Genomic DNA, 144,179 nt, shown 5'->3' with positions numbered 1-144,179 from the left:
TGCTAAAGGCAGCTTATTTACTCTTGGCTTTAAATGTCGCTAATGCAAATGCTGTACATTCAAGAACATAGTTTTTTTTTTCACCAATGTCAATACAAGCACTTCGGTTAAAACGGCGCAAAACCGTCCAAATGATTTCATTTGTCGCCATCCACAAAGTCACATAAGTTACATTTCCAATGTCGGTGTGCCGAGAAACAGCTAGCTTGCATGTAAGAATAGTTGCAGTAGGGAGAGGGTTACAGGTGTAAGGCCTGCCCTGCATACCTATGTAGACCTGGCTTAGGTTTTTTTCGAGTTAACAGCTATGTGTGAACACATGGGAATTAATACTCAATCTTTATTCAGCCCTCTGAGCTTACAGGTTGCTTGTATCATAGCTGTCTCACTCACCAAATAAAATTTCATGCATTCATGTTAATATGTGGAGATTTTGAGATGTTGTATTGTATCTTTATTGATCCACTCAGTCGCTCATTGTACACAAAGTATACAGTGTGATACGGGAGAAGTTGAATAGATGATACATATATATCATTTTCACTTTAGTGGATATCACACTGAACGTGATGTGACAAGTCAAACAGGTGGTATGAGGATATATATACATACATACATGCATACACACATATATACTGTATAGTCGCATATCATATATATATATATATATATATATATATATATATATATATGATTCTTATAGTGAACATCAAACTGGAGATGTGTTATGTATGCATTCACAATAACATAAGAGTAAGAATAAGTTCAAATAATAATGTTAGTGATAAGCACACAGCAAAACTCCATTAACGGACAATAGGTTATTTCCAATAAAACAGTTTAGTTTTGGAAGATAGTCAGAATACATAACTTAGTTTATAATACATCACATTCAAGAAAGTCTTGTGTGCTGTAGGAGCAATGCTTTGTTAGGAGTGCTTTTAGAGCTTTTTGAAGTTCTTTTGTGAGATGGTTGCAGTTTTATTCCCATACATTTAACACTATTACTGTGCAGTTTAGTAGACTGAGGAACTAGTCTTAACAATTATTGTCCTGACCTTGTGTCCTGGTGGTGGCTGTCTGTATTCCTGCACACTCTATTGATGTTTTGTTTAACAAAACAGAAAAGTTCAAGTTGTATTAACTAGGGAGAGGCAGTATGTGCAGTGAGGGCCAATACTGAATGGATTTATTAGTATAAAGTTTGAGTTTATTTTTTCACTTTATGTTCATCAATGCCTTCTGCCTGGCGGTAAGCTGCAGCATCTCAGTCACGTTGCCCAGAACTGGATAGACCAACCCTGAAACTCAATTGTTGAACCATCAGCAGCTAAACTCACGTGTTGCTGATGAGGTAACGATACCGAACTACGCGTCTTACGATCTGACCGACCAATAAGGAGGCTTGGAGGTGGTCAAGTGGGGGTGGAACCATGGCCAGCTGCTGGCAGCGGACACGCCGTTCGACTCTTCTGCTGGCAGCTTCCAAACCGATCAGATGCCCTCCTCACCTGCTCTCTTGGGCAGCTGCCCATTCAGTCTCGGCGGCTTCTCCAGGCCTGCCTTTCTTGACGGCATTAAAACTTCACACAAGTTAAACTATGTTTTATTCTTCACCTCAACGGGTGCCTACCGCTTTCTCCTCCTGGCCAATCCTAATGCATTAACAAGTATGTTTAATTTTTTAAAGAGTGGTTTACATGTTTCTCTTTGTTGTTTGTACAGGATTATTCTAATTGATTTTTTTGCTGTTTAAATAATTTTAGTGATTCACCACTATAACCCCAAAAAAGTAATTCTGTAGGATAGTACTGAAAGGAAAAGAACATAATACATGCATGTCAGTGAGTTGGCAGTTAGCTCATCCCTCACTGTGTGGAGCATAAAACAAACTTTGCTTAGACAGAAACTAATAATTTCTTTGTGATTTTTCCATGTGGATGTGTCAGTGATGTGAATCCCTAGGAATTTTGTCTCATTGACAAATTCTGCATTGCTTCCACTTAGGGTTACATATTCAGAGTGAATATAGCTTGGGATTTTTACAAACTTATTTTTCTCTCCCTTTGATCTTTGTTCATTTAATTTTTTCCATATCTTCACAAGAACAACGTTCAAGAATGCTTCTGTTGACATTGATGAAGAAAAAATGGAAATGACAAGTGTTGTGTATGGAAATGGGCATCCTTTAGGATTTGTTTGGGAACATCCAATACACTTATAAGGGAGTTATATGCCAAGGACGACATTTCGTTCAAACATCTTTTGTGAATGAGTAAAATCAATTTGGAAACCTTTATGAGCCATATTTCTGGCTCTGTAACACATTTGTGAAGTGCCGCACCAGGTTGCATTAAATTACAAGTAATATTGAAATACCAGGCAACTAGTGTGACTGAAATAAACACACTGCATTCCGAAGGGTACTATTTCTAAATTTTTATGTTATCTACAATACACTGAAGGTACATCAAAAAGCAAGGTTCTTGTCTCAACTGTTCAGCTTTGTTTTCATTTTCATAGTCACAGTCTGATAGGTCACACATACTGTAAATATGCGTTTAGCTTGCACAGTACTTAATTTTGTAACCAAACTTTGCACCTACTACTGTGCGAAACTGTTATCACTGAAACTGTCATTACTGAAACTGTCATTACTGAATGAGGGCCAGTACAGACCCTGTTATATTTACGCAGAGTTTTAATGAGATTCAGGAATGGCTTTAAATCTCTAAAGCCTCAAATAAGTTTCCATCTCATAGCAATACACTGAAGAGCCAAAGAAACTAGTACACCTGCATAATATCATATAGGGCTCTCGTGAGCACACACAATTGCAGCAACATGACGTGGCATGGACTTGACTAATGTCTGAAGTAGTGTTGGAGACAACTGACACCGTGAATCCTGCTGGGCTGTCCATAAACCCGTAAAAGTACAAGGAGGTGGAGATCTCTTCTTAACCGCATGTTGTAAGACATCCCAAATATGCTCAATAATGTTCATGGCTCGGGAGTTTGGTGGACAGCGGAAGATTTAAACTCAGAAGAGTGTTTCTGGAGCCGGTCTGTAGCAATTCTCGATGCTTGGGGGGTCGCATTGTCGTGCTGTAATTGCCCAAGTCCGTCAGAATGCACATTGGACATGAGGGGATGCATGTGATCAGACAGCATGCTTATGTATGTGTCATTTGTCAGAGTCGTATCTAGCGCGTATCAGGGCCCCCATATCACCCCAACTGCACATGGACTTAGCCTTGAACTAAGTAAACAATTTTTTTCCAAAGAGGCAAAATGTTCCTAAGCAGTGTGATTACAGGGCCTCCATCAGCTTCAACACTTCCCTGCTGACATGCAGGTTCCGTGGATTCATGAGGTTGCCTCCATACCCGTACACATCCATTCACTCGATACAATTTGAAACAAGACTCATCCGACCAGGCAACATGCTTCCAGTCATAGGTCACACATACTGTAAATATGCGTTTTGCTTGCACAGTACTTAATTTTGTAACCAAACTTTGCACCTACTATTGTGTTGACGGCCCCAGGTGAGGCATAAAGTGTTGTCATGTAGCCATCAAGAGTACATGAGTGGGCCTTTGGCTCTGAAAGCCCATATCGATTATGTTCCATTGAATGGTTCACATGCTGACACTTGTTGATGACCCAGCATTGAAATATGCAGCAATTTGTGGAAGGGTTCCTCTGTCACGTTGAACAATTCTCTTCAGTTGTTGTTGGTCCCATTGTTGCAGGATCTCTTTCTGGTGGCAGCAATGTGGGAGATGTGATGTTTTACCAGATTCCTGAAATTCATGGTACACTTGTGAAATAGTTGTACGGGAATATCCCCACTTCATCAATACCTCGGAGATGCTGTGTCCCATCGTTTTTGCATCGACAATAACACCACGTTCAAACTCACTTAAATCTTGATAACCTGCCATTGTAGCAGCAGTAACCGATCTAACAACTGCACCAGGCACTTTTTGTCTTATATAGATGTTGCCGACTGTAGCGCCATATTCTGCCTGTTCACATCTCTCTGTATTTGAATACGCTTGCCTATACCAATTTCTTTGGCGCTTCAGTGTATTTATACTCAGTGACTAACGTAACATTGTTATCATTATACTGAAATAAAACACACCTTTAACAAGGTTCTATGCTAAACAGATCGACACGTCCTTACAGCGGCAATCGGATGAAGAGTGTGCCCAGTCCATTGACGAATTCCACTCAAGGTTGACCTGTTGTCTGCCGGCCACGCAACGTTCCTGACTGATTCTGTCTCCAAGCTTTCCTAGGAAGAATATCTCCATTTACCAGACACCTCACTGTTACTGTGGGGAGATATCTCGCGTACGTGATTTTGACTTTTGTGTAGAGGAAGATATACAGTTGAAAAGAAAGTAAAATTTGGCTTACTTACTCGAAAGTGATTTTCAAACCCTACTTCGTTTCCTGTCAAAAACTCTTTTATTAGCTATTTGACGTCTACAAATATTTTCTGTGAGGTATTTGCTTTCGTTTCTAATATTTTCGGACGGGGCCTCAGTGATACCTTCATTAACGTTTCTGTTGGCTGCTAAACTTAATCAGTACAACTACATTAACCATCCTCACACAAATTAGTTCTGTTGACACCATCTGGAAAACCGTATCAGTACTAATTCCAACCGCGCGTGTGAATAATTGGCTTCTAACGCCATAATGTGGGGTAGATGTGCAAGTTTTGTTCCCTGTGGAAATTAAACGTGAGCCGTGGCGATCACTTGCTGTAGCAACGAAATGGTGTAGGTGTATAGGTTGGCTGTACTGCGTATTCATTGCTGTGGTGGGGGAGATGTGGCTGTCTGCTGGGTTGTGTTGTCAATGCGTGCAATTTATCATAACATGTGGTTATAGTACGTGACAGATGGAATTTTAGTGTTTGTATAACTAAAAGTAAAGCACCAGTTTTGTTTTGTGTTTAAATTTGGTATGTTTTACTATATGCTCCTAAATCAGAAAAGAAACTTGTTTCAGTTTGTTGACGTTTGGAGCTCATCCGTGTGTCTAGGAGAAGATGATTGAAGCTTCCGGAGAAAGGACTCTTACTGGTCATCCATATGACACCACTCAATACTACATAGGGCTAGGGCTTGCTGTTAGCTCCAGTGCTTTTATCGGTTAGTTTTAAAACTCAAAAAATTAACACTTCTTTATTGGTGGACTGCGCCCCGCCGTTATTGTTTTGATAAAATGCAATTTTTCAGGTTCGAGTTTTATTATAAAAAAGAAAGCACTGTTGAGATTGTCACGTTCTGGCTCAGTGCGGGCTGGCGCTGGAGGATTTGGGTATCTGAAAGAATGGCTCTGGTGGGCCGGCTTTTTGTCTAGTAAGTAACCAATAGTGTGTCATATAACATCAAGTATAGTGTAACTTACTAGTTAGTTATATATAGTGTCATTAGTCTTTCCGTTTGACAGAGTTTACCTTGTAATATATTTCTTGAATGACAGTTGTACAAAAAAAAGTCCTAGCTGAACCAACATTTTACATATCAACAGCTGGACATGTTTCAGGGTTAAACCCATTATGAACAGCCAGACAGGAAAATATACTGAATTAAGAATGATTACATGCAAATGTCAAGTATTTCTAAACTATCATGCACTGCGAGATTCAGCAGTTTGTACTATAGGAGAAGTTAAAACTTTCACCTTCAATAAGAACTAGAAAACTTTTTAGTGTGCAAAATTTAGGAAGTACACTGTATGATAAAATTGTATGTTAGTTGCCTCATTTTCATATTTGGCAGTTAATATTGGCTTTATTTTGAAAAATGCAGACATACAGTTGCTGATAAATAAAATATTTTTACGCCTTTATGGGTTATTATGAAGATGTCATTCAAGAAAGGTGTGATGATTCTTATTGTGGTATGCTGTACTGATATATTAACTAGAATTACTACTGTGTGCACAGTTGTACTTGTCAATTGAGCAGATCTGCCTATGGACTGCCATGCTCTTACTGACTGTGGTACAGCATATAATGTTTAATGTACTGCTAATACCACACAATTCTGATGTGTCATGCTTTTGAAAATGACTTAGCAGCCTGAAATTAGGAGGAAGTTTTAGAGTTTTCAGTCTGTTTGGTATGGTCTTTAAGTAACTGCAATATACCCAACAATTAGTTACTTGCTATCAACCATGGTTAAGATTTCAGTACATTCTAGGAAACAAGTTAAAGTTATCACTCTCAAGTGACTTTTTTATGTTTCAACTATTTAGACTTGAATGCATCACCTTGATAATTTAATATAAGAAGCTGTATTTGATCACAGCTGCTTCCTTATTACTATGAATGTGAATAGAGTATTGGGATTATGCTTTCTGGTAGCATTGATACCATCTGATATTGACTGCCCACTGCTTCAAATGGAGGAGATTTAGAAGGAAACTGTATAATGGTGGAAGTCTATTACACGTCAGTGAATACACACAATGGAATGTTTAAGATGTGTGCAATTGCAAAATTTGTGATGTATGAATACTTAACTTCCATAGTGCTGTAATGTTGCACTAACACAATATCAGAATTCCCACCAACCAAAATTTATTCCACTTCGACTTGAAGGGATACACAGACACTGGATAAAGTAAGAATTGGTGCAATACGTTTAATCATTAAAGTACACTCTAAAAGGTGAGCTTCCAATCATCACCACACCAGCTTGTATAAGGCAGTTTTTCACATAACTCAGTGCTTGCTATGCCGTCTGTGCTAATGCAAGGTGACCTCTTTAGGCTGGCTGTGGAGGAGTGCGCTATTTGATTATGCATGTTCAGTATATAGGATTACAACACATAGAAACTGAATTGTGGTGATGACATGAAGATTGACACAAAATGGGAACAACTCAGGAAATCCAGACACACTGGCTAGTGAGATTAAATAGGTATTGCATTTTTATAATTATAAATTAGTATGTTACTTTAGATATGGAATGATTGTAGGGGCCTATTCATTTTCTTATCAGTTTTGTATAGTAATGACAGGTAATATAATATGCTTACAGAATTTTCTACAGCATTTAATATACTTTTGTTTACATGCTTTTATCTGTAACTGAAATAAGATTACCTTTATATTTTCATTTTTGTTGTGTAACAGTGGGGGTGGGTGAGGCAGCTAATTTTGCTGCATATGCATTTGCACCTGCCTCACTGGTAACACCACTTGGTGCACTTAGTGTACTGGTTGCAGCAGTCCTGGCATCATATTTTCTTGGTGAAAAACTGAATCTTCTTGGCAAGGTAAGTAAGAGAAACCAATAGTTTTCTTGCATGCACTTCTACCATTGAGAAGATACAGATTACTTGTTCAGGTTTGTTTTAAGGCTACCAGAATATTACATATTACATTTGTTGTTCTCCTTATTTTATTTTTTTGAGGAAAAAGTTTTCATTCCATCAGTATCTGTAATATATTGAGGAGCTGCTTGCATATACAGTGTGTTTCAGCAGGAGCAGTGAATAATTTAGGAGATGGTAGTGTAGACCAATTTGAGTAAAACCTTACATATAACATGTGTCCAAATTTAATTGGTTGCAGAGATACAGCTATTAAAATGTAACAAAGTTACAGACGGTGTTTAGCAAAGACAAATTATTAAGTTCAAACTTATTTTTTGTAAATTACACCACTGACTTCAATCCATTTGGTGTTGTTTCTGATGTACCTCACTTTGAGTGTGGTTATTTTGCGGCATATTGATTTGCCACTACGCTATAGTTATTAAATAGTATTTATATTGAGGAAGTTCTTAACCGTGACTGAGCAAATCTCTTTTACTTCTCCTCTTCTGCGGACTGTAATAATACTGGAAGCAAGACACTTTAGCGTAACAATAAATTTTTGAAAATAAATGCAAAGAGTTTCTTCAGAGACATTCTCTGTTTATTATCAGGGAACAATATAATAACTTCTTATACACAAGATTTTCTTAATTTTGACATAACAATACAAATGTCAGCTTGACAATTCTTACTAACCCCAAAGAATGAATACATTTAAAGGGTCAACAGAAGCGTCCGATCCCACGCGTCGGCTTTGACCCGTGACGTAAGGGTGTTGTCGTGTGTGACGTCATGACGGCGTGGAGTTTGGTTTGAGTGTGGCTGTCTCCAGTTCTGTTTTATCTTATTTTATTTACTTTTCTGATCTGTTCGTTCTACCCCGTGAGTTTTTTTTAAATTTAAAAACACTTATTACTTATTTTAATTATCTGTTTCCTCCAATTTCTGTTTTAGTTTATTATATTTATCTTTCTGATCTGTTCGTTCTATCCCGTGAGATTTTTTTTTTTTTTTTTTTTTTTTTTTAAGACAAAAAACACTAATCAGCTACTGAAGCATCTTTATCTTCTATAGGTTGCAGGGGTTACGACCCCTGGGGAGGTGGGTGGGTATTCATGCATGGCTGTCTTCACTTACACGTTGTAGCTACGCAAGGCGTCTAAATTTGTTTATATTTAGTTTGCCCCCACCCAAAACACCCCATTTCCCGCACTTGTCCCGTTAGTGTCATTAGGCTTCTTGTGGAAAGTGTGTGTGTTTGTTTTTGTTTCCGCCATATTTGTGACGTCATGGGTCAAAGCAGACGGGCGGGATCGGACGCTTCCATATTTCCCATTTAAATTGTTAGTTTTTTTTCTTCTCTTGCTATCGGCATTGTTGACTATGGCTCTTACTGCAGGTCAAATGTGCTACTCTGACCTCGGTTGAGGATCCATAGAGCATGCATGAACACCCCTGCAGGTACTTTGACTTGTGGAGTTAATAAGATTGTCATCCCCAAAAATGCATATATAGTGAATATAGTGAATCTGCACAACAGTTGCACTCTCGTAAATATTAAAACATTGTCATTTTGTAATTTGCTAGAATCACTGATTGGCAAGGTAGACACAGGGTTATACATGCAGCGGTATGTGATGCCACGTATTCCCTCACTTGCATTAATGATCTCATGACAAGTTAAACAGTGGTAAATCCAGGATGGAATCATGACAATATTGTGAAGAGGATTGATTACTACTCACACTACAGCAGAGATGCTGAGTCACAGATAGGCACAACAAAAAGGCGGTCAAACAAGTGCGCTTTTGGCTGGAAAGGCTTTCATCTGAATTAGACCTACCTTTCCTCAACACATGTGTAGGTACCCCTTCGGTGGTACACCAACCCTGCTTTTTCCATACCACATATTATAGGGTATATATCCTGTTTGCACCTTCCTTCCCCTCCACCCTCTATATTCATTATTTTGAAACACTGACTCCTGCTTTGCTGTAAACACATACCTGGTTGTAAGGATTTACTTTGTTTATATCTAGTTCTCTTTTACCCCACATCCATAGAGGATGGCAGAAGAAAGTGTAATTCTGTTGTACAGAAAATGAAACATGAAGAAATACAACACTGAAACATCATTCTACAAAATTTGCAAAGAATTTGAATCCATTGAGGACACATGGCATGCAATTGTAACTTTTCTGTGGCAGTGGCATCAAAAAATGTATCCCTACAACCATTGCTGGATATGTCTGTTCACCCACCTTCCTCATTTTGCTTAACATGTGTAAGTCCACCTAACACCTGACTCAAATCTTCCTTTTCATTTCTTGTTGATTTTACATAAATATTTAAATTCATCATTGTTTACAACCTAAAGTTTAAACTTAAATGTACAACTGAATATTTCATTTATTTTTTGTCAGTAATCTCTTAACCTACTGTTACTACTAAGTAATAATGACAAAATTCTGCATGAAAATCGCACATTTAAGATAAAATTGTAGCAAATACTAATGGGCCACATAATAATTGTTGATGAAGTTCCTTTATATATGTGTCCCATCATTTAAGCTGTAACTGTTTATTAAATTTTAAAAAATCAGTGGCGGATACATTGTTGAGCTATAATACTTGATGAAGAGATGTGTCAACAGATAAAGCAAGATTTTATTGAACCTTTTGTTCAACTAAAATATCCACACATTCCTGCGATGTTGTCGAAGTAGGAAATTAAGTTTATAATTCGTATGAATCCGTGCCTTGTACCAAAATCTTAAGTCTGAAATTTGTTTGGAATCTTTATCTATTTTGATGGAGTACTATAACTAGATCAGACCATTCAAGAACATAAGAACGTAACTTCCATTTTATATTCAGGATAGTGGCTTCTGATTCTAGTAAATTTGTATTTATTCCTAATTTTTCTTGATGAGAATTGCTAATGTGTTGATCTATCTTGCTATTTGAAGTGTCTAATTTGACCTTTGTTTCAGCAATAGCTTATTCAACCTCAGTACCCTGAGCCTTTATCCTCACTTTAAAGTCAGAATTTGCCTGACCTGTCATATCATTTGTTATATGTAGTTTAATATTTGTCAGCAAGAACCTTCAACGTCACCTCTTTTCTTCTGGTCAGCACTGGCATATAGTTAAACAATAATCAGTTTACTAACACTCTTCTCCAATCAACAGCTTTCAAAGTATGGGTTACACTCTTCAAAAAATGTTTAGAAACACAAGTCAACAATTATGTAGTACACACGCCTTCACCAAACAAAAATGAAAAATAAAAATAATTTGGCTTCTGTATGCCTCAATGTGCTTAGTTGAGTTCACAGCATGGAGATGACGAGCCAGGTCACTGCACTCATCTACATCTACATTTATACTCCGCAAGCCACCCAACGGTGTGTGGCGGAGGGCACTTTACGTGCCACTGTCATTACCTCCCTTTCCTGTTCCAGTCGCGTATGGTTCGCGGGAAGAACGACTGTCTGAAAGCCTCCGTGCACGCTCTAATCTCTCTAATTTTACATTCGTGATCTCCTCGGGAGGTATAAGTAGGGGGAAGCAATATATTCGATACCTCATCCAGAAACGCACCCTCTCGAAACCTGGCGAGCAAGCTACACCGCGATGCAGAGCACCTCTCTTGCAGAGTCTGCCACTTGAGTTTATTAAACATCTCCGTAACGCTATCACGGTTACCAAATAACCCTGTGACAAAACGCGCCGCTCTTCTTTGGATCTTCTCTATCTCCTCCGTCAACCCGATCTGGTACGGATCCCACCCTGATGAGCAATACTCAAGTATAGGTCGAACGAGTGTTTTGTAAGCCACCTCCTTTGTCGATGGACTACATTTTCTAAGCACTCTCCCAATGAATCTCAACCTGGTACCCGCCTTACCAACAATTAATTTTATATGATCATTCCACTTCAAATCATTCCGCACGCATATTCCCAGATATTTTACAGAAGTAACTGCTACCAGTGTTTGTTCCGCTATCATATAGTCATACAATAAAGGATCCTTCTTTCTATGTATTCGCAATACATTACATTTGTCTATGTTAAGGGACAGTTGCCACTCCCTGCACCAAGTGCCTATCCGCTGCAGATCTTCCTGCATTTCGCTACAATTTTCTAATGCTGCAACTTCTCTGTATACTACAGCATCATCCGCGAAAAGCCGCATGGAACTTCCGACACTATCTACTAGGTCATTTATATATATTGTGAAAAGCAATGGTCCCATAACACTCCCCTGTGGCATGCCAGAGGTTACTTTAATGTCTGTAGACGTCTCTCCATTGATAACAACATGCTGTGTAAGACCAGAACTTCCTAGGATTTTCTGTCAAGTCGGTACATAGAATTTTACTGTCGAATTCACTGAACACTTCTCGCATAGCCCTCCTTACGCTAACTTTGACATCGCTTAGCTTCTGTTTGTCTGAGAGGTTTTGGCTGCGTTTAAACTTGGAGTGAAGCTCTCTTTGCTTTCGCAGTAGTTTCCTAACTTCGTTGTTGTACCACGGTGGGTTTTTCCTGTCCCTCACAGTTTTACTCGGCATGTACCTGTCTAAAACACATTTTACGATTGCCTTGAACTTTTTCCATAAACACTCAACATTGTCAGTGTCGGAACAGAAATTTTCGTTTTGATCTGTTAGGTAGTCTGAAATCTGCCTTCTATTACTCTTGCTAAACAGATAAACCTTCCTCCCTTTTTTTATATTCCTATTAACTTCCATATTCAGGGATGCTGCAACGGCCTTATGATCACTGATTCCCTGTTCTGCACTTACAGAGTGGAAAAGTTCGGGTCTGTTTGTTATCAGTAGGTCCAAGATGTTATCTCCACGAGTCGGTTCTCTGTTTAATTGCTCAAGGTAATTTTCGGATAGTGCACTCAGTATAATGTCACTCGATGCTCTGTCCCTACCACCCGTCCTAAACAACTGAGTGTCCCAGTCTATATCTGGTAAATTGAAATCTCCACCTAAGACTATAACATGCTGAGAAAATTTATGTGAAATGTATTCCAAATTTTCTCTCAGTTGTTCTGCCACTAACGCTGCTGAGTCGGGAGGTCGGTAAAAGGAGCCAATTATTAACCTAGCTGGGTTGTTGAGTGTAACCTCCACCCATAATAATTCACAGGAACTATCCACTTCTACTTCACTACAGGATAAACTACTACTAACAGCGACGAACACTCCACCACCGGTTGCATGCAATCTATCCTTCCTAAACACCGTCTGTACCTTTGTAAAAATTTCGGTAGAATTTATCTCTGGCTTAAGCCAGCTTTCTGTACCTATAACGATTTCAGCTTCGGTGCTTTCTATCAGCGCTTGAAGTTCCGGTACTTTACCAACGCAGCTTCGACAGTTAACAATTACAATACCGATTGCTGTTTGGTCCCCGCATGTCCTGACTTTGCCCCGCACCCGTTGAGGCTGTTGCCCTTTCTGTACTTGCCCAAGGCCATCTAACCTAAAAAACCGCACAGCCCACGCCACACAACCCCTGCTACTCGTGTAGCCGCTTGTTGCGTGTAGTGGACTCCTGACCTATCCAGCGGAACCCGGAACCCCACCACCCTATGGCGCAAGTCGAGGAATCTGCAGCCCACATGGTCGCAGAACCGTCTCAGCCTCTGATTCAGACCCCCCACTCGGCTCTGTACCAAAGGTCCGCAGTCAGTCCTGTCGACGATGCTGCAGATGGTGAGCTCTGCTTTCATCCCGCTAGCGAGACTGGCAGTCTTCACCAAATCAGATAGCCGCCGGAAGCCAGAGAGGATTTCCTCCGATCCATAGCGACACACATCATTAGTGCCGACATGAGCGACCACCTGCAGATGGGTGCACCCTGTGCACTCAGTGGGACCATATTGTTGTAGACTGGTAAGCAACTGCCATTGATACTGCTGATTGCTACTTGTTGCTGGTGTCCCTTTGATCAAAGTCGTCATCCTTTTTAGTGTCGGCCACCAGTCTTCCACTAATGGACTTAATGATCTTTTGCTCCTATCTTTTGACAATAACTTTTTTATGTATTGACGGAGCTATTCCTTCTTAAATTATTGACTTTCTCTTGCATGTATTTAGCTACACGGTTCCTCTTCACATTCTGTTGTTGTCTCAGTTGTCACTGACAGCTACTACTTTGCAGTAAATCTTCAATCAAAATTCCTAGTTCTTCTTGAATAATTACCATCTGCTAGTTATTAGCATTTTTGTAAACTTTATTCAATTCCAGCGATAAATTTTGAGAGTCCTGTCACCAGGGTGCCAGAATATAATGTCCCAATATCCCTTGGCGTGTGAGCTTATTTTTGGGCTTATTGATTTTCCACTCAGCTATAGTTATTGAATGGCATTTAATTGAAGTTCTAGACCATAGCTGTGCAAATTCTCAGACTACTTCTCTTCTGCAGTCTGGATTAATGCTGGAAGTGAGGTGCTTTAACAGAACATCAAATTCTTTGAAATAAGTACAAAGAGTTCTATCAAAGACATTCTCCATATAACGTCTGAAAACAATACAGCAAATTCTTGTACACAAGACTTCCTTAACGCAAGAAGGTCACATATCTTACCCTCTCCAGACATGACAAGAGAATACAAATGTCAACTTGACAGTTCTTAGTATGCCCAGAGAATAAATACATTTAAACTGTTCATTTGTATTCTTCCACTGCTATCAAAATCATTGACTGGCTTTTGCCTCCGGGTGGATGTGCTTCTTTAACAATCTATGGAGCATCCAGAAATGCTCCTCACAGGTAGTTTAATTTGCGAAGTTCACGCAGTTGTCATCTGACCTCAGAGACACTCTTGGTATACCTGGAGATGACTCGCCAAGTATGAAGTACCTAACCAATATGCTCAACAGTTACGCTTACCTAAATGTTAAATCATTCTCTTGTTTTAAAGTTCGTATCATCCGTCGGCAAGGCAGACATAGTGCTACACATAACTTTACAACATCACCTGTAGCTCTTCTGAAGTTGTCTTTGCATTCTTTCATGATGGCACCACTATTCACAATCTGAACACTCTCTCTCTCTTGTGTTTACTTTTTCTTTGAAGTCTTTGCTTTTAAACCACCCTAGAGGCAAAACTCTAGAGGCATAAGATCCAGGGACCTTGATGGCTAAGAAACATGGCCATTTCTGCCAGTCCATCTCCAAGGAAACATTAGGTTTAGGTGATGTCAACTGTATGACTAGAATGCGCAGGGATCTCGTCATGCTGGAAGAACATAGCCATCCTTGTAGTTGAAGCAATCTCTTTTCTTAATGCTGGAAGCTTGTTTTCAGGAAAGTTTAGATAATGGGTCCCTGTAAGATGATGTTCTAATACAACAGGCCCAATCAACTGATTGTCTGTCATACCACACCACACATTTACAGAGAAATGTTCTAGAAAATGTGTCTCAACATACTTGTGGGTTTTTGTTGGGCCACTGATGGAAGTTAAGAGTGTTGATACTGTTTTGAGTAAAAAGGCTTCATCAGTAAACTGTATTAATGAGATTACTCCACATTTTTTCCGTTAGCTAACAACAATATTTCAATTTTCTACCTTCACATCCTTCTCGAACATGTTGGATCTGCTGTGAGTGTAAAGATAGAGGCTGTGCATGCATAATGTGTGCTAAATTCTGGTATGTGGAATACGTATACATATAGAAATATTTCGTGTGTTTCTTGAAGGATTATGTTATACCAACTGAATAATGACTTTTACTTCATCCACACACTGTTCATTTGCAATTCCACTCATTCCCCATCTCTTGGGCGAGGACACCATACTGGGTGCATTTTCCTCCATCCACTATGCAGTGTCACTTTCTGCACTGACAATGACCATGGACTCCTTGCACCTCATATCCAGCACAGTAGCCAGTCCATTGTGGTGGGGCTGCCATGTACCCTGTTCGTTGTAGCCCCCTAACTACACAGGGATTGCTTTGCTGATGCCTGCACTGTTAACTCCCCACGTATGCCAAGGAGTAGATGCCCATCACTCTGGGGCATCGGGACTCCCGGCAATGGCCATCCTGCCAGGTGGCGTTTGCTGCAGTTGGGTGGTGCCCATGAGGAGAGCCCCTGGTTGGCTCGGCGGATGACACTCCATGGAGTGTACTACGTCATCTCTTGCTGTTGGCCCAACACCAGCAGTCTGCAAGCGGTCGAGGTCTAACTACAATGTGAAGAAGTATGACACCAAATCGTTTCCTTCCCTGGCTACACCATGAGAGGAACACCAGGCTAAGGATGGCAGCAGATCTTGTTCGACCCGGTACCTCGTATGAGAGCTGATTGGGCAGCCTTCAGTTCGATGAAGCCTCAGTCTTTTGTGAAGCATTTAGATGACAAGTTTGGCGAAATGGAGGGATTTTCCAAAGTGTGATCAGGGTCAGTCTTGATAAAAACAGCATCCTCTGCCCAATCACAGGCACTACTTGCCTGTGACAAGCTGGGGAATGTTTGTGTTTCCATCATGCCCCATAAGAACTTAAATATGGTCCAGGGTATTATATTTCACAGAGATCTTCTTTTGCAGTCTGATGACGAGCTGCATGCCAACTTAGAGCAGCGAGGTGTTCATTTCGTCCTGCACGTACGTAGGGATCCAAAGGATAATCAGGTAGCCACCAGTGCCTTAATCTTGGCCTTTGAGGATGATACATTACCCAAGAAGGTCAAGGTTATGGTATACTGGTGTGATGTCAAGCTATATATCCTTCCCCCAATGCGGTGCTTTAAGTGCTGGAAGTTCGGGCATATATCTTCCTGCTGTTCTTCCAGCATCATATGTCGTGACTGTGTACCTCCAACACATCCCAATACTTCATGTGCCCTGCCTCTCACCTGTGTCAGCTACGGAGAGCACCATTCCCCTTGCTCACCATACTGCAGGATTCTCCAGTAGGAACAGAAAATCATGGAATACAAGACTCTGGACCAACTGACCTATACTAAGGATAAGAGGAAATTTGAACGCCTACATCCTGTACCTATGACATTCTTAAGCTACCGCTACGAGAACCGTTCTAGCCCTATCTGTTCCGCCAATTCCATTCACCGGTCAGAGCCGTAAGGCTTCACCTGCCACCTTGATGGTGGGGAGCACTTCCTTCCGTGTTGCTCCTGCACCACCAACCTCAGGAGCACTGTCCCCCCCCAACCATCAGGCACATCAGTCCCCACTTCTCAGCTGATGAAGTGTGAGTCTTCTTCGACTCCTCTCTCTAGGAAGGGGTCCCTTGGGTCCCTTCCTTATGAGGTTTATACTAGTGGGAAAGATGACACATGTCAGTGGCTGAAGTGCCCAAAAGCAGCTAGTTGTAGGGCTTCACAATCCTCCTCAGTCCCAGAGACGGAATCAGTGAAGCCCTCGCAGCAGTGAGAGAAATCTAATAAGACCGCCAAGAACAATGAAGTTGCGGTGGCTCCCACACCACTGCTACCTACAAACTCTGCATCTGAGGATGAGGTGGAGATTCTGGCGTCCAGTGAGGACCTAGATCTCACCAGGCCCTCAGACACAATGGATATAGACTGTTCAGGAACTAAGTCAGTGGCAGCAGGTGACCCTGAGGTGTAAACTGCCTCCTTGTATGTTCATGCCTTCCCAGCCTCACAATCACATCATCCTGCAGTGGAATTGCACCAGTTTTTCCCACTACCTGGCTGAGCTATGGCAACTGTTAAGCTTTACACCTGCTTTCTGCAATGCCCTCCAGAAAATCTGGTTCCCAGCAATGCGAACCCCTGGCCCCTGCAGCTGTGGGGGTATTAAAAGAACTGTAGCGACTATAATCAAGTGCCAGGTGGAGTTTGCATCTATGTCCTGAACTCAGTATGTAGTGAAGCTGTGCCCCTTCAAACCCCTCTTGAAGCTGTGGCTGTCAGGATAAGGGTGATGCAGGAAATACCTGTCTGCAACATATATCTTCCTCCAGATGGTGCAGTACCTCTGCACATATTGACTGCATTGATTCATCAACTCTCTAAACCTTTTCTACTTCTGGGAGATTTTAACACCCATAACCCCTTGTGGGGTGGCACTGTGCTTACTGGCCAAGGTAGAAATGTCGAAAATTTACTATCTCAACTCAACCTCTGCCTCTTAAATACTGGGGCCCCCCACACTTGGCCATTGATTTATCCCTCTGCAGCCCAGGACTTCTCCCATCTGTCCACTGGAGAGCCCATGATGACTTGTGTGGTAGTGACCACTTTCCCATCTTCCTGTCACTCCCCCGGTGCCAATCCCCTGGACGTCAACCCAGATGGGCTTTAAACAGGGCGGACTGGGAAGCTTTCACCTCTGTCACCATTGAATCTCCCCCATATGGTATCATTGGTGTGGTGGTTGAGCAAGTCATTGGAACGATCATTTCTGCAGCGGAAAATATGATCCCTTACTCCTTAGGATGCCCCCGGCGAACGTCAGTACCTCGGTATTCGCTGGAAATTGCTGAGGCAATTAAAGAGCATCGGTGAGCTCTACAGTGACATAAGCAGCGCCCTTCCCTAGAGCACTTAATAGCTTTTAAGCAGCTCCAAGCCTGTATTTGCCAGCTTATAAAAAGACAGAAACAGGAGTGTTGGGAGAGGTATGTGTCGACCTTTGGGTGCTGTATGTCACCTTCCCACGTCTGGACAAAGACCAGATGTATTTGTGAGTACCAGACCCCAACAGGTGTCCCAAGAATTAACATCAATGGCGTATTATCTACCGACACACATGCGACTGCTGAGCACTTTGCTGAGCACTATGCTCGAGCTTCTGCATCAGAGAATTACCGCCCAGCCTTTTGCACACTCAAATGGCGAGCTAAAGGGAAAGTCCCCTCATTTGCTACACGCCACAGTGAATCCTATAACGCTCCATTTACAGAGTTGGAACTCCTCAGTGCCCTTGCTCATTGCCCCGACACAGCTCCTGGGTCAGATCCGATCCACAGTCAGATGATGAAACATCTCTCATCCGACTACAAGTGACGTCTCCTCGTTATCTTCAACCGGATCTGGTGCGATGGCGTCTTTCCATCGCAATGGCAGGAGAGCACCATCATTCCTCTGCTCAAACCCGGTAAAAACCCACTTGATGTGGATATCTATTGGCCCACCAGCCTCACCAACATTCTTTGTAAGTTGCTAGGATGTATGGTGAGTTGGTGGTTGTGTTGGGTCCTGGAGTCACGTGGCCTACTGACTGCATGCCAGGGCACTTTCTCCCAGGGTCCCTCTACCACTGATAATCTCGTGTCCCTCGAGTCTGCCATCCGAGCAGCCTTTTCCAGATGCCAACATCTGGTTGCCACCTTTTTTGATTTACGAAAAGCGTACGACACGACCTGGTGACATCATATCCTTGCCACATTATATGAGTGGGATCTCTGGGGTTGGCTCCCGATTTTTATCAAAAATTTCCTATTGCTCCATACTTTCTGTGTCAAAGTTGGTGCCCCCATAGTTCCCCGCATATCCAGGAGAATAGGGGCCCACAGGGCTCTGTATTGAGTGTATCTCTATTGTTATTGGCCATTAACGGTCTAGCAGCAGCTGTAGTGCCGCCTGTCTCACCTTCTCTGTATGCAGATGACGTCTGCATTTCGTACTGCTCCTCCAGTACTGGTGTTGGTGAGTGGCACCTACAAGGAGCCATCCACAAGGCACAGTCATGGGCTCTAGCCTACAACTTCCAGATTTCAGCCACGAAATCGTGTGTCATGCACTTCTGTCGGCATTGTACCATTCATCTGGCACCAGAGCTCTACCTTAATGACTGTCCACTCACTGTAGTGGAGACATATCGATTATTAGGACTGGTTTTTGACACCCGATTTACTTGGCTGCTTCATCTTCATCAGCTTAAGCAGAAGAGCTGGCAGCACCTCAAAGTCCTGCACTGCCTGAGCAACACCAATGGGGTGCAGATCGTTCTATGCTGCTGCAGCTCTACAGAGCACTTTTCAATCCTGCCTTGCCTACGGGAGTCTGGTTTATGGTTCGGTGGCACCCTTAGTGTTGCGTTTACTTGACCTAGTGCACCACTGTGGCATTCGACTAGTGATGGGAGCTTTTAGGATGAGTCTGATGACCAGCATCCTGATGGAGGCTGGTGTCCCTCCATTGAAGGTTAGTTGTGCACAACTGCTTGCCAGTTACGTTGCACACATTCATAGTTCTCCTGAGCATCCAAATTACCGTCTCACTTTCCCAACCACTACAGTTCATCTCCCGCATTGGCAGCCCAGGTCAGAGCTTACGATTGTGGTTTGCATCCGATCCCTTCTGTCTGAACTGGAGTCCTTCCCTTTACCACCTCTCCTTGAGGTTCATTCACGTACATCTCCATGTTGTAAACCTAGGCCGAAGCTTTGCCTGGACCTTTCGCATGGCCTTAAGGACTCAGTTAACCCCGTGGCTCTCTGCTGTCACTTCCTCTCGATTCTCGACATGTTCTGGGGCTCTGAAGAGGTTTACACTGATGGCTCGATGGCTGATAGTCATTTTAGCTTCGCCTATGTCCACAGAGGCCACATTGAACAGCATTCCTTGCCCGATGGCTGCAGTGTATTCAGTTCAGAGCTGGTGGCCATATCTCGTGCCATTCATGATCTGGCAAGTCATTCCTTCTCTGTACTGACTCCTTGAGCAGCTTACAAGCTATCGACCAGTGCTACCCTCGCCATTCTATGGAGTGACCATTCAGGAGTCAATCTATGCCCTGGAATGGTCCAGTGGTTCTGTGGTATTTGTATGGACCCCAGGACATGTCAGCATCCCAGGCAATAAAATTGCTGACAGGCTGGCCAAACAGGCTACACGGAAACCACTTATGGAGATCAGCATTCCTATAACTGACCTGCTTTCTTTATTACACTGCAAGGTTTTTTTGCTTTGGGAGATGGAATGGCATAACAGTACACACAACAAACACTCTATCATTAAGGAGACTAAGAATGTGTGGAAGTCTTCCATGTGGGCCTCGTGCAAGGGACTCTGTGGTTTTCTGCCGGCTCCACATCAGCCACTCTTGGGTCACCCACGACTATCCCCTGCGCTGTGAAGACCCACCTCAGTGTCAGTGCGGCACTCGGTTGACAGTGGCCCATATTCTGTTGTGCTATCCTACTTTGGCTGCCCTGTGACAAAATCTTAGGTTACTGGACACCTTGCCATTAATTTTAGCTGACAATGCCTCCTCAGCAGATTTAGTTTTATGTTTTGTGTATGAGGGTGGGTTTTATGTTTCTATTTAAGTTTTAGTACATGTCCTTTGTCCCTCTGTCTCTTCCACCCTAGTGTTTTTAGGCTGGAGGTTTTAATGTGTTGCAGAGTGGCTGGTTTCTCCTTTTTCTTGTCATGGTCAGCCAGCCATGGTAATCTGCTTTCTTGTTTTAATCTCTTCTACCTGTTTCTAGCTTCTCTCAGTGCTTTTCTTGTCCTCTTTTGTTCCTTGTAGTGTTTGTTGCCATTCTGTTGTTCTTGCGGTCTTTTCTTCCTTTGGTACTGTGCTGTACGTCTCGTTTGTTTTCTTCTTTCCCTTGTGGCATTACTTTCATAGGAACAAGGGACTGATGACCTAGCAGTTTGGTCCTTTCCTCCTGCCCCCCTCCCCTCCAACTCCTTTAAACCAACCAACCACTACCTAACATACAGAATATCCATATCCATCCGTATTCAAATCTTGCTTCCAATCTTGCATCCCATGGGTCATTTGCTTGTGAACGACCAAGTTGTAAGACCTGTCCCGTACACCTCATACCACAGTCCAATCACAGGCATTGCCTAAGAGGCAGGACCATATGTTAAAGCAGACATGTTATGTATCAGCTACACTGCAATTACTTTGCAGCAGTCTAAGTGGGCGTGACATGTAACCAACTGTCTGCTCACATTAATTGCCACTGCCAAACTGGTCAGCAGCAAACTTGACCATCCAGTTGCTGAACATGCTGCACACCAGAACATAAAGCACACCAGAACATAAATGACTTGTAACAGCTGCTTCACTATGCTTGCCATTTGGATGCTTCCTTCCAGCACAGATTTCTCTTAAATATGCAAGTGTGAATTTTCTTTCCAGCACATCGAGCATTCTTGTGTAATCTCGCTAGCCCAAACCTCTGCTAACACATTTCCCATTGCCTCACCTTATCTTTATCCTTTCCTCTTCTGTTATTGGACACACCACTACTTCAACATCCAGATCATGTGCCTTCTCCCACTACTCTACCTCAGCCCTCACCACTCTCTCTCTCTCTCTCTCTCTCTCTCTCTCTCTCTCTCTCTCTGCCCCCCCCTCTCCCTCCTCCCTCACTCCCCCAATTCCTACATCTCTTCCCTTCTCTCTCCGTCTCCCTCTTCCTCCCCTCACCCCTCTTTCTTCTTCCCCTCTCCTGCTCTTATATGCTCTGTCCTCTAAAGATTTTCCTGCTCCTGCCTTGCAGTACCCTTCTGTACCCTCCTTGCCTTGAACATCCTTACCACATCAGCCCAACTAACTGCTCTCAATAGTCAATAATCATTGTTGCTGCTGCTTGTGTGTGTGTGTGTGGGGGGGGGGGGGGGGGGGGGGGGGGGGACGCACGCCTGTCCTTCCTGCTAGAAAAAGAGCCAATGTTTGAAACCTAGTGTTTACTCTATACTGTAATGTATGTCTGTGTGCCACATGTCTGCTCCATTGGTGAATGGTTGCATCTTCTTTATTTTATGTATTCTTACTAGTCCCTTTGTAACATCATATTTTTATAGATCCCCATTCTTCGCTTTTGTCAGATCATGTTATGTCATGATAGTGGAGGTACAGTGTTAGTTCATTGTCTTGTTAGTTAATTTCTACATCTACATCCATACTAAGCAAGCCACCTGATGGTGTGTGGCGGAGGGTACTTTGAGTACCTCTATCGGTTCTCCCTTCTATTCCAGTCTCGTATTGTTTGTGGAAAGAAAGATTGTCGGTATGCCTCTTGTTGGCTCTAATCTCTCTGATTTTATCCTCATGTTCTCTTTGCGAGATGTACGTAGGTGGGAGCAATTTATACTGCTTGACTCCTCGGTGAAGGTATGTTCTCGAAACTTCAACAAAAGCCCGTACCGAGCTACTGAGCGTCTCTCCTGCAAAGTCTTCCACTGGAGTTTATCTATCATCTCCATAACGCTTTCGCGAATACTAAATGATCCTGTAATGAAGTGTGCTGCTCTCCGTTGGATCTTCTCTGTCTCTTCTATCAACCCTATCTGGTATGGATCCCACACTGGTGAGAAATATTCAAGCAGTGGGTGAACAAGTGTACTGGAACCTATTTCCTTTGTTTTCAGACTGCATTTCCTTAGGATTCTTCCAATGAATCTCAGTCTGGCATCTGCTTTACCGATGATCAACTTTATATGATCATTACATTTTAAATCACTCCTAATGCTTACTCCCAGATAATTTATGGAATTAACTGTTTCCAGTTGCTGATCTGCTATATTGTAACTAAATGATAAATGATCTTTCTTTCTCTGTATTCACAGCACATTACATTTTTCTACATTCGCAGCACATTACATTTTTCTACATTGAGATTCAATTGCCATTCCCTGCACCATGCGTCAATTTGTTGCAGATCCTCCTGCATTTCAGTACAATTTTCCATTATTACAACCTCTCGATATACCACAGCATCATCTGCAAAAAGCCTCAGTGAACTTCCGATGTTATCCACTAGGTCATTTTTGTATATTGTGAGTAGCAACGGCCCTACGACACTCCGCTGTGGCACACCTGAAATCACTCTTACTTCGGAAGACTTCTCTCCATTGAGAATGACATGCTGCATTCTGTTATCTAGGAACTCTTCAATCCAATCACACAATTGGTCTGATAGTCCATATGCTCTTACTGTGTTCATTGGACGACTGTGGGGAACTATATCAAACACCTTGCGGAAGTCGAGAAACACGGTATCTACCTGGGAACCCATGTCTATGGCCCTCTGAGTCTCGTGAACGAATAGCGCGAGCTGGGTTTCACATGATTGTCTTTTTCGAAACCCATGCTGGTTCCTACAGAGTAGATTTCTAGTCTCCAGAAAAGTTATTATACTCGAACATTATAAATGTTCCAAAATTCTACAACTGATCGACATTAGAGATATAGGTCTATAGCTCTGCTAGTCTGTTCAATGTTCCTTCTTGAAAACGGGGATGACCAGTGCCCATTTCCAATCCTTTGGAACGTTACGCTCTTCTAGAGACCTACGGTACACCGGTGCAAGAAGGGGGGCAAGTTCCTTCGCGTACTCTGTGTAAAATCGAACTGGTATCCAATCAGGTCCAGCGGCCTTTCCTCTTTTGAGCAATTTTAATTGTTTTTCTGTTCCTCTGTTGTCTATTTCGATATCTACCATTTTGTTATCTGTGCAACAATCTAGAGAGGGAACTACTGTGCAGTCTTCCTCTGTGAAACAGTTTTGGAAAAAGACATTTAGTATTTTGGCCTTTAGTCTATCATCCTCTGTTTCAGTATCATTTTGGTCACAGAGTGTCTGGACATTTTGTTTTGAGCCTCCTACCGCTTTGACATTAGACCAAAATTTCTTAGGATTTTTTGCCAAGTCAGTACATGGAACTTTACTTTCGAATTCATTGAACGCCTCTCGCATAGCCCTCCTCACACTACATTTCGCTTCACGAAATTTTTGTTTGTCTGCAAGGCTTTGGCTACGTTTATGTTTTCTGTGAAGTTCACTTTGTTCCGCGGCAGTTTTCTAACTCAGTTGTTGTACCACGGTGGCTCTTTTCCATCTCTTACAATCTTGCTTGGCACATACTCATCTAATGCGTATTGTACGATGATTGTGAACTTTGTCCACTGTTCCTCAACACTGTCTGTACTTGAGACAAAACTTTTTTGTTGAGCCGTCAAGTACTCTGAAATCTGCTTTTTGTCACTTTTGCTAAACAGGAAAATCTTCCTACCTTTTTTAATATTTCTATTTATGGCTGAAATCATCAATGCAGTAACCGATTTATGATCACTGATTCCCTGTTCTGCGTTAACTGTTACAAATAGTTCGGGTCTGTTTGTCACCAGAAGGTCTAATATGTTATCACCATGAGTCGGTTCTCTGTTTAACTGCTCAAGGTAGTTTTCAGATAATGCACTTTAAAAAATTTCACTGGATTCTTTGTCCCTGCCACCCGTTATAAACGTTTGAGTCTCCCAGTCTATATCCCGCAAATTAAAATCTCCACCCAGAACTATAACATGGTTGCGAAATCTACTCAAAATATTTTCCAAATTTTCCTTCAGGTACTCTGCCTCAACAGCTGCTGAGCCAGAGGGCCTATAGAGACATCCAATTACCATGTTTGAGCCTGCTTTAACCATGACCTTCACCCAAATTATTTCACATTTCGGATCTCAGTTAATTTCCTTCGATACTATTGTACTTTTTATCGCTATAAACACGCTTCCCGCTTCACTGTCCAGCCTGTCTCTGCAGTATACATTCCAGTCTGAGTTTAGAATTTCATTACTGTTTATATCTGGTTTCTGCCAACTTTCTGTCCCTAGTACTATGTGGGCATTGTGACCATTTATTAATGAGAGCAGTTCTGGGACCTTTCTATAGACACTCCTGCGGTTTACTATTAGCACATTAATATTTTTATTCCCTGTTGCATTTTGCCTACTACTACCTTGTTGCGTCTCAGGAGGCGTCTTGTCGGGCATAGGGAGGGAATTCTCTAACCCAAAAAACCCACATGTGCACTCCATACGTACTCCGCTACCCTTTTAGCCACTTCCTGCGTATAGTGCACGCCTGACCTATTCAGGAGAACCCTACATTTCTCCACCCGATAGCGGAGGTCGAGAAATTTGCACCCCAGATCTCCGCAGAATCGTCTGAGCCTCTGGTTTAAGCCTTCCACTCGGCTCCAAACCAGAGGACCGCGATCGGTTCTGGGAACGATACTACAAATAGTTAGCTCAGATTCCACCTCGCGAGTGAGGCTTTCCGCCTTCGCCAACTCCGCCAACCGTCTGTATGAACTGAGGATGACCTCTGAACCCAGATGGCAGGAGTCATTGGTGCTGACATGAACAACAATTTGCAGTCGGGTGCACCCAGTGCACTCTATCGCCGCCAGCAGGGCCTCCTCCACATCTCTGATGAGACCCCCTGGCAAGCAGACAGAGTGAACACTGGCCTTCTTCCCCGACCTTTCCACTATCTCCCTAAGGGGCTCCATCACCCGCCTAATGTTGGAGCTCCCAATCACCAATAAACCCCTCCCCCCTTGTGCCTACTCGGACCTTGCTGAAGGAGTGGCCAAATGTCCACTCACAGGCAGAGCAGGTGATGCCACACGGCCAGCCTCCACGTTGACCCCCCTCCTCGTGCGCCATGAATGCCGCTTTACCCGCCACTCCTCTTGGGGAGAGGGTGGCCCAACCACGCCCGGTACCCGCAAAGATGTCTCGACAGCAGAGACCGTGGGCGAAGCATGTAACACCTGGGGTGTACCATGCGACGCACCAGACTCCCCACTGCCGCTACACTCCGAGGCAACAGCCTGAAGACGGCTGACCGCGGCCCTCAGCACGTTCAGCTGTTCGCGAACAGTAGCCAGCTCCTCCTGCGTCCGTACACAGCAGTCGCACATCCTATCCATCCTAAGAAATCAATTTACTGTAGAGAGTTAATCAACTTTTAACTAGACTGCTAATTCATTAAAGGCAGCTGATAGCTGACTAAACTGTGGTTACTAGACACTTCTTGTTGAAAACAATGAAAATAAGCACTACCTGTCTCTGGACTGTATTCAGAACAAACACTAGCACTACTGGCACTACAGCTGACTAAAGGGGCTCTCTCTGACTGTACTCAAAACAAACACGAAATCTATGGAACACTAGTATTGGTACTCGAAAATTAAAGCTTCCTAACAGCAAAAACACACGGAAGTAGTGACAAGTAAGAAAAATGCATTTAATACTTAAATTAACGTAGCTCGCTGCACAGCAGATGTGAAGAAGATTCATGATGAATATTATGATAAAAATAAAAATGAATAAAACATTGTAGAGACAATTAAAAATATTTTATATGGCTACATGATGGCCATTTAATGATTAATAAATGGCTGCTTAGATCTAGTCAAGAATTCTTCTGCAGTATGGAAGTTGCTGTTAAGGAGGAAACTTTAATTTACATTCAAAAACTCTCCTCCTGTCAGGCATCTTATTTCTGTGGGCAGATTGTCAAATATTTTAATAGCTGTGTATTTTATGACTTTCTGTGGCAAAGTTAGGTTCACTATAGGGAAGTGCAGATCATTTTTCCTTCTAAGTATGTTTCTAAATGTATCTGTTATCTTTAAACTGCAATGAATTGTTCGCAGCAAATTTTGTCTAGTCTAGGTCAGGGTCTTCGCCCATCATAGAGGCGTTTCTCTACTCCTCAGTTTCATTTAGCCAGTGAGATAATACTTCCACATAGCCAACAAGAGCTGAGAAAAAAAAGCAATGAATTTCTAGTGCTGAAATCAAAATCATTCTCTTCTTTGTTGTTGACATAAATATTTGACATTTTTTTTCTGAATATGTCACAAATTACAAGGTTGTGGTTAGGTTGGGACCTAACAGGACAGCTTAAATTAATCTGAGTGAAATGAGCAGTTATTACAATTACAACCTTGGTTGTCATAAATGTTTGACTGTTTGTTTCTTCCACATAAATTAATATATCAGAGGATGGGATTTATTGACACCCAAATGTGACCGTATTCGTCCGACTCTTGCTTTGGAACACATCATCTGTCCACTGCTCTCTCATTGGCTGTACAGTACAAGCAGCTGTCACACCCCTTTCTGTTCCCACCATGCCTCATGGCAAGTGCTGACAACATTGCTGTGCAAAACGTATATATGCCACTGGCCCTGATCCAGATTTTTATCCAAATTTTATCAGTGGATAAATGTATCATGAAATTGCCATTACATTTTCCAGTTGCTTAACAGTCACCTGCAGGATGTATGTTTGTGAGTCATATATTTAGCCATTATTACATTGTTGTATGCAATGAATACTTTTTGCCAAAGTGAGGCATTGTCCCAGAATAGTGCCCCACATAAGATTGAAGATAGACACCACACATTGTACTTAATGCACATTTCTGTGCAATTAATACTCTGTCTATATAGATTTGACCCAAATGATTGTCCATTGAGACATTAATCACTCAAGTAAGATACTTAGTTACTGAAATTTTCATAAGTAACTGATTTGTAATTTATAGAAGATGGTAGTGTTGAAGATGTCTTTCAGAATCCATAAATTTACGAGGAGACAGAATGGCTGGCCAGTATTTACTTCCAAGAATCTGTTCCACCTACTGCCAATAAACATGTTTAAAAGCTTACAAAACTGTGCCTAGCTCTCAGAATGGTTAGTTGTTTCCACAGGGAGGAAACGAGGATAATGTGGGGAAGGCTGGAAAAGAGAGGCAGGCCCCTCAGACGCCTGGATTGATAGTTATTCACCTGTCATGAGGATGAAGGGGACACAAAGAAGTTCTGTATTGTTGAATGAGAGGAACAAAGTCTTTCAGAAGATTTGTAAAATTTAATGGCTACAGGGAATTGGAGACTGTCTCATATCCACTCCCTGTATTAATGCACTGCATGGAGATTAGCAATTTTTATACCAGTATATGTATATAAATATAATAGAGTGAAACATTCCACGTGGGAAAAATATATCTAAAAACAAAGATGATGTGACTTACCAAATGAAAGCGCTGGCAGGTCGATCGACCTGCCAGTGCTTTCGTTTGGTAAGTCACATCATCTTTGTTTTTAAGTATATGTATATATGCAGACATATTTCTGTGCCTTCCATGCTTAGAGAGGTGAACATATAAGGAAAATGCCATTAAAGAGTTTTAAAGGCCCATTTGTCTGTCTAAGATGGGTGCCACTTTAATGTTTCTGCTCACAATCAAGATGTGAAAATTTAGTCCAAACAGGAAATATTACTTTAGTATCCATTACATATCCTGAGGAAATCAAGGGTGATATTCATAGTAGTTCATGTTCGTACATTGCAGGGGTTCTGGTTTCATTGCTTTTTTGGATTATGCAAAATTCTTTAGCAATTCTTGCATGTTGCCATTTTGAAATAAAAAATCCAACACAAATGTACTGATAATTTTCACTATTTATGCATTCCAATTAATTGCAAGTGACTCTCACTGCATACTGACTCATATTAACAACTCTCTGTAACAACGAACAGCTTTGACCTGGCACTAGCCTTTATACAACAAAGAGTTACTTATGGTACTTAAAGTATTGTTATATAAAACATTAATTACACAGTCCAGTCACATTAACGTAACAACCACTAATGTTTAATGTCAACATGCAATAAGGGTGTATAAAGTGTGCCAGGAGGGAATGTGGGAAACAGTGCAGCTGTTGTTGAAATGCGAAAAAGGAGCGATTTATCTGATGTCCAAAAGGACATGGTCGTTGGCTTTTGGTGCAAGCACGGAAGCATTACTGGATTGGCTAAGTATATAAACTATTCACATGCTGTCTTGATTAAAGTATACTATGCGTAGGAAAATGGCACTATCCAAAACAGGCACCGAGGCAAGTGTGGTGTCCCATGAGGTATAGCTGACGGGGTGAACAATGGCTGTGGTGAATAGACGTGCAACTGTTAAGCAGCTGACTGCACAGATGAACTGAGGGGGCTACCAACAGTGTCTCCTCAATGACTGTTGAGTGAACATAGTTGCATACGGGCCTCCACAGTAAGTGTCCGGTTCGTGCACCCGTGCCAACTGCTGTTCATCAGCGAAGAAGGTTGGAACTGGCACACCAGTACTGCAACTGGACATCCATTGAGTGGTTACAAGCAGTGTTTTCAAATGAATCACGTTTTGTGCTCTATTAGACAGATGGCAAACATCCTGCAACACCGAGTGAGGTGGCGCAGTGGTTAGCACACTGGACTCGCATTCGGGAGGACGACGGTTCAATCCCGTCTCCAGCCATCCTGATTTAGGTTTTCCGTGATTTCCCTAAAATCGTTTCAGGCAAATGCCGGGATGGTTCCTTTGAAAGGGCACGGCTGATTCCCTTCCCAATCCTTCCCTAACCCGAGCTTGCGCTCCGTCTCTAATGACCTCGTTGTCGACGGGATGTTAAACACTAACCACCACCACTACCATCCTGCAACAATTGTGGAAGTGTCTAGGCCAGAGGAGGGAGCATTATGTAATGAGGAATGTTTTTGTGGCATCTGCTGGGTGGTCTAGTCATTCTGGAGAAGGCACAATGGATCAGTGAAAGTATGCATCTCTACTTGGGGACCACATCCAACGCAGCTTGCAGTTGTTTTTTTTCCCCAACATGATGGCATCTAGCAGCAGGGCAGTGCAACGTATTACACAGCTCACACTGTACACGCATGATTCGGAGAGTACCAGGATGAGTTTACCATATTCCTGTGGCCACAAAATTCCCTGGATTTAAACCCAATGGAGAATCTGCATGACCCACCTCTATTGGTCTGTTCATGCCATGAATCCTCAGTTGAGAAACCGAGTACATGTGGCCATGCTACTAGAACTGGCATGGTTCCAAATCCCTGTCGGTGCCTTCCAGGACCTCATTGGCTCTGTTCCTGTGTGTATCGCAGTGGTGTGCGCCGCAGAATGTGTTTATTCAGACTTTTGACAGGTGGTCACATGTGTTTGGACAGCGTATGGTTTACAGTGGATAGAACTTGTGCATAATTAGCCAGTACATTCAGCAGAAAGCAGACATATTTTACAGAAATAGTTTTGTAAAATACAGTGTCTTCATTGTTAAATTTTGTAGGATGAATATTTTTAACAATTAATATTACAGTAGACATGTTTTTCTTTACAATGTGAATGAGCAATTTTGCCATTTAATAAGTTTATACTGAGTTGTTACCCTTTGAGGTCTGATTATTACTCTTTGTGAAACTGCACAGTGATTCGTGTAAGTTGAAAATTAAACATGATCATTCATACATTTTTACATAGTGAAATTCTCATTGTATCAAGGAGAATACTAAAAAGGTGTATTGTGTACAATTATAGGTGAATCTTTGTCTGTTACATCACACAATTCAGCAGTCGGAAAAGCATATTTTTTGTCATCTCATCTGTTGGGAAGACATTACTGCCTTATGTACTTCTTATTATTTTCAAATAATGTCAGTGTTACCCAGATGGCAGTGCCAGTCTTGTAATTTACATACATGGACTGAAAACAGGTTGTGGGTAAACTTGTACATCACCTATGTAAAGAGATTGTGGACGACCATGTGTAGGGTGACCAGATGCAATTGCTTAAAAAGGAGGACAAACAGCTTCAAAAAGGAGGACAAGGGAAGAAAAAAAGAGGACACATCAAATGGGTCAACTGCAGATGAGGATACCACCTGTCAGCTTTGGACAAGTCACGTGATTGCCGGGAATTACCGGTAAAACCGGTAGTTAATTGTTACTGGTGGTCAGGTGGTGATTCCCAGAGCAATATTCTTTTTATTTTAAATTAAAAACATTGAATGTGCTGACAGTGTGGCATCAATTGTTTTTATATTTACGCATAGTTTTAAGATTTAACAAAGACGGCTGCCTAAACGCCACTCCTGATTGGCTACTTTCATGTGACTTGTCCAAAAGCTGACAGGTGGTATCCTCATCTGCAGTATTCCCCCTCAAACGTATGTTCAATTTTAATAAATTAGTTTATTATTTATAGACATTACATACATTCCTTAACAATTATTCATACTTCTCGGAGGAAACAATTTTTTGCATAAGTTTAGGCTTACTTAACAGATAATTGTAAAATGACACACATGAAAATTCTTTTAAATTATATTGGATCATCAACAGACCTTTCACTGATTCAAGGTTTAATCTATTCCCCTCATCAGTCCACGGTGTGGTAATTAGAGAAAATATTCTCGATCCTGGTGCCACTTACTAATGCCACCTTCGTGCGTGTTTATCACGAAGGCTGCGCCAATAGTTAAAGTATTTAAGAAAAGAGCAATAGAAAGGTACGAATTGTAAATTTAACTGTATTACGCTCAACTTTGCGAAAAAGCCAGACACTGTAAAAATCCTCCTGGACCCCGGACAAAGAGCTAAAAAGCAGGACATGTCCGGATTAATCCGGACGTCTGGTCACCCTAACCATGATCATCGTTGGTGATAGGCAAATGATGTATGCACTACAAGACTGTAGTTGGACCAAAAAGTCATTCTCCATACTGACAGTTTTAAATTGGTACAGCATGGAAGCACACACAAAAACTGGAGAGAAGATACTGTTTTCACTCTATTATTTAAGCTGTAAATGATGGCACACTTAGACCACTTTTCAATGGGGAAGCAACTGATTACTCTCTCTCTTTGGAGCAAATGGGATAGATTCAGTATGTGGACAGAATATTCTGAGTACCTCAGAAAGTACTGGATTTCTCCAGTTGAGTTAAAATTTGTGTGGGAAAACATGAGCAGAAATGAGAAAATGACCTTGCTGATGAATTTCATAAGATTTATGTGGAAGAAATCCAAAAAGGATGAAAATTATCTTAGGGGCAGATTGTAAAGAGGCTGGCATTTAACTTTTTGTTGATGTTATATGTGGTCATAAACTTCATTGGTACGGGCTCGTAGGTAATGGGGATGGGCTTTTTGACATCAGGGGCTTACATCTATGGCAAAACAAAGGGATAGCAATAGCCTTCCCCTAAAGCACCTGTAATAAAAACTTTGCAGGGACAACTCAGAACAAGAGAAAAAGGGATATATGGAAAGACGCCCTGGACCAGCAAAATCATGATGAGAAAAAGTTGTGCTCAATGCCTAAGAAAGTAGAATTGGGGAATGATGATGGTAAGGCAGTTTTATTTTTTTATTGACTGGGAGAAGAATGAACTAATGTTGAATTTGAGATGTTTCATATACAGTAAAACTTAGTCAAAATGGAGCTGCATGGGACTAAAATAATTTACCAAATTGGACAAGTTTCCAGATTACACAAAACTCACTAGGGGACATAAAATTTGTCAGGTATCAGGCACAATAGTGTAAATTGGTAATTACGCACGATGCATGTATTTACGTACCTTCACTCCCTGTGCACTAGACATTCATTTCCTATGTATTGTACATTAGAACACTAGACTATTACATTAATTGATAAATAATATGCAATTTCTGTATTTTCATTCTAACTTTAAAGTTGTTTATTGTTGTATGTACATACATATTATTCCCGTGTTTATTTGCTTTACACTCTGCTTTTTTCACCACATATTGGGGAGGGAAACCTATTTGAATTCCCTATTTGAAATTGTTTTTTTATACACAATTTTTTGCACTGTACAATAGTTCCAAGAGTTTGGAAGAATTTGTGTGATCTGCAAATTGCATAACATCATTTATACATGCAGTAAATTGTTGAGGCCTATTAATTTTTATAGGGACACCATTTTGCTCCTCTTCTTCTTCCTTTGTATCTTCCTGATCATCTTCTGTGTTGCAAATTTCTATTAAATTTGTGGCTGAAGTACAAGTGGTGTGAGTTGACAGATAGTGATCACTTCAAATGTAATCATGTACACTACATGAAATTTTTCAGATTTCGATTAACTTGGGAATTGCTGCTGCATTTTCTTGAGCTTCGATGGCCACAGAAGCACCTTGTTCTTGACCTCCAAACCCCGCTTTGTTGAAGGATTTGGTAACAGTTTCAGACATTATTTCCCTTACTGCCAAGCCAATCCAATTTACTACATCCAGGACAGAAACTGACCATGCAAGAGCAAATGCACTTTCGGCTTCTTCAGCACTAAGAATAAGAGGCTACATATATAATCACATATAATGTGAAATGAATGTGTAAATAATCCCCTGGTCCATGGGTTGTTTGAGATTGCTTGAACCTGACAGGAACCGAGCCAGTTTCACATTTGATAACTTGACTTTCAGGTGGCAGGTTGCATTGTCTGTGAAAAGGAGAACTTGGAAATTTTCTTTTTTAAATGTGGCTTTGAAAGAATTCTGCCATTTTCTTCTTCTGCGCCTTGTTATTACTTCGCCATATGACTGGAAGCTTGCTGACATCTTTGTTTGTGAAACAATGCAGTTTTTCCATGAAACAATGCAGTTTTTCCACCTTTCCAATCACCAGTGACTTCTACATTTCACCCAACTTGTTTCCACGCAGAAGTACAGTGAGTATTTCCTTGGACATTTTACTGGCAGTGCACTATTCACCTTGAATTGGTGGAGATTTTGAAGGCAATGTGCAGGAAGGCACTCCTATTTCATTGGCATTGAACACATCTTTCAGTTCACAATTCACAGTTGGGACGTAAAGTACTGTCTTCCATTCTGTAGCTACAATTTCCTGCACAACCTTAACTTCTAAGTTTTTTGTCTGTGCACTTACAAACCATTCCCACACTATGTCGTTAATTTCTTTATTTCCTGTCTTTTTCACCTTTCTTTTCATTCCCCATTCCCTTTCGTTCATTCAGTTCGTATCTTATCCTTATTTCTTAAAGTATCATAAATTTGTGTATTACCAAAGTTAAAATGCAACATTTTTTTCACACAGAATGAGTTTGTCTATCTCGGTCACCTAGATTACCTTAATCTTTTTGTTAAGTGTTAGTGACACATGCACTATTAGTAAACTAAAACTGGCAGAAAATAATGCAGGCAGCACATTTCTAGGGAATGCATGACTTCACCAGGTAAAACCATTGTTTAATGGAACTACAGGTTTAAGCATACTGTTCATAGTTGCTCAACAATGTCCTAGTATGCACCCATGCACATCAGTAATAATGGAAAATGAGAAACGCTGACAGAGTGCACACGAACAAATCATTTCCTTTGATGTACCAACACTGTGTGTCACTTGTTTGTTGTTATACTGAGCGGTGCAGTTTGGTGTCCACACCTTTTTTCTTGGTTTTGTGCCACTTAACAGCATTGTCAGGGCTGTATAGTCTTTGTGTCAAAAGTAGAGTTCTTGTAGAGTTGTGAATAACTAATGTATATGTGCATCTTCATGTTTTTGCGGCATAAAGACTGCTCCAAAAAGTTTTAGGCGTGCAGCTGCATTAAATTCAGCTTCTTCTTCTAATATTTTGGCTGAATACCATCCAGCCATCTTCCGAGTGATCCAAAGTATCTAACACTCCAGCACTTGCTCCATCCTTTTAAACTCAAGGACCAAACCACTGCGTATGTGGCCAAAGATACATAAGGCCCCAGAGACGTTGATAGGTGGCGAAGAGGTGTAACATATGCATGGAAATTAAATCTATGGCTGTGCAGTTGATCCACATGGTGGTATCGATGTGTCATGGAGAGCTGCACCGTTATGACGTCTTTGTGATTGATTACAGAAATTGCCGGATTTCATGATTTGTCAAAGCTGAAGTTGCTACCTCTATTAATTAAATTCCTCGCCAACCGAATTTCAATTGCTACTTCCACTACAGAGTCCCAGAAAGATGAAGTCGAGGCTAAAATTTCGACATTATCGTACACCATATAGCCCCCAGTGTCAATACAGTGCTTTGCCGCCACAGATTTATTAGGTTGTAAGAGACGAGTGTACCTGCGGTGCTCTGTGCATCTCTCGTGGGCTGTATGTGTTGTCTGTCTGATGTATGAACAGATGCAATCATAGGGGATCTTATAAACCCCAGGCTTCCAAAGCACCACATCATCTTTAACAGAACCCAGGAGTGCTACAGTCTTTGGTGGAGGGCGAAAAATCTTTGTGCTTCCTGAGGATTCATCCTATTTTTGATGAAAGGCTTCCCACATATGGCAGGAAAGCCATGGATTTAAAACTTTTTGTGTCTTCTTCTGCTTTTCTTGTGCCCACTGTTGATTTCATTTGTAGTGCCTTTCTGCTGTGGAGAGTACCTGTTGGCTTCAAAAACTCTTCTCAGGTGTAGAAGCTTGTCCTCCAGACTGGTCTCGTCAGCAGTGACGTATGCTCTGTGTACTAGAGTTCTGAGTACACTCATTGTCTGCGAAGGATGGTGGCAGCTATTTCCACGTAAATATAAATCTGTGTGGGTCGGTTTTCAATACACTACATGTCCCAAAGTGCCATCACCTTTGCGCCTTACCAACACATCCAAAAATGGAAGGCATCCACCTTTTTCGATTTCCTTCATGAACTGAATTTGTCTGTGGATAGAATTCAGATGATTTAAAAATTCTTTTAGCTTGTCTTCACCATGGGGCCACACTACAAACTTGTCAGCAACATACCTCCACCACACTAGGGTTTCAAGCTAGCAGATTACAGCACTTTCTCTTCGAAGTCGTCCATAAAAAGGTTGGCCACCAAGGGCGAGTTTAAAAGGATGGAGAAAGTGCTGGAGCGTTGGTCACCTCGGCTCACTCTGAAGATGACTGGACAGTATTCACCTGAAATATTAGAAGGAGAAGAAGAAGCTGAATTTATCTGGCTGCATGCCCAAAATTTTCTGGAACAACTAACGTATACTTTAATACACTAGTACTGTATAAGTTCTTTTTCACATTATAAGATGAATTATTAATTAAGTCTTAAAATTTGCATTTCGTTTTTCATATTAGGCATGTTCTGCTCAAAAAAAAAAAAGAGATTGAGGCCAGGCGGCATGCAGTATTGAAGGATTTGTTGTATGGACCAGTGCATCTTCATAATTCAAAGTATCTGGTATTTGGGTGGGGTGGGATGGGGGGGATCTAAAAGATGTTGGTTGTGCAATTGTTATAATTAAACCATTAATCTAATGTTTAGGCAGTAGAACAATGTAAAATTCCTTTAAACATTTTATTTCCAGATGGGATGCTTTCTCTGCATCTTGGGCTCAACTGTTGTTGTCATCCATTCTCCAAAAGAAGAAGAAATAGAAAATTTGGACGTCTTGAAGCAGAAACTATTAGATCCAGGTAGACAGGTCCATATAATAATTTATGTAGTTGTCCAGCCTGTGTTGTTTTTTTCCATGTATCTCCAATTTGTTGTAATGTTAATGAATAATCTTTGATATACTTAAAGCTTTATTTCAGTTTGAGAACGAGGTAATAAATTTGCTTAAAATGATTTGCAGAAATGTTTTGGTTTTAGTGTAGCTGACTGAAGATCTGAGATCAAAACTGAACACTTTCTGTGGAGGGACACACACATAAAAAATCGTGTTTCCAAATTGTTCATCAGTTTGTCATGCTGGTGTATTATTTCAAATCAGTCTATGAATAGTCTGCTGTATACCTCTTTCGAAAGATTTCATTAACACTTTTAGGCATAATCTGTCTGGGGAGTTAACAATACAATGGCACAGCATACTTCACTTTTAAGATTTGAAATAAATCACTTCGGGATCAGTTATTGGATGTTAGATGTAAGTTACCAGAAATTTTTGTGATAAATAAATTGGTTCTTGAATAAGGCTGTTGGTTTTCTACTTAATGAAACTTTCAATGTAGAATGAAGTCAAATGTAAAAGCTTTCAATAAGTATGACCATACTAAATCTGTCCAAAGCAAAAAAGTAAGAAATTTAACCTTGTTGCTGTGGAGTACGTCTTTGCCATCAGTTGTTGGTGCAGCTAGGTACTTGAATGCTGCTGATGTGAATATCTTGTGCTTGTTGACATAAACTGTGGAATTTCTGTTGGAGCTGAAATGCTAAAAAAATTCTGACGTATATGCTATTCTCTTCAGATAGTTACAACTTTCTTCTGTAATTATTTTTAGTCTACAACTTTGCTGCCACCAGTTTGCTATAGATGGCAGCAGAGGCAAGTTGGGGTGCTGGTGGACGGTTGCATTATACATTAATCTTAGACATTTGTAAACATAACGCCATCAAAATCTTAGTCGATTTGTGATTGCATCATAGTTATTCTCAATTTAATATGTCAACTTAGAAGCCCTATTCTTACCATTTGTGGATAGCATTAATTTTCTGCTTTAATGTGAATAAACCTGTGGCTGAAGATCATAAAATGTTGCGTAAGACCTAATGTGAGGCACTTATTAATGAAAGATTCAGCAGAGAATGGTCTAAATGCATCAAGAATGGTGATTTTGATTTTAAGACCCACGTGGCAGTAGAGAAGCTTTTCAAAGCTAATGAAACTGACTGAAACAATCACAGGATATCATTATCGAAAGCAATTGATGCATTTGAGCCTAACACTGAAAGACAAAGAGCCCAATACAGCAATAGATATGAAAAGGTGATTTTACAGCATGGCTATGATTGACCCCATGTTGCAAAACCCATAAAAACATGCTTAACACTGAAATGGGAAGTCCTACCTCACCCGCTGTATTTTCCAGACATTGCTTGCCCTGGGTTCCATCTTTTTCAATAAGTGGTGTACAACCTGGCTGACCAGTACTTCTGGTCTTATGAACTAGTGCAAAATTGGTTTGCCTTATGGATCTCCCAGTTATTCCACCACAGGATTTGTATGCTGCTTGAAAGATGGAAGAACATATTGGCAACTAATGGCCAATACTTTGAATTGTAAATTTTTTGTAAATTTTCACAATAGCCCTTGCACTTTGAGAAAAAAAAATTGGAAGCAAAGTCATAGACCTAATATTTTTATGCAAGTAACCCACAACATACTAAAGATGGACATACGTCTCAAAAAAATGCAGATTTCCATTACATAAAACTATTCCCATCGGAGGGTTGACCAGAACTCGTGCCTTCAAATAATTCTCCTGTGTTCTTTCTTTTGAAGGACGTAGGAAGATGTACTTCAGTGCACCTGTCCACAGTTATAGTCAGACTCTTTTTCAAGGGAGATTATAGCAATGTATATAGTGTTATTTTATCCGCGCTAATTATCTTCACATTTTTGGAGTATCAACAGGGAATATCCAAGTACTTAACTACTGCATCAACTTAGTGAAATTGATGACATCAAATTTGTCACCATTAAGGGAACTTGAGCTTTCCATCCACGGAAACTTAACAATAGAACCTGTAGGTGTAATTTTCAGTCACTGTTCAAACAAGACTCATTTTCTTACCTGAATTTGCTGACTCAGTACAACATTGACTGTCTATGAAGAAAACCCTCTGAATCTCTAGAGGTTAGTCAAAGCTGTGATTTACACTCAAAACTCTATGATGACATAGCTGTGAATGACTGGATACATTGCATAGAAAGTCAATGGAAAACCGCCTACTGTTCTTATATTTGCATTCTGTTGAAACAAGATTCTTGAGTTTCTCAGAGTCAACCTTCTCAATACACACTTTTTCCCACCTCTGCACAAAAGCTGAATTTACGTTTTGAGAACTGACATAATTGTTACTGCAATTACTATATATTTGTTAATTAAATTTGAGAAGAGGAGCTGGCCAGTACTTCCATTCAGGAAGTGTAATTATCACTATGGCCAGTAGATGGACATCACTGCTAGCTTTTGAAACCACAGGTAGAAAAGAGGAAATATTTTGGTTACAGGACTGATGAGGAGGGAGGGGGTCTCATTTAGAATCTAGGCATTTTCATAGAAGAAAAAGCCTCGAAGATCAAGAAAGTGTCAGAGTATTGGAGGTCAAAGGTGGTAAGCACTGCGGTTTTAGTTCAAAGGTCATAGAATACAGTGATAGACTGAGTAGTAAAGATGGATATAGAAAAAAAGAAAATGGCAAGTGTGACGTCCCTTCCCTCCTTCTTCACTTGCTGGGAGGAGATGCGACTCGTAACGATGTTTGTCCCCATTGGTATGACGTGGAACAGCACCTGTAACTCTTGTAAGAACACAACTCCTCGCCTGGTTTAGAAATATTCTGTTATCTGTCCGCAACAGTCTTCTCAGCTTGTGCAAACTGGTAAACGGCAATTGTTTATTTTTATGCCCGGTTAGTTCCGCGATGAAATAAAATCTTGATTCTTGATTTCGTCACTACGGTCGTTTTTCACATCATACATAGCGAGGATGAAATTTTGCTGTCTACTATTCCGTTGCTATGCCATTGCTACGTCAAGTTATTGACAACGGTCCGACATAACTCCAGAGATATCTTATGTTCAAGTAAATGTTTTTTTAATACTCCGTAATACTGGTTTAAACTAATCACTTTTCGCTGTCCATTATTCATGTACTCACGTAGTTACTTAAAATATTTAAAGAGTCAATCAACTTGCATTAATACACATTGTATTGTCCATGTAATGAGTTAGGTGACACTTGAGCTTTATCTTTTGACTCAGTTTTTATTGTTGTTTCTGTAATTAATTGTTTGTCCGTACAACACAGGCACACCGATATGTCATTCAAGATTAACTTCTGTTCAGTTCAGTAATCGTGACACTGATGACAACTTTTGACTAGTTGGCATACTTGTCTTTCTTCGTGTCTTCGTTTTATTGTGCCCTACTCAAGACTACGAATTGTTTTTCTGTCGTTGATTCATTGGTGTCAAGGTTTGTAACTGTTCATCAGTACAAAGGCTAAATCCGATAAACCAATATCACTTGATTGAAGTCTAACACTCATCTTAATATACCATCGCATTGAGAACGGTAAAGATTAACTTTCTTCAATCGAATGAATGGGCAATACTTCATTCTCTATCTCATGAATTATAAAACTTCCAAACAGAAACAATGTAATAGCGTTTGCAGCCAGACAACTATCGCAAAAGTACTTTAGAGCGAATCAAGAGCAACTAACTAAGTGAACATTTCCATATCCAAGTTGCATTGTAGTCGCATTGAATTTCCTTTTCAATGCTGCTACAACTCTCTTCCATGGTAAATGTTATCTTTCACTGAATTACTTTATTTCATTCATATGATTTTGAATTTATTATAGGTGTTTGATAAAGAATCTATGCTAATCCTTTCCTGTTATCTCCCCTTTTTGTATGCTATTCTCAGTATTTGAATGATACAAGTGTTAATCAAAATATTACCAGTGTAGATTTTATCGTCAATAGTTGCTGTACTGTCAAGATGACTCACTTCCCTACTTTAAGTTTCCATAAAGTTTGTTAATTGGGGTTTTTCTGTCCTTGGGGCCTTATACACACACACACACACACACACACACACACACACACACACACACAAACAAACAAACAAATATACAAGATTGAATTGTTGCATCATTCAGTACAATCATATGAACTCAAGATCCATAACTTATAAAAATTCATCATTATTGTTCATTTTCCTTTCGTTGCATCGCCACACTGACGCTGCGTGTGCACCAGACCGTGCGAGCTGCAAACTTGGCTTGGTTCGAAGCCAGTTTCTTCTTCTCCTGCACCATGGCGAGGCTGCCACAGCATTGGATCGTATAAGGCAGCGAGTACGATCTGATTACTTGTGCTCATCTGGTGACCTTCGTTGTCCAGTGGCTGCTCTCCTGGTAGACTGCACTAATAACTCAGTACAATCTGCCTTAAGATGGTCCACATCACTGTCATTTAGTCTGTAACAATTAGCTCACTTCTCTCTTGTGCACATACATGATACTACATGTTCATTGTTTTCATCATGGCACATTGTTTCTGCACTTAATTGATCATGTTTGCATCTAGTCTGACTAATCTCTTGTCACTTCACACGTGTCCTATCAGTCTACTAACCAGTACAGCTTTTTAAACACTGTCACTATTTTATTAGTAATGTTCTATCATTGAAATGTTTTTCACCCTTTTCAAGTTTATTGTTTTATCTGTTTATATTTATTTTCCTTTACTCATCTCTTATCTTGTTTTTCTCAGAATAAGTGATCTTTTACTTTTAAATCAATTTCCTTATTCCGGAATGACCATGACAAGATGTTTCAGTGTGTTTGCGTACTTTATATTAAGTTGATGCCTTGCTTATTGCATAATATGATGAGGCACGTTAGTAAAAGAATAACAAACAAACATTAATAATTAACTTAAAAGAGACACATACTTAATTACTTAATAAACTTTTAACAAAAGCCGTCATCTTTCTCGATGGTTTATTAAACAAAACTTAATGAAACATGCTGTTGTTACTTTCAATGAAACTCATCATCTTCTTTGATGACTTAAATTTTAACTTGATTATTACAAGAACTACTACTACTGATTAATTGTTCACTAATTCTACATAGAAAAGTTCATAAACATTGTTCACGTCTTCTTGCTTCCCATCTTATCCTACATTATATATGCAAAAAAAATTAAATTCTTAATCAATTAAAATATTTCTTTAATATAATGGAAGGAAACATTCCACGTGGGAAAAATTATATATAAATACAAAGATGAGGTGACTTACCGAACAAAAACGCTGGCAGGTCCATAGACACACAAACAAACACAAACATACACACAAAATTCAAGCTTTCGCAACAAATTGTTGCCTCATCAGGAAAGAGGGAAGGAGAGGGGAAGACGAAAGGAAGTGGGTTTTAAAGGAGAGGGTAAGGAGTCATTCCAATCCCGGGAGCGGAAAGACTTACCTTAGGGGGAAAAAAGGACAGGTATACACTCGCACACACGCACATATCCATCCACACATACAGACACAAGCAGACTCTTTCCGCTCCCGGGATTGGAATGACTCCTTACCCTCTCCTTTAAAACCCACTTCCTTTCGTCTTCCCCTCTCCTTCCCTCTTTCCTGATGAGGCAACAATTTGTTGCGAAAGCTTGAATTTTGTGTGTATGTTTGTGTTTGTTTGTGTGTCTATGGACCTGCCAGCGTTTTTGTTCGGTAAGTCACCTCATCTTTGTATTTATATATAAAATATTTCTTTAATTCTATATGAGGATATACTCCTTTTATCTTCTTGTTATCTTCATCTTCCAGAAGGTAACTTCCTGTGTGTGGTATTTTAATAATCCTGTATGTTCCTTTATACAAGCTACACCATTTTCTATTTAATTTCTTTCTCTTTGAAGATTTGGGATGGTTCTTTAATAACACACAATCACCAACTTTATAGCTAACTTCTAAACCTAGCTCCTTATTGAACTGACGTTTTGGAAGATTAGCTTTATGTTGTAATCTTAAATATACTTTATGTATAAACTCATCACGATCCTTTGTCTTATTATGTAAGCATGGTAACTTACCAAGTCACTCATTACTATGTTGCTTATTACATAAAATCTCATTAGATGAATAACCATTTGACATATGTGGTAATTCATTATACATTTCTTCAAATTTTCCAATTAATTCTATCCATCTATGATGTTGGTTATGCACATACGCTCTTATGAATCTGTTCAATTCTAAGAAGACTCTTTCTATGGACTTCCCTGATGGATTATAGCGGACAATGAATACACGTGGAATTCCCCATGTCTTCATTGTTTTGCACCACACTTTACTTCGAAAATACAATGCATTATCAGAAATTAGCATTGCAAGCTTCCCCACTTTAACTAAATAATCATCTATGACTCTTCTTAACATAGGTTTCACATTAGTTGATTGTAACGCATACAATTTTACATATTTTGTGAAAAGATCATAAATCGCAAATATATATTTAAAATTTCCTTTTGCTACTGGAAATGGCCCACACGTATCACATGATACAATGCTTAGAGGTTTCCTAGGTTTTATTGGATGCAACACATCTTTAACACAATAATTGACCGGCTTTGCCTTTTGACATATCCTACAGCTCTGGAGTATTTCTTGAGCTCTTTTTGGTAAATTTGGATAGGAACATAGTTGCTGTAATTTCTTTACACACTTACGAGCTTCAAAATGTCCCATCTGATATGTGTGAACCACAATACGGAATCAATACACCTTGAGGGTATGCATATCTTCCGCTCATCCTTCTCAGTTTTACAATAAAACAATATGTCTTCTTGCAATTGGTAATGACTATTAACTTTATCAATCGTTCCTGTTCTTAAATCACTTATTATTTTTCTCCATTTACCAGTTACTTTCTGCATTCCGCAAACTCATTTCATTAACCTCTTTCCTATATGGAAGTGTTCCTAACAGCATCACCTTAAAATCCATTAATCACTCTTCTTCAACCTTGTCGATCTTGGTAGTTGGTAACCTCGACAATGCATCAGCGACAACATTCTCTCTCCCTTTGACATGCTTAACCATTACGTCATATTCCTGTAATAATAAGGCCCAACACGTAAGTCAGCCGTTTAAATTCTATTCATCATGAAGAACATCACTGCTTTATGGTCACAGTATATCATTATCCGTTTACCATATACAAAATATCGGAACATTTTTTTAGTGCCCATATAATTGCTAATACTTCCAGCTCAGTAGTACTGTATGAGCGTTCACAAACTGCTACAGTTCGACTAGCAAAGGCAATAATTTTTATAGTTTCTACTTTATCCTCATCGTCCATTTGGAATAATGTAGCACCTAGTACTGTTTCCGCTGAATCTGTTGCTATGAAAAAATCTTTATCCATCTGTGGATGATGCAACAATGGATGATTTCTTAAAGCATTGTGAATCTCATCAAAGGCTTTACTAAACGATTCTGCCCATTTCCATTATACATTTTTCCTCAACAGTTGCAACAGACAGTCTTTATTTAATAACTGCTGAGATACAAACTTTCTGAAGAAAGAGGCCAGACCTAAAAATGACTTTAGCTGATTTTTATTTTGCAGATATGGACAATTTCTTATTGTATCCAACTTTTTAGGATTTGGAATAATTCCTTCAGAAGTTACAATATGACCCAAGAATTTAATCTGATTTCTTCCAAATTTGGATTTTGCTAAATTAATCGTGACTCCATATTCTAGGAATTTCTCAGATGCACGATTCATTAGCTCAATATATTCTTCCCAGGTCTCTGTGGTGATCAGTAAGTTGTCAACATACACAGTGACCCACTCTAGTAACTCCGGACCAAGTACTGTATCTAAAGCAGTTATAAAAACACCACCACTAACGTTCAGTCCAAACGGCATTACTTTAAATTGGTAACTACGTCCTAGGTAAATGATCGCCTTATACTTTCTTGATTCCTTAGATATTTTAGTTTGCCAATATGAGCTTTAGAGGGTAAGGGAGGTTAAAAACTTCACCCTGTGAAATTTTTGTAATAGTTCTTCTAAATTCTCTGGGCGAGTCCTCACAGGCTTAATAATCTTATTAATATCATGAGCGTCTAAGACTTACCGAATGTCACCATTTGGCTTAGTCACTGCCAATAATGGGCTTGAGTATTCAGATATGAAAGTCTCAATAATTCCCCAGTCTATAATCTTTTTGATCTCTTTAGTTACTCTTTTTGACCAAGGGACTGAATACATAGTTTTACAAAAAGTCGAATGAGGGCATGTTTCGATACAATATTCAAAGTCCTTAATTACACCTGTTTTTTTAAATTATTAAATACAGGCAAAAATAATTTGCAAGACTTCTCTCAATTCAGTTTGTTGTTGGGGCGATAAATATTCCGATTCTCGTACTTTTTCAGCAATGCTCGATACATCGGTCTCGGCATCAGTTTGCCTGACACAATCATTATTCTTGAAATGCAAATCATTTACAGGAAGACAATTAACAGCTAGGTTCTGGCAATACTTTCCTAAAATAATCTTCTTCTTCAGCAAAGTTGCCTTTAATCATTTGCCTTTAACTATAATAGTACACGCACCTTCCTTAATATCAATCACTGCACCATAATCATATAAAAAATCCATACCCCCAATACATGGTGTTGACATTTCAGACACTACCAAGAAAGTGCATTCGATGGCTACTCCTTGTAGTTCCACTGTCACCCGTATCTGCTTAATTATGCGTTGTGCTTTCGCGCTAAACACCCCTGACATTGTGTAGCCTGTTACTGGTAAGGTAAGTATTTTTTGTTGCTGACTAACGATATTCAAGCAACCCATTGTCATCACACTAACGGTTGCCCCTGTATCTATCAGTATATTAACCGGTAAACCATTAATCTTTACTACTACAATCGCTTGCAAAGTATACCTTTTTTCATTTTTTGGTTCTTTCATGAGATCTTCCTGAATATCTGGTTCCGTATTATATTCAAGAATATTTATTGACTCATGATGTTTGCTTCCCTCCTCAATACCAGCCACCCGAGGAAGGCCTAAAATGACTGGTACTAGTTTTACCGTCCGTCATTCAGGTTCCTCGGTGGTTCATGTACCTCTACTAAATGAATTTCATTTCTTGTTGGTGGATATATATTATCCGCAACTACATTTCTCCCATCTGTTAATGGTATGGGTCTGGTAGATCTGGAAGATGCACCTGTAGTATTAGTGTTTGTCCAACCTACATTATTCATCTGATACATTCCCCAATTTGATTTATTCGGTGGCTCCATAGGAGCACAATTATTCTCATGGCCATTGTCGCAACATGGATTGTGTGACGACTGCTGCCCCCCAAACTTTCTTTTCCTAATTGTGTTTACAACGTTCACCCGTTGAAAACCTCCTGCTCCTGGTATTTGGGTATTATTCCCTACGAAATTCCCTTTAAAGTATTTGTAATTCACATTCAAATTTTGATTATTCTTTTGTGTGCGATCCACATGTCCCCTGCTGTTCTTAGAATTAGTGTTACTTCTGTTAAAGTCTGGAGAATGACTATTACTTTCATTACCATTATTCCATTGATCGGTACACACATTATTCCTAAATTACTATTATTATTCGGTAATTGTCTCGCATCTTCCATCAGCATGTCGATTGAATCAATTACTGACAGAAATCGTTCTACATCACTATCGGGTACATGAATAAGTCTCTCTCTGATATTAAAAGGTAATATGCTCTTTAATGTTCTAATAACCTCCATACTCGAAAACGGTTCAGTCCAATAACATGTGTTGTTGAAATCAAGTTCAAAATATTGTCTCAGTGTTTCTTTCTTTGAATTGTAAAATTCAGGCAGATAAACCTCTTTACATAATCTCTCTTAGCTACTAATTGACCAATATTTTGCTAGAAATAGTTTTTCAATTTCGGAACATGTATTGCAGGTTCCGCCTAGCTCAGTGGCCCACAATGCTGCTTTTCCTACAATTTTTGATACTATGAATTGTAGTTTGTCATACTTTGTCCAACTACATGGAAATATCCTTTTAAAAGCATTAATGTTATTCTTTTCACTTGAAAAAATAGGAAATTGCCTACTTTTGAAAATACTATGTTCTACCTTTAATGATGAAATAAAACTTCTTTGAACATAGGGATCATCTTCTTCATCCAATTGGCTTTTTACTTCCTACGGTTCACCTGTAGACGCGCTGTGTTGTATTCGCGAATGTTTTCTCTCGCAGTTAGATTTCTTATGGCTACCTATTTGTTCATTTTCCGGCTTAGCATTAATAGTTGATCGTTGCTCTGATGAGTGAGCGAAACTAATTGCCGAGTGACACCTTTTGGTAAATTCATTGAAAATTTTGTTTCTTTTAAAGAATTATCACTTGGTGTCTGTGCGCTCTTGATGGCAGATTGCACCTTGCCATCAACTTCTATAGTCTTATGTTCTGTCCATTCAGATAGATCCTCTTCTAGCTTCTTACTTTGGTCTAACAGGTAAGTATCTATTTTACTTAATGAGCCAATCTCTAAATCATTTAGATGACCAGTGAATCCCTCTATTTTTTTGGTAATACTGCAGTTATTCTCAGTAAAGTTGTTAACCCTTTCTGATATGACCCCAAACTGTTCTGAAAAATTACTAACACTTTCATGGATTTTGTCAATACGGTCAATAATTTTAACTTCTCCTTTTTCTCGATTCACTAATCTGGATTCTATATTATCAATTTTAATATCAACATTAACCTGCTGTTGAATAAACTTGTCCTCCCAGGCAATGATCATTTTAGCCTGTTGTTCTGCAAATTTATTTTCTAAGACCTGTTGTTGATCCCTGAATTTGGCATTGATAGATGCTTGCTGCTCCATTATCCTAGCATCGATGTCAGGTAATCTATTTTCTAACATCTCGCGCTGTTCAGAGAATTTAGCATTTAAAGTTGCTTGTTGTTCAGCTTCATCAGAAAATTTAGTATTTAATATCACTTGTCGTTCAGCTAGCTTAGTATTTAAATCACCCAACATATTTAGCTTTGATAGTATAGCACTAAGTACATCTGTATTTCCTGAACCGGTTTGTGCAACATTCATCATGCATTCATTGCCTGCTTTCTCCTCGGGATCAAAATTATCATCATCTACTTCCATAATCTTACTTTGTATTCCAGAACCAGATACACTAGGAGTAATAATTTTGTCCTACTCTGTAAATGATTCTCCTCCTACATTAACAATTGCTCTGTTTATCTCCTCATGTTCAGATAATTCACTTAGTTCATCAACAGATTCTGGAATGGTTTTGTCAAAATCGCCATGTAATCTCCTACTTTGCTTTGACGTGATGGAAAATTTTGTTAACTATGGTTTACTACAATTACAATATTCAAACGACACTATATTTACTCCTACTTGAGACAAGCACAATGAAAATCTCACTATTACCAATATGGTAAAATAATGAAATCTACGGTACCTAAATAATCAATTATTTTGATTAGTGCCTACTGTTTATCGTCTATTTGGGATTGTTGCAGCTTTGCCCATGTCCCTGCTGGCAGCTTATGTCGCTGTCTCGACCGACGTTCTGCTCTCGAACAGTTCTCTGATGTGTTGTGTCGCTCCGTCAGTAGATATCTCGTAGTCAGGAAGCGTTGACCCTCACGTGGCAGTCTCAGAGGTGTTGAGCTCCGCATGTTGTCTCTGCTGGGTTCGTCGATGTGAAGTGCCAAACGATGTGTAGTCCGGCATCATCAGGCCTTTTGCTGTAGGCGAACGATGTGTCGCTTGGTGTCGTCAAGCTCCCGCGTTGTAGGCGCCAACTGATGTGACATTCCTTCCCTCCTACTTCACTCGCTAGGAGGAGACATGACTCGTAACGATGTTCGTCCCCATCGGTATGACGTGGAACGTCACCTGTAACTCTTGTAAGAACACAACTCCTTGCCTGGTTTAGAAATATTCTGTTATCTGCCCGCAACAGTCTTCTCAGCTTGTGCAAACTGGTAAACTGCAATTGTTTATTTTTATTTTTATGCCCGATTAGTTCTGTGATGAAATAAAATCTTGAGTCTTGATTTCATCATTATGGTCGTCCTTCACATCATACATAGCGAGGATGAAATTTTGCTGTCTACTGTTCCGTTGCTGCGTCAAGTTATTAACAACAGTTCGACATAACTCCAGAGATAACTTATATTGGAGTAAATGTTTTTTTAACACGCCGTAATACTGGTTTTAAACTAATCGCTTTTCACTGTCCATTATTCATGTACTCACGTAGTTACTTAAAATTTTTAAAGAGTCAATCAACTTGCATTAATACACATTGTATTGTCCATGTAATGAGTTAGGTGACACTTAAGCTTTATCTTTTGACTCAGATTTTATTGTTGTTTCTGTAATTAATTGTTTGTCCATACAACACAGGCACACCGATATGTCATTCAAGACTAACTTCTGTTCAGTTCAGTAATCGTGACACTGATGACAACTTTTGACTAATTGGCATACTTGTCTTTCTTCGTGTCTTCGTTTTATTGTGTCCTACTCAAGACTACGAATTGTTTTTCTGTTGTTGATCCATTGGTGTCGAGGTTTGTAACTGTTCATCAGTACGAAGGCCAAGTCCAATAAACCAATATCACTCAATTGAAGTCTAACGCTCATCTTAGTATACCGCCGCGTTGAGAACGGTAAGATTAACTTTCTTCAGTCGAATGACTTAGCAATACTTCAGTCTCTATCTCACGAATTATCAAACTTCCAAAACTGAAACAACCTAATAGCGTTTGCAGCCAGACAACTATCGCAAAAGTACTTTAGAGCGACTCGAGCAACTAACTGACTGAACATTTCCCTTTCCGAGTTACATTGCAGACACACTGAATTTCCTATTCGATGCGGCTAGAACTCTTTTCCATGGTAAATGTTATCTTTGACTGAATTACTTTCTTGGATTTAACCTTCGTTCATATGATTTTGAATTTATTCTATAAGTGTTTGATAAAGAATCTATGATAATCCTTTCGTTGTATGCTATTCTCAGTATTTGAATGATATAGGTGTTAATCAAAATATTACCAGTGTAGATTTTATTGTCAATAGTTGCTGTCACTGTCAAGTTGACTCACTTCCCTACTTTAAGTTTCCACAAAGTTTGTTAATTGGAGTTTTCTGTCCTTGGGATATTACACAAGCTAAGACAATAAAACAAAATATAATAAATGTAAGCAGAAGGAAAAACATTACAGGAAAAAATTTAAAAAAATGCAACACAAATTGGGGAATGAGGGGTGAAGTTAGGTTAACCCCTTAACTGGTCTGGACGTGTTAACGCGCGTGCCTTTGTACCTGTCCCGGAATGTGTCTTTGCGTAGACACGTTCAGAGCACCAGGTAAAGGACTGGTGGCATGCATAAACACGTTCAGAGCACACACAGACGGGTACAAAGGCGTGCACGTTAACACGTCCAGAGCAGTTAAAGGGTTAATGTAGTTTGAACCTGTAATGGTTGAAGCATGAGAGGATATGTTGAAGACAAAAGTGCCCACCTCACAAGTCCAGGAAAATGAGTGCTCAGGATTCAAAACACCAGTGTGTGAAGTTGCAGGCTCTCATGTCTTAAGAGTCGTGCTATATAACATATTGAAATCTCCAAAACGATTTGTCAGTGTCAGTTAAACATTATACCGGTTTGGTGGTTTGCATTCGTGTGTAGAAAGCTATATAATTAACACATGAGTTGCAATTTTGGTTGGTCCTTGTAAAACCTTGCATTTGTATTGTGTGCTTTATTTTATTGACACAGGAGAATTGCCCCAATTTAATCCTTGTACCACTGAAAAGATGAAAGAAATAAGTATAGTGTTAGTGGTGGTGAGAAACAACTGAAATTGTTAAAACTGAACAAAGCTCCACAGCCAGGTGGAATCCTTGTCAGATTCTATACAGATGATTTTGCAGCTGAGCTAGCCCCTCTTCTAACTATAATCTATCATAGATCCCTCGAACAAAAAACTGTGCCCTGTTCTTGGAAAAAGGCACAGATCACACCAGTGTACAAGAAGGGTAGTAGAAGTGATCACCAAAACTGCTGTCTAGTATCCTTGACATCAGTTTGTTGTAGAACCTTAGAACATATTCTGATCTCAAATACAGTGAAGTATTTTGAACAGAATTACCTCATCAGTGCCAACCAGCATTTATTTTGAAAACATTGATCATGTGAAACCCAACTTGTGCTTTTCTCTCATGACATACTGAAAGCTTTGGATCAAGGCAGTCAGGTAGATGCTGTATTTCTTGATTTCTGAGAAGCATTTGAATGAATACCACACCTACACTTATTGTCAAAAGTACAATCATATGGTGTATCACGTGAACTGTGATTGGATTGACAGTAATTGGGAAGATGGTCAGAAGTTTTGACAAATGCTACAAAGCTACTATATGTATTTTGCATACAAATTTATTTGTTAATTTTAGATCTGTTTGACAGACTGTGCATTATTCTTTTCACAGGTTTTGTGTTCTATGTTTTCCTAGTGTTGGCACTGACACTGGCAATTATATCATACTTCGGCCCACGATATGGACAACGAAATGTTGTGGTTTACATTACGTTATGTTCTGCAATTGGTTCCCTCAGTGTTATGAGCTGTAAGGGCCTAGGACTTGCTATCAGGTATTATAAAAATGCAAAATTTGTATCTCAACTATTTTCTGGTGTATTGATTGACTCATGTGTTATTGAACTATTTTTCAGAGTGCTATTTCCTTAAGAATCATTTTATTTTTAAATGACTTGTTGAGCTTGCCATAGTTACAGTGCACACTAGATATTGTTGTAGATCTCGAAATGTGGCTGGAAAAACCACGGAGTAGTTGAGTCCTGTGTGACAAGTATGCAGACTTGGTCTATAGAAAACAGTGACAAATTTTTAAAAATATTCAGCAAGCCACCAAAGTATTCTTTTTTACATCACTGTCATAAAACATGAGTGGGAAATGCTAGACTTACTTTATGGTTTGATGGATGTCTTGCTACACTCCCTTTGACGTGGTGATCAGAGCATTTTTTTCTAATGGAATGACTGCAAAAGTGTCAGAAAGGGGAAAATATGAGCCTTCGTAGTGGTTTTGTAGGATGTGTAGTAGGTATGGTAATAGCAGAACCAGCTAAGAAATTGTTGCCCTTCAGATTGTACTAGGAAAGAGAAGAAATGCTCTGGACCTATGAAAAGGAAGAGGGGAAGAGACAGATGGGAAGTGATGACAGACAGTAGAGGGAAACAGGCATAGATTTATTTCAGACATTCACATCATTAATGTGGAAATTAGGTTGACCTTTTGCATCGTAAGCAAATGCATGTCTAGACAGGGCTCAACAAACTTTCGAAAAAAACTTGAGATGTAAGAATGTAGAGAAATCTGCAATGGGAAATTAATTTTAGTTGTTAGGTAATTCTCACATTAGAGATGTTAATTAACTATTTCATTGTGAACTAAAGCGGAATTGCCATTTTTTTAAAAGGTAGATGGCAATGGTGTCAGGAGGAGTGATTTTGTAGAAGAAGATACTAGGTTAAGTTTTGTGGTCTGACCAGTTGTATTGAGTGAAACCCCTATGTTCAGTGGCTTGTGACGTAAGATGCACTAGCATTAAGAATGCCAGTGTGCATTCTTATTGACTGACCTAATTTGAAACCCCATTTTCTAGAAGAGAGTGTATAGAGTGGAACAGCCATATAGATTTATCTAACTTGGTTAATCCCATCTGAACATCACATGATCTCTGGTAATATGATATGATATATACTTCAGGATTTTGATTAGCATCTTACTCCTGGAGTGGAGGTATTGGTAAAGGAAGAGCTGGCATGTTTATATGAAACTTATGCATCAGGAACATTTAACAAAAGTTTTTTTCGATGTAGCTGGTAGAAGTGCAGTTAACTGATTTCTTCTTTTTCTTGTGCCCTTTGTTCTGCATCAGCACAGGGTCAGCAAGTTATTTACAGAATTGGGTTGGCTAATTTAAGGACTGGCCAGATGCCTTACCCCCCCCCCCCCCCCTCGGTACCCCCTGGGATGGAAGACGTGTATGCCAACTATCTGTGTGTACTGTTAATCATGTGGAATTGAGCAAAAGTGGTATAAATGTTTGTGAATCATGTAACTGAGGAATGACTGAGTAGCAGCCTTGTATCCATGTAGTGGGTTGAGGGGAAACTGTCTAAAAACCACATACGGGCTGACCAGAGTTCCGACCCTCATCATTAAGTCTGCCAGGTGGTTTCAGTCAGGGATTGATGAACCTCTCCATTCTGGAAAGCGGAGCTTTAACATGTACGCCTATCTGGGCGAGTAGAAATGTAATTACCTATGTCACACAGTATTCTTACCACTTTGTTCTGCTGAGTATATTCTTAATACAAGTTAGGTGCACCGTTCCAGAGTGAAAATATACAAAGGAAACAATAAAATTACAAAGAAACAGAAAGGTTGGCCAGTTCTTTATCTTCAGAAAGCAAACTCCAAGTGTTGGTGATACACATTTAAAAGTGAATAAAATTATTTCTGGCTTTTGGAACTATTAATTCCTTGCTGAGGGAGGAAAAAGGAGAGAGATTGGGCAAGGTTAAAAATAGTGGCAGTCATTCAGTCATATGTATTAGAGAACTCACCTGTTTTCACGAAAAGGGGCAACAAAAGATCTTTCTTACGAATACTAGACATAGGTTTTTTTTTTCTTTTCTTTTTTTGCGTAAAAGTGTGTCTCAATGGGACATGTATTTTACATCATGAAGCTAATTGTTAGTCTGACCCTTGGTTTCCTTGTAATTGTGTGAAAATTGAAAAAAGCCAGCACCCAAAGTTTTAGGTTAACACAGTTACATACTTGATTAGTTATTCTGTGTATTAGCTTTATTTATACTTTTTATCCAGCTGGTCTTCAGCAGTTTTACATGATGTTTTATTTAATATATATTTGTTAATATTTACTTCTGGTAGTATCAGGTCATCTTTTTGTTGGTTGGAAACTGAATGATTTTTATCTTTGAGGTTCTTTCTCCCCCTCACTGTGTCACTCTTCCATCTCTATGAGGAAGGAATCTGTGGTTCTAACAGGTAATAATAGTGTTCGTTTATTTACATGAGTTTCTTTAGGCTTTACTGGGAGATGTACCTCCTTAATGTAGGTACTAGGCTTGGTATAAAAAAAAACTGTTGTTTTAAGGTTGGTATGTTGGATGGCGATCATAAAAATTTTTTTGAAGTTGTACATGTATCATTTGCATATAATTTTTTAAAGCACTGATCAGTTTTGAAGTAGGGCAGCCATTGAATGGATCAAAACACTGCAGTACTGCTTAGGGAGTGAATAGTGAGATCTTGCCATGATGGGTGTAGTATCTCCATTAAAAATGAAACTAAAGTTTTTGGATCCTGCAGCTTATAATGAACAATGCATTGACAGTTGGACTTTACATTCAATTTTACGTCCCGTGATGCAAAATTTTCACATGGCATTCAATAAAAGTTCTTTAACAGCAACAGTTAATTTATAATCTTTTGTATATATAACCTTTTGTGAGGACCTGTGATTTGTCTTCATTCTAAATGGATTACAGAAAAATTTTAAAAAATTACTTAAACATGTATTTGCAACAGTATGAATTAGCATATTTTGCTATTCATCACTCAGAGCAAGAATGGGTGACAAACAGGTGCACATGAAAGCACTTTTAAAAGTAGACTACGCTATTGGACAAACTAAGTGTTTTGGACTTCATTAGTTGGCTTGTTCTACCTTTAAATGTATTTTATGTTCCTGTGTTTCTTTATGTGGTGAGTAACTATGTATCCTGATCCATATTGTTGTCGTCCCATCGTTGATTTTACATTGTTTAAATACCTATCTAGTAGATGTAAGCAGATTTTTGTAATTCGTTATGAATCAGTCTAAAAATTATATGTTGACTGAAGAAGATCGGTATTTAAAACTGGTAAGGGTTTTTGGAACTACATAAAAAGCAGTGTATTGCTGTGTTTGTCTGCATTTCTTAGAAGTAGTATGTTAAATTCACAGCAGTATTACTTCTTAATTTTCTTTTCATTTTTCATTTCCCATTCACCTAACATTATTAGCAGTATTCTGAAACATTTGCTATATGTTAATTTATCATTCTTTGCTGTCAATAGTTTCTGTGTGTCTAATTTTAGATTATACACAACACTTTAATTATATTTCTGATGTATGTAATATGAAGACTACTTCTTTTTATTTTATTACACAGGGACACCGTTACAGGGAAATCAAATGAGGCATCCAACTGGCTTACATGGCTTCTGCTGATGGCTGTTATTCTCTGTATTTCAATACAGATGAATTACCTAAACAGAGCACTTGATCTCTTTAACACTGGTATTGTGACTCCTATTTATTATGTTCTTTTCACGACACTAGTAATTGTGTCATCAGCAGTGTTGTTTCGTGAGTGGCAGGATGTGGGACCTGAAGACATTGTTGGAGGCATGTGTGGCTTTCTTACTGTTGTAACAGCCATATTTCTACTCAATGCATTCCGTGATATTGACATTTCGTATTCAGATGTGAGAAGTATGTTGCGTCCAAGAAAGACAGGTATTGTATCTGTGGGAACTGAAGGAAACAGAGCAAATGGAGTTTCTGCTTCAGCTGTTTACAGAGACACAAAGCGACTGTTAGGCAGTGATGATGAATCTTCATCATATGGCAGTCCTGGTCCAACTCCTCCTGTATGACCCATGGCTACTCCTGCTACATTTCGCAGGCTTCAGTCTTCAGGACTGTATCCATAGTGTTTTTATTCCCAACAACTTTGAAAGATATGTACAAAGATATTTGTATTATTTTTTCTGTTGGAGAGACTGAATCAGGAAATTATCTGTGATTGTTGATAGCTGTGATATGTGCAACAGTGACAGCCGGTTGTAAACAGTTTTATGGCTCTGTGTTTGTCACTTAAACATGGATGTGTGTCTTTTGCATGTATAAATGTAATGTATTGTTGTGTGGTATTTATAAGACTTGAACTTATTTATTCATACAATTGAGTCATATTCAGTGTACAAATAATGAAGATAGTTATACTATAATTTGTTAGTGATACCATTTCAATGTTTAATGGTGATAGTCTGAATATTTAAGTAATTTTCAAATTAACATTCACCTTTTAGTTTCTGCTGTGCCACCCCACTGGTTACTGCATTCATTTAAATAAGTTTTTATACTCAGATGATTTTATTTGTTGAACTGAGAGGAATTTTCATGTGTTTTATGCTTTTTTTTGTTAAAAAAATCAGAAAGTGTCCAAAACTGCCGGCCAGAGTGGCCCAGCGGTTCTAGGCGCTTCAGTCAGGAACCGCGCGACCGCTACGGTTGCATGTTCGAACCCTGCCTCGGGCATGGATGTGTGTGATGTCCTTAGGTTAGTTAGGTTTAAGTAGGGGACTGATGACCTCAGAAGTTAAGTCCCATAGTGTTCAGAGCCATTTTTTTGTCTAAAACTTGAGTTGTTAGTGTGTGCTCATACCTCAGCCAGTGATAGAGGAATTAAGTAAAGTAAACCTCTAAAGCCATACAACAATGGAAAATCCATGATTGAATGTAAATATTACCCTTATACTGAATCAGTAAACCAGATGTTTTTTTTTTTTTTTAAATGGATATTATGATAGTACCAAAACATATTGAATTCTCAATGCTAAAAGCTGAAATTTCCATCTATAGATGAAATGCGGATAGTGCTTAGTTGCACACATAAATACCAGGTAATTTTCTTCCTGCAGGTTTGGATCTTTTTATTTGCATCTTTGCACCATCCGAATTTCAGTTGTAGTGGCCTGTATTTGTTATATGTTGTACCTCCATTGTGACACTTAATCTGAGTGTAGAATTAAGATCAGTATAGAATAACTGAATATATGCTGTGTCTGCCCATAAATATACATTTTCAGCAGTATGAAGAACAAATTTTTTTATCATGTACAATAAAAGCAGTGAGTGTGTGTGTGTGTGATGTGGTGATAACTTCAACTGGTTGCATGACTTTTCAGGTGCTTGTATTGTTAATGTGAAGTTCGGAACAATTAGCACACAGCAGATGATGACATTTTTAGTATAAACAATATTAACTGTAAACTTTTAATATGTTAAGCATAATTGCGGAGTGTTGATGCTACAAGTTAGAAAATCTTTACTTTGTGGATGGCTTAATTATGCTGGGAAGAATACAGTCAACTTCCAGAAATTGATTATATAATGAAAACATATTGTCCTGGCACAGTGATAATCAGAAATAGCGATGTAGACTATCGCTACACTTTCAGGTGACCATTCAGTCAGATAAAGTAGTCTGGAGATACATGCTTCATCCTTGTACACATCAGTATCCTTTTTGTCACTCTAATCAGTTCCTTTGTCAGTTCCCTCTTTAAAAACATGTAACTGTGTAGTTAATGTGTGTGTCTTGAGAAAAATGCTGAAGTAGTTCATTTGTACGTAGCTGTAGAAATATTTACAGAAATAACTAACATAACTCTTTTTCACTAAACATGCAAAATGAAACAAAAATTCCTGGTTCTGATAGACATGTTTGAATGATAAAGGAGAAATTCTTGTATGTACAAGATGTCTTTAACATTTCTGGGATTGAAATTCCTGTCATCTGTGGGAAAGCAAACAATTTTTTAAATTATTTTATCTATCTTTGCTCTCGGGTAGAACCACGTGTAAACTATTCTCAGTGGCCTGATTTTATGTGAACTGTTGGCACACAAAGAAATTCAGCATTATATCAAGTCATTTCAGAGTTGCTGCAGCCTGAAGTTCCCTGTAAATGATCACACAATTTGCCAACTTTACTAGTTTCGTCAAATATTTGTCTATGCCAACTTTGTTTGACATGTTTATAGAACATGTTTGCCAACACACAACAAGAATTTCAATCCCAGAAAGGTTTAGGATACCTTGTACAGGTAAGAATTTCTCCTTTACTATTCAAACATATTTATCAGAACCAGAAACATGAAACATTCAAGTTTCATTTAATCCTCTAGGTTACACTTCTATCACACAATGTAAAATGATAGCAAGTATTATCAGTTGTGATGGTGGTGCAAAGTCAGTGATGGAGCCAATACAGTCTTTCCCTGTAGGTGTGTTCATAACTGGTACCCAAGGAAGAAAGGGAAATAGAAGATTCCTCTACAGTCACAGCACTTTACTGATTTGGTATCAAATTTGGTTATTTTATTGCAAGGTTCAAATATCTCTGGGAGGACCTAATTAACACCTTGTTGCTATAGTAACTTTCAAAAAGGTGCATGTTTGTCCCATGTTTGCAACTTCCAGAATTGGGAGAAATTTTATTTGACAAGATGGTGGAGATTACGTTTGTTGTTTTGGGACGCATGTTTAGTGAGGAGTGTCATTACCTTTTATCTTATTGTATCATGAATTTCACAATTATGGAAACAAGGATAAGTGATAGAAAAGGTTACCAAAAGGGTAGAAGTACTAAGTCTTTTGCAGCCATATATTGCGTATTGTGCAGGAATAGGTTAAGAAAAAACTCAATGTTTGATGCACAAAAAAGAAGTGGGAGTACAGTAAAATAATAAAAAATAAAATAAAATAAAATAAAGGAAGCTCTCTGGATTGTCTGTGGACAATGTATATTTTCCCATGTTGTGGTATGTTAATGAACTTTCATTAGAGGACCAAGTAGAAGATAAATTTTCACATAACTGTGTCTTCCTTTTCCAAGTGAGTGTGAAGTAATTTTAACAGGTTATTAAATTTTTCACTACCAATTTGGAGAAAGTTGGTGTAATCATCAGGTTCTAAGTGTAATATTTCCTTTAGAAGATTTTCATGAGTATATTTATCTTATAGTTTCAACCATTTTCTGGACCAGCATCTTGGTTTTTTTTCTCTTCTTTATACAGTGCGAAAGCCAATGTAAGAGATGCTTCACCTGTATAAGTAGCTATTCCGACGAATGTCAAAACGTCCCACTACACGATACACATAGTGTGAGAGCTGCTCCAAAAGTAGCTTAAGTTTTTGTCGGCATGTGAGCGTGCTTGTTTGACAAACCTGTGTATAGGAAACAACAAACTTGACAAACAAGTTTTATCATTAGCAGGGGCCTTAACAGAGATACTCACATATAATTCTTCACCTTCCGCAAGTATCACAGTGTTCAAAATGTGTGCCTCAGACCTTCCCAAGGTATTTGACCCTATATTAATTGGTTTCTCTCCTCAATAACCAGAACATATGGCAGTTAAGACAGAACCCAAGCAGCTACTTCCAGTTGGTGAGACCTTGATGAATTTACCTTTGGGCATATTTTGTGTATAATAATTAGACACTGCCTAGTTCTCAGTCTGACACACATTTTGCCACACTACAGCTGCATATTTAAACTGGCGACATTCAGGTTCTGCTATAAGAATTCTGGCCTGAATTGCTGGAGCTGGCAGTCATGTGTGCGTGAGGTGTGCTTGCTTGTGTGTATGAATGGTGTTTTGCTCTTTTGCCGATGAAGGCTGTGGCTGAAAGCTTTGTGTATCTTTTAATTGCACCTGTTTGCAACTTAATGTGTCTTCTTTATGGTAAGTAGCAATCTATCTTTTTCCTGCATTGTTGATGTTACTACCTGTAGTTTTCATTGTCTGAAATATTTTGCAACTTTGTGCAATGTCTGTAACATACTGTCTGTTTACAACCCAGTCTTCAATAATAATTCACCGAACTGATTTATCATAAGTTTATCATGGTAATTCCCTCCGAAATCATTATAAATTTCCAGAATTTACTAACAGTAATGTCTCTGATTTCCTTTTTGACTTCTCCCAATACTCTCTTTTCTCAGTTTTTTAAATTGTAAATCTGTTCCTGTATACACCAATAAAATGCAAGTTTGTCTACTGATGCAAATGTTTATTACATTTTGCTGGTATAATCACACCTTTGTGAGCATACAGAATGTTGTCCATTATGCCCCCCCCCCTCCCCATAGCCCACTGAGCTTCAGCAAGTTGTCTGCTTATATCTGTATATTTATTGCTTAGCTCTCTCATGCAGCACCTCTCGCACAGTGCAGGTTGATTTCAGTAATCACTGCTTTTATCATGATTTGTCTCTATGTCACTGTTTTATTTGTAGTCCCTCTGCCAACTTCATAATGTTTCACATGTGTTTATTAGCTGTATTACAACACAAGCATCCTTCATTTCTTTTAGTGTTCAATTTGAGGATTGTTTTGCACCAGTTTGGTTGTGATAGCAATGTGATTAGCAATAGAACTCCATTCTTTCAAACTTCCTCATTATATGTGTCTTTCATAACTTAATGTATGTAGCTCGGTAATCACCTTCCTTTACTATTTTTTCATTTTCCTATCACACTATCATTCTTCAGATTCCCTCGTATTTCCATAGGCCACTGCTTGCTTCTTTCTGCAGTATATTTCCACAAATCTCTCCATCAGTTTTAAGGATGTCATTTGTCACTTTAATAGTCCTGAATTGTTTCAACGTCTTCCTTTAATTCAACCTGGTGGGGATCCCAAATACTTATGCAGTAACCAAGAATGATGTTAAACGCAGGTGAGCTACACGTTCCTAGAATTCTCCCAATAAGATGAAATTAACCATTCAACTTCCCTACTACCAACCTTACATGCTTATTCCATTTTGTGTTATTTTGCAATTTTATGCCCTGATTTTTTTAATATTTAGAGCAGCCTGTTATTCCTTACAGCAAGTAGAAATTTTTTCTAATTCATCCTGTAACATCCTAGTCACTCGATGATTTTTCCCGTACTACAGTCTCAGTAGCAAACAGTTGCAAATTGCTGCTCACCTTATCTGTCAGATCATTTATGTAAATAGAGAACAAGAAGGGTCCTACCAATTCCCTACGCTTGGATCTAAGTCTGCATAGGGACACTATGTCTAATACTATCTGGAAATCTGGGGCTATGGAATATCCAAGTTGCCCTTCATCCATCATGGTTTGCACGATACTGGACAAGAAGAGGGAAAGCTGAGTTTGGTGTGAGTGGTGCTTTCTAAATTTGTGCTGATTTGTGGACAGAAGATTTTCTGCCTCGTGGAAATTTATTGTATTTCAGCTTAGAATATGCTCACATTAATTTTCCTGAGTTAATCATCTGCAGGTGAGCACTATGGTTGGGAGACAGTCCATAGAGGTGCAGCAGGGTGGGGCTGTAGTTGTGAAATCTAATGGAATACACTGCAGTTGTGATGACAGATTCTGGTGGTGCAATCTGGTGCATTGTGGGAGGCTAGTGACAGAGACAAAGGGCTTGTGTTATCAGTTTATTTACAAAATGTATGATTAATTCAGGTTTATGAAAAATCCCCATTACACCCTATACTTGAGTGCCTTCCTGCTTCACTAACTATTGCTTCACAAAACAGTACAGATCACTGTGTGAACAACATTAACAAAACAATTGCTGTTTGGGAGTCTTATGGAAGCACTTTTATGTTTTCGGAAGTATTTATTTATGCTGTTATGTTATAATTACAGCCATTGAAGAGATGGGGATGAAGGGCATTTACACTTCTGACTTACTCCCTCTCCTTTTCCAGTATTTTGGACATTATATATAAATATATAATGATTAAAGATACACTTACAATGTGTAATTGTTCTTTTTACTTTGGTGTTTGATTCCATGATATAGTTCTTAGTGTCGTTGGCTACTAAGGTGGATGTCCTAGATTTTTAATGTGTAGTAGTCTGGAATGGATCTAATCACCCTTCAAGCCAAATGAGAAACTGCTTGATGAAATAAGCAGCAAGATTGACAAACAATATTTCAGTGCTGTCAGATCAAAAGGCTTGCACAAGGTTAGCAGCCACACAACATTTACAATTTACTTTTAATTTTTGTACAAATAAATCATAGTGATTATGTTCAACAATTGTGCCCTATTGTACTTTTCACAGTTAAAATATTCATAAAATTTGGACTGTGCATACAAAATTTACCTCTGAATACAAATTTGCAGAAGAACTAAAGGTTTGTAATAAGTAGCATGAAAAGATTGCATATTTTCAGAAGTGTGCTTTCTTTATTTTTATAAACAAAATTTATTTACTCTACTCTGCAGATATTTATGGTGTTACAAATAAAATAAAATCCTCTTTGTTGTCCTGCCTATAACATGGTTATTGTTCCAAGAAGGAATGACAAATCTTAGTTTTATATCAGATACATGGTATGAATATGACAATAACTTTCCTGGATATATACAAACTACCCAGGTGTAAGTTCTCTTGATTCTTTTTTGTCTCCACAGAAAATTTCATTGTATTACCTATGCTGCAAATACACGCCATATTCTTCAGCATCTTGCTTTCTTAGACTGGTCTTGCTCTCCCATGGCCTGTATGTAGATCTTTTGCTTGGCAACACCTTGTGTAATAATCATAAAGCATTTCTTTGTGCTTTTAGCAATTTTATTTATTTCATTCGAGATGTAGCAAAAACAAATATGTGATATTTGATAACAGCATTTATCTATTACAGTGATTTTTTAAAAAGTGAAGGCAGGCATTTAAAAGATGCATAACAAAACAAATATTGGGAAGAGCTTTCTGGGACCAAAGGATTTGCCATTGTTGTTGCTTTAGCTAATTTACAGAATATGTAAAACTGATTGTAGATCAGAAATGAGCTGTGTTAATACATAATAAAGACCAGACAGAGAAAATTTAATGAGATATTCTACACAATAAAAGAATGTTTGAAGATGGTCATCCAAGCCAAAAACCAGTTAACATAATAAAAGTAATACTGTAGAACAAAAGCAGACTAGCATTTTTCATTTATTATGTCTTGAAGTTGTGATAAATTTAAAATGTGAAATGTGTGTTTCTGTGCTGGTTAAAAATATGATTGTAACTATTTATTTGAATTTTAGAGGACCTTCCACACAACTGTATTACCCATATTCTTTCATTAAAGTTAATACATTTTATATTGAATATGTTTGTTTAGTTTATCACCAAGAATAAACAGTAAGGAGGCGGCTAATTTCCAGACTAGGTGTATATTAGTGCTATATGCTTTTGAACACTTTTGAAATAAAGGTGACCAACAAAACACATTGAGTCCTAAGCATGGTAATCTCTTACGAACATTATTTTGATACAAATCTAAGAGAAGAGAGAATGCTGCTATAGTTTATACATTTTACACTTTTCTAATAGTAGCAAAATTGTGTAACACAATTTTATTGTGAAGATACTGATGGCAAAATACCTATTAATTCCAGTTTTAGTGTCATGTACATCTACAAACATACTCCACTAGCCACTGTATGGTGCAAGCTGGAGGGTATTTTATACCATTACTAATCATTTCCTTTCCTGTTTCATTGCAGATAGTGACAGAAAAACAAATGTCTATATGCCTCCATTTGAATCCTAATTTCTCCTATTGTTGTGGTTCTTACATGCAATGTAAGTTGGCGGAAGTAGAAGCACTCTGCGGTTGTTCATCTATTTTTCTTTGTGAATGAATACGTCTGTGAATCCTATTGTTTGCTGTGGTTGTCCCTAGACGTAGCCTGCTCTATTGCCAGCTGAGCCATTTGTTTCTTCTGGCAGCCAGAAGCAATAAGAAACTTCAGAGTGTGTTTGCCAACGATTTTCAGTCTCTTGCGATAATTTGAAACTTTGAGCAATTCTGAGAACTTTATCAATACGGATCTGAAAACTCTGGTGCCTGAGTATGTTTTTCTTTGCCAGGTGCATAGCAAACAACTGGGTGCCTTTATTAAGCGATCAGCATATGACTGTATACACTGTTCAATACAACAATGACTCTAAAATGTGGAAGCCAGTCATGGCATGATTCAAACTGCAATTTCTAACAGTGGCAAAGACCTAACCTGGAGGATGATGTATGTGATTTGCAAATATAATATTCTGAAAGTGCTTCGCATATTCTGAAAATAATAATTTATCAGTATTGAAAAGGGTTTTAGCTTTCTAAGGAAACACATTACATTCAGAGACAATCGAGACAAAAAGAACAATTACTGAAGATCAGCAAACTGATGTAGCTGATGCAGGTACATTTTCCAGGCAGTGCTGCTGTCCTGAAATAACAGGATGACAGAAGAGCAACAGGTGTGGCTGAGAATGTAGCTATGAATTCTGTTAACAGCTGTGATTTCATGACCATTTGCTACTGATGCTTTCCTAATGGGATGTGAATTACTACTGTTCTTGTTGAAGCCGTTGCTGAAATTTGTTGCTGTTGAGCTTCAAGAAACTAGTATCATTATGCTCATCTCATAGGCCTTTAGATCTGTACCATCGCTTTGCCGCCTCTTGCATTCTACGATTGAATTGAATTCTTTGTAATATCTTCTCATCAGTGATCAATACAGCATTTTTCCATGGTTTTGATCACTTTATGAAGCTCTAAGTAAGTATGGTGTTAGTTAGAGAAAGAATCCATCATATTCTTTAACAGAAATTCCAGAAACCTGCTCTGCCTTTTCTGAATCTGGTCAACAGAATGTTACTGTGGCTGGAAATGGGTGAAAAAGTATTACATGGTTCAAAAGTAAGTCCAATAATAAATTAGCAGTGTTCAAAATTCTCTTGTCTGTGAGACATAATACACTCAAGAGAATGTAGCAGGATGGTGGGCATCTTCCTACCCAATGAATTACACAAGACACCCTATCAGTTCTAGGGAAAGGCCTCAACTTTGCTCCAGGACTGGGAACAGTACTCATATGCATATTCAGCATCAGCTACTAGAGTTCCTTCTAACACAGGCAAATAGGTCAGATGAGAGATGCATACAACTGCCAGAAAAAGTTAGAAGAAAGCCTTAATCATCTGAGGGAAGAAAATGGTACCCTAATTTGGATTACTTGTCTTGTCGCCGGCCGTTCTTAATATTATCGGGAGATTATAAATTGTTACATTTTACTAATCTCATCGTTAGTTCTCGCAAGTTCTCAACCCTGTTACCCTACTTTCATGAAAGTTCAAAGATATACATATGTGAATAAATACAAAATTTATTTGTTTTAAATATTTGTTTGTTTGCAATGTCTTTGGTACTTGGTATTTCTCTTTCATATTATGCTGCAAAACAGTCTCCAAGACGTAACACAACTCCACAAGACTTAAACATTAAGGTTTTTTTTTAACATGCCTGGCAGTTTCTTCATTTTAATTTTGGAAACACATAGGCCTATTAGTTGGTGTTGCTTTTGAAAGTCTGTCAACCAGGTCCTGATGAGACATATGGAATGTAGTGGCAACCTCTAAGTTTTGCTCCACGCATTCATCGTAAATAATCTCTTTCATCTGCTATGATGAAAGGGCACAAGTACTTATAAAAACAAAAAAACTTGTCGATGCATGTAACTTATTGTTACCTAAACAAAACACCAACAGACTGCAAAAGAAACTAAAATGCTGTCGTCGGCCACTGCACGATACTATTCTCACATCACTGTGGTGTCACTGGCCACCATGCGATACTATGCACACGACACTACTGTGGTGTCGCCGGCTGTTGACCACTATTTCACGCACAACATTGTGATACAACTGTAAGAATGACTACTGGTGTTGAAAGGCAGAATTGTAATTACAGAAGTGAGGATCACATCATGTAAGTGCTCTTAATAGTACATTGTTATCACAATTCAATTAATATTCAACACACACACACACACACACACACACACAGAGAGAGAGAGAGAGAGAGAGAGAGAGAGAGAGAGAGAGCGTGCGTGGCATGCACTCCTCATTTTGGAACCAACCAATGCCTTGTCATCCTCTGCCAATGGCATCATTGAATGTAGTATGGAGGGGCACGGGGTCACCTCACCACTCTGTCAGCTGATGTAGACTTACTTGACCTTGGATCTGCTACTTCTCATTCAAGTAGCTCCTCAATTGGTCTCGTGAGGCTGAGTGCATCCCAAGCCAGTCGTCCCACCTAGCAAAAAAACCTAGTGAAAAATTTCTGGTAGTACTGGAAATTGAAACTGGGTCCTCCACATAACAGGCAGTCACACTGAGTTATGGAGGTGTACAATTTTTCTCAGTCAAACTGTTTAATTATTAGTGGTTTTTAATAATCACGTCCTAGTGTTGCAACCAATAGGGCCATGTTCGAAGTCATTAGTATTAGTATTAGTATGTACTATTATTGATTGGGAAAATATTGAAGAACAGCAGCTCAAGCCAAGTTTCACAGCAATTTTGGAATTTATCTCCACTCTCGATGACTATGATTTCTAGCTCTTACTTGCACACTGTTTTCATTATAATTCTACATTTCGATACATAAGATCATTATCAATGATTCTTCTTCAGGTCATAGAAAAAATTCTGTCAGGTACATTATGTGTAAATCACTTGAAATATCATTTCATCTGACCCCTGTGTGCCTCACATCCATACCACAGCCCCGACAGCAGATCCCACACTGCTACCTCAAACAATGCCTGCTGCCTCCATGAGTCATGCTGCTGGTTAAAGAGAAACAACAGCAGAAGAAATGGTACACTGTTCTGAGGTGAACAGTACACTTACAACTTACAGCCATTCTTTCTCCCAGTGGCACAGGGTCCTTTTCATAACACTGAGGTCACTGCATGTACAGGGGCTTCACATACAGCTACTGCAGGTACTGTGCAAACTTCTTTGGTTATTGCGCCAACCAGTTCACTGCCCGGGATTCCCACATTCCCTGGTATGCAGCAAAGTATATCTCCTTCCCTAGACGTTGTATGCAAAGGAGGCTGTCCTTTTGGCGTGTGTCCTCTGCTGGGTACGTGCACTGGATAGCTTGCAACGCACTCATAGCAGATGAATTTATGCATCATATATGTCTCACCTATTCCTGTGCTCTTGAGCTCAGTTGTATCTCCACATCATAACATCATACACAGTGAATTCATTTAGTAAGTGTATCTTGGGAACATGATTGGGAAAAGGCACAGAGCAGTCCACCTTTTCTTCCGGCATGGGTCCATAGGTGTACACTGGCATATACAGTGTGTAACCGGTATATTACAGATATTTTCATATGATACCTTAATATGTATATACACCAGTGTCTCAGTTGTTTTTTCACTGCAGTGAACAGTCTTTCTGCAAATGTGTCACATAATTTACTACCTGATGTTTTCTAAAAGGGTTGTAACTGCACCACTAAATGGATTATGCCTGTCAGTATAGATTAACTTTCTTACATACACATGTCACACTTCAACAGCTGACCTGCTGCCCGGAAATAAGCATTAATGACTTGCTCTGGCCCAGTGTACTCGGGAGGCATTAACCAACCTAAAAACATACTACTTCAAATAGCTATAATTATTATCTACAAATGAAGCAAATACTGATGTAATATTTTTCAGTACACTATCATCAATCACCAATAAAAACATTTGCACTTATACCCTTTACACACTGCATTCGCTGCTCAAGAATACTGTAAGAAAACTGTTTCAAAAATGCAGTCTGCAATACTGTCTCTCATGAATTCTATTCATTTCAAAATTTATGCAGGGAAGATAAAACATCTTAGGTCTGACCTACAGAAAACTACAGGAAAAGTCTACCACAACAAGGAACACCTAAAAAATGTCGTCACCTCTTCCAACGTGTGGTCTGTCAAAACATTATGAAGTAATTATATGTGCAGGACCAGTGCTACACAATTACATGGACTTTCTGAGACTCACAAACATGGCAGACCAGGAATATTCAGGTCTTCATATACTATCTTGCCAAGCACCTGAAGAACAGGTTTTGGACACACACACACACGTGCGCTAACACCGTATGTGTGTCGGGCTAGGACCTGAACCTGCAATGTATTCTTCGGTTGTGTTTGTTCCAACTGAGCTATCCAGGTATGACTTACAGCCCACTTTCACAGTTTCATTTCTGACAGTACCCCTCTTCAGCTTACCAAATTTCACAGATCTTCTGCAGCATGCCTTGTTGGACTAGTACTACTAGAATACAGGACATTGCAAAGAAATGGCTTAGTCACAGCCTATGGCATTGTTTCCAGAATGAGGACTCATTCTGTTTTATTACCCAAAACAAACAAACACACACACACACACACACACACACAGGATTTTATAGGGGGTGGTAGGGGGGAGGGGCTCCAGTTTGTTAGAGAGGACCTTAAAAAGGCTTATGTTTTTCCTTTTATTCTGAAAACACATTTACTTATTTTTTAATTTTATGTATGTAAATTGCTTATGGGAGGCCTCCATACAAATAGTATTTAGTATTTGGTCTATAAAATTAAACAAAAACCTCTTCTTACAAAAATGGAGAGAGAGAGAGAGAGAGAGAGAGAGAGAGAGAGAGAGAGAACTGACAGAAAAAAATTGCAACACCAAAAAATAATTAGTGCAGAGTAATGAAATTTTGGGATACTTTTGTCTGGGTAACATATTTACGTCACCAACACTGCATGATCACAGATTAATGTAACCAAGAGATAAGTCATTGCAAATGTGAAATGCTGATACATTAATATCTGGTGTAACAGCCAGACTGTTGAATGCAAGCATGCACGTGTGCAGGCATTGTGTTGTAAAGGTGGCGGATGTCAGTTTGTGGGATGAAGTTTCATGCGTGTTGCACTTGGTGAGTCAATACACGGACGGTTATAATGCTGTTTGTGGATGACACTGGATTTGTCATTCAATGATGTTTCTTATGTGATTGATTGGGGACAGATCTGGTGATCAAGCAGGCCAAGGCAACACGTCGATAGTCTGTAGAGAATGTTGGGTTACAACAGTGGTATCTGAACAAGCATTACCCTGCCACTGCCTGTAATGCTGTTCGTGAATGGCAGCACAACAGGTCCAATCAGCAGATATATGTACAAAATTTGCAGTCAGGTTGCATGGGATAACCACGAGAGGGCTCCTAATGTCACATGAAATTGCACCCCAGACCATAACTACAGGTGTAAGTCCACTATGTATAGCATACAGTTTGGTTGGTTGCATGCACTCGACTGGCCTCCTTCTAATCAACATACAACCATGACTGGCACCAGGCATGACCAGCTTTCATCAGGAAACACAACAGACCTCCACCCTGGCCTCCAATCAGCTCTCACTTGACACCACTGAAGTCGCAAATGGCTGTGGCTTGGGGTCACAGGAATGCACATCACAGGGCATCTGGCTTGGAGCTGTCCTGAAACTGACTGATTTGTAGCAGTTTGTTGTGTCACTGTGGTGCCAACTGCTTCCGCAACTGCTGCTGCAAATGCGGTATGATGCGTCAGAACCAAATGCTGAACATGCTGGTCTTCTCTCTCATTAGTGCCATGTAACCACCTGGAGCCCGATCTTTTTGCGGCTGTACATTCTCGTGATGACTGCTGCCAGCAATCACGTACAGTGCCTACGTTCCTGCCACGTCTTCCGGCACTATACAGCTTCTCGTAGCGCTATTACAGGGTCTTGTTCAAACTTATAGAGGTATTGATAATGGCATCTTTGTCACGTTAAAGGCATTCTTGAGCAACACCAACTTACCACGTCTAGTCTCAAAGGTAACTAACATTCACAACTGTTACAATGTGTATTTAAAGCAAACCTGATTTGTGTCCTTATAGTGGCATTACAAGCACCACTCTTACGCCACTGATGAGAAATTTGAATAGACATCATCTTTCAGCTGTAGAAGTATGCCTACTAATTTTCGTTTATGTCGCATAACTTCTTCTTGGTGTTCTGATTTTTTTTTTTCCATCAGTGTGTACATAAAAATACCCAAATGCGCAATTTATTTATTTGACAATACAGGGTGAGCACAAAGTCTTGCCCTGATTATAAACATTTATTACAGAATAACTGTTTGACAAAATAATTTACATTTGATGCCGTTACACAGGTTAGTATTACTAGTTTTTTTTAAAGACCACTTATGTTAGTAAACCTTAACGTGTGATCCCTTGGTAGCTTGGAGAATGTCAAGGCAGTATTCTAGTTCCCGCAAGCTGTTTCATAACATGTGTTCTGTCACAGTACCCACAGCAGCTCGTATCCTAGCCTTCAGTTCATCGATGTAAGCAACAGGTGTGACGAAGACTCTGTCCTTGATACAGCCCCAGGGGGGGAGGGGGGGGGGCTTTTTCTGGGGCTATATCAAGGACAGAGTCTTCGTCACACCAGTTGCTGACACTGATGAACTGAAGGCTAGGATACAAGCTGCTGTGGGTACTGTGACAACACATGTTACAAAACACCTGGCGGGAACTGGAATAACACCTCAACATCTTCCGAGCTACCAAGGGAGCACATGTTGAGGTTTACGAATGTAAGTGGTCTTAAATTAAAAAAAAAAAAACTAGTAACACTAACCTATGTAACGGCAACAAATGTAACTTATTACGCTATAAATTTTTATAATCAGGGCAAGACTTTGTGCTCACCTTGTATAATAATATCATTCTGTGGCCAAACAAAATATAATGTATTGCCTCTTTGCTGACAACAATATGAGGTTCACTATTGCAAAGCAGAAGAATCTTAACACTAGCTTGAATATCTTATAAAGTGAATTGCATTGAAATCTCTTTTGGCAATAGCTATCTTTCTCCTATTACATTCTTGTATTTAAATTTATGGCTTATCTGAAATGAAGTCAAAATTCCTTCACCAAATCAATGCATCCCAAGTTCCTCAATTCAGTCTCAAATTATTAAAGTATCTAACATTGCATCAAAATTCTTCAGTTTCCTTAAATGATCAATAACTTTTTTAAAATTATTCTTTCAACAATCACCCTGAAACTAAAACAACCAAACTTATTTATGAAACAAGATGGAATACACAAATACTATGAGCTACAGTTTTGGGGTCTTAACATTGTTGATTTATGCATTTATTTCAACATGACTTCTACCACATGCAACCTCATAAATGAGTTCATATTTATTCATGATAATATGGTTATACAGTCCTTGAACTAATAAATTCCTCTATGGTGTACAACATACATTGTCGTTTATATGATATACCTTAGAGTTGCGAAAGTTGGACTCACTGTTCCAAGGATATTGTTAATAAGACACTTCACAGCAGAACTTTGTTATTGTAGTAAAACTTGAAGACAAGATATACCGCCATTTCACAAGTGAGCCTTTTGTAATTTATGCACAGATACACAGTAAAAAATGACAGTTGTTTGCCACCTTCCAATGGCGCAGCTATTCTCATTCTATAGTATGGGACCAACAGAGGCATTTGCCTAAACTGAAAATGAGAAACCACAGAACACCATTTTTAAAGTTGCTGGTGGATGGATTCGAACCACCTCGCCTGCTGAATCCATGGATTGCTGGCTCAGTGCCTCAATGCACAGAGCTACCGCAGTCGATGGAGAATTTGGAAAAACATTTGATGGTTCATAAATGCTTACATATTTTAAGATTTAATTGTGTGTGGAAGTCCTGGCTTCAGTTATAATAATAGTACAAGGATATTTATAGATTTTGGATGAAAAGGGAGGTATGGAGGCAGTCAGTTTGGACAAATTCCAGAAAGCCACTGAAAAAAATCTTTTAGACACGAATGAACTAGAGAATGTGCTGTCAACACAGACCCCATACGGCATCCAGAAACCGTCCTCATCATTCCATATCCAGACTGGTTTTCATAATTGAGTGCTACACAGGTGACCAGACTGGGTGATATTTTGTCATGAGGACTACTAATGATAGAATTTTGAGCAATTTTTCCAAAGAAATGCAACCTTTATCATTTGAGAATTATTTTTTTGGTGATCAATGCAATCTTTGGATGACACAGCCAAATCCATGGGTGCTTTTATGCACTGAAGTTTTTTGTAATGATGTTTACTGATCTGCTGCCTTGTGAAACACTGGAATATTGCAACCCCAAAGTTCCATCAGCCTCCAAATAAAGACTCCAGTGTTAATATTAAACTGCTATAGATATGTAATTAGGCAGTGCATACATATTTTAACTTACCCTCAAAATCGGTTTTCCTCTTCTCTCTTGCTACAAACTCATCCATAATCAGAAACTATTACAACAACACACAGTGCAAAAACAATAAACAGCAGCACTTACATTAAATTCAAGTGCAAGTAAGAACTGAATTGATCAACAAAAAACAGCTGAGCTCAAATAAGCCGAACACTACAATAGTTGAACTTGGCTAAAGTAGGGATGGGTGGTAGCTAACAGTACTATAGATATCTCAATAGTTTAACTCTATCGATGGCCTTGTTGACTATCAATAGTGTGTACCACTTTTTTGTTGTGTGGTTGAAAATCAAAATATCTCTCAGCTGCACTACATGGCTTGAAAGAACCGACTGACAAACAAGACAATGAGTAGACAAGAAATAATAGAGGTCATGATGTACTTAATTTAGTACTCTCATCTAATTACTTCTCTTTCAAAAATGAAATTTACAAACAGGACCCTGGGCTAGCAATGTGAGGTCTCTTAGTGGTCTAATTGCAGAAATATTTACCAATCATACAGAGAATGAAATGCTGACACTAAAAGATAGCATCACAAGTAATGTTAAATTTTATAACACTAATGTGGGTGACACACACATCCCATTTTGTGATACAGACAATGATGTTTGAGACCCCATCAATGAATAAAATAGCCTGTATAAAAATATCCAATTTATCCTTGATCATGAAGAAAACAACACTATACCTTGTCTTGATGTGAAAATACCAAAATACAGGGTTATTACAAATGATTGAAGCGATTTCACAGCTCTACAATAACTTTATTATTTGAGATATTTTCACAATGCTTTTCACAAACATACAAAAACTCAAAAAGTTTTTTTAGGCATTCACAAATGTTCGACATGTGCCCCTTTAGTGATTCGGCAGACATCAAGCCGATAATCAAGTTCCTCCCACACTCGGCGCAGCATGTCCCCATCAATGAGTTCGAAAGCATCATTGATGCGAACTCGCAGTTCTGGCACGTTTCTTGGTAGAGGAGGTTTAAACACTGAATCTGTCACATAACCCCACAGAAAGAAATCACATGGGGTTAAGTCGGGAGAGCGTGGAGGCCATGACATGAATTGCTGATCATGATCTCCACCACGACCGATCCATCGGTTTTCCAATCTCCTGTTTAAGAAATGGTGAACATCATGATGGAAGTGCGGTGGCGCACCATCCTGTTGAAAGATGAAGTCGGCGCTGTCGGTCTCCAGTTGTGGCATGAGCCAATTTTCCAGCATGTCCAGATACATGTGTCCTGTAACATTTTCTTCGTAGAAGAAAAAGGGGCCGTAAACTTTAAACCATGAGATTGCACAAAACACGTTAACTTTTGGTGAATTGCAAATTTGCTGCATGAATGCGTGACGATTCTCTACCGCCCAGATTCGCACATTGTGTCTGTTCACTTCACACACTTTAAGAAAAAATGTTGCTTCATCACTGAAAACGAGTTTCGCACTGAACACATCCTCTTCCATGAGCTGTTGCAACCGCGCCGAAAATTCAAAGCGTTTGACTTTGTCATCGGGTGTCAGGGCTTGTAGCAATTGTAAATGGTAAGGCTTCTGCTTTAGCCTTTTCCGTAAGATTTTCCAAATCGTCGGCTGTGGTATGTTTAGCTCCCTGCTTGCTTTATTCGTCGACTTCCGCGGGCTACGCGTGAAACTTGCCCGCACACGTTCAACCGTTTCTTCGCTCACTGCAGGCCGACCCGTTGATTTCCCCTTACAGAGGCATCCAGAAGCTTTAAACTGCGCATACCATCGCTGAATGGAGTTAGCAGTTGGTGGATCTTTGTTGAACTTCGTCCTGAAGTGTCGTTGCACTGTTATGACTGACTGATGTGAGTGCATTTCAAGCACGACATACGCTTTCTCGGCTCCTGTCGCCATTTTGTCTCACTGTGCTCTCAAGCGCTCTGGCGGCAGAAACCTGAAGTGCGGCTTCAGCCGAACAAAACTTTATGAGTTTTTCTACGTATCTGTAGTGTGTCGTGACCATATGTCAATGAATGGAGCTACAGTGAATTTATGAATTCGCTTCAATCATTTGTAATAGCCCTGTAGAACAAAAAGGTGTACTTACTGAGAAGATGCTAGTACAGACACCACTATACCAAACTACTCTACACAGCCCACCTCATACAAAAAACTGCATATAGATAAATGCTATACAGAGCACACAAATTTCCTCTTCAATGTACAGAACTCCAGCAAGAAACAGAAAGCATAAAATGTACTGCATTACACAGTGGATATGCTCCTTCACTGATTAATCCATTGTCACAATGGATAAAAAATAAACTGAAAAAACAACTTCAAACTACACTCACATGTGAGGCATCCCAGCAGTTAAATATGTAAAAATGTCATACCTTGGTATAATGTCTGACAAATCAGCTAGGCTATTCAAGAACACAGAAGTAAAAATTAGCTTCAGCATGAACAACAACCACAGTATGGAGCTTAGTAAGAATATAAAACTGCCAGACACAGATCTTGATGCATCAGGCATTTACAAAATTATCTACAGCCAATGCAACAAATATTATATACAGACTGGGTAAATGCAACAAATCAGCATTAAAGACACAGCCACCCTTTCAAAAACAAAGACAGTCCTGAAATGTTGCACAAAATCAGAAATTAAAGGAATTGATATCATGGTACAAACGGAAATTTTAATTCCTAAAACAAAATATGGAGATAATGTTCTTAATGAGGTAACCAACTTCAAACACTCAAAATTGTTCAGTTGTCTTAAGCCAGCTCTAATGCATCAGATTTAAGATGTGTAAATGTGAAACAAACGATGACTAGCATGTTTGCATCGTGAATATCAGTGTAAAATGCGATAATCAATATTCACCAACACACTGCAAGGCCACCATACTATATTTAGTATATCATGTTTACATGAATGTAGAAAAATTTATGCTGTGAATTATGTCAAAAAAGTGATAAAATAAATAGTAAAATATTGTGATGTTACACAATTGCTCTGCCAGTGTACCAAGGATAAAAAACAAAGCTTTACAACGGCAAAATTGGAAGTGAAAATGGTCATATAAAGAGCGTCACACACGATTTTTGCAACATAATAACTGATGCAAAATTCTCTGCATCCCATACAGGCTGTGGTCTCAATCATAATAAACTACAAGACACAGCTTCATATCAGCAGAAGATGTCGCTAGACAACCCCTCTATCCCCAACCTCCACAAAACCAAACAGTCTCTCCGGCAATGAACAGTAAAAAAAGACTGCTAAGTTAATTTACATTAAGACAATTTGTTTTATGGAGCAATTTTCTGTATACATAAATGCATGAAGATGGGTGGAACATGCTCGAAACGTGATGCAACTTGTAAATGAAACATAAAACAAATAAATGTGACAGCAGATAATAAAAATAAATAATAAGTAGGTGGTGTGTAATTTCATTTAAGTGATTTTTGGGGGGGTCCTTGCGGACCTCGTGCCCCCCCCCCCCCTCCATGGCTATGCCCTTGACAACACACACACACACACACACACACACACACACACACAGAGAGAGAGAGAGGAGGGGAGGGACACGGGGAATAAATTTGACAGAAAAGTTTCACTATCATAAATTCATATTTTTCATTTTTTTACAAAATGATTGAATACTTTCATGACAACACACGTAAGCTGATGTATAGTACAGTATGAAAATGAAATTTTCTCACTAATTTTAGTTTAGATCAAGACTTTGGTGGGGTCATACAATTTCCATCTGGATACCTTTTTCGAAAAGCTTGGATGAGCTCTGGGTCAACAAGACGAACACCATCGACTTGGTTTCCAAGTGTTATCCTGTGCAAAAAAAAAAAAAAAATTAAAATTAGGTTCCAACTAAAATATATTTGAATAAGGTCATATCCACATTAAAGAAATTAAATTGGTTATAAAACTAGTTTTCTAATTTTTAGTTACAATATGATTAATAAGTTATGCTAGGCAGCTAAGTGATTAAGCCTTACACTACAAATAAGAGGTTTGGACTTGATTCCAATTTAATTCTATGAATTTTCATGATATTTAACAACTTCACTTCTGGAAGTGTTCTGAGCACCTGAAAACTACTACGCTGAACTGGGGATCAGATTCCGCATTGAACTGGCCGTTCATTACTTTGCAAGTTCTATGGTTTGAGGAAGGTAGCACATGTCACTTTCAATAGGAGCACACCTAGTAAATTAAAGCACTCTACAAGTTGTAATGTAGTACGCTAGCCCGCCACCTGCACGATGGCATCTCCTGCCGGTGTGTATTGAAAACACAGATATTTACTAATTCAAGAATGTTCTTTGCATACTTCAAATACTGAAATGCAATATATTGTACAATTACAGATAGAAATTCAATTTATTTATTTTTGTTGTAATGCAGCTAATTACAAGTAGAAACTAGGAAAAGTCTCTGTTGTAGAAGTAAAGTTCTGGAATTCTTGCTAATTCATGATAGTCTGTCACCTTTTGTAAGCACAAAGACAATGCAACTGATGATAGGAGAGCGAGTTTCTGCTGAGCAACCTAATGTCCTAATTGTTGAATTGTAAAATCTGATGTAGTATTGTGAAAGTACTCTGAATGGTAATTGGAATGAATGTTATGTAGGCCTAAATGCTGTTAAGGTACTATTTGTGAAAACATATAGTTTATCACAGCTAACCTAAAGTAAATTTTTACATGTGACTATAAACTAGGTGTCTGGGACCATAAATTTACAGCTTCGAGGATATTCTGGGTAAGTTCAAAAAACTGTTTTTTTTATCAACCCAATAATCAGCTTTTGCTGAAAAACCATTGGGCCACTGTTTCTAAAGAAAGTTTATTACCTTCAGCAGGGGCCTAAAACATCCCACAGATGGTTAGCATTTAGTGATGAACAATTTTTCACAGCCAAATGCCAATAAAAACCTTCCTTCCATTACCTGAACCATTACCTGAACCAAGGTTGTTACTTTAAACACAAAACAGCAACTCATTTAATTTTTCTATAGTAAATATATTAAAAATAGTGACCTTTTTCCCCATCTCATAAACATGGATATTTGCAAATCAGTTGGAGGTGCAGAGATCAGCAGATTTCAACAGTTGAAATAGATAATAAATATTCTGTTTCCATGTATAATGAAAAAGAAAGTAGCTATTGAATTTTTTTTATCATATACACTACTTATACAGTTTACAGTGGGCTAAGGGCTAAGAGTTAATCGGCAATTGACCATTTCCCATCCCCTTGCTGGTTTACACAATTTTGAAATTTTGTTTATTGCACTGTCTATGGTCTTTAGCTGCATCTGAACTTTTCCTGATGTCTAGGTTGTAGTGAATAACCACAGCCAGAGACAAAACTCTGATGGTATCATAACAGGTTTCAATTTCTTCGAACGTCATTATATGATGATTCTAGTACATAACATCATACCTCATTTTGATGAGTCACTGAATAACATTCAGATCACCTGAGAAGTCAAACTGGTTATGATACCAACTGTGTGACCCAAGTATGGAAAAATACAACAAAAGAAATTTGTTTGCAGTTTGTTAGAATTTTATTTACAGTTTACATTCTCTTTAGTGTGTGCTAGTTTACATAAAATAAAATTATGTATGTGTGTGTGTGTGTGTGTGTGTGTGTGTGTGTGTGTGTGTGTGTGTGTGTCGACAGTGAGAGAGAGAGAGAGAGAGAGAGAGAGAGAGAGAGAGAGAGCGCAGGAGGCGGAAGGGGTGTTGGAACATCAATCAGCTCCATTAGGCAGATTCGTCCCACCTATAAAATGGTAAAATAGGGAGACTAACCCATGGACCCTGCAGCCAACAAAATTAAGAAAGCAAACAAGAAATTCCAGAAGGCTGTAACAGTGTGCTTATAGACAACTGAGTGTGGAACAGTGTGGAGGAATTAAGGAGCATTACATAATGATACTCATCCAAACAAGGAAAGACAGCTGGAAAAGTACCTATGCAACTAGTTCCAAAATGATATCTATGACAGATACAAAAGACTCCTGGTTGAGTGAATCAAAACAGTTCTGGTTTAGACCATGCTAAGGATCAGTGACAGCAAATCCACAAGGGGGTGAAGGCATGCAGTGGAACATCTGAACTATCCTTATGCACAAGAGGAGGATGCAGTGGTGCTGGCCAGGTTAAAGAAAGGGATAACACTCAAATATGACAGTATCCAGTCAGAAGTGCTGCAGTAATTAGCACCACAGATTGCACCTTGCTTAATATATGTATTAAATGAAGCATTACATCCGATTCATGTACCTGATTCATGGTACCAAATGAGATGGTGCAGTGGTTAGTACAGAGGACGCACATTTGAGAAGATTATGATACAAATACTGGTCCAACCATCCAGATTTAAGTTTTCTATGATTTCCCTAATTCACTCCAAGCAAATGCTGGGACAGTTCCTTTCAAAGGGCATGGCTGATTTCCTTCACCATCCTTAAAACAATCTGAGCTAGCGCTCTGTCTCTTATGATCTCGTTGTGGATGGGACATTACACCCTAATCTTCCTTACTTACTGATTCATGGTAAACCATGAGAACAATAATTATCAAACAATCCAAAGATATGAACCACTTAAAATGTAAGGACTTGATTATAAATGCTTGGGCTATGGTCTAGGAACGCTTCCTGTATGACTGACTTCAGCCACTTAACCATTGTCAATTTGGGTTCTGACAGGGTCAATCAGTAGAAGACACCATAAAGTAGGCATTTGGCATGGTTCAGATATCTTTCAAAAGTATGCAAATGTTTTATGGTATGAGAGTACATAAAATATAAATTGAATTTTTGTTCCTGAGCGTCTACTGTTGGTAGGACTGATCCTGCACTTGTATAGCTGAGTTGTTGTAAGCTGGTCCCTTACAGCTGCAGTGAGACGAGTGTGGCAGCTTTGTGAGCCTACCTCAACCAATAACATAACACAATCTTGTAAACACCTCTATGGCAACACCTCAGTGTTGTCACAGCTCTGTAGATGGCTATTGTTTCCTCCTGCAGACATCAGGACTTCACAGCTGAAAGCTGGCAACAGTGTTGCAAGCTGTCAGTGATCTTTTTACACTGTCTCAACTACTGTATGCTTTAGGAGTGAGGAATGGAGACCTGGTCGTTTCACACTCCCACCCAATTCGTCACTGGCATTCACGATGTCAGAGCAACAGGTGCACCCCTCCACTGTGCTATGCATACTTACAAAATTCAAGCGATGGAAACTTTCCTGAGATTGGCTGCAAAATATGGGGACCAAGCACTGTAAAGGACTCATGTGCCTGCCTGGAATAAAAAGTTCAAGGAAGGATGAGAACTAGTGGAAAAATCAGGAACACAATAACTGTTCTCGGACCAGGATTACAGACCAACTTATCGGTGCAGTTCAAGATATTCTCCAAGATGACTAACTGTTGAGTGTATCTGAAACTGCAGAACAGGTAGGGATAAGTTATGGACGTTGTCAAGTGATCATCACTAAAAGCCCAGGAGAGAGAGAGAGAGAGAGAGAGAGAGAGAGAGAGAGAGAGAGAGAGAGAGAGAGAGAGAGAGTCAGGATGTCTTGCCTTTTGACTGCAGATCAGAAGTTAGACATTTGGAGGTCTGTCAGATGCTTACAGCAAGGTCTACAAAAAGCGATGCATTTTCAAGTCAGATCATCACTTGTGATGAAACTCTGGTCTGCTACTACAATCCCAAGCTGAAACAAGCCAGTATGTAATGGCACAGCAAAGAAAAGGCAGCATCAGTGATAACAAAGGCTTGACTGTCAGCTGGCAAAGTTCTTTCAACCATTGTTTTCGGCTATTGAGGCATTTTGCTTACTTATTTTTTGCATGAGTGATGCACAATCAATTTTGCTTACTACTGTGAGCTGTTGAACAAGGTGAGGGCTGCATACTGCCATAAAAGATGAGACCAACCAATTAAAGAGGCTACCCTCTTCGACACAATGCCGGGCCCTATACTGCAGTTCTGACTATCTCAAAACTTTAAGCAATGCCCCGGACTGAATTTGATCATCTCCTTACAGCCTGGACCTACTGTCCTGCAGTTTTTATTTGTTTGGGCCGCTTAAAGAAGTTCTAGGAGGAAAACAATTTGAAGATGACAAGGACATGGAGTGATTTGTGCGTAATTGGCTCTTCACATAACCAGTTTTATTCCATAATCTGCGATAAAAAATTGTTTCTTCTCATTGGCAAAAACATATTTCTAAAGCAGGAAACTATGTAGAAAAAATTTTATCTGCCTTTTATTTTCCAATAAATAATTTAAAAAAATACAATTCCATTTATATTTGTTTTACCCTCGCAGAATCACAGTCACCTTCGATTATGTTAGGTGGCCTGTGTTGGTCATGCAACAGAGAGAGATATGGCACCTGCATCATTCTATCATAGCTTTCATTACCACTGCAAGGGGGTGAGTGGTAGAGTGGCATGCAGGAAACTGGAAGTGATTACACATATCACAAATAGATGCCCACACGGGCCCATCTGTGGAGCTGTGCTCTGGGATCTCGTGATAGAATCCCTTACTCAGTCTGACTGATTGGCATTGATGTATATGTGGTCACTGTATGAATTGGCCTTATGCTAATAGTGTTTTCTGAGAACTCAAAAGCTGCACTTGAGTAAAAATGCTGAAGTGTAGTGGAAAAGTGAGCAAATAATGTGAAGGAAACAAATTGATGGTGGTAGCACACAAGCTATCTACATCGTGCTAAAAGTTAGATTATCAGTAACTCGAAACCCAACATTTAAATTAGGCAATGTCTCTGCAGCTGCTGAACAACATGACATGCAGAGACCTTAAGGTGCAGCAGTTGAGGAAAAAGTTTCTAACATAATGCACAAGATAACAAGTATAGGTACTACAAATTCAAGGCTCCCACTGATCAACACAAAAGTATACCATGTTCACAATGATACTTCCAAATCCATAGTATGGGCACACTGATTCTGCTTCAAGAATCATTGAAAAGCTATGTGCTAAGGACAGAAGAGTGCATCCTTGAGCTGTTTTAGGTATTTGGAACTATTCTAGTGGAGTTATTATAAGCTTGGGTGGTGTGGGTAAGGGAGAAGCTGAGGCAGGGAGGAGGAGAGATAGCAGGATAGGGTGAAGGAAGGTGTAGTGCTGCTAGTGGCATGTGGTGGGGCAGGGTAAGGTTGTTGAGTGCTGTCAGGAGGTTTTTTTGGGTGGGGAGTAAAGAGGAAGGGGGAACAGATGAGGACGGAAGTACAGAAGGGGAAAAAAGACTAGTGAGTGCTCTGGTCCAATACAAGGCTGTGTAATGCTAGAATGGAAGCAGGGAAGAGGACATGTAGGTGAAGAAAAGGGACTAGTGAAGGCTGAGGCCAGGGGAGTTATGGGATTGTAGGATATATTGCAGTGACAGTTACCATTTGTGCACTTCAGAAAAGCTATGTTAGTAGGAAGGATGCAGATGACGCACCTTACACAGCTTATAAAAGTACCATTTGTTACTGGGCTGTTCCTAAGAAACCCCGAAAAACCATGATTTTTGGGTACCAAAAGTACCAATTGTGGGAATGGCCACTTCTGTATTTTCTGTTCATGGCAAATCACTCAAATTTTTACCAAATGTTCTTAAGAAGATGTTCTTGAGGAACTTCACAACTTTTTTCAATATTGTTATCCACTACTGAAATCCATAGATTCAAAGATACTGTCCTTTATGCAAAAAACCACAAAAACTTGTGTTACCATTTTTTACTTTTGTTTTACCTGTATGTAACTCAACATCTCCTTTACATAGTGGGTAGAAGTCTATCCTTTCATAAAACTGTTGTTATTCCATCTTGGACTTCCCACTATTTGTTTGATGGATACCACTACAATTTTAACTGCATACTGGCTAAGGAAAGGACACCTAAAAAATGCCCAGAAGAATAACTAGTGTCAGGATCAACAAATATAAATTAAAAAATTGGAGGATGAATACCTGGTAGAGTATCTGAGATTACATAATAATTGCTGACGAGTTTATTCTTTCTTTCTGAACATACGAGAAAGTCAGAAAATGCACCATGTTAGTCCTAGTCAGGGAATGGTACATTTTTTTAGCAGAACACAGCTCGTCTCACCTCACTCATCTTGGGACATTTCAGGCTTGAGCAGAGCAACATCTGTGAATAGCAGACATGAAGGAATTCCAGAACACATTGCCTTCCACTACACATTATTGAACACATTTAGACCTAACATGACATTTTCACCTTATTTATACACAGCTGTACAAGGCTCTAAAAAGTGGCTTATATCAAACAACATAGTGAACAAAATCTCCACCAGACTGCTAGTAGCATATAAAGAAAGGGTTTGCCCCAGACTACACTAAAGTGGCACGAATGCTAAATAGGGAGTAGGATCCAGCAGTGAGCAAGTGTGAGTGAAGAGGGAGCATCAGTGTAGAGAAAGTGAAGAGGCCAGTGACGTGCTTGTGGAGCTTGTTGCCCCGTCATTAGGAGCCACAAACACTGCTAAAACTCATGCCTACGATTGTACCTAATTGTTAAGAAAAAAAAGTACTGTTCTCCCATCTGGTGCAGCTTAAACACCAAACTTTAGACAACTACCAATATTAAATTAGTGTTATTATATCTGTTACAATAGCTGAAAGATATCTTTGCTGTAAAATACAACTGCAATTTTGCTAAATCACATAATGTTCCTTAGCCAGAACTAACAATGGACCTGTAACAGGGGCAAGGGCTCTAGATCTGCAGAACCTGAACCCCCACTGCAAGGCCCCACTGGAGTGGAAATAGTTACAAGTTGTCAAGCAACCAGCCATGTGATGTGGACTCAATGTACATTCAAAGTTCACCACCCCCCAGTAGTTGCGATGAGGTTCTAGGTCATGTCTCTTCTTGTTTTCTATTTTTTTTCTTTTCCCTTACTATCTTCTAGTTAAACATCTTCAATTTTCCAAATAGTTTATGTTTTTCAGATTATGTAGTAACAGGCTGCATAAACCATTAGAAGAGCTGTTATTTTGCACATTATTATTGCAATGTCTAACCAAATTTTATTTACAAATTGTGGTCCTATGCCATAATTGTATATGAAGTTATTATTGTAATTAAGATAGTTCATGGTATTTTATTAATAGACCGTCTTCAAACACTGGACCACAAAGCTTTTTCACAAAGCAAATTAAATAAACACTCTCTGGAAAGACAATGGACAAAGTGCACTGATCTCAAAGGGAAATGTTTAACACAAGTGTAAACTGAAGTACCGGGTCTTTCACTGCAAAGACCAATAAATTCCCCCCTTGCCTTGAGCATAAAACAGGATCACAGAATTCTCTGGTTTTGATATCTGCCTCAACTACTTTGCCAGTGAGCCATCTGATGTCTGCGATGGCAGACATTCAACTTCAGTTTCTACCACCTGCATATTTATTAGATTTTAACCAAACTACCACTCTGCAAAATACATCATCACCATCAGCACTCACATAATAAACAACAAATGAGCTATCAGTCCAACCACGACAGTGCACCGTACCAATAAGTTCCAAAAATCCGCACTTGAAAATGTGATTTTTCACATGGTCACAGGAATAAGTGGTCAAATGCTTTGGATAGTCCTTGCTCCAGTGACCATTTGTACACCTACCAGAAGAATGGGCATGCTGTAGCTATCCTACAGGACAGGGTCACAATTTAAACACTACAAACTTACTCCAGCCCAGGCAAACTGAGCCAATTGGTTGGTTCTTTAGCATTAGGTGTGGTCTAGTGTGAACCTTAGACAGCTTATGAAAGCACAATTTGTTCATGGGCAGTTCTTGAGAAAAACTCAAGAAACAATGATTTTTAAAACTACTACTTTGTTGTACAAAATTTTTGCATCTGAAAATCAAAACTGAATTGTCTGGTTAATGTTGGTGTATCCTAAAAATGTTGCGCATTGTTATGTAAAGCCGTGTAAAGTGAACTCGCGTTGGATGGCACCCAATTTTGTGTTAACCTTTTATTACGCGTACTTTGTTGTTATGTTGTCATATGCATCAAATTATGTAATTGTGTAGAAGTACACAAATAACCTGTCGGGACTTTACTGACCAGCAGAATTTGTTTATATAAGTATCACACAATGCTCTAACATGGAAAAGAAGGGAACCAACTGAAAAATGCACTGTTGGAGCACAAAAAACAGGTGAATATGCTCCCCTTTAACAGACTATAACAGAAACGTGGAGAACCAGCTGCCTTAATCCTCATTCTGCTTTCCTCACCAAACATTTTGGCATGTGAACATATCCACACTTTTTTGTGCCCAAAGACAGTAACACAGAGACAGCGACAGTGGAAGAATAGGAGACTGTGCTCGTGGGAGAGAAAGAGAGAGGACACAGTGGCACTGAGAGAGACAAAATGGCTGTGAAAGAGAAAGAGAGACAGATGAAGACAATAGCAGTGATAGCCAAGGATAGATAAGATAGTGATGGCCAACAAGACAGTGGCACTAAAATAGCAAGAAAGATGGATGGATGGAATAGTAGCAGTGGGAACAAAAGACAGAATAGACAGTACAAATGAAAAAGAGAGACGAGCTGAGACCACGGGGGTGTCGACAGATGAAGACAACAGGAATGGGAGCCAAAGAGAGAGGAACTAGCGATGGTTAGTGTCAGTAAAAGAGAAAGAGAGATGGATGAAGATAGCAGCAGTAAGAGGGCAAAAAAGATAGGAGACAGTAGAAATGAAAAAGAGAGATGAGTACCCGAGACCATAAATTTGTTTGGGGACTGTTGATCCCCCCCCCCCTTGACCAGTGAAATTTAACCACAAAAATTTGCTTGTTCTCCACCATACCCTTTATCCACGTGTTAGTTTCGTAGTCTAGGGGTCAAAACCCCAAGAAAAACATACCCATGGACATGTTTGGAGAGGAGACAATGGTGGTTGAAGAAAAAGACAGCAGACTGTACGCAAGAAAGAAAGAGACAATGGCAATGGGACAGAGAAAAGAATGTGACAAAGACGATGGCAATGGGACAGAGAGACAGCAAAAGTGGCAGGAAAGGGGACCGTTGCAAGGAAGAATGAGTGAAAGGGATGAAGACGGGACAGTGGTAGAGACAGAAATGAGAAAGTGCCAATAGGAGAAAAAGGAGACAGTGGGAAAGACACATATATAGACAGTGACAGTGAGAGAGAGTTCCTGAGTATGAAGGCTTCACTACAAAGTGAGACTAGATAAAAGGATTTAAAATATTCTGTATTGAAAGAGGCTGAATACGTTTGCATGCAAATATTTTTGGTGAGGAAAGCAAACTGAGGACTGAGGCAGATGGTCTACCACTTTTTGTCAGCGTTTTAAAGAGGAGCATATTTGCCTTGTCTGTGCTCCGAGAAGAGCATTTTTCAACTGGTCAGATTATGACTCTGATAATAGTATGTGTATTTAATGTATGAGATGTCATACTGTGATTGGAACATTAGAACTGAAATAACAAAGGACATCTTCATCTTTGCACCTTTGTTTTCCTGTTTATGCTGTTGTACAAATTACTTCTATTATTGCAACATTAATTACTAAATGGTTTCATCTCATAGCATTATTTCCACATCCACTGGGTTGCTACATTTAAAGCTAGTACTTACCAGTTAGGCTGGACGTTATGAGGGCGTCCAAAGAGCTCAATCTTCCTTGTGCCTGGCGATAAACGTTCAATGATACCATATATTTCGTCAGGTTTGTGACTCGTAGCTCGTACCTCTGCCACAATAACATCACAGTCAAGTCCTCTATTAAGGTTGTCTGGACTACCTTTCATCCCAACCTGTAGTATACAGATAATACTACATAACAATACAAATGTACATTCAATGCTCATGAAAAAAGATGTGGCTATAATGTATTGTACTGCCAATTCTATAAATTAGTATGTTTACCTATACACTTCACAGACAACATTAGTGATTTCCTGCCTTATCCCATCTGCTTATGAAAGATGGGAACTTAACTTATTCTCGAATTCCTATTAAGATGTAGAACAGAGACAGCAGAATTGTCACATAGTCTTCCTTAAATGTCAGTTCTTTAATTATGTTGCAAGCACATTACCTTAGTTCAAGAGATTTCCATTTATGTTTTCTGGGCATCTCTGTTATACTTTTGTGTACCGGCCTGTTACAGATCTAACAGCATGTCTCTGAATTTATTCAGTGTCTCCTTTTTTGGCTGCTTGGTAAGGACTTCAAACACTGGTACAGTAACTTCAGGACTGAGCACACTAGTGTTTTCTATGTTCTACAGTGGAAATTCTAGGATGGAATAACAACAATATTATGAAAATCATAGATTGCTACTCACCATACAGGGGAGACACTGAGTTGCAGACAGGCATAACAAAAAGACAGCACAACAAGAAGATAGCAGAATGAAATTTTCACTCTGAAAGGGAGTGTGTGTTGATATGAAACTTCCTGGCAGATTAAAACTGTATGACGGATCAAGACTCAAACTCGAGACCTTTGTCTTTCATCAGCAAATGCCCTACTGACTGAGCTACCCAAGTATGGCTCACAACTCTTCTCACAGCTTTACTTCGACCAGAACCTCATCTCCTACCTTCCAATCTCCACAGAAGTTTTCCAGCAAACCTTGCAAAACTAGCACCACTGGAAGAAAGGATACTGCGGACACATGGCTTAGCCACAGCCTGGGGGATGTTTCCAGGATGAAACCTTCATTCTGCAGTGGATTGTGTGCTAACATGAAACTTCCTGCCAGACCAAGAATCAAACACTGGACCTTTTCCTATCGCTGGCAAGTGCTCTACTGAGTGAGTTACCCAAGCACAACTCACAGCCCATCCTCATAGCTAAACTTCCTCTGATACCTTGCTTCCTTCCTTCCACACTTCACAGAAGTTCTCCTGCTCACTCAGTAGAGCTCTTGCCCACAAAAGACAAAGGTCTACAGTTTGAGTCTCTGTCCAGTACACAGTTTTTATCTGCCGGATGTTTCAAAAAGATAGCTCTCTTTCTGTTGTGCCTGTCTGCAACTCAGTGTCTCCTCTATATAATGAATGTCAATCTATACTTTTCACAATATTGGTTTCCTTTATAGGTGCACTGTACTTTCTCTGTTTCCTCCCAACAAACATTAAATCTTCATTTATCTTCCCTACTATTGATTTTCATCTAATGTTCTTGTAATTTCATACTACTTTGCAGTATTAGCAACAGTCAAATAATGCGAAGAGCTCCAAAAGTTTATCACAAACCCTATAATTGTACACTATTGAGTTTTTTCTTCTGTTTACAGACATTTATCTACATTTAAAGAAGCTTACCAAAACAAGTATTGGGTGAAGCATATCAAAAAGATTGTAAAGGAATGACTGGATGGAGTATCAAAAATTGACAGTAAAAACATTCCACATCAAAAAACATGACTGCACAGCAACAACATAGATAAATACCTTGTATGGCTTGTTCATTGAGTCATTTAATAAAAAAGAATGACATCTCCATGCTTTTCATCCATAAGAAATGAAAAAAAACAGCTGTCATTTTGTTTTCTCTGTGCTACATTCTGTCTGTCAAAATGGAAGAGGTAAGGGACAGTCAAGTGGACACTATTTCATCTCAACAGCCATTCACTCCATTAGCATGCATGTTGCACTGCATGCAGTTTGGTGGTCACAGAGACAATTTACAGTACTAGGTAAGAAACCAACTAAGAAACCAGTGTGCCCATTTGTACCCAGCTATGCTAACAATTCCTTGGTGTGCTAGCCATGTGTGACTTAACTGAAAATCCCGGAGATGAAAAGTGTTAAATCTCATTTTCTTAGCAATGTAAATGTGCTGAACTGAGAATTATAGCATAGTTCCATACTACGTCACTCCACATAATGCAATCGTGTGATAAACATACAACTTTAGAGTACAGCATTTCACATAAGAAACCAATAATAACTATTCAAACTGTGTGGCTACTTACTAAACAATGCTCCTTTCCATGGTTGAGCCAGTGACCAGTGCGACCAGTCCTAATTATCCTCTGCAGTTGGTTTGTTTTGACCCATATTATTTCATCAACACGTTCATAGCCCCAGAGTTTCAGGCACTCTCTGCCCAATTCCATTGCCCTGTAATAAAGAACCACTACTGCAAAGTTAAATGAGCCACTTCCATGCATTAGGAATAACACAGAAGGGAAGAAGCAGGGAACTGTGATGTGAGACATTTATTTATAGTTGTTGATTCTGTGTAAATGATTCAATCTTTCGTAACTTTCAATGCTCTAATAAAGGAAAATTTGCTTCTCACTTCTTCTACCCATTATTCTGTCTTGATTCCAATGACTATCCTTAGGGAACATATTTGTGTAGTTTACAGTCTTTTAAAAATATATTAACAATAGCTGCAGCTGTTTGCATCTAAATGATAAATTACTGCTGTGACTGAATGTTGCTGGTATTGTTAAAAATGAGTCGAGAAACAAGAAACATTACAACATCTCTCTTTATAAAACAATAATGGAAAATCTGAAGAGAAATACCAAAACTGATATGAGAACAGACAACCAGTTACCACACTGAGGAAGCTCTCAGCAACAGATCACTCACAAACATGTCGATATTTTTTTCCTGCAGTTTTTTTTAACAGTCTCACACTGTGCATTATGTTCTCACAATACAGAAAGGTTTTGTGTTCTTGGGAGTATTTCACACCAGCATAACTGAATAAACTCTTCTTTGTTTCCAAGCTGCAACATTTCAAATAAAATACTCGAGCTTTCGATGGTTCTCTTTGCCATCGTCATTAGGAGTAAAATATCATCGACTGCCAAGTCTGGCATAGTGTTCTGCTTATATGGTAACGATTGCAGCATCTGGAATCAGTTAAAAAAATGACAAAGTGATGTATGTGTGGGATGCGAGTTGTGGAGCACATAGCAGCTCTGCTATGCCCCCTCAGGTGAAACTGCTGTCCAAACTCCCTAAAAGCTTCAAGCATAAATCTTTGCTTCTGCTCGATATCCAAAGACTGCCACCATGCCTTACTAAGTGTGTATCCATGGTCTCTTAAAATTGTTGCCGTTTATTCCAATCTCAGCCACCTCGTAATACAGGGCGATTCAAAAAGAATACCACAACTTTAGGAATTTAAAACTCTGCAACGACAAAAGGCAGAGCTAAGCACTATCTGTCGGCGAATTAAGGGAGCTATAAAGTTTCATTTAGTTGTACATTTGTTCGCTTGAGGCGCTGTTGACTAGGCGTCAGCTTCAGTTGATGCTAAGATGGCGACCGCTCAACAGAAAGCTTTTTGTGTTATTGAGTACGGCAGAAGTGAATCGACGACAGTTGTTCAGCGTGCATTTCGAACGAAGTATGGTGTTAAACCTCCTGATAGGTGGTGTATTAAACGTTGGTATAAACAGTTTACAGAGAATGGGTGTTTGTGCAAAGGGAAAAGTTCTGGACGGCCGAGAACGAGTGATGAAAATGTAGCACGCATCCAGCAAGCATTTGTTCGTAGCCCAGGAAAATTGACTCGCAGAGCTAGCAGAGAGCTGCAAATTCCACAATCAACTGTATGGAGAGTCCTACGAAAAAGGTTAGTTATGAAACCTTATCGTCTGAAATTGGTTCAAGCACTGTCTGCAGCTGATAAGATTAAAAGAATCGATTTCTGTGATTTTATCCTTGCTCAAATGGAAACAGATGAATCTTTCGTTTCAAAGATTGTGTTTAGTGATGAAGCAACTTTCCACACTAACGGGAAAGTCAACCGTCACAATGTCTGTATATGGGGCACTGAGAATCCGCGGGAAACAACTCAGTATGAACGTGACTCGCCTAAAGTGAACGTTTTCTGTGCCATTTCAGCCAATAAAGTTTTTGGTCCCTTTTTCTGCGAAGGTGCTACTGTAACTGGACTACAGTATCTGGAGATGTTAGAGAATTGGCTGTTCCCTCAGCTCGAACAAGAAGCACAACAATTCATATTTCAGCAGGATGGAGCGCCACCACATTGGCACTTATCTGTCCGTAACTACCTGAACGTCAACTACCCGAGGCGATGGATCGGCCACCAGGCAGCCCGTGACAGAGCACTTCATCACTGGCCTCCAAGAAGCCCTGATCTTACCCCCTGCGATTTTTTCTTATGGGGGTATGTTAAGGATATGGTGTTTCGGCCACCTCTCCCAGCCACCATTGATGATTTGAAACGAGAAATAACAGCAGCTATCCAAACTGTTACGCCTGATATGCTACAGAGAGTGTGGAACGAGTTGGAGTATCGGGTTGATATTGCTCGAGTGTCTGGAGGGGGCCATATTGAACATCTCTGAACTTGTTTTTGAGTGAAAAAAAACCTTTTTAAATACTCTTTGTAATGATGTATAACAGAAGGTTATATTATGTTTCTTTCATTAAATATACATTTTTAAAGTTGTGGTATTCTTTTTGAATCAGCCTGTATTATCATGTACGAGCCAAGATGCTTATCTTTTCAAACTGTATTTTATGTCTGTTTTCCAGGCAGTGCTCAGCGATTGCCAAATCCTCAAGCTCCCCTTTTTAGATATGTTGCTTGCACTCAGTATAATGCTCTGCAACAGTGCGAACTGACTGACTTATATAAATGGTGTCACATTCATCGAGGATGCCATACACATCAGATATAAAACACGCCTTGAGAAGACGAGACTCTTGTAGCATCATATTAGGATTCCATTGTACAGGAAGCAACCGAGATTAGAATAAACAACAACAGTTTTAACAGAGACCAGAGGTACACACTTCATAGGGCATGGTGGTGGTCTTTGGCTATCAAGTGAAAACAAAGACAGATGTCTGTAGGAAAGTGAGAGCAGCATTTGGAAATGAGTCACCAGCCCTTTGTGCCACCTGAAGTCATTGGTTCCATGGTGCATCAAAGCTGCTACGAGCTGTGTAGCTCGCCTTCCACACACACATCACTTCAGCCCTTTTTGATAGGTTCGAGATGCTGCAACTGTGCCCATATATGTGAAACGCCACATCAGTCCCAGCAGTCAATGATTTTTATACTCCTGATGATGATGGAGATAGCCATCACAAGCTGAAGTGTCTTATTCAAAATGACGTGGCTTCTAAAGTGAGAAGACAAAAGAAGTGAGAGGATGGATGTGGAAGATCTCCTTCTACATCTGTAGACTGCAAATCACTATGAAGTGCATGGCAGAGGATAGTTCCCAGTGTACACTATATTAGACTTACTTTCCTTTCCATTTGTGTGTGGAGCACAATAAGAGTGACTGCTTAAATGCCTTTGTGTTCACAGTAATTAGTCTAATCCTGTCTTCATGGTTGCTATAAGAGCAATATGTAGGAGTCAGTAATACATTCCTGGAGACCTCAATACTGATTCTTGGAAATCTGTAAGTAGGCTTTTGTGAGACTGGCACATACTTCAAGAACCTGCCATTTCATGTTTTACAATATTCTGTAACATTCTCCCACGAGTCAAACAAACCATTCATCATTTGTTCAACCACTTCACTAAATATATTCAATATCCCTTGTTAGCCATATCTGGTGTTAGTTACACACATTTGAGCAATATTCTAGGATGAGTCAAGTAAGCAATCTCATTTGTGGACTGAGTGTATTTTCCCAGTATCTTATCAATGGAAAAAAGTTTATGACCTGTTCTACGTATAATTGATCCTATGTGGTCATTCCATTTCACATCCCCACAAAATGTTGCACCCAACTATTTTTATGATATAATAGATTAAATAGTCATTGTATACTATGTTTTTGCATTTTGTGATGTGTACAATTTCATAATGCTCAACATCTGAAGAAAGTTTGCAATTATTGCATCGCTTTGAAGTCTTATCTAGATCAGCCCGAATATCTGAGCAGCTTTGTTCACATATACTCATTATAGATTACTGTATGATTTGCAAAAACTCTGAGATTGCTATAATTCTGAGATTATTATTATTATTAACATCGCCTATCTGGTCAGTAATAGACAACAATAGTAGCAATGATCCAAACATACTTCCCTGGCACATACCTAAAGTGAAATTTACATATGTGGTGACACACTATCCACAGTAACATGCTGCATCCTTCCTACAATGAAATCCTCAATCCAGTCACAAATATTTTTATACCCTATATGGTCATTCTTTCATTACTAAATGTTGACGCAACACTGAGTCCATACTTTTTGGAAGCCAAGAAATACTGCATCTACCAGTTTGCCTTCATTCATTGCATTCAGTATTTCGTGAGAGAAGAGTGTAAGTTCGGTTTTGCGTAAATGATGTTTTCAAAATACAAAGTGACTGGTTGGTGGGGGTCACTCTGTACAAAATACCTCATTATATTTGAGCTCAGGATATGTTATAAGGTTCTTCAAGAAATAAATGTCAGTGATATTGGAAGGCAGTTTTATAAGTTACTTCTGCTGCCCTTCTTGTAGACACGTGTGATTTGTGCTCTCTTCCAACTACTGGACACAGTTTTTTGTATGACGGATTACATTGGGCCCTGGGGCCTTGCTCAATTTCAGCTGTTTCTCAATGCTTCTGACACGAATGCCTATATCAACCATCTTGCAATAATAAAGCAGGGCAGTAATCCTGTATCTTCCCTTGTTCAGAACATCTGAAAAAATTGTTCAGCACCTCTGATTTTGCACTGATATCCTCAACTTTAGTTAATGTGTGATTCATGAGTGCCTGAACATTACCTTCGGTGGCAGCGACACCCATTACATATGACCAGTACTTCCTTAGGTTTTGCGAGTTTTTTTTTTTAAATGATCCTGCGCATGAAGGTTTCAAACACTGCCCTTCTGACAGCCAAATAGGTTACATTAAGCACTCTCCAACTATAAGCTTCTGCTTTATTTGACACCTACTGTGCAGTAGTCACCATTTCTTTACCAATTTCTTCCGATAAACTGTATACCAAGGGGGTCCCTCTCTCTATCCAATTAAATAATTGTTCCTTAACGAATTTTAAAAAACTCTCTTTGTCACTTGATTAGCTTTGCTACATAGTTTGTATTTATATACAACAATTATTTGAGTACAAAAACCTTTTCATGTTGAAATTTGTGCATATGGTCTGAAGGGCAATTCACCCTTTTACTAATAGAATGCCCATCTAGTAATGAAAAATGAATAAAAATATTGTCTTGGCTATGCTACTGTTCCGCTGTACACCAGTTGGGAAAAAACACAATCTGCATCAGGTCATATCAATTTAGATCTTCCAACATCCTTTTTTCTTGCACAATCACATACAAAATTAATACTGAAGTCACCACATATAACTAATTTTTCGTGATTCCTGTAAAGTGAACCAAAAACCCTCTCTAGCTTGAGCAGGACTACTCTGAAGTCAGAGTTAGAGGACCTATAAATAACAATTAGAAGTTTAGTTTCACTAAATTTATCTACCCCTGCACAACATTCAAATACCTGTTCAGTGCAGTGCAGTGATACGTCTAAGGACTTGAATGGAATACTGTTTTTTACGTACATGGCTACTCCCCCACTCTGCAACAAACTCCTTGAAAAACAACCAGCAAATCTGTACCATGGTAAAGGAAGCCTCTGAATTGTCAAATTATTTAAGTGGTGCTCCAACATAGCAATAATGTTGGCGTCAACATCTATGAGCAGTTCACTGTCTTTACCTCTGATACCTCTTATATTTTGATGAAATATGCTAATTCCTTCACTACTTGGATATATGACCTCATCTGAAGATGATTCGTTTGTTAGAGGTACTTCCTTTAAGCAGGGGTACCTATCAGCTAACTTCAATCTAAAATAGGTGCAGCTCTAACACCAACTAGTATAGTAATTTTCCCATGAGTGATCCCACCGCCACCCACAACACTGTCACCTATAGGCTTTTCCAGCCTCCGCTTCCCATACCTATTGAGGTGTAGGCCACACCTAGTGAAACCCCATCTATTGATGGACTCAACTGGCACCACTGCAATGTGAGCCATACCCTCCATCATCAGTGGCTTCTCCAGCCCCATGTTAACGCACCTAACAGCAGTATTAAGATGAGGCCGATCATGACGCTGAAACAACTACAAGAAGTGCACATTAGTTTGAGCAGCTATCTTTACCAGGTTACCACCTACCTCATTCTATCTCCCAGCTCCACCCACACCCTTACTACCTGATCCTCTTTTGTAAAACTGCTACACAACTCCCATATGTTGTCAGTCGCCTGAGCCACAAAGCAATGCTGGTGACTGGTACTCACTCTCCAACACTTCCTGCTACTGCTGGCCAGCACCTCTGCCATCCGAACTACCTAGCAGCAGAACCTTCTTCTTTGTGTTAGAATTTACAACTGGCCCAGACTTCCTAACTGCTGAGGACTGCTGCATATTTCCTACACTTAGAGCTACAAGAGGCTCCTCTCCACTAAACTCTGACAGTTACTCAAATCTATTGGTTATATGCAAAGCACACCTGTCTGAATATCTCCTCCTCCTCCTAGCTGCCTTATCACCAACTGCCATTTCCCATTCCCCACTCTTTGAATGACTCTAGAACTGTCATAGAAGAATCTGTCATAGAAGAATCAGGTGGCCAGTAAAAATGTCTAACAATCAGCTTTGTTTCACCTAGACCTGTTACACATGACCAGATAATTTCTCTGTCACACTCAACTACAACCTCAACAGAGACAATACTTCTGTCAACTGCAATGGTGGCACTCCCCCTCCTATGGCCTCTGATCTGTATTTCTGATATATGTGCCATGACTTGCTAAATGTCTCAGAGGATTCCACTTTGAGTTTCAGCCAGGTCTCGGTTCCAAGAATAAGTTGAGTGCGAGAATTTTCCTGGATGGCAGTAAATTCGGGAACTTTGTTACGAATACTTCGACAATTTACTGGTAAAATTTTGTCAGTCAAAGCACTTCTACTCTGAAAGCAGTCTGATCTCCCTTGCTGCATATTGACAAACAAGTGTGCATTAGAGTACCTTGAAGTTCTGCCTAAGCCTAAAAAACCTTCATTTGCACTCCACAAGTACTCTGCTATCCAAGTAGCTGCTTCCTTTGTTTGTGCACCCCTGACCTATCAAGGGGCATCCTACAAATGCCCAACCAAAAATACAAGTCCAGAAATCTGCAGCCAGGATCATCACAGAGTTGACAAATCCTTTGGTTGACACCCCTCACTCAGCTCCAAACCAAAGGACCCCAATTAACTCTGGGAACAATGCTGCAAATCATGAGCTCTGCTTGCACCCAACAAACGAGGCCAGAAGCCTTCACCACTTCTGCCAGCCACCTGTATGAATTGAGGATGGCCTCAGAACCCATGTAAAAATTTTGCATAGCACATGTAAACATTTGAAAGAACACAATTTATCAAACAACGTGAAATTATTAGAATCTAGACCTTTCAAGTGAATTTATCTGATGTGTGGTCAGACTTGTACAAAAATGGAAAACAAGAAGTCACCTTGGATATATAAATAAACTTGTGAAGCGCATAGATGAATTAGTGACAACTTCCACATCAGTGTGCCAATGACAAACACTGCAACATCATCTTATTCTACTTGCCGTGATGTACTTGGTACTTGAAGAAAGTACCCATGTCATTGCCTGGTACTAAAACTGCTTATGTTTACGAAGAAAGCACACAACACAAAGAATCACATCTAAGATGTTTCACAGAAGAGAAAAATAGTGAGAGTTTAGCATAACTGAATCTTAACTGTAACAGATGAGAGCACTATGGCCTACCACAGGAGGAGAAACAGTGGACAGAGCTCTACTACGCACCAAAGAAAACAGTCCAATCATGAACATTATAACATTTCCTTTCTGTGGCGATATCAGGTAGCCATCACCAGTGTTTCAAGAAGACTGAGAGCTAAGAAGAAGTTAAAAGCATATTGTAGTTAAAGAGTCTCTGATACAATAAAACACAGATGTATGCAACTGTGAACATCAGGGCATAAATAGAAAAGAACCAGAACCCAATTTGAAAGAAGGAAAACAGACTAACACACACTTTGTGACAACCTTTCATTTCATACCAAGACTTTACACTTCCTGTGTGTAGTGATTAGAAACAAAAAACATAAATAATTATGCTTGAGAGAAATGAATATTAATACCATAGGAAATCTAAACTGCTGTCATTATAATAGAAATATTACTGCCCATCAATGTGTAAATGGTGGAGTATAGTTTGATCAACGTTATTGTGGAACAGAAAGGCACTCCCACTACTCACCAGAGTTATTAAATTTGCTAAGCATAACTTAGCTTCTATCCAGCAAAATAACCTTAAAATCTGGAGTGCCAATTATTTTGCTGAACCTTAGATACCCAAACTGTGTACCAGCATCCAAGTAAAATTAATTTTCTACAATAGAGCATAATAGAGGCAAAAGTACTGAACAGCAAACAAAAGACGATCATATTTTTATTCTATGAATTGCAAATGCCCAAGAAGCAATTTTTATACTCAAAATGTATGTAACCTGCTCATGCATATAACTTACATAGTTCCTGTTTTTCATTTCATTTTTTTTTAAACCTCTTTTTGATCACTGGAAAGTGCTACATATGGCCACTGGAGGTGAAATTAAACCAATCTTTCCATTGCATTAGAATGCACTGGGTCTCCAACTGTCCATGGGACAATGTGGCTCGTATAAAACGTTCAGTCAGTCACCATCTCTTGAAGGTAATTTCAAGTTTAGAACATGAGCACTTTGTCATCTAACAGCATGAAACTTTGTCAACATGGAAAGTTTCTCACTGCATGGCATTCACCACCAACATCATTTAAAACTTTTACACTGGGGCTGAGAATTGAATGTCTCACTGTTAGTCAGTGTGCGTATTCATGCTTTCCTTTATATGGCAGTTCTGGTTTTCCTGTTTCTCACTGTGGGGCGGCAGATGTATTCAAACGCTCTAGGCCACAGTTTTAATATACTGACCTTTTATTTTGAAAATGGCATGAGTTCATTCTTTTAAAACAATGAGAGATCACACAAAATAATTTTACAAACAATGGAAACTCCATGTAGGAATATCAATAATGTAGGAAAAGTAATGAAGGCTATGGCCAATAGCTTTGCGTAAATGTCTTTTAATCGTGGCTGTCTGCAACTTAATATGTATTCTTTACAGTAACTAGCAAAATAATTTTACACTAAATTAATCACAAATTATGTGATATCTCATTCATTCATAAAGCTCTCTCATTGGAGGGTTATATAAAATTGTATTCACAGCTGTTTGTTACACCTGGCAGACGGGTAATGCATCATACTGTAGTGTATTGCTGGTGCATAATTGGTAAATCTGAGCTTGAGCCATCAATGGTGCACGCTGCTCAGTGGGAGGATCTACTGTGAGCCACCAGTCGTGGCAAGTGTGAACATGTTAAACATTCAACTGCTATCATGAGATAAAAAAACACTGAAACCTGCCTTGTAGTGGTTGTCCACAGCCAACAATACCAGCTGATGGCTGACTGCTACCCTCTAATTATCATTTGTAGGTACTCCAAGGAGAAAGCAACACATTTGCTCTCTTGGAGGCAAGTGAGGGGGCCGTGTTGTCCAGTACACAACCATCTCTACATGTTCAATTTGGCTTCAAATCATCCATTGCGAATGGTATGACCCCCTCCACCCTCCCACTCTTATTGTACTTCACATGAAGAAAATGAACTATGGAACAACTTGAATGGATCCTGGCTCATGGTACTGGGTTCTCTCCACCTACAAGTGCAGGATAGTTCTGACACCTCATGATCATCACAAATGATATGGAGAAGACCATGAATCATTTGCGTGAAGAGTTTGACAGAGCACTGAAAGACCTGAGTCAAAACAAGGCCCCCGGAGTAGACAATATTCCATTGGAACTACTGACGGCCGTGGGAGAGCCAGTCCTGACGACTTATCTTAGAAGAAAGATTAAGGAAAGGCAAACCTACGTTTCTAGCATTTGTAGACTTAGAGAAAGCTTTTGACAATGTTGACTGGAATACTCTCTTTCAAATTCTGAAGGTGGCAGGGGTAAAATACAGGGAGCGAAAGGCTATTTACAATTTGTACAAAAACCAGATGGCAGTTATAAGAGTCGAGGGACATGAGAGGGAAGCAGTGGTTGGGAAGGGAGTAAGACAGGGTTGTAGCCTCTCCCCGATGTTGTTCAATCTGTATATTGAGCAAGCAGTAAAGGAAACAAAAGAAAAATTCGGGGTAGGTATTAAAATTCATGGAGAAGAAATAAAAACTTTGAGGTTCGCCGATGACATTGTAATTCTGTCAGAGACAGCAAAGGACTTGGAAGAGCAGTTGAACGGAATGGATAGTGTCTTGAAAGGAGGATATAAGATGAACATCAACAAAAGCAAAACAAGGATAATGGAATGTAGTCTAATTAAGTCGGGTGATGCTGAGGGAATTAGATTAGGAAATGAGACACTTAAAGTAGTAAAGGAGTTTTGCTATTTGGGGAGCAAAATAACTGATGATGGTCGAAGTAGAGAGGATATAAAATGTAGGCTGGCAATGGCAAGGAAAGCGTTGCTGAAGAAGAGAAATTTGTTAACATCCAGTATTGATTTAAGTGTCAGGAAGTCATTTCTGAAAGTATTCGTATGGAGTGTAGCCATGTATGGAAGTGAAACATGGACGATAAATAGTTTGGACAAGAAGAGAATAGAAGCTTTCGAAATGTGGTGCTACAGAAGAATGCTGAAGATTAGATGGGTAGATCACATAACTAATGAGGAAGTATAGAATAGGATTGGGGAGAAGAGAAGTTTGTGGCACAACTTGACCAGAAGAAGGGATCGGTTGGTAGGACATGTTCTGAGGCATCAAGGGATCACCAATTTAGTATTGGAGGGCAGCGTGGAGGGTAAAAATCGTAGAGGGAGACCAAGAGATGAATACACTAAGCAGATTCAGAAGGATGTAGGTTGCAGTAGGTACTGGGAGATGAAAAAGCTTGCACAGGATAGAGTGGCATGGAGAGCTGCATCAAACCAGTCTCAGGACTGAAGACCACAACAACAACAACAACAACAACATGAATCATTACAAATTTCAGGCATGCAGCCACACAGATGAGAAAGGGAGGCAAGCCAAACACATTTTGGGCCAATATGATGTAAGGATGTTGGGAATCTCTCATTGCTGTCAAGGGTAATTTGAGGTATGTGAAGTATCAATACAGGATCTTCCGAGCCATTGTCCAGCCCTGAAGTCAACATTTCAGTGATGAGTGTATCTTTCAGCATAAGAACATACAAGCACACTTTGCCATCGCGTCAACACCCTTCTCCAGCAGAGGGGTGAGTGGAGGAAGGGGGGGGGGGATATAATATGACCATTTGACCTGTGGTACCTGCGACATGAACACAATTTAGTATTTAGTATGCTTTCAGACCACTTTAACTCATAGTGTATTCTCACAGGGAACCCTCCCCTCCCCCTCCCTTCACCCTCCAAGATGACATCAGGAGGGCTGCTTTCAAGTAGAGGGACTGGACTGACCACCTGGTGCATTGCATGCTAAAGAGGATTACAGCGCAAATTGTGGAGCGACAAATTACTGAACGTTACCCAGCATGAGATTTTGATTACATAGGTGTGCAAAGATGTGCACTTGCAATAGATTGTGTTTATTTTGGCTATTGTCTTTTTTTATTTGACAATGAAATTATATTATTAGTTTCACAAAGCTTATCCTTTCATTCCCTACTTCCCTTATGACTAAGCCGTCACATTTGCAGATATGCAGGTGGCGCAATTTTTAATTTTTGTCTAGTTTAGATGCTCTTAAGTGGTATCTTTGTTATGATATGTATGTAGAATCTAGATTGTCTTTTTTTTAAATAAAACTCAACCCAAAATTGTTCTGCAAAAGGCAAATGACAAATTGTGATGCTCTCTAGTTTTCACCAATATATACATTCATGAAAAAGTTTCTCACTGCATTAAGGTATTTAATACTATTTACTGAAAGTACTAACCTTCCAGTCACCCACAGAAATATAAGTCCTTCATCCTGTAATGTTGGAATGCCTAACTGTCTCATTTCATCATCAGACATTGTACCATAAGGCAACTCCATGTGAATGTCCCATGGAGGATCGGCCATTATCACAGCAAATTTCCCTATAGACAAAAAGAAAACAAATCACACCATCCTATAAAAGTTTTTTTTAGTTTCATTGCTCATGATTCTACAGTTGCAACAACAGATGTAAAACTAACTAAATAGTGATTCTTCTGAAGGAAGAAAGAGTCAATCACATTTTTTTTTCCAAAAATACCTAATACTGTCATATCCAGATATCTAAGATCACACTGTACCCACTGAGGAGGATACAATATAGTCATTTCTTGAGATCGGCCAAGTGCTTTGCATTCTATACTTTCTATCTTGCTACCAGCTTCCTTTGGAAACTGCACAGTAGGGCCATCTACCTCATAATGCACATACCTGGAAAACAAAACAGTGTTACAACTTTGTGAAAAAACAGTTTCTGGCACTAAGTTACATGGTAAATGATAATGGTCCGTATCTTGAAAATCATATTCCACTTTCAAAAGTAGCATCCTTCAACTCTATAGATTCAATCTATCAATACAGCAGTAATTTATGACAAGACCAAAAAAGGCAATGTAAATTAATGACTGTCTTCCCTTCCATTGTTTATGCTATATGTACTGAGATGCTTATTATATGAATTTTCCAGGAAGAGATAATGAAATACAGAATCTGCCAAAAAAAGTATACACACTTTAAGAAACAAAAACCATTTATTATGTGTTTGTTTTACATTTAAATACTGATCACATTGTCTTCAATTAAGCACGTGGTTAGGTTAGATGTTCAAAATGCCCACCATCGGCAACCAGCAACATAGAGGAATAACAAGTGGTCGCTGCAGCAACATTGTTCAATGTTTCAATGGAGATAGCCACACATGTCTGGACACCTTGGAGGGGAACTTAATGAGTACTCTTCATTCAGTCCAATGTCTCCACAGATTGTCATCCAGGAAAGCTTGTATTATTCCAGGCAAACTAGTCAAAAAACAGCAAATGGGGAAAATAATTTACAAAGTTTTGAAGCTCTGGGAAAATACTCATATGGGGTATAGCAGTAAGAAACAGAAAAGCCACCCTCACTACACCTTCCCAAAGGGAGGGTGCATCATCCCTTTTCAACCCACTAAAAGAGAATTTCTTCTATTTTTTAAAATTTTTTTGCACAATTGTTTCACTTTTAGAAGAGAACTGTAATTACAAAAAATATTCCTCAAAAAACTCTACACAGAAAAAGTTTTGCATTTATTTTAAGTAAGGCAAATAGTTTTAGAGATATAAGAGTTGGAACAGGATTCCATTAATGCACAATTTTTGCAGCTTTTGTTGCTTAGTCAGTTAAGTAAATGAAGAGAAAAATTACATATATCAAAGAAATTTCTTGTGTGTTCAGTTGAAGTCAGGATTAGTTGCCCAACAATGAAAATCTGAAAGTTCCCCTTCCCATTCACTCAACATTCTCCTACCACTGTCACTGGCATTTTTCCCAACAATTACCCAGTTTAGTTGAGTTGATACCATGAATTTATTAAAGCTATGTGGGACAGTTCAGTTTGCTGTGTTGTGTAGTGTTTCTGATTACTCTTTTTTTCCTTTTCTGTGGACTGAGAGTATAATGCTGGATCCTACCACCTGTTTTATTTGCAATAAGTCTATTTTGGAAGGAGAGGTATCAAAAGTGACAAAGGGCTTGCAAACTGTGATACATGTCAGCAAGAAATGGAAGGATCAGCCTGATTCTCTTCTACAAAATGTTGGAATGACTGAAGTGCATAAGGTATTTCAGGTGAATATATTAATTACCACGTTGATATGAATATATTTAACATAATGTACAGAAACTAATTTGCCACAATGCTGCACAAGTAGATAATAGAAGTTTAAGACCATGTTCATCTTTTCCATTCAGTTTCAAAAAATAATTTTTCAGGTGTGCCGAAAATGTGATTTGGAAGCTGAGGGGAGAAAACACCACCTACAAAAACATCATCCAAAGTTTGCAGTTCATTCTGTAACTCTGAAACACACACTGCTTGAGAAAAAGAAATGCAGTTATGATTTCAGTATGAAGGCTGTTGAACACACCTGTCATCCTGGAACTTTGTATTATACTTTATATGCGATTACTATTTTATGTTACAGTGAGGGGCGTCTGCTAAAAAGTGTCTTTTAAAATGATGTCCCATTTTTATTCTACATCTCTGGCACAGAAATTGGATACATTATTTATGAACAAAAAAGTAGTTTTCTGCTTAATATATCACTTCTGACTACCTTATGTGGCCTGGAATGATACCAGCATGGTAAAACTGCAACAATCTATCTTAGCAATTTCTATCAAATATCACAAGGACACCACATCATCCTCAAATCTGTTGTGAAGTTTATCAGTTATATAGTAATTACACAGTCACAAACCATGTCCATAAGAAGCATGTGGCAATGTTGGTAATCCACATTTTCTGACTGTTTCCTCATACACGTAAGGATTAATTATGGTTTTTATGGCATGACATTCCCAAACAAAAATCTCCACAGAGATGTACAATGATATGCAAATTAAAAAAAAAATGTATTAATTCTTTTGGCATTAACTTATCATTAAACAGAGCTTCTTGGTAAGCAGTGGGAATAGTTTCACCTTAATATGACAAGAACACAAGCAGACACTCACAAACAAAGGTAACAAGTAAATTAAGAAACTACTACACTGATTTGTTTCCAACAGGAAAAGGCCACATGTATTGTCTAATGAAAAATGCAGGTTCTTTCATTTGGATGCAGGTGGACCGATATGATTTTTTTTTTTTTTTAAGGTTTCATTTTACCTTCACTACATAAATACTAAATTTTCTATGTTAAAGTCGCACTTCTTACAACTTACTTGCATGTATCCATATGAAAGCATGTATTTAAAAAAGAACAGTCTCCAAGGGCTTCATCTGTGTGTTTTTGAATAATTTTTTTGAAGTGTAGCTTCTTACAGGCTTCAGCAGAGTTAACCTTCATGCACTCAACCTTCGTCCCATGAGGACAAAACTCCATCACCTGAGCACCTGATACAATATTTTGAGGCCTTTAATGAGAAGGAAAATTTTAGCTAATAATAAACGTCACTGAAAGGTGTACATTAATTTTTCTCACCTCCTTGTGAGCGGAATCTCTCAGCAAGCGATCGTTCCTTTGCTGTAGGCTTGCTGAGGAGGTCTAAAATTTCTTCACCAACTTTCTTATTTTCCTTTTCACGTATTGAAGGCATGGAGAGAAGTGACTGTGAAACAAAAACATCTATTTTAGGCAACTAAAACTGGCATACTAATTCACACTGTAACAATATGCCAACAAATTCTGGTAGTGCTTTACTTCTGTTAAGAATTCTGAATACTAGATGAGATTACTTCACCAGTGCTAACTTTCATTGCTGTTCGTTGTCATTTTTTATTGTTTCAGCAATGGTGAACAGCAGCATAGGGTGCAGCTACTGATTTGTTTCATTTACCAGGTACACTATGTGACCAAACTCTACAGGCACCCGTTGGTATTCATTCCAAACATACTAGCCAAATGGCCAACAGTGTTTAGAATGGCCTTTTGCTATTACTACAGTGTTTAACCAAGACAGGAGGCTTTCCTCATTAGTTAGTAGGAGCAGCCACTGGAGGCTACTCCTGTAAATTATACTAACAACAAATTATGACTAAGTGATAATCTACTCACACTGATGCTTAAGAGAATTACTTCATTAGAGGTGCTAATAAAACTCTTTTATTTTCATTTTGAATACTTTGAATTTTCAATTTCTTACTTGGTGTCTACTGGAAATCTGTTAAAACTCCTCTGCACAAGGAAACAAAACTCATTTCTGAACCCTATACAGGGATGTATAGCTTACATAGAAATTATTTTTAGATTTAGTATTGAACTTATGAAGTCCATAGTTCACTCTAAATTCGCTCTTGTTGTTATTTTGTGACCTGCAGTCTGAAGACTGATTTGATGCACCTCTTCATGCTATCCTGTATAAGGCTACTCATCCCTCCATAGCTATCACATTCTACACCCATCTGAACCTACTTACCATATTGAAGCCTTGGTCTCCCTCTAAATTTTTACCGCCATACTCCCTTTCTTGATACCTCCAGATGTGTCCAATCAACCAGTCCCCTTTTTCTAGTCAAGTTGCACCGCAAATTTCTTTTTTCCCCAATTCAATAATACCAACATGAAAGGATAGATGCTACTCATCACACAAAGGAGGTTTTGAATAGTAAACAGGCACAATGAAAAGACTGCTAGATATTATTCAGCTACTAAGCCCTTTGTCAGATTTAGACAACACACACACACACACACACACACACACACACACACACACACACACACACACACACACACACACACGGCCACCATCTCCTCCAGGCACTAACGCCTGACTGTGACTGCATCCGAGATGAGCAGCTGTCTTTGCTGGGATGGGTGGTGGGGATACAAAAGAAGCATGGTGGAATGGCTGGTGGGGATACAAAAGAGGCATGGGATGGGGAGGGGGAGGGGCAGCAGAGTATGGGTGGTGGAAGATTTCAGTGCTGCCTGTTGGAGCAAGCAGGGATGTGGTAGGGATAGGATAGTGGGCTGCTAGATACAGCATTGGGAGGCTGTGCTGTAGGGGGTTGAGATTTTTTTTTTTTTTTGCAGGGGGGGGGGAGGCAAGGTAGACAGGAGACAAGTAGACAATGGGAAAGGCTTATGCAAGTGTACTGGCGGGACGGAAAGTATGTGTACAGCAGGTGTGGGATCAGTGGAGGGAATAGGCAAATGGAAGACGGGCACTAGCAAAATTTGAGGCTAGGGAGCTTACGTGAATGAAGACTATGTTGTATGGAGAGTTTCCATCTGCAGGTCAGAAAAAAACTAGTGTTGGTGGGAAGAATCCAGATGGCACATCCTAATTTTCCCCAATTTGATTCATTTGTTATTTGTTTTACCAGCTGATCTTCATTCTTCTATAGCACAACATTTCAAAACATTCAATTCTCATCTTGTCTGAAATGCTTACTGTCCATATTTCACTTCCATACATGGTTTCACAACTATGACTTATGAAACTGGTGTACTATGCATACCTGTCAGCATCTGCCTTCTTTAGAATTGGAATTATTATGTTCTTCTTGAAGTCTGACGATATCTCACATGTCCCACATATCTTGCATTCCACATGGAATGGTTTTGGCATGACTGTCTCTCCCAAGGATCCCAAAAAATCTGTTAAAATATTGTCATACAGGGGACTTGTTTCCTCGTAGGTCTTTCAGTGCTCTGTCAAATTCTTCTTGCAGTATCAAATTTCCCATCTTCTCATCTTCACCTACTTCCTCTTCTCTTTCGACAATATTGTCTTCCAAGTTGGTTTACCATATACAGATCATCTACATATTCCTTCCATCTTTCAGCTTATCCATCTTTGCTTAGTACTAGCTAGGCATCTGAGCTCTTGATGTACATACAGTTGCTTGTCACTTCTCTAAAGATCTCATTAATTTCACTATTGGTGGCATCTATTTTTTTCTCCTGGTTATAACAACTAAAACAATCAATTATTGATAAAATTATTTAATGGATAGATAAAAAATCCAAGCAGTGGCAGAACACACACACACACAAAACTGTTGTTATTGGCAAGCTTTTGGAGCCAATGGCTTCTTCTTCAGACATAAGGGTTGAAGGGGAAGGGTGAAGGAAAAGGACTGGAGAGGTCTAGGAAGAGGGGTAGATTTTGGAAAAGTCAACCAGAAATGTAGGTCAGGGGAGACTTACTGTACGGGATGAGAAGGAAAGACGGCCTGCGGTTCTGTGTGACTTTCCCAAAATCTACCCTTTTCCCTAGACCAGATCTTTTCCTTCACCCTTCATCCTTCCCCTTCAACCCTTCTGCCTAAAGAAGGAGCCACTGGCTCCGAAAGCTTGCCAATCACAACTGTATTTTATGTGTGTGCTCTGCTGCTGCTTGGTGAGTAGATTTTTTATTTCTCCTAGTTATGTACGCTTCTACAGCCTTGCATTTGTTCTAGCCATTCTGTATTTTCTGCCAATCTCGCTTTTAGGCATCTGTAATCCATTTCACCTGCTTCGTTTTTACATTTTCTTCTTTCATGAATGAAATTCAATGTCTCCTACATTATTTCCAAGAGGCCTTGTCTTTTTACCTTTGTGATCCTCCTCTGACTTCCCTATTTCATCTCTCAATGATATGCAATTGTCTTCTATTGTATTCATTTCCCCTGTTTCACTCCAACTTTGCCTAACGCTTCCTCTGAACTCTCAATAACCTCTGGTTCCTTTGATATATCCACATCCCACCTCCTTAACTTCCTACCTCTCGGCAGTGTCTTCAGTTTTAATCTGCAGTTCACAACCAATAAATTATGATTAGGTCCAAATCTGTCTTAAAGCTTGAAATCTGGTTTCAAAATCTCTGTCTTATTATGAAGCCAATATAAAATTTTGAGTGTCCCCAGGTCGCTCACATGTATGAAACCTTCTTTCATGATCCTTACACCAAGTGTTAGCAATGATTAAATTATGCTCTGTGCACAACTCTACCAGATGGCTCTCTCTTTCATTTCTTTTCCCAGTCCATTTTATCTTACTGTTTTTCCTTCTGTTCCTTTTTCTACTATTGAATTCCAGTCACGCACCATTATTAAAAGTTTTGTCTCCCTGAACTGGCTGCACAATTTTCTTTATCTTGTTACAAATTCTTTCAGTCTCTTCGTCATCTGCAATGCTGACCTGACCTGAAGTCCTGTTCTTGCAGGTACAGCACTTCACTAATTCCCACCACATCTAACTTCAACCTATCCATTTTAAATTCTCAAACCGAACTATCCTATTAATAACATTCTACACTCCAACTCTCAGAATTCCAGTTTGGTTTTTCCTGATGACATCCTCCTGAGTAGTTCCTGATCTGGGAATTCACAGGAGGGACTATTTCACTTCCGGAATATTTTACCCAAGAGGAAGCCATCATCATTTAACTATACAGTAGAGCTGCATGTCCTTTGGAAAAATAAAAGTTCTAGTTTCTCTTTGTTTTCAGCCATTCACAGTACCTGCGCAACAATGCCATATTGGCTAATGTTAGAAGGTCAGATCAGCCAATCGTCCAGAATGTTAACCATGCAATAACTGGAAAGGCAGCTGTCCTGTAGTATCCTGGTCTGACAATTTGGACGGCACACCGGAAGGCATGGACGTAGCCTACAGCTGCTAGGCGGCACCCCTATAACATGCGAGCACTGCTGTCATCACCCCAGCTCTGCGACCGAGCTAAGCCTGTCATGCCAACCTACTGGCACTCACAGGGGCCCTATAAAGCTGACAGAAGTCAGTCGTGTTCTGACTTTGCTCTGGTATCATATGTTGTATCCATCGTTGTTCAGTTCCAGATCCTGCCATGTTTAGGGTCTCGATATGGTTCAGTCTTCGGACTAGGTGTTCTGTTGTATCCATCCATAGCTATTGTTGTCATCTTCATTGTTGTCCACAGCTGTTGTCTTTCTGTGGTTTTGGTGACTCACCGTCTATCTTCTCGTCTGGTTGGCCTGCGGCTCCGAGCTGTGTCGGATTCAAATTACTAGAATTGGCAACGAGGTAAAAGGTTCACGGTGCACATGGACATGAAACTTGTACAGCCCCTGGAACAGCAACAACAGCTGCTCCTGCAGCAGAAATTGCAACAGTACTTCCATCAGCAAACTGACATTTTGTGTCAGTAAATTCAGCTGCTGTCAGACTGATTACAGGTACACAATGTGTCTCGACTATGGTCACCTCCCAGGCGGAGTCCGGCCCACTCGTATTTCCACCATTTAACAATACCAAGGAGGATCGGGACATGTACACTGCAGCTCAGACAGCACTTTACCGCTTTTCGGGTCTCTGATAACACTCTCCAATGGTTGTTCTTCCTTTCTTGGGCTTCCCTGGAGACATTTTGCTTACTTAGAAAGTTGGCTCCTCTTTCAAACTCGGTTGCACTCACTTTCATGGAAATGTTTTCGTTGTTGTTGACCTATTATTCACAATAGTTGCAAGTTGTTGCATTGTGCCTTGAGTTCCATCAGTACCAAAAGCACGGCGACCAGTCTTATCACTCGTAGGTGACTGATTTACAAGGTTTGAGTTGTCGTTGTGATTTTACCTGTGCCAGCATGTCTTGCAAAACCTTATATTTCGATTCCCTGATCCATGACATAATGGTCCAATTGGCTCCCGATCCGGTAGTTGTGCATTGCTAATGGCATCAAACACCTATGTAGCCCTCCATTCCACCCCTCCTCCAATGGTGAAGCAGAATGGATGCTACGCACATTTAAGCAACAAATGTTGAAGGCCACAGGTGCATCTACCACAATGGCAGAACTCACAATATTCCTGAGCACATATCGGTCCAACCCTGTCCTCGACTGCAGCCCAGCAGAACATGGTCGACAGCCACATACCCGCCTCCATCTCCTGGCACCCCAGACCTGACATGCTGGACGGTACCTGTTTGGGCACGCTCCTGAGGGGCAAAACCCTCATGGATGCCAGCTACGGTAGTGGCCACTGATGAGCAGTGTCTTACAACAGATGATACCCAAAAGGTTTGGAGTATCGGCAATTGAACCATCTCTGTCCCCGCCTCCAGCCTAATCCTCCACCAGTGGGTCACTCTGAGTTGGAGTCGCTGCCCTCGCCTCATGAGTGCCATTTGCACTCCTGGAACTGTCTGTAGCTCCCCTAGGCACAGGTATGGCGGTCGAGAAGTTACCACAGCCTCTGTCTGCTCCACAGTCACCCCCCACTCTGTAGTTCCCCAGTGCAGTGCCCTATGTCCCGTGCTCCTTCTCATAGCTGGTGGCCTCCACTGACAGGACAGCACCTGTTCACCTCCCAAAACATCGGCCCGGGCGCTTCAGGCCTTATGCGCCCATTTCGAGGGGGAGGGACAGCCTGCCACAAGGCAGAGACATAGATGACAACCGCTAGGTTGAGCCCCTTTAACCTGCGAGCACTGCTGTTGCCATCACAGTGCTGTGCGCTGGCTACATCCACTGTGCCGGCCTATTGGCACTCACAGCGGCCCTACAAAGCTGGCAACGAAGGGGCTCAGAAGTCAGTTGTGTTCCAACTGCGCTCCGGTATCACATGTCGTATCCATCATTGCTGGGTTCCTGATCTTGATACGTCTAGGATCTCGATATGGTTCACTCTTCAGTCTCTCCATTCTGTTGTATCTGTCCATAACTGTCGTTTTTGTCCATAGTTGTTTCTTTCTGTGGTTTTGGCGACCCACCATCAACACTCTTGGCCGGTCAGCCTGCATGTACGAGTCGTGTTAGATTCCAGTTACTAGATATCCCTCTTTAGGATCCATGCATTATTCTGGCTTGTCCACAGAAAACCCTCCATTGTGGTTGCATCTGTGGTAAGGCTACCTATATTGTTGAGGCATGCATGCCATCCCACATCAGCAAGGCCATGGTCACAGAGGGGTCACTTATTATAAATCACAAATAGGAAGTAAATGTAGTGGTAAAAAAGTGTAAGAAGCTCAAGGTTCCTGAAGAGGGCTTCTGCAAGATATTTAGTTATTAACTAAACATAATATTCTTTCTGTTTTCTAACCTTAGTGCATGCCCAGACATGAAATGGACCACAGACGTAAATGCTTTATCCTATTTATTTTTTTAACATATGGCAGAAGTTAGCCACACTATGCCCAGCACATGTCTCTTCCCCCATTCTGCCATTCCTTGTTCATCCCTCTTCATACTGCATGTCCACTATTTAGTAACTCTCCAGTTATGGCCTGCACTTCTCTTCTATTCACTCCTTGGAGGCCATACATGGTTCCTCTTCTTCGTTCGTGTTGGTCTACAGGTTATATCCCCATGAATATTAGTAGGAAATCTACTGGTGGTTTTCCATAAGCTGCCATCAATAGTAAGAGTATTTTCTCCTGCATTCATATCAGAATCTTTACTGGTCATTCTTGCTTCAGTTTATTTGGACAAACAATGGCTCTGAATGAAACTATAGCCATTAGGGTTGCCTAATGATACCACCTCACTGTGTCAGGTGGCACCCAATAGTAAACTGCAGTGATACTAACTGTCTTACGCATGATTTTTGAGGTCAATTGAGAGACTGCTTTTATGTGCTCAATAATCATCAGACTCCATTGTCCAGATAGAAATCAAGATACTAATTTTGCCTTTTGATTGACATTTTATTTTGCCTGGTGGTCAGATTCTGTGCCTAGACATTTATCACTCAGAAGTGTACAATTTGTTTTATTTATTTCCATTTGCAGTTTGTTGTGCAAGCACCAGCTCTGCACTAGAGCTAAAAATCCATTTTTTTTTCCTGGCTGTTCTCCTGAATCTTTGATAGATCTTTTACCCCTACTGACTCTAGTCAGCTCTAAATGGGTATGTAACCGCAATAAGAATAGCTTTTCTTGTAATTTAGGGTATTCAAAAGGCTAATTGGTTGGCATGATTTTACTTTAGTTTGTCATGAATGTCTTGAGCCAAAACTGACCACACGGAGATGTTCTGTATTGTCTGGGTCAACACAGCATTCCCTGTTGCCTCGAAATGTGCAATTCTGTTGAATTCTCCTGTGCCTTTATTTACTGGCTTTGAATTTCACCTCTACAACATCTTCCTGGTTTCCAAGTAGAGGAAGTTCATAGATTTCACCTGAGTCGTCAGTTCTTCATTTGATGGCGTAGTTTAATGCAATCTTAAAATACATTTTGTGCTTTGTATAAGGCTTGCACTTCACTACAAAAATTGGAAATTGCCTCTAGAGCTTGTAACCTAATTTCATTCCTCAGAAGCTCTTAGTGAACATTTTCACAGTTATAAATCCAAGTGGTACAGTTAGCAAAGGTCAAACAGTATTATGTTATCATCACTCATAGTGACCTCCTCTAATACTTGCCATTCTCAGATGCACTGAACTTCAATTTTAGTGGCCAACGTCTACATTCATTGTTTCTTCTGCTTTCCCATTATGTACAATGTAGAAACAAGTTTGACCCACCTATTGTTCAGTCACCCTGCTTTCATGGTATGGATATTACTTTGGCATCAAGAACAATGACATGATATCTACAATAGTGACAACCTGTCTCTGACTTAAATATGGGGTTATCTCATGCTGGTATGGAAAGGTGCATGTCGGCAAGCCAGTACCTCTGTAGGTCCTGCAGGCTCACTGCATACCTTACTTAGTTTTGTGACTGTAATGTCCCTTTCTAAACAGCAATGGCAGTCACTATTCTGGATACTGTAATTACTATCTGAACTCGGCTGGGCTTCGCTGCTGACCACTTCCGATATGTTCTTCTTGGTTGCACATTACATCCATGTCCAAATCTTCCACCCTTTTCTATACTTCTGTCATTGAAATGGCACTTTGTAATGCATTTATTTTCACAACCTTTACCAACTTGCCATCCATCAAAACTGCCTAGAGTATACAACAGTGAATGTCTCAAGTGAATGAAAATGCAACCTACCGTAACATTTTCCCAAATCTCAATATACTTCCTCCACATTCTGAGATTCCTATTGACTGAAAACTGAGGTCAAAAAGTTATCTGAGATTTGGTGGTAAATTATTGAGATGAAGATGTATACGGTGATTGTCTCTGGTACTGGAACACTAATGCCCACCCCTTGAGATGCACAAACCAGACAACATTGTTAAGCCACACAACATTTAATTTCTTCAAGTTTGGATAATCTCACATTCTACAATTCCCTGTACCTCTCTAAAAGATCTTTTTAAGTCACTAGGCTTCTTTATGTCTGATTAATGGTACCTGTGGGTTGTCACAGTATATTTGCTGTATGTGATGTTATTTACATAGAGGTGTCCCTCTACATTATTCTTTTCTTTTCTACCCATATCTGAATTAGATCTACATCTACATGACTACTCCGCAACTGACACTTTAATGCCTAGCAGAGGGTTCATCAAACCACCTTCAAGTTACTTTTCTATCATTCCACTCTCGAACTATGTGCAGAAAAAACGAACACTTCAATGTTTTGATGTGAGTGCTGGTGTGCCAACAAAATATTTTCACATTTCGATGCAGCTTCTTCTTTATTTGATGATCTGAGAATACATGCTGTTGTGTTCTCTGAAGTGAATTTTGTTGCGAGTATTGGTGTTCACTTTGCTCTCTCGCTTCTATTTTTTGAATTTTAGCTACTGCATTTTGTGACTTCTGGATCAAGTGAACCTGGTGAAGCATAAAATTTGTTGAAAAATGTAAGGAAAGTGTTCTTTTCTTCTGAAAAATACATAAAAAGCTCTTATGACCACAGAGATGTTTACACATACAGCTCCATCAGTATCTCAGCATCTTCACAAATAAATGGGGTTAACTTGAAAGCTTAGAAAACCACTGATGAGAGAGAGTATTTGACTCCACCAATAAATGAAATGTTGATTAAATATATTATATAAAAAGTGGTAGCTTATCTTATTTGCTGTGTTGCTAGCTTTCAACCTCTTGCCAGGACCCTCATAAATTACAGCAACTGCTTTCACAAATTGAAGTATGGCTGAATTGAAGAATTTTGCAAAGTTTGTAGTAGATGCTGAAACATGTTCACAGACATTACAGATCACATGTGTTAATGACACATTACTACTTTTAGCATACCATAATATCAGCAGCCTTCGGATCCTTATCTCTGTCAGAGGCTGCAGTCTTTACAGCCTTGGGTGCAGGCTCTCCTTCAAGTTCCCCCTCACATTTGCGCTTTCGACTCACTTCCTCTGTTGGTTGCTCTAATGTTCGTGCTTTTTCTTCTCCTTCTAGCTCATTTACCATGGCCACAAGCTTGGTGTGCTCTGCAGAAACAACATCTAGTGCTGGTTTGCCATCTTTGCTGTTCTCTTTCACGCTGTCAACAAATAATGTATACATCATAATATGGTTTAAAAAGTAAGCAGGGGTAAAAGGTCCACTAATAAATTCAGGCAGAAAAACTTCATATATTTTAATGACATGATTTCATGATCTGTTTTTCGTATTCTGTATCAGAATGAAAAATGTCTGCACGATTTTATTTTCTGGATACCACAGTGGAATAATTCTTCATTTCCATGAACTCTCCTTAATTGTGCATACAGACAGGTAACAGTTTTTAAAGCCTGTTATTGCACTGCATAGAAAAACGGTATGTGATTGTTATGTAAAAAGTGTAATCATGGCAAACTTATACTAAAAAATGAATCCCCATATTTTTTAGCTAATGAAATCACACAAGCTACAGTAAAACGTAACAATTTCTAAACCTAAACTCAAGTGTTTTGCTATGTACACAAAAGCTGTTGTCTGCAAGTTCCAGAAACAAAACTCAATACTTGCTAATACGAGTATTACCATATCTGTCTAAACCTCTTCATTGTAATTTATGACACTTTCGGTTATCTTTGGAATGTGTGAAAGCAGTCTTGTAAAATATTGCCAGGTTCTTTCTCCAGTTATCTTCGAAGCTAAGCACACATTCTAACTGCAATGATGTTACTACGTCTGCTCCCCCTCCCCCCACCCCCTCCCTGGTTTCTAATGTCTCTATTCAAGAGATCTCAACGAAAAGAAGTACTACATCAGTTACGTATTATTATTTATTCTTACACTGCACATAATGAGAACAGAGTATACACAGAAAGGCATATTCAATTGTTAGACATTGAAACCTTTAGCATTGTATAACATCCCATGTTACTGCAAAAAAATCAACACAGCTGAATGAGAATATTTGTTAAGTTCACAATCGAGGGAAATGTGATATCTGAGCTTGTTTGAAAATTAAAGAAGGTAGATTGTTTCATGTCCCACTGATGGTAAGCTTATTAACTATTAAGCACAAGTTCAGACTTGGGAAGGATGAGGAAGGAAATTGGCCATGCCCTTTTTAAAGGAACTATCCTACCATCCACCTTAATCTAGGGGAATGAATCTTGACATCTGAGTAAATCTAGGAAGGAACACAAAGTCTTAACACCACAAAGAAAACGAACCACAGATAAGCAAAACATGCGACCAATGCATGTGATTGACAATGGAGCACATAGAATTGGTGGGGCTATGGCTTGGTCCGTGAGCGTTGAAATTGGAATTAGAACTGCAGGCCAAGTCTATTATTGCCAGCAGGTAAACACTTGCTCAATGGCTCTGCCTCATGTTACACTTTATGCATGCCACCCATGGCAGTGTTCTGTGCTATTCTGGTGCCATACCCACACCAGCTCCTCTGCATCCATGTCAACCGCTGGTGACAGTACTAAATGACTCCCCAAAAAAAGGCCACATAGGACCAAAAATGGCCCGGTTTGTGCCATGACCTCTAGTGCAAAAACCGCACAGGTGCGAGATTCCCTGATTGGACTGACAATCCAAGGAGACAATGTCAACACAGCTTGCCCTGCAGGACGGGTGGTAGACTGCAAAGGCTGGGGTAATAGCTGGCCTGCTGACATGGACACAGGTAAGGACTCGGCCACTGGTGAGTGGGGAAAGAGAGAGCACTGGTTCAAATTTCATGGACACTGCAGTGGAATGCACAGGAACCATCCCACAGATGCCCTATTCCCTGGTCGAAGGCAGGACAGCGGAGGGTGCAATGAATACAGCAACATCATGCACACTGCCGTTACGGGGAGCCTTCCATTGGAACAACTTCACGACTGATCCCGATGCCCAAATGGCTTGGAGACGATGGTGTTGAAGATCCAACAGGTTGCAGATGCAACTGATTAGAATTATAGTTCAGCTGCACTTGGCCAACATCCACTACAAACAACTGCCATACTTTGTGGCCCACCATTACACCAGGCATCCACCCCTGCTGCTGGCCAAGACATCAGGACAAACAGCAGTGATGTGAGAAAAACATGGCAAGTGGTGATGGTCCAAGGCAAGTGAGTTGGAGTGCAAGAATTCTAAGAGACTCTCCACTTGGTACCTATGCAGACGCTCTGTCTGACTACACCTTATTAACTGGCATCACCTGGTACAAAACCAGCAAACTTGATAGGGCATCACTGTATGACAAGGCAAACACAGATTTTTTTATATGGGTCTTGAACATAAGCACAAAGTGCTCTACCTCCAAGTTAGACAGTGGGTGAAATGGGGTGATAGATACTTGATACCACTGCAAATGCAAAAGTCTTCAAATTTCCATGACAAAAGGTGCCAGTTGTTGTCAGATATGAGGATCTGGAGGAGGGAGGCTTGATATCAAAAATGGCTGACAATATGCAAACAGTTGCTGTTGACATTGTGGAGCATGTTTGGGGATATATGGGAACTCTGACAAGGCATCAAGAATGCTCTAGAATTCGCCAAGGAAAAACTGATGGGGTGCTACAGCTTCGTTTTGTGCACAGGCTATGCAAGCCTGCACAAGGTGTCTAACATTGTGATCAGTCTCTGCCCAGCAGGCATGACAATGTATCAGAGCCTTCATACGCATCATAACCCACCGCAACAAATGAAGCAGCTGGAATATGTGAGGGTGCAACACTGGAGGGACAACAACTGAACAGTTTTGCTCTTCCATGGCAAGCATGAGGACCCCTTGGACAATACCAAATCAAAAACGTATGCCACAGTGAATACACTCCCGAAAGAGTGCACTCAGGTCACCCCACATGGACAACTGAAACGATTTTCCCATGGTTGCCATGACATCCTGCGCCATCTAAGGAAAATGCAGCAAGGTCTGCTGTACGGCATCATCCAAGGCAAAAAACAGGGCCTACTGTTGGTTGAATTCTGCATTTGGTCCTGCTGAGAATTGCAATAGTGCATCTGCATTTGCATGCTGTGTGGTGCACCAGTATCGAATGTCATAAGGATAATTACTGAGGGAAAGCGCCAACCTCTGCAGTCAGTGGGCAGTCCTACCCGGTAGTTTGGAATGAGGGCTGAATAATTAAATTAGAGACTTGTGGTTGGTTATCAGTAGGATTTTTGCCCCATGTGACAGCCACTGCCTCCTTTTCTCTCGCGTGAACATGGAAAGCTGCTCTGATGTGTAAGCAATGGGCTGTTTGGTGCTATATGTGTTCCAATGTGACAGAACTGCACCAATGCCACACAGAGTCATGTCATTGGCCAAGATCAATGGTTTACCTTGTGTAAAAGAAGCCAAACTGGGTGTGAAGCACAAACACTGCTTCAGGGAGTGACAAGTCCATTGACAAAGTACAGACCAGACAAATACGAACCCTTCTTGGCGAAGCCAGTTAAGAGGATGGCAGATGTGTATGGCCTGGGGAATGAACTTATCAATATGGAATCCTGCCCAAAAAGAACTCTAACTCCTTCAGTTTCTTGGGCACTGGCAGGTTGGTGGTAGCTCTGAAGTGATGACTTGTACGGACGAGGCCATTTTTGCAGAGCACACAACACAAAAGATGCACCTTTGGGGAAAAAAAATCTACATTTTTCTAATTTACAATGAAGGCCGTTCTCCAGAAAGTGTTGGAAAACCATCTGCAGATTCCACAAATGCTCCTTGCACATGGACCTCGTGACCAAGCTGACATCAAGGTATTTCAGGCAAAAAGAAATGTGCTGAATCAATTGTTCCACATAATATTCCAAAACGCAAGCGATTAAACTGATGAAAGCCCAACTAGGGTGTTGTGCACTGAGAAACTTCAAGAAGAGGGATCCCATCCAGGGAAAATCGCAATTATGCATCATGCAAGTCGATGCGCGAGGAATACTGGCCCCCTAACAAATTCATCAACTCCTCTGGCTACAGAATGGGATACGAGTCCATGACAAATTGCCCATTTATCAACTGTTTAAAATCGCCACAAATGCACACCACTGAATCACCAGCAGAAGGTTGACCCACTGACTCAATGAAATAGGAGGAACAATGCCAAGGTCCTGCCAATGTTGCAACTTGACCTTGACCTTATCACGGACGGGGAAGGGAATGGGGTGGCTGGACAAAATTTAGGTATTGCAGACACTCGAGGGAAATATGTCACTCAAATTTTTTGTCCAATTCAAGATATTCTAAAACAACTAGTTATACAACTCTAGTAAAGAGCCCAAATCTTGGAGGGGACTGACAGACGCTAAACATACTTTGTCAACTATCTGGAAGCCAAAAACAAAAAAAGACATCTAACTCACAAATATTTTCAGCCTATGGTGAATTTACTGAATTTACCACTCAGAATGTAAGTTGCCATTCCACTTTCTTATAGTGCGCAGAAAATAGTCCCCTCAAAGGAATACATTGTTTTCTATGAGAAACAACTTGAGTTAGTGGCTAACGCAATGCAGGGCAGCCCAAGAGCAGGTAAATATTTAAGATAATTAGGCTGAATGACAATCCCATGTCTATCTGAAACTCAATCTGTCATCCATACACTAACATTGAGAGCAGAATATGCTGGACCGACACTTGTGGGATGTCAGAGATAGCATTCAAATCCACAGAAAACACTGGGGCCTCCAGTGACCATACATGGCCTTTACATGCAGACAATCATGTCAAACATGCACCAAATGACAATCAGGGAAGGGTTGCTGGGAGCAGAAGGAGAGTGATACAAGGAATCTGAAAAATGTCGTGAGTGGGGATTACAAGAGAAAACATTAATAGGGCCTTTTTTTGCAGATAGTTAATGTATCAGTATGTGGTGTCTGGTCTTTCAGACACATATTAGGCGGAGGTGGTGGTGGGGGGGGGGGGGGGGGGGAAGGAAAGGTAAGGGAAGGAATTGTTGATGACAGTTGCATCAGGACTCTATACAGAATCAGTGGTGACAAGTGAAAATGTGTGCTGGCCTTCGAAAAGCACAGACTCCATGCACTCAGATAACTGATTCATCTCAATGGGCCATGAATCCACCTCTTCAGCGCAGATGCACAAATATGTTTACCTCCCACAGGAATATGAAAGTAGTGAGCATGGAGGACATGGACAGAGACTGCAGATAGGTAGCACTCAGTGGGAGTGTGGGTCAGCCGGAAATAGCCCACAGAACTGTGATAAACACTGTGTCCAAATGCTGCAGTAGTTAACGCAACTGCCAAATAAGCAGGAGTCCCATGCAACTGATATCAATGATTCCTTCCCTTCCCTTTCTCCTCCATCCACCTCCAATTCACACAATTTAATATAGTTTAATTTTGTATTGGAACACGTTTTCACTAGAAGCTGCAGTTTTCAAGTTATTCAAGAGAAATGTGCAAAAGTGTTCTTTAAATGCACCCACACTCTCACATTCACCTCTCACTAATCAGGATTTTTAGTATGTTGTTCTTAGCACTTCCTCCCACAACTGTACAAAAATTTGTAACTACATAAATTATTTCCTGATTCAACTTTTTTGGCTTCATTTTGGGGGCTATTATTACACCACTGACTTAGTCATGCTTGTACAAATTGTAAAAATAATGTGACTCTTCAAGCTTGTGTAAATGATGTTTGTGTAAATTTTATCTCACAAGTTTGTGAATTTTAACAGCGTAAAATTACTAATTAAATAATTTTGTTTGTGTGGCATCCTTACAACAAAACTACTGTGCTCATAGGAGTTACAGCAAGATTGAATTGTAAAGGAAATTAGTGTATGCATTAAATTTTTTAATGTTAGTAAAATAGCCGACTAAGCTGGCGATGTGACAGCCCAGTCAATGAAGACCAAAAAGAGGTGAATGTGGAAACAATTTGTGTAGTCACAAATTTTTGTACAGCAGCAGGTGGGAGTGTCACTTACAACATACTAAAATCTAGCCCAGTGTAGGGAGATTGTGGAGGTGCATTTGAAAGTAGGTTTGGCACAGTTTTCTCCAATAACTCAAGAACTGCAGCCTCTGATCAAAATTTACTCCAGTGCAAGATTTAACTACATTAAATTTCCTACAAGAAAATGTCATATTCATTCCTTCTGTAGGACAAATACTTTGTGGACAGACAGTGAATGAATACTGACAATTATGCACACTGTGCCATGTGCTATAGCTTAGGTGTTTTTTTTTGTTTTTTTTGGCCAATTTGTGATAATTTCCAGATTTGATAGACCACTAATGTCCTGTATCAATCTGTTTATCTCAACTTTCTCTACACCATTGTGGTATATTGTAAACAATTATTGTTTACACCCTGTAAACTGTTGAGACACATCCTGTAACATAAAAATTTCTCTCTACAATGCACAGTTTTTTTACTTTTAGAATCTTCAATGCTTCATATACTAATGGTTAACATTAACTTTCTCAAAAACAATGTTGCCTTGTTATATGGTTATGGATGCAGGCAAGGGGTCCTACAGCCTTCATCATGTGACCAAACAGAATAATTAATTCTAGTTAGAGACTGTTTTTAATTTTATGTTTGTAAGTGATATTTTCACTATTTCATAACTTAGTACATACACACTCCATAATGCTCAAGAAAAGCCTGTTTACTTACAGAATTTCCAACAACTTCAAGATGAGATCTACATGAAATGCTCTGTCACAGGTATGTAAAATAATATGTTCACAAGGTTAAAATGCAGTTTCCATATGGGAATGCAAACTTTCTACACGAATTTCGAAGATGAAGTCTTCTTGGGTTATCAGCCAGTTCAATGTGTCATTCTGTGGCTACGTTTGGAGAAATTTCCTACTCTTCATCTTCAGGCGAAGGGTTGGGGTCATGTCCAGTTCGTTCCTTTATAGGTGCTGGAGTGCAAGCTCCTCTGCCTCGTTTGGAATGGTTAGGCGAATAACAGGATTCCCCTCACCCATTTGCCACACCCCTTCTGGAGGTGTGTGATTGGCCTAGCCATTGCAGACAAGGCAGAGGAACCTGTGGTTCACCATCTATAAAGATACAAACTGGACATGAACCCGACACTTCTCCTGCAAATTATTAGCAGGAAACTTGTCGAAATGTAGCTGCAGAATGTCACCTTCACTCAACTGATAACCTGAGAAGACTTCATCAACGTATTTTTCCTTTATTTGCTGAAGCTATATAGTGATATATACAATGCAAGAAACCAGTGCCACCTATGCCATCATATTTATAGGGTGTTATTACATAATATCATGCTGTCTCCTCATAGCTTATATCAGGTGTGTATTAAACATATAACTTTGTTTACGTTGTTGTGTGCCTTTCAAAACAAGACTTATTTTGCAACATGATTTGCAACCTACTAGTGAAAAATAAAATAAATAAAAAAAAAACTTCAAGTGGGCTACAAAACTTGAAGCTGCCACCTGGCATCTGCTTCACTGTCAGTAACATACTATGTCCTTTACCTCAGCTATTGATTCTTTGAGTAAAAAATTACACTGAACCTACGAAACATCTGATATAACATGTGTGGTACAATTCAGTTGTCTTTGTGCTCTCTCTCCCATTTTTGAAGCTATCCTTGCCTTTCACCATTATCACAGCCACTCTCACCATCATCATTAATTTCATATTCCTTCTGCTATCTCTTGTGGCCTAGTTTATTCATTTTTTTCCCCTCGGTGGATTCGAAACCAGTACACACTGTACTTACTATCTTTGGAAGTCTTCTTAAGCAGGGAACCCACTGGAGTGGGTTAGCATGGTACAAGGCATGCATATAGCTTACAACCTGAGATGGAATACACACTGTCTAATGGAGCAGTGTCTATTTGACTGACATGACATAACAGGTGTTGGGATATACACAGGCTGCAGATGTTCTCGTACTGCTTTTGACGTTTCAGCTACAATTATTCGAATGGCAGCGTGTCCTCAGAAAAAAAGGGTAGTGAGGTACATATTCAACTCTTCAAGCACCTTAAGGCTGAGTTCATACAAGCGGATTGTTGGTGGAACATCAGCTTCAGTAAAGCTTTGAGAAACTCCTAAATTTAAAGTTTTGACGAGTTTTGAGAAACACCTACATTTCTCTTATTGCTGACATGTTGCATTGTGCTTCTTCTGATGCAGTCTGGTAAACAGACAAATTCAATTGCAATTATGACAGGATCTGATAACTAGGTATTGTAACATGCAGCTAAGGCCAAGACAGGTCATATAATTGCAAAAATTCAAAATAATGTGATTTCAGAAGTATTCCCAACATGTCTGATCAATGGTTGGGCAGCGGGGAACATGTCTAATATACTCAATATGTTAGTAAAAACAGTTGCTGAACATTATGTCTCATGGTCTAGTGGCTAGTGTCACTAGGTCCAGGTTTCGATTCCCAGCCAGGTTGGGAATTTTCTCCACCCAGGGACTGAGCGTTTTGTGTTGTCCTCATCATTTCATTATCATTCAGGTAAGTGGTAAGACTGGACTGTGTAAGAATTGGGAATTTGTACAGGCATTGATAACAGTGCAGTTGAGTGCCCACAAACCAAACATCATCATCATTGTCATCATCATCGTCATGAACATTACATGAATGAAACTGTTAGTGCAGACAAGGAAAATTGATGCATATAGTTTACCACCAGTAAAATGTTCCTACCAAAGCACAAAAAATATAACTATGATCCCGTTTATTTGTCTCCCACAAGTCCAACTCCTCATCCAAGTCATGGGAGATGGGCAACGGCATGAAGCAGGGGATTGCCTGTAGGAGTGAGGTACAGTGGGGACTGTGCGTGCCCCGGGACTGCTACAGCAGTTATGAAGGTCCAACAGGAACCCAGAAAAGTGACAGCTAACGGGGCTCTGGTGAAGCTACGATAGGCCCTGCAAGCCAGTAGTGGATTATGATTTCTGCTTTCAAAAATAGAACGGGCCTTGGAAAGGACGGGTTTAATCGACAACTAACTGGCTATAAAGAAGGACTAGGATTTGGAACATTAAATATACGAACACTGACCAGAAAAGTGGAGGAGATGGTAGACATGATGGAAAGAAGGAAGTTAGAGCTATTGGAGTTAGTTGAAACAAGATGGAAAGGAGAGGGAAGGAGAGAACTGAGGAAAGGCTACCAACTGTACTGGAGTGGAAATGAGGAGGGAAGGAGAAGTGGAGTGGGAATAGTAGTAAGAGATGGATTAAAAGAGGAAGTGAAGAGAATACGTGATAAGATGATGAAGATCAAAATATCACTCAAGGGGACAACCAAAGAGGCAATACAAGTGAATGTGCCACAGGTGGGTTGCGCTTCTGAGGAGAAGCAAAAGTTTGAAGAGGAAATGCAGAAGCAGATGGGGAGGAAGAATGTGATAGTAATGGGGGATTTAAACTCACACGTTGGAAGAGAAAGACAAGGCTGCAAAATGAGGAAGGCGAAAGACTATTGGAGTTATGTCAAAGGAATGGCTTGCTGGTTGGGAACTCTTGGTTCAGAAAAACAGTGAGTCACAAGATTACCTGGTACAGTCAAGACTTAAAGACAAAGTCGATAGTTGACTACTTACAGTATGATAGTGAGATGAATAGGAACATCTCTGACATTAAGGTAATACCATCAGAGGCCTTGGATAGCGAACACCGTTTGCTGCTAATGAACCTGAGAGGGTCTAAGAATAATAAAGGGACAGAAAACCAGAAACGACATACAAGGGTATGGAAGTTGAAGGAGGAAGAAAGCAGGCTACAGTACCTACAAGTAGTAAAGGAAAGCATCCCAAAGGATGAACCAAAAATGGTAGAAGAGGAATGGGGTAGATTCAAGGGAACATTAGTAAGTGCAGTGGAAGCAATATGTGGGAGGACAAGCAATAAAAAGAGATGGAAAGAAACACCCTGGTGGAATGATAAAACAAAGGACATAGTACAGAAGAATAATAGAGCCTTTAGGGTATGGTTCCAGAAGATAACAGTAGAGACAAGAGAATAATATCAAGCAAGAAAGAAAGAAGCAAAAAGAGTGGTGGCAGAGGGGAGAAGATAGTGGGTGGAACAGTGGACCAGAATGATGGAGGAGGATAGAGAAGGTTCCAAAAAGGTGTTATATGGGATGGTTAAAAGTAAGAGGAAGAACGGTATGACAGATGATGCCTGAATGGTCAACAAAAGTGACCAAGATGTAGAGAATACAGAGGAACTCAAGAATAAGTGGAAGGAGTATTTTGAAGAACTCCTGAACCCAAATGGAGACCTAGATGAGGAGGAACAAGCTGAGGAGAAAAAAGAGGAGGAACAGCAAACAGAAAAAGACCTTACATGGAGAGAAGTGGAAGAGGCATTGGGCAAGATGAAGGGAGGGAAGTCACCAGGTCCGGATGAGCTAAGTGTAGAGACAGTGAGAGCAGCAGGAGAGGTGGGGATACAAAGGCTATATTGAGTAATGAAAATTGTGGGGAGACAGAAGATGATCCTAGATGACAAGAAGAAGGGAATAATTGTCCTGTTCTTTATGAAGGGAAATAGAAAAGAGTGAAAGAACTATTGGGGGATAACACTGATGAGTCATTGTGCAAAGATTTTTGAGAAAATTTTGGAAGCACAAATTCGGGCAAAATTAGAAGGAGAGATGAGAGAAGAGCAACATGGCTTCAGAATAGGAAGGTCCACGGTGGATCTAATTTTTGCTGCAAGACAACTGCAGGAACAGTGCTATAATTATGGAATAGATCTACTAATGACCTTTCTGGAAACTGAAAAAGGTTATGATAGTGTACGTAGAAGCAACGTGTGGAAAGCCCTGGAGAACAGAGGAGTAACAAAACAGATTACTTAGAGGATAAGGGAAATGTACCATGGAAGTGTGAGCTGTGTGAAAGTGGGAGGAGAGAAATCAGCTTGAATTGAACAGAAGAATGGCTTGAGGCAGGGAAGTGCACTTTCACCGTTAATCTTCATTGCAGTGATAATGAGTACAGTAGCACAAGTAAATGGTGAAGGAAAGATGAAAGTGATAGTGTTTGAAGATGATCTGTTTATTTGGGGGAATAAGGAGGGGGAAGTACAAAAGCAGTTGGACGTATGGGAATGAACAGTACAGGAATATGGGATGAAATTTAGTATAAGTAAGAGTGAGATGATTATCACAACAAGAACGAAGGAGAAAGGAACAACTGGAATAACAATTGATGGGGAACAATTGAGGAGAGTGGAGAGTTTCAAGTACCTAGGAAGCCTGATACAGGAAGATGGAAAAAACAACAGAGAAATAAACAAGTGGGGGAGAAAAGCAGAAGCATTTTGGAAGAGTGTCAGAAGCCTGATATGAAGCAAGGATGTACCCCAAATAAGTTATATACTGGTCATACTATGTACTGATCCTGACATGCATCCGAAACCTGGGTTATGAAAGGAAGAGAGAAAAGCAAAGTACAAGCTAGTGAGATGAAATTCTTGAAGAAGAGTATTGGAGTGACAAAGATACACAGGTTAAGAAACGAGAGGATCAGAGAGTTAATGTTAAGCAAATGGAGGAGAAGAGAATACCCAGGAGGATACACAAGATGAAACTGGAAGGAAAGAGACCAAGAGGAAGACCGAGAGACAGACGGCTGAAAGGAGTGGAGGAATGTGTCCAGAAGAAAGGAGAAGACTAGACCAAGGTGAAGACGGAGAGATGGTGGCAAGACAGAAGACAATGGAGAGGCTTACGTTCCAAACAGACCCGGCCACAGACTGAAAACTGTCCAAGATGATGATGATGATTCCGTTTATTTAAAAGACGGACTGAAAAGTGGGGAACCAGCTGTCTCATTCTACCTTTCTCAGCACATTTAAAAATATCCCCACAAATTTCAACACGTGAACATATTCGTGCTTTTTTTAATATGCACCTCATCTCAATCTCTCCTAACTGTAACTCATTCACAGCCACTCGACTGTTGCTGTAAGTTGCTCATACCCTCCACTCCCAGTTGCCCTTTCTCACTCTATCATTCAGCACCAGTTCATTGTCATTATCCATTTGGGTCTTTCTGTCATTGTCTCCTGTGTCACAGCCACAGTCCCCTTCGTTCTATGCTACTACTACAGTCTCCTCTCACTGTCACTGTCTCCCTCTTGATCTCTCATACACTGCTAATATATCACTCCTTCCTTCCTACTGCTGCTGCCTCTTCTCACTGTCACCTTCTCTCTCTCCCTCGTTGTCACTATCATATCCTCTGTCCTCTGTCTCTCATTATCACTGTCTCTCATCTACTTCAACTCCCCTCCCCCGGCACTCACATTGTCATTGTCTTCTTCACTCTTTCTATAACTCAACCACTGTCTACTATCTTCCTGTATTTAAAAGTTTTCTCTCTCTTTGCCACTGTCATTGCCTCCTCCTCTCTCATCACAAAAAAGCGAGAATGTGTTTGCATGCCAAAATTTTTGGTGAGAAGGCAGAATGAGGATTAAGGCATCTGGTTCTCCACTTTTCTGTCAGTCTTTTAAATAAGCAGGAACATATTCACATTTTTTGTGCTCCAATATGAGCATTTTTACACCGGTTCCCTTATTTTCCTTGCTGCAGCAGGGCATGTAACTCGTATGACAAGAAATGTGTTGGTCAGTAAAACTTGGACAGTTAACTTACATGCAAATGAAATAATGCAAAACCAATTTTAAACCTCAGACTGGATTTTATGCGCAAAAGAAATTTTAGATGTGCTTCAGTACTACAACATCGTGTCCCCAGATTACAATGGAGACATTTTACAGCATATTTCTCCTTGCTATGTCACTTTATAAACTATGTTTTCAACTCACATGGGACTTTACATGCATATTTTATGGGTACAAGTAGGGCTAACTTTGAACCTCTATATCTGGAAAACTTTTAAGGTTGTTCGAGAACGAGATCTTGGGAATATATCGTAAAAATTTCATTTGCTGTGCATAGACATCTTGGAATCCTCAGCTGGGTTTTGGTCCATTGGTGATGGCGAAAAAATAGTAAAAAAATCCTTTTTGTAGGGTTTCCCAAGGAACTGAACTAATGGTGCCTCCGTAAGTCCCATCAAGCCCTCTGTAGGCCACATAAAGTGCAAAAAGAAATAACTGATTTGCTCTATTTACCTGGGAGGTAGTGTGCAATATTCATACTTTGACCCTGTACTGTACGATAGTGACACTAAGACGATCCTTCTGTTGGGTATACAAGTAGTCCCAAGCCCAAGGGCTATTCAAAATACTTGACATTACCTTTTTTATCACCAATACAGCCTGAGGTTTGAGCACTGGAAAACCTAGTTTTTATGCGTGGCTTTTTGAACGTATTAAATATGTATGCTGTTGCACACATACTGGTACTAGCTCTGCTGCTGGATCTGCAATTGTCTTTTAAAATGAGAATAACTCTTAATGCAATGTTAGCTTAGAAAGTGACTGTAACTGACCACACACAAAAGAGAAACACAAGCCACAATTGCATATACCATGTGGCCAAGGCACTGAGAGTGGCGCGTCATAGTCCATTGTGGCTGAATACCAAAGTATATCGTATGTTTACTTGAGAATAGACGTAGGTACTGCTCTCTATCCCATGTTAAAAACAATTTTGATATGTTAGCTACACTTCGTATGCAACAGTGGTGACCTAAAATGCACAAAACATAAACTCACTAATGACTATATTTTTCATTATAAACTTTCTGAAATATGAGCAGTAGTTTACTTAATTTCAAAGTATATAACAGCTATAAGCAATAACGAAAACAGAGCCAGATCACTGTCAAGCTGCAATGCGAGACTGCAAGATGCAGAAAGGTCAAATTTTATTATTGAATAGTTTCCTCAAAACTGAATGAGAAAGATTGCATAGTGAAAACACGAGTGAATCCTAAAACAGAGCTTTTATATTTTTTATGTGAAAAGTAAAATTTTTACTAACAATTTAATTACTGAGATGGATGTAGCTTTGCTTCATTTACATAAAAATTAATTATGTTGACTACAGTTAGAACATCTTCACTGTCTGAAGAAGACATGGTGCCACGCTACTTCTAACTGGGTCAAGTCACATGCATGCCATGCTACTGTCAGGTATCTGCCATGCCCTACATCACAACACTTGCCATGCCACATTGGTGACAGCCCCGCCTTAGTCAACATGATCACCATTATTAAACAAAAAAATTTTAGGTTCTGAACGAATAATAAAGTTCCATCAACATTTGTTTACTCCTGTTTCTCATTTCTTGAAGTTTCCCTTTTCTCTTACCCTCTCCCTCCACAAGCGGCTTTTTTCACTTCTAGAGTTGTAATCTTTGGTTCCAAAAAGTGTGTACATTTTTGTGTTCATGTTGATTAGAATTTTCTCTTAATTTTCTGGTAAAAGGGACTTGTTGCTTAGTCCTAAATTATGATAAAAATTCCATGCTGTATAATGAATAACTAATTACATATTCGCCTCACAGCATAGCAGTTTATTTCTAATCTCTTACCTTATTAACTGCTGTGTTGCAAATTTCTGCAAAAGATTTGTCACAGCTAGATGAGGAACACTCTTGTTAAGCTGTTTACCGACAGCAGCGGCAAGCTCACTTGAACTTGTAGGCAGTGTCAGTGACACTTCACATAAGCAACGAAGCAGCAGCTTTTCCACTTCTGGATCTGGTTTGACCAGATCAATGGCAGATTCACTTTCCTCACCATCTACAAAATTAAGAAAATTATTGGCCACTAACAGCACACACACACACACACACACACACACACACACACACACACACACACACACATGCAGAGAGAGAGAGAGAGAGAGAGAGAGAGAGAGAGAGAGAGAGAGAGAGAGAGAGAGGTAGAGAGAGGTAGGTAGGATTATTAGTGCTCTTGGCGAAATAGTCGCCAACAATACTTAAAAAAAGCAACTGAATCTGCACTCCCTCACTCCCATTTTCACTCACTTTCACTCACACATCCGCACTGGTAATTAAATTATAAGGACTGTTAACATCATCACTGAGAAAATATCTTTCTTAAAATGTGGATATAATAAGAGAGAGAACACTAAAGCACAAACTGAAGATACTATGGCTGTGTGACTGCTTACAAATGAAGTGGATAAGCCAGTCAACCTTACAATGCATAAAGATCACACACTTTACAGTTTCTTAAGTAATAGTACATTCATCTCATCATTTCCAAAAATTGAGGACTGACTGTAAGTAAATTAGCATCTGTATTCTTGTCTGAACATAAAGCACAACCAGTTAAAATATGCCATACCGTAATCTCTACACCGCAAGAACCATGTGGTGTGGAGCCTCCTCACAAGATCTTGAACTGATGTGTCAGTGGATGTTATAATAGCCAAAGATAAGTGGGAGGGATCCCACCTTCTCTGAGTGGCTACAAGGAGCAACAATGCTGAAAAATATGAACTGGAATGCACTTGAAGATACGTGCCAGTTATCCTGTGAAATACTGATTACAAAGTTTCAAGAACCAGTATTAAGCGAAGACTCTAGAGGTATACTTCAGCCCTCTACATACTGTTTTCACAGACCCCATGAAGAAGAGATTTTGTTATGAAATAGTGCAGGCAGCAGAGGATCAAAAGGGTAAAAGGGCAAGGGGTAGTAGAAATCCTTGGGTAACACAAGAGATACTGAATTTAATTGATGAAAGGAGAAAATATAAAAATGAAATAACTGAAACAGGTGAAAGGGAATATAAACAACCAAAAAATGAGATCAACAGGAAGTGCAATATGGCTATGCAAGAATGGCTAGAGGATAAATTTGAGGGTGTAGAAGCATATGTCACTGGGGTTGAGATAGATGCTGCCTACAGGAAAATTAAAGAGACCTCTGGAGCATAGAGCAACAGTTGTATTAATATCAAGAGCTCATATGTAAAACCAGTCCCAAGCAAAGAACGGAAAGCAGAAAGGTGGCAGGAGTTTATAGAGCTTCTATGCAAGGGAGATGTAATTGAGGGCAAGTCATGGAAATGGAAAAGGACATAGATGAAGATCAGAAGGGAGATATTATACTGCATGAAGAATTTCACAAAGCATTGAAAGACCTAAGTTGAAACAAGGCTCTGGGACTAGACAGCATTCCGTTAGAGCTACTGATAGCCTCGGGAGAGCCAGACATGATAAAACTCTTCCATCTGGTGAGCAAGATGTATGAGACAGGCAAAAGATCTTCAGACTGCAAGAAGAATATAGTAATTACAATTACAAAGAGAGTTGCAGACAGAGGTGAAAAATTACTGAACTATCAGTTTAATAAGTCACAGTTGGAAAATACATGAATCCTCTACAGAAGAATGGAAAAATTGGAGGAAGCTGATCTCCGGGAAGATCAGTTTGGATTCTGGAGAAATGTAGGATCACACAAGGCAGTACTGACCCTACGACTTCTCATAGAAGATAGGTTAAGGAAAAACGAACCTACGTTTGTAGCATCTGTAGACTTAGAGAAAGCTTTTGACAATGTTGACTGGAAAGCTCTCTTTCAAATTTTAAAGGTGGCAGTGGTGGGAGAGAAACACTATTTACAATTTGTACAGAAACCAGATGGCAGTTATAAGAGTCAACAGGCACAAAAAAGGGAAGTAGTAGTGGAGAAGGGAGTGAGACATGGTTGTAGCCTATCCCCAATGTTATTCAATCTGTACATTGGCAGGGTTACCACAGGTTCCCCCAAATGAAATTTCCTGATAAATTTTGAAATCTCAAGGGTAAATGAAGATGTTAGTTGACAATCTGTCTTTGTAGTTAAGGTACAAGAAACACTAATGAAAATGAGGATATGCCTAAAGCAAAACAACCTTGCAAGCAGGTGGCAATTCCTGATGTGAGCAAAATCTTAAGCACTAATATCAAAATCTTTTGTAACAAACTGTTTTTAGATGGAGAAAGCAAGCCAAATGGTATATGTGTTTCATTAAGACCACTGATGTTATTTTATTTCAATAAAATGAAGCACATTTGGTGACAAAAATACGCATTTCCTTGGAGTCACGAGATATTTAAAAAAACCTTATCTGATTTCCCCCCCACGAACCATGGACCTTGCCGTTGGTGGGGAGGCTTGCGTGACTCAGCGATACAGATAGCCGTACCGTAGGTGCAACCACAATGGAGGGGTATCTGTTGAGAGGCCAGGCAAACGTGTGGTTCCTGAAGAGGGGCAGCAGCCTTTTCAGTAGTTGCAAGGGCAACAGTCTGGATGATTGACTGATCTGGCCTTGTAACTGCTGTGCTGGTACTGCGAACGGCTGAAAGCAAGGGGAAACTACAGCCGCAATTTTTCCCGAGGGCATGCAGCTTTACTGTATGATTAAATGATGATGGCGTCCTCTTGGGTAAAATATTCCGGAGGTAAAATAGTCCCCCATTCGGATCTCCGGGCGGGGACTACTCAAGAGGATGTCGTTATCAGGAGAAAGAAAACTGACGTTCTACGGATCGGAGCGTGGAATGTCAGAACCCTTAATCGGGCAGGTAGGTTAGAAAATTTAAAAAGGGAAATGGTTAGGTTGAAGTTAGATATAGTGGGAATTAGTGAAGTTCGGTGGCAGGAGGAACAAGACTTCTGGTCAGGTGACTACAGGGTTATAAACACAAAATCAAATAGGGGTAATGCAGGAGTAGGTTTAATAATGAATAGGAAAATAGGAATGCGGGTAAGCTACTACAAACAGCATAGTGAACGCATTATTGTGGCCAAGATAGATACGAAGCCCACACCTACTACAGTAGTACAAGTTTATATGCCAACTGGCTCTGCAGATGACGAAGAAATTGAAGAAATGTATGATGAAATAAAAGAAATTATTCAGATTGTGAAGGGAGACGAAAATTTAATAGTCATGGGTGACTGGAATTCGAGTGTAGGAAAAGGAAGAGAAGGAAACATAGTAGGTGAATATGAATTGGGGCTAAGAAATGAAAGAGGAAGCCGCCTGGTAGAATTTTGCACAGAGCACAACATAATCATAACTAACACTTGGTTTAAGAATCATGAAAGGAGGTTGTATACATGGAAGAACCCTGGTGTTATATCCTAGCCAGTAATGCCACCCGAGCCCGCTGTCAAAAGGTTGGCAGCATCAAAGTCCGGACGCCGTCCGCATAAGCAGCGCCAGCGAGACAGGAAATCGCCGCAAGTCTGCGCGCGCCACCGCTGGCTTCTGGCTTCTTAAGCGCTGGAGTCGCGAGCGCTAGGACAGTTCTGTATTCGCCGCTCAGTTGTATACTCGCCACCGAATGTGTACTTGCTAGTCAGTTGTGTGTTCATCGCAGCAGAGTTGTTGTTTGTCGTCAGCCGACGCTGACCTAGCCGCTCCGACTCGAACTAGACAGATTTCTGTAGATACGGAGTTCACTACTGTATTTCTGTATCTTCGTAATAAAGATAAGTACCGACTTTTATTTACTCAGAGTGTTTGGGTTTTCATCTTTCTGTTCACTGTTCCAGCGGACCGGTCGGCCCGCTATTAAAAGTGTGGCGGTGACTTCGTAAGCCGTTTCTACCGCGAATTGTTTGTCGCTACGAACACCGCCACAAAACTGGCGACGAGGTCTTCCGAACTCGTGTGCAGGGCTGGTTCAACGTGTTCTTGTTATACTAATTATAGAGATAAAATTTTGGGGGCTGGTTTAATTTGTGTTCACTATGTCTGCCGAATTACAGCAGTTGATCTTGTTACAGAGTCAGCAAATACAAAGTCTGGTGGAAGCAATCGCCAAACAAGCGGCTAATCCTCCAACACAAAAGGAACAAGCACAGGCAGCACCACATTTCCGTGCTTTTGATGCATCAAGAGAAGAATGGCGAGAATATTTCGCGCAGTTGCAGGCGCACATGACAGTCTACAAAATCACAGGTACTGAGCGGCAGCTTTATTTAATTTCCACTGCAGGCGTGGAAGTCTATCGACTACTTTGTAAGTTGTTCCCGGAATCCCAGCCAGAAGCTTTAGACTATGACGTTGTTGTTAACAAGCTTGCTGAGTATTTCGAGTCGCGAGTTCATGTGGCAGCAGCCAGATTCAAGTTCTTCAGATTAAAGAAACTGCCACATCAATGTAATTAACAGTGGTTAACAGATTTACGGGGCCTCACCCGTCAGTGCCGATTTAATTGTGTGTGTGGAGCTTCCTACAGTGATGTCATGCTACGAGACGCTATTACTCAAAACATTGCAGATTCTCGTATTCGTGCTGCTATCTTAAAGTTGCCTGACCCGTCATTAGAGACTGTGATGAACATCATTGAAGCCCAAGATGCTTTTGACTATGCTGAGTGTGAGTTAGATCAGCCATGTATTTCTCAAATTGCCTGTGCTAAGCAAGTTATGTCACGCCCGCGGCCCCACCGGCAGAGTCAGACTGTAAACACTAGCCGGCCGCGTCATGTTAAACACATTCGTCAGCCGCGTGTGCAAAATGATAGAGTTAAGTCTTGCCCTAAGTGTGTTCTTGCTCATCCTCGTGAACGTTGCCCGTTAAGAAACGCGGTTTGTCACTTTTGTCAAAGGAAAGGACACATCCAGACTGTTTGTTTGCGTAAACGCAAGAACAATTCTAGTGCTGCCCAGCCCATGGATATTCATGTTCTTCAAAGCCAGCCCGCCCAGAAGGTCGCGTTTAAAGACTCTTCCACGGTTCGTGTGGGTAATAAACTCGTTCGCAATGAGCCACCCACCCAGCCCTCTGCTATGCGACCCAAGCGTAATTCAAACGCTGTAAAAAATAATGTACAGACCGCAAGTGAAGCGGGAGTTGTTCCACCCGCCCAACCCACGAGTTGTCGTAAGCAGCGAACACGCGCTAAACGCGCTGATTTTGTGTCTTCTGCCTCCACTGCACCGATCCAGAGACAGTGTAATAAACTATTTGTGAAGCTACGCATCCAGGATAAGACCTTCAATTTTCAATTAGACACTGGTGCGTCTGTGACTCTCATAAATAGTGCTACGTATGCGGCTATCGGCCGCCCTAAACTTTCAGCGGCAAAACATTCTTTGGCTACTTATAGTGGAGAACAAATTCCTGTGTTAGGTGTATGTAGCGTGCCAGCCACATTCCGTGGCAATACAAAAACAGTTTCATTCACAGTGCTCCGCGCTACAGACAGGGTAAACATTTTCGGATTAGACTGTTTTGACTTGTTTGGCCTGTCTATCCAAGACAATGTGTTGCAAATTAATTCTGTTGTTGTTCCTCAAGACAGCATAACCGAGTTGTGTAAACGATACAGTGACATATTTAAAGACGAACTAGGTTGTGCTGCGAACTTTGCCGCTCATATTATGTTAAAAGATAATGCTCAGCCTCGATTTTGTCGTGCTCGTCCAGTGCCTCACGCCCTCCGGGCACCTGTAGAAGATGAACTTCGTCGTTGGCAAAACAACGGTGTTATTCAACCCGTTTCAGCGAGCCAGTGGGCTTCTCCCTTAGTTATTATAAAGAAACCGTCTGGCAAGTTACGTTTGTGTGCTGATTTTAAGTCGACAGTTAATCCTCAGACTGTCATTGATTCTTTTCCTTTGCCTAGACCGGACGAGCTGATGGATAAGTTAGGGGAAGCTCGGTTCTTTTCCAAAATTGATCTCCGTGAAGCATATTTGCAATTGCCCCTCGACGAGCAATCACAACAGTATTTTGTCATAAACACGTCGTTGGGGTTGTTCCGTTTTCTGCGTTTGCCTTTTGGTTGTGCGTCAGCTCCAGCTGTTTTTCAGCGTTTTTTGTCACAACTTCTGGCTAATGTGCCATCGTGTTGCAACTATTTAGACGATATTGTTGTGTCCGGTCGGACGCCTGCTGAACATTTCCGTAATTTGGAGTGTTTGTTTAAAGTGTTGTCTCAGGCAGGCCTACGTTGCAACATCGATAAATGTTCATTTTTCCTTACGGAGATGGAGTATCTGGGACATGTTATTAATGCTCAAGGCATTCATCCCTCCCAGTCACATTTAGCAGCTATTTGTGATTTGCCCGCCCCTCGCAATCTGCATGAATTGCAAGCAGTTCTTGGCAAATTGACGTATTATATTAGGTTTATACCTAATGCATCACAGATTGCTGCACCGCTGCATCGTCTCCGCCGTAAGAATGTTCCGTTTGTGTGGTCAGCTGATTGCCAATCAGCCTTTCAGCAGCTTAAAGAGGCTTTATTGAATGATCGTTGTCTGGTCCATTACGACCCTGACAAGCCTCTGGTGTTAGCTTGTGATGCCTCTTCTTTCAGCCTCGGTGCTGTGTTGTCTCACCGAGTCGGTAACACCGAACGTCCTATTGCGTTCGCATCTAAATTGCTAAACAAAGCTCAGAGTAATTATAGCCAATTGGACAAGGAAGCGTTGGCTATTGTGTTCGGTGTCACAAAATTCCATCACTACCTCTATGGTAGACCATTCTATTTAGTAACAGATCACAAGCCCCTGACGTCACTGTTTCATCCGTCTAAACCAGTTCCTCAGCGGACAGCTCAGAGACTACAACGTTGGGCTCTTTTGTTATCACAATACCAGTATGAGATACTGTATCGCCCTACAGCTCAGCATGCAAACGCTGACGCGCTTTCTAGATTGCCGATTGCTGCGGATGATGTCTTCGATTCCTCTGACGACTCTTGCCATCAGATTGACGCCGATGAGCATCAATCCCTCTGGGATTTTCCGGTTGATTATCGTCAGGTGGCACGTGAGACAGCTACGGATCCTCATCTGAGTTTACTATTACGTTTTGTTCAACGTGGTTGGCCGTCCAAGGCAAAGGACATATCGGATCCTGCGGTTCGTCGCTATTATCCGCAACGTCATCTGTTGTCTGTTTCGCACGGAGTTTTGCTGTTACGCACCGAGAATGACCAGCTTCGTGTAGTGGTTCCCCAAGTGCTCCAATCCAAGGTCCTCGACTTGTTGCATCAAGGTCATTGGGGAGTGGTCCGCACCAAGCCGTCATTGTACATGGATCGGCATTGATAAGCAGATTACGCAGATGTCTACAGATTGTTCGACGTGTGCCGAACACCAAGCTGCTCCGCCTCAACGCTATTTTGAGTGGGCACGCCCTGCCGGTCCCTGGCAGCGAGTACATATTGATTTCGCTGGTCCATATTGGAATTCTCGTTGGCTCATCGTGATAGATGCATTTAGTAATTTTCCGTTTGTTGTGCCCATGCAGTCTACAACGTCTGCAGAAACTATACAGGCGTTGGCTTCAATTTTTTGTATTGAGGGTCTTCCAGAAGTTTTAGTGTCTGACAATGGTCCACAATTTACCGCTGCTGAATTTGAAAGTTTTTGTTCTGCCAATGGCATTCGCCATGTTCTTACTCCGTCGTTCCACCCTCAATCGAATGGTGCAGCGGAACGTTTTGTACGCACATTCAAGGATCATATGGACCGCCTTCGTGCTACGCACTCTCGTCAGCAGGAACTCATCACGTTCCTGTCGTCGTACCGGACCACGCCACGCGACGGCCCTTCGCCTGCAGAGCTTCTCCACGGCCGTCGTCATCGCACCCTACTACGGTTGTTGCACCCCCCGGATCGACCCGCCGCTTCTGAGCATCGCACGCGTTTTCAGCGCAACGACGCCGTTTTTTTTTTTTTAGAGTTTATCACGGTCTCCGTCGTTGGGAACGTGGTACCGTGATAAGTGTCCAGGGTCAGTTTTTATACTGTTCAAGTTGCTACTGGGGTGCACAGGAGGCATCAGAACCAGTTGGGCCGCGCTGGCCGCCCGGATTCTGCCGCTCGTTCTTTGTCCACAGATTTGGTCCGCGGCGGGTTCCAGCCTCGCCTTCCGACTTCGCTGCCGCCCCCAGGGTAGCAGCAGCAGCCATCGCCGCTACCACGCCGACAGCCCGTCCCGTTGATGCCTCCCGCGCAGCTTCATCCGGGAGCGCCCCAGGTGGTCGCTCCGGCGCCTGCAGTCCCTCTTCAGTCGCCACCGCCTTCGGAGCTGATGGACGTCGACCCCTCAGCCGGGCCGCCTTCCCAAGCGGTGGCTGTGCAGCCTGTCCTGCAGCCGTTTTCCTTGGGCACCCCCAAGGAGTCTGACACCGCAGCGCCTTGTCCGGCGCCCTCTCAGCAGCCGTCGACGCAGCGTCAGGAGACGCTGCCTCTCTTCGTGGGTCCCGACGCCCCGTCGCGTCCAGTACCAGCAGCTGCGCCCGTGTTGACAGGCGTGCACCCTGACCTCGGTTTTCAGTCGGTGTTTCCCGAGGCCCCGCGCAGCCAATGCTGGGGTGCGGACCGGGGACTGCCACCGACAACAGTCTCCGCCCCAGTCTCTTCTGCTACGCCTGCGGCCAGACCCCTCCCCCGCCGTCGACGCTCGCCACGTCATTATTCAACGACGATGCGGCGATTTGGGTGGGAGGAGTGTTATATCCTAGCCAGTAATGCCACCCGAGCCCGCTGCCAAAAGGTTGGCAGCATCAAAGTCCGGACGCCGTCCGCATAAGCAGCGCCAGCGAGACAGGAAATCGCCGCAAGTCTGCGCGCGCCACCGCTGGCTTCTGGCTTCTTAAGCGCTGGAGTCGCGAGCGCTAGGACAGTTCTGTATTCGCCGCTCAGTTGTATACTCGCCACCGAATTGTGTACTTGCTAGTCAGTTGTGTGTTCATCGCAGCAGAGTTGTTGTTTGTTGTTTGTCGTCAGCCGACGCTGACCTAGCCGCTCCGACTCGAACTAGACAGATTTCTGTAGATACGGAGTTCACTACTGTATTTCTGTATCTTCGTAATAAAGATAAGTACCGACTTTTATTTACTCAGAGTGTTTGGGTTTTCATCTTTCTGTTCACTGTTCCAGCGGACCGGTCGGCCCGCTATTAAAAGTGTGGCGGTGACTTCGTAAGCCGTTTCTACCGCGAATTGTTTGTCGCTACGAACACCGCCACAAAACCTGGAGATACTAAAAGGTATCAGATAAATTATATAATGGTAAGACAGAGATTTAGGAACCAGGTTTTAAATTGTAAGACATTTCCAAGGGCAGATGTGGACTCTGACCACAATCTATTGGTTATGACCTGTAGATTAAAACTGAAGAAACTGCAAAAAGGTGGGAATTTAAGGAGATGAGACCTGGATAAACTGAAAGAACCAGAGGTTGTACAGAGTTTCAGGGAGAGCATAAGGGAACAATTCACAGGAATGGGGGAAAGAAATACAGTAGAAGAAGAATGGGTAGCTTTGAGGGATGAAGTAGCGAAGGCAGCAGAGGATCAAGTAGGTAAAAAGACGAAGGCTAGTAGAAATCCTTGGGTAACAGAAGAAATATTGAATTCAATTGATGAAAGGAGAAAATATAAAAATGCAGTAAATGAAGCAGGCAAAAAGGAATACAAACGTCTCAAAAATGAGATCGACAGGAAGTGCAAAATGGCTAAGCAGGGATGGCTAGAGGACAAATGTAAGGATGTAGAGGCCTATCTCACTAGGGGTAAGATAGATACTGCCTACAGGAAAATTAAAGAGACCTTTGGAGATAAGAGAACGACTTGTATGAATATCAAGAGCTCAGATGGAAACCCAGTTCTAAGCAAAGAAGGGAAAGCAGAAAGGTGGAAGGAGTATATAGAGGGTATATACAAGGGCGATGTACTTGAGGACAATATTATGGAAATGGAAGAGGATGTAGATGAAGATGAAATGGGAGATATGATACTGCGTGAAGAGTTTGACAGAGCACTGAAAGACCTGAGTCGAAACAAGGCCCCCGGAGTAGACAACATTCCATTGGAACTACTGACGGCCTTGGGAGAGCCAGTCCTGACAAAACTCTACCATCTGGTGAGCAAGATGTATGAAACAGGCGAAATACCCTCAGACTTCAAGAAGAATATAATAATTCCAATCCCAAAGAAAGCAGGTGTTGACAGATGTGAAAATTACCGAACTATCAGTTTAATAAGTCACAGCTGCAAAATACTAACACGAATTCTTTACAGACGAATGGAAAAACTAGTAGAAGCCAACCTCGGGGAAGATCAGTTTGGATTCCGTAGAAACACTGGAACACGTGAGGCAATACTGACCTTACGACTTATCTTAGAAGAAAGATTAAGGAAAGGCAAACCTACGTTTCTAGCATTTGTAGACTTAGAGAAAGCTTTTGACAATGTTGACTGGAATACTCTCTTTCAAATTCTAAAGGTGGCAGGGGTAAAATACAGGGAGCGAAAGGCTATTTACAATTTGTACAGAAACCAGATGGCAGTTATAAGAGTCGAGGGACATGAAAGGGAAACAGTTGTTGCGAAGGGAGTGAGACAGGGTTGTAGCCTGTCCCCGATGTTATTCAATCTGTATATTGAGCAAGCAGTAAAGGAAACAAAAGAAAAATTCGGAGTAGGTATTAAAATTCATGGAGAAGAAATAAAAACTTTGAGGTTCGCCGATGACATTGTAATTCTGTCAGAGACAGCAAAGGACTTGGAAGAGCAGTTGAATGGAATGGACAGTGTCTTGAAAGGAGGATATAAGATGAACATCAACAAAAGCAAAACAAGGATAACGGAATGTAGTCTAATTAAGTCGGGTGATGCTGAGGGAATTAGATTAGAAAATGAGGCACTTAAAGTAGTACAGGAGTTTTGCTATTTGGGGAGCAAAATAACTGATGATGGTCGAAGTAGAGAGGATATAAAATGTAGGCTGGCAATGGCAAGGAAAGTGTTTCTGAAGAAGAGAAATTTGTTAACATCCAGTATTGATTTAAGTGTCAGGAAGTCATTTCTGAAAGTATTCGTATGGAGTGTAGCCATGTATGGAAGTGAAACATGAACGATAAATAGTTTGGACAAGAAGAGAATAGAAGATTTCGACATGTGGTGCTACAGAAGAATGCTGAAGATTAGATGGGTAGATCACATAACTAATGAGGAAGTATTGGATAGGATTGGGGAGAAGAGAAGTTTGTGGCACAACTTGACCAGAAGAAGGGATCGGTTGGTAGGACATGTTCTGAGGCATCAAGGGATCACCAATTTAGTATTGGAGGGCAGCGTGGAGGGTAAAAATCATTGAGGGAGACCAAGAGATGAATACACTAAGCAGATTCAGAAGGATGTAGGTTGCAGTAGGTACTGGGAGATGAAAAAGCTTGCACCGGATAGAGTAGCATGGAGAGCTGCATCAAACCAGTCTCAGGACTGAAGACCACAACAACAACAACAACATATCTGATTGCAGAAATAACCTCAGAAAAAAGTAGATATCTTGAAAGAAGTGTACAAGGTGGGGAAGAATTGTGTAAACCAATGCTGTAGGTGACCACCAATAAAATGTTGGTTCTACTACGTTCATTATCGTCGGGGTTCTACTATGTTCATTATTGTCGATTATTACCCCGTGTTATATCTAATATTTTACAGGTATTGTGTGATTTTTCGTTCGAGAAATATATGAGTACACAGTGTACAAAACAACAGTGCCCGACACAATTTTCTTCTTCTAGTACCTTCCGCCGCGGAAGTCGAACACGCAGCAGAACAAATGGATGTGGTCAGCCCATAGAGGGCTCCGCCTCCGTGGCGGCTATTCCACGCAGCAGCTCTCGCGCAGCGAGGGCGCCACCGCTAAGCCACGTGCAGACAACGGCCAATGGCCGCTCCCTCTGGTTTTGTATATAGGGACCCACTCTGCCCTAGTCCAGCCAGTCTGGTACTCACTCTGGATTTCGTTTCTATTCGGTGGTACTGCGTTCTGGTCGTTGCTCGTTGTTGACACTTGCCTGGCTCTGGTTCTGAGTGGATTTACGTTTGGTGTTGTGGTTTCCACAAGCCTCCATTGTTTATCTCTTCCTTGTTGTGTCGCTCATAGTCGGCCGTGGTCGGTTGTTGTCAGTTGTCGTTGGTCTGTTGTCCGACTCGTCCTGTGTTTACCCGGTGGTGTGTGCTCCACCGCCGGCGGCTTCCCCGCCTGGCGGCTCCGATCCGCAGCCCAAGGCGTTCCCGCTGTTGGTTGTGGTTACAACACTTCTTCTTATGGTCCATACTTTCTAACGTATAAACTAGTTTTGAAGTGCCAAAATGTACTACAACAAATAAAATGTCTATAAAATGCCACACTGTACAACGTACTTGCTGTGAGACAGTCGCAGTTCCTGAAATCTATCACCCATGGCCTCTGGCTTGCTGAGGAGCACCATGGATAATAACCACTTCATTATGCCACACACAAACAGACCCGGCCTGTGGGCAGATCAGCGAGACTAGATCTGATAGCCAGGGCCTGCCTCCAGTTTTGGTCTATTGCGGAAATCCACATGTGTGGCCAGCTATTCACAAACAGCATGTTGATGAAATGAGACCATGGTGATCAATCCATGCAACAGATAATTTGTTCAAATACTCTGAGATTCAGTAACAATGAGGATAGGTAGCAGCTCACTGTAAAAGTGATTGCGAAGCTGCAGACGGGCACGCAAAAAAGAATCATATTCTTACAACTAAATTTTCAGCCATAGCTTTTGTCAGAAAATGAGAACACAAACACATTCACACAATCACTCAGGCACATGTGATCGCCATCTCTGGCTGCTGCGTCTTAAGTCTCTGAGAACTGGATCCAAACAAACCACTCCTCACACCTCCCTGCCTTTCATTGCCAGGTGCTAGGCTAGCGACAAGAAGTGGTGGCAGCACTGACTGCAAGCTGAGGAGAGTGGTAGGAAGGGGAGAAGCAGTAGGAATGAGGGAGTACGGAAGTGGCACACACACTCAGCTGCACCCAGCCAGCAATGATGCATGACACCTCAGTAAACAAACCGCTTCATCTATTGAGAAAAAAAAAAAACGAGATGTTTCCAGTGCCCCCCCCCCCCCCCCTAATTTCCCTGGCATGTTTGAAATTCTCTAATAGTCCTTGATTTCCAGAACCTGTGGCAACCCTGATCGAGCAAGCAGTAAAGGAAACAAAAGAAAAACTTGGGAGTAGGAATTAAAGTCCAGGGAGAAGATATAAAAACTTTGAGGTTTGCCTATGACATTGTAATTCTGTCAGAGATAGTAAAGGACCTGGAAGAGAAGTTGAATGGAGTGGACAGTTGACTTGAGAGGAGAATATAAGATGAACATCAACAACAGCAAAATGATGACAGTGGAATATAGTCGAATTAAATCATGAGATGTTGAGGGAATTACATTAGGAAATGAGACACTTGAAGTAGTAGATGAGTTTTGCTATTAGGGAAGCAAAATAACTGATGGTGGTCGAAGTACAGAGGATATAAAATGTAGACTGTCAATGGCAAGAAAAGCATTTCTAAAGAAGAGAAAGTTGTTAAAATTGCACAAGTAATTGTATGGAGTGTAGCCATGTGTAGAAGTGAAACATGGATGATAAACAGTTTAGACAAGAAGAGAATAGAAGCTTCTGAAATACAGTGATGAAGAATGCTGAAGAGTAGATTGGTAGATCATGTAACTAATGGGGAGGTACTGAATAGAATTGAGAGAAGAGAAATTTGTGGCACAACCTGACTAGAAGAAAGGATCGGTTGGTAGGACACATTCCGAGGCAACAAGGTATCAGCAATTTAGTACTGGAGGGAAGCATGGGGGGGTTAAAAATCGTAGAGGAAGACCAAGAGGTGAATACAGTAAGCAGATTCAGAAGGATGTAGGCAGCAGTAATTAGTTGGAGATGAAGAGGCTTGCCCAACAGAGTAGCATGGAGAGCTGCATGAAACTAGTCTTTGGACTGAAGATCACAACAACACACAGAGGTTTAAAACAAATCATTCATTTCATACTTAACATACAATTGGAATGGGGAGAAACCCTAACACAAGGTACAATGTTATATTCTCTCTGCTATGCAATTCACAGTAGTTTGTAGAGTGTGTATGCAGATGTATAATAGATAAAGGGAGAAGCAACTGTCATGACAGCTGAAATTTCTTGACACTTAGCTATACTGGAGAGTATTCCTGAGTTCAAAAATGCTGTCTAAAATGCTTCATCTAATGCGTGCAGAATAAGTGAATAACCACAGCTATGCCAAAGCAAGTAAGATGAAAAAAAAGTGTAGCTTCCACAGTGAAACATTTATTCTGCAAGGGAGTGTCTGCTATTTTGCAACACCCAATGAGTTGTAGACTGCTGTTCCTTAGTAGTCTTTCTAGACAAGGAAGACATAATTCTCAATTCCTGTATACATTATCTGATTAAAAGTATCCAGAAACCAATTAGTGGACATTAATAATGGGTGTGTCCACCCTGCACCTTTGTGTCGGCTTGAGCTCTGCTGGGGACACTTTCAATGAGACGTCTGAATGCCCATGATAAGCTGACACCCGCTGATGTCTGGAATGAAGTTGACATTCTAAGTGTTCCATTGGGGTCAAGTTGGGACTCTGTGCAGGTCAATCCATGCCAGGAATGTTATTGTGCACAAACTATTGTCTCTCAGATGCTGCTTTCTGGCAGGGTGGATTGTCACACTGATACAAACTATCATCTCCAAACTTTCTTCTACCGTATCCACTACACAATGCTGTAAAATATGTTTATATACTCCCATATTTATAGTTTTATTAATAACAATGAAGGGAACACAACCTAACTGTGACAAATGCCCCCACATTGTACCACCACCTCCTCTGTGCTTCATTGTTGGCACTACACATGATGGCATGTAACATTCTCCAGGCATTTGCCGAACCCAAATCTTTCCATTGGATTGACTGGACTGCCACAGGTGATGATTCATCATTCCAAACCACTCATTTCCAGTCATTCACTGTCCAGTTGCACCACTCTTTGCATCACCTCCAGTGTCCATTAGCACAGACTACAGAAATGTGTACCTTATGAGGAACTGATTGACACTATTCTTTTTATCCCCTTATACACAGTCACTGTGCTAGATATCGAATGCAAACCATCTCAGCTCTCCTAACCAACCCATTCGCTGTTATTGCTTTTCTACTGACAACACAATACTCCCAGACTCTTTTTATACTGGCAGGTCTGCCTCTTGTGAGATCTAGTGGTCAATTTTGCATTACATAGAAGTCTATGGATACTTCTAATTACATGATGTGCATTTGTAACAATTACAGAAAATAATGGAACTTAGTGGAAAGTTTTTAAAGCAGTGATAATTCTCACCATCAACTTGAGAAACAGGTGATGGTACATTTGAAGAACTGCCTTCAGTTGATAAAGCCTTCGTCTTTGGTAGTGAGACTGGTGTAACATCTACATGGAACAGAGAAAGAAACAGTCTATCAAGCATCAAATGCACAACAAGATGCGAAATAATATGCAACACAGAAGTCAGTTTAAAACCCATATCAAGCCATCAGCATGTGTATTACACATAACAGAAACAGTTAATGCAAACTGGTACTCACCAGTAACAATAGATACAGCAGATTGGTTCAGGATGTCCTGTCGTTCTTTCTTTCTTTTCTTCAGTTTCTCACGAATAATATTTCGTTTACTTCTTATAGCTTGAATCTCTTCCCATGCATCAGACATGATTGACTTATGAATATCCTCCTATGGAAGCACTAAAACAGAGACAGATATTGTACAGGCTTAAGTTTGCCATTCATATAAAAATCATTTTTACGAACTGCACGATCATTTCTTTTGTTTAGGACAATTATAGAATAACGCATATGCATTACCAATCCGATGCAATATATACGAAAATTTAATTACAAAGAAATGAGATGTGACATAGAAGCATAGCTTTCTTTCCAATTTTAGTTCTTCTTAGAAACTTGCACATACCGCATAAAACTATAGCTGAATGCAAGTTATGAATTAAAATTAAACATATATTTAAAAAATTCTAATACAGGAGTAAAATGCTTGCAGTAAGTAATCTACGTTCTCTAGAAACAAATACTAGTCCATCTCTAACCAACCTGGTAAAGCCGAATTTATAAATCTAAAATTATATCTAAATTACAGTTTAAAACTGTAATACCTGGCTATTTTCTTCAAAATACCTGAAGTAATTTTTAATACATACATTTACGTAATTTAGTACGTTCACTGGAGGAAAGAACACTGGCTCTATGATTTACTCGAAAATTAGTCAAGGTCTTCCAAATATTAAATATAATATTGCATTTGTATCTCACCTGTTTGTAAACACCAATTCTCACTCACGAAAGGTAAATATAAACATTCTTATATACATATAAAGCTTTCAAATACAAAATCGATAATTGACAAAGTATATCGATACGTTTCGATATCTTGTATCGATGACTGTAGAAAAATATTCATAACTTCTGCGATTAACGAGAAACGCAGTCCACTAGATTTAATTGAGTTATTATTTCTGCATATGTGTTATAGCAAAGTAAGTGTACATCTCACGGCACTTCCGAAGACCAGAGACATTTTAAGGTCGATTCACATTAGACATCAACGGAACGACGCGGAACGTCAGG

General features: G+C 40.1%; 2 protein-coding genes across 3 annotated transcripts; one reads left to right on the top strand and one right to left on the bottom strand.

The window, feature by feature from the left end:
* The first annotated feature begins 4,810 nt into the window (after positions 1-4,810).
* LOC124802895 (magnesium transporter NIPA2) lies at positions 4,811-62,554 on the top strand. 2 transcript variants are annotated; one of them, XM_047263957.1, is made up of 7 exons: positions 4,811-4,909; positions 5,031-5,173; positions 5,261-5,383; positions 7,168-7,310; positions 36,306-36,414; positions 51,044-51,206; positions 54,823-62,554. In XM_047263957.1, exons 2-7 carry the CDS (start codon positions 5,071-5,073, stop codon positions 55,307-55,309), a joined length of 1,128 nt encoding a protein of 375 aa, XP_047119913.1. In that variant the 5' UTR covers positions 4,811-4,909; positions 5,031-5,070; the 3' UTR covers positions 55,310-62,554. The 2 variants fall into 2 exon arrangements, with proteins under 2 accessions (XP_047119913.1, XP_047119912.1); XM_047263956.1 differs by having other exon boundaries at positions 4,843-4,949.
* A 12,701-nt stretch (positions 62,555-75,255) lies between these two features.
* Positions 75,256-143,945, bottom strand: LOC124802623 (N6-adenosine-methyltransferase catalytic subunit). Its single transcript, XM_047263512.1, has 12 exons — positions 143,865-143,945; positions 143,124-143,282; positions 142,879-142,968; positions 127,230-127,440; positions 112,581-112,824; positions 102,992-103,118; positions 102,732-102,903; positions 100,069-100,238; positions 99,766-99,910; positions 87,695-87,842; positions 85,345-85,523; positions 75,256-75,493 (listed from the first exon to the last, which is right to left on the bottom strand). The coding sequence occupies exons 2-12, from the start codon at positions 143,248-143,250 to the stop codon at positions 75,382-75,384; spliced, it is 1,725 nt and encodes a 574-aa protein (XP_047119468.1). The 5' UTR covers positions 143,251-143,282; positions 143,865-143,945; the 3' UTR covers positions 75,256-75,381.
* Positions 143,946-144,179: the final 234 nt, after the last annotated feature.

The sequence above is a fragment of the Schistocerca piceifrons genome, chromosome 6 (genome assembly GCF_021461385.2).
Source record: "Schistocerca piceifrons isolate TAMUIC-IGC-003096 chromosome 6, iqSchPice1.1, whole genome shotgun sequence".
Taxonomy (NCBI): domain Eukaryota; kingdom Metazoa; phylum Arthropoda; class Insecta; order Orthoptera; family Acrididae; genus Schistocerca; species Schistocerca piceifrons.
Note: the sequence above shows the minus strand (reverse complement) of the source record. Positions and strands in the feature narration are given on the sequence as shown.

What these genes read in the sequence shown, in the direction of transcription:
- LOC124802895 (XM_047263957.1), top strand. Translation starts at nt 5,071, where the DNA reads ATGATTGAAGCTTCCGGAGAAAGGACTCTTACTGGTCATCCATATGAC. An exon ending in TAGCTCCAGTGCTTTTATCG is followed by an intron (nt 5,174 to 5,260) that starts GTTAGTTTTAAA and finishes GCAATTTTTCAG; the next exon opens with GTTCGAGTTTTATTATAAAA. An exon ending in GCAGAAACTATTAGATCCAG is followed by an intron (nt 36,415 to 51,043) that starts GTAGACAGGTCC and finishes TTCTTTTCACAG; the next exon opens with GTTTTGTGTTCTATGTTTTC.
- LOC124802623 (XM_047263512.1), bottom strand. Translation starts at nt 143,250, where the DNA reads ATGTCTGATGCATGGGAAGAGATTCAAGCTATAAGAAGTAAACGAAAT. An exon ending in ACCTGTTTCTCAAGTTGATG is followed by an intron (nt 127,441 to 142,878) that starts GTGAGAATTATC and finishes TTAATTTTGTAG; the next exon opens with ATGGTGAGGAAAGTGAATCT. An exon ending in CATAACGTCCAGCCTAACTG is followed by an intron (nt 75,494 to 85,344) that starts GTAAGTACTAGC and finishes TTTTTTGCACAG; the next exon opens with GATAACACTTGGAAACCAAG.